At 40.5% G+C, this 120,467-nt stretch overlaps 3 protein-coding genes across 6 annotated transcripts; all 3 read right to left on the bottom strand.

The window, feature by feature from the left end:
• Positions 1-1,236: 1,236 nt before the first annotated feature.
• Positions 1,237-15,405, bottom strand: guf1 (GTP binding elongation factor GUF1). 2 transcript variants are annotated; one of them, XM_074647911.1, is made up of 18 exons: positions 15,262-15,405; positions 15,045-15,173; positions 13,582-13,693; positions 13,197-13,345; positions 11,456-11,536; positions 11,274-11,351; positions 11,095-11,178; positions 10,900-10,964; positions 10,615-10,818; positions 9,031-9,170; positions 7,416-7,539; positions 6,409-6,541; positions 5,694-5,837; positions 5,078-5,211; positions 3,818-3,919; positions 1,769-1,888; positions 1,582-1,618; positions 1,237-1,488 (listed from the first exon to the last, which is right to left on the bottom strand). In XM_074647911.1, exons 1-18 carry the CDS (start codon positions 15,265-15,267, stop codon positions 1,354-1,356), a joined length of 1,977 nt encoding a protein of 658 aa, XP_074504012.1. In that variant the 5' UTR covers positions 15,268-15,405; the 3' UTR covers positions 1,237-1,353. The 2 variants fall into 2 exon arrangements, with proteins under 2 accessions (XP_074504012.1, XP_074504010.1); XM_074647909.1 differs by having other exon boundaries at positions 15,045-15,378.
• Positions 15,406-21,436: 6,031 nt separating this feature from the next.
• Positions 21,437-70,617, bottom strand: gabra2b (gamma-aminobutyric acid type A receptor subunit alpha2b). 2 transcript variants are annotated; one of them, XM_074647907.1, is made up of 10 exons: positions 70,212-70,617; positions 69,640-69,744; positions 65,936-66,051; positions 54,156-54,223; positions 49,740-49,960; positions 48,516-48,598; positions 47,441-47,584; positions 28,957-29,109; positions 28,105-28,307; positions 21,437-25,771 (listed from the first exon to the last, which is right to left on the bottom strand). In XM_074647907.1, the coding sequence occupies exons 2-10, from the start codon at positions 69,708-69,710 to the stop codon at positions 25,463-25,465; spliced, it is 1,368 nt and encodes a 455-aa protein (XP_074504008.1). In that variant the 5' UTR covers positions 69,711-69,744; positions 70,212-70,617; the 3' UTR covers positions 21,437-25,462. The 2 variants fall into 2 exon arrangements, with proteins under 2 accessions (XP_074504008.1, XP_074504009.1); XM_074647908.1 differs by having other exon boundaries at positions 69,640-69,724.
• A 24,520-nt stretch (positions 70,618-95,137) lies between these two features.
• Positions 95,138-119,869, bottom strand: gabra4 (gamma-aminobutyric acid type A receptor subunit alpha4). 2 transcript variants are annotated; one of them, XM_074647906.1, is made up of 10 exons: positions 119,733-119,858; positions 119,421-119,563; positions 119,166-119,284; positions 117,100-117,167; positions 116,632-116,852; positions 115,824-115,906; positions 110,857-111,000; positions 110,134-110,286; positions 102,062-102,318; positions 95,138-97,647 (listed from the first exon to the last, which is right to left on the bottom strand). In XM_074647906.1, the coding sequence occupies exons 2-10, from the start codon at positions 119,510-119,512 to the stop codon at positions 97,114-97,116; spliced, it is 1,671 nt and encodes a 556-aa protein (XP_074504007.1). In that variant the 5' UTR covers positions 119,513-119,563; positions 119,733-119,858; the 3' UTR covers positions 95,138-97,113. The 2 variants fall into 2 exon arrangements, with proteins under 2 accessions (XP_074504007.1, XP_074504006.1); XM_074647905.1 differs by having other exon boundaries at positions 119,421-119,869.
• Between the last annotated feature and the right edge of the window lie 598 nt (positions 119,870-120,467).

The raw sequence follows: 120,467 nt of genomic DNA, 5'->3' as shown, positions 1-120,467 counted from the left end.
AATGAGATATTTTCATCGAGTCACTTTAAGTACTGGGTAGAAGGGAAGTAGACTTTTTTTTATGATTTTATTTTTATATGATTTAAACCTGACATTTATGGAGCCTGAGGCTGATTGAAAATCAGCTGAGCATGGAATTAACTTCCTTTCAGCTCTTTTGTGGGTTTGAGCGATGCTGCCATCTAGTGGGAAAACTGCTTCAAGGACAGTCTTGGAGATTTGTTTTCCCACAAACACAGCACCGTCGGCACTTTAAATAATAATAATTCTATTTTCTATCACTCCCTTTGGAGGTCCGATGAAATAGTCTGTAACCAATGAAGAGCTGGTAGGGATCAAGTGTTTTCTTTAAATTATCGTTTAATCTATCAATTAGTGTCAGCTGCTTAATCAGTCTGTCTATAAAATGTTCAAAGTTGTTTATTTCGTCTGACCAACAGTCAGAGAAGAAATGATTATCCAATCATCACATTTATCTAATAATCTGTTGACTGATGAACCTCTTAGAATGCAACCAAAGCAGTATTAGTACTGATAAAATAATAACACATTCTATGATGAATTGTGTATTATAATTTCCTGAACATAAAATGAGGCTCAACATTCTGTTTAATAACTTCGCTCCAGAACTGCATATTTCGGTAAAAGCCAATTGTGTCATCGTATGATAGATGGAAATCACAATCAGAATGGTTAATAAAGCAGAATAATTGGGGATAAGTGAAATTCCTCTCCTGATAAATGATCTGTTAAAGTTGCTAAATGCGAGATTGGGAGCATTTCTATTGCCTCCGCATTGCTCTCAACATGGCGACAACAGAGCCGGCAGCTATAAGCTAACAGTGAAAACAGTGAAAAAAAAGGCAACGGTGGGGGGAACCGGAGGGTCGGTGCTGTCAGTCAGGACGGCGTTATTAGCTGTAACTGCCATATGAGCGCAGTGCAGAGCAGCGGTTGCGAGCTAGCCAGTGCGCATGCTCACATGCATGAACATGCACTAAAATCATGCGCTGTGGCCCGGCTATGTCAACAAAGCAAGGAGAAGCTCGGAATACAACACACACAGAGGGAGAATGACTTCATTCTCTGCTCAGGTAGACATTACTCCTCTATATCGTTACATAGCAAATAGTTGTTTGATGCTACATTAATGCTCTGGATATCGTATAGAGAACCTTTAAAGGTCAGAGAGAGAGAGGAAGTAATGACGCACAAATCGGCACAATAACAGCAGTTTGCAGCACCAATGATCACTTTATTCAGAGAAAATCTAGCAGGGCCTTTCAATAATGAAGACCTGTTGCTTATAATAATGACATTTTTTATATTATAATAAACTAATATTATTATAGTCTATTTGCTTTTCCTCTTCAGAACATTAATGAAGGCGTCTTTGGGAACTTCCACATTGCCGATGCGCCGCATCTTCTTCTTACCCTCCGCCTGTTTCTTCAGTAGCTTCATCTTCCGTGTTATGTCCCCTCCGTACTACCAAGACAAAAAAAAAAATAGAATTCAGAGTGTTTGTGGTACATATGTAGATTCAGCAACTTTTGAGAGTTAAGAAAAACATTTACTTACACATTTAGCGAGGACATTTTTTCTGAACGCCTTAATTCTGAAAGAGGAAAATATTGCCAAGTCACATTTGGCAACTTAAATCTCATTTCATACACAAATACAATTTATATATACGTATTGTTTTGCATCCCACACGATTCTAACAAAGCCTTTAGCTTACTGTAGCACTGTGTGATGTTGTACTTACGTTTCCCTTGCAATGACCTTACTTCCAATAGCTGCCTGCACGGCGACCTCAAACATCTGCCTTGGTATGGAGTCTTTGAGTCGCTCACACATGGCTTTCCCTGTGCTGTAAGCACTGCCTCTGAAATGAAAACACACCAACAGCTACTGCTCTGCTCTACCAGCAAGGAGTGCAATCCATAAATCTACTGTACTCACCAAATCACCTGAAAATACAGGAGCTGATAATGACTTATACATGCGTTATCCCTGATAAACGCAGGTAGCCCATTCAATATGAAGCTACAGCCAGGAGGTGGTTAACCTAGCTTAGCATAAAGACTAGAAACAGCTAGACTGGCTCTGTCCAAAAACCAAAAATTAAGACACGTAACTCCCCATAAAACCACAACTTTTCCTTTTTATGTTTTTGTTTGTGTTCAAATTATACGAACAACATATAATGTGTAAATCACTGAGCTTTAGAGGTGTTGGTAGGAGTATTTTAGTATAGCTATTTCCTCCTGCTTACAGTCTTTATGTTAAAGCTAGGGTTGGTAGGGTTCTTCAAAAACAATTTTTGTTACATTTGTTGAATTTCTCTTTACATCCTGACAGTAATCAATAAATGTAATGCTCTGATTAAAAAAAAGAAAAATATACTAGGGCTGTCAATCGATTCAAATATTTAATCGTGATTAATCGCATGATTGTCCATAGTTAATCACGAGTAATCGCAAACTAATCGCACATTTATCATCAGTTAAAAATGTCCCTTAGCTGTCAGTGTGTCAGTGTGCTGACTTGACTTTGACTTGCCCCCAAACTGCATGTGATTATCATAAAGTGGGAGATTGTTGGTACCCCAGAACCCATTTTCATTCACATATCTTGAGGTCAGAGGTCAAGGGACCCTTTGAAAATGGCCATGTTTGGAGCGTTATTTAACCTCCTTCATGACATGCTAGTATGATATTCTTTAGGTTTTCTACCTTCGGAGGGAGGCCTGAAGGGACGGACTGTCAGTGTTGCAGAGTTGGTGACTTTCTCTCTTGATTTAGCAACTTTTGGAGCTAGTGCTGCTAGCTACTTAAATTGGAAAAGAGTTGGCAACAGTGGGCTGGGTTTTTCTGTTGGATAATTTTTAAAACCCAGCATACTCTTGCTAGTTTCTCAACATTACCGACCCTAGCTTTAAACTTAGATAATCACCTCCAGCTCCAAACTCAATGCACAGACATGAAAGCGGTATTCATGTTCTCATCTCACTCTCGGAAAGAAAACGAATAGGCATATATTCTAAAATGCCAAACTATTCCTTTAATGTATATAAAGCAAGACACTGAGCGCCAGTCTTTGAGTTTCGCTATACAACTGTGTGTCCTTGTCATACCATAAGGTAAAAGCCTCCATATATTAAACAGATGTAAATGGATTCTCTGCTTGACAGGACATCCTAGCCTCACTCAGGTCCGGTCACGTTCCATATATTTCAGCTTCTCTGTAACGTTCCTCCTGTAAGAGATATTCTGCTCCATGATTGGTGCATTGCCCTTAAAGAATAACGCTCGGCTCTGCTCCAAGACTTAAATGGTGAGAGAGCAGCCATCGTTGGCGAAGCGTAGCGCCCTTCAAACCACCAAAGTCTGAACTGGCTCTGGTAGTAAGTACATTAAATACAGATCTGGTGTGCGTCATCACTTTTCACTTATTGTCCTTGTCACAAATGGAATGAAGTCCTTGTCCGGTGCGTAAAGTCATTGTAATAGATAATGTCAACACTGGCTGCCAAGAGGCCATTTTTTAATGTTATCCTGGGCGTTGAATACATTTCATGCTCCATAGGCTCAGAAGAATTACTACAGTAATGAAGGACCGTATAACCTTGAAATTATGTAAACTCGTAAAAATCTGCCAGCGATGATAATGAAGCTACGGGAGGCTGCTGTGACAACGAAAATAAGAAGATCCTTTCAAGCGGAGTTACACCTCCTGAGACAAGTTAGGAACTAATTACCAAAAATATTTAGTGACAACATCAAAATTCAGCTGATTTCAAAACATACTGTACCTGTGTACAATTGTGATGAGTTCTTCCACAGGTTGCCCATTCAGCAGGATGTTCATCTTTATCAAATCAGCAGGCTGATATCCTGCACTCTCATAGTCAAAGCTATGGAAGATAAAATCAAAGTGATGGTCAGTCAAATGTGATACAGTATTTCATTAAATTCAAAATCATAACAGAAGTTATCTCAAGACGCTTTTCAGATAGAGCAGATCTAGACCGTACTCTATATTTTAGAGACCCAATAACAGATCCCCCATGAGCATGCATTCTTGTGCGGCTCTGGTTAAAGGGCATTAAAGACCTTGAGCCAACATTGTTAAATATAAGACACAAGGAAAGTTGCCGAGGTACGGAAGCCTATAGCTGCCACGCCAGAAAAAGATGAGAAAAGTTTATTGTTATAACAAGATGTTTTTCACATTTTTACAGCAAACAAGACAAGATCTTTTTCTTGTTATAACAATACATGGGCTGCACGATGGTGCAGTGGTTAGCACTGTCGCCTCACGGCAACAGGGCTTGGGACCCTTCTGTGTGGAGTTTGCATGTCCTCCCCGTGTTAGCGTGGGTTTTCTCTGGGTTCTCCTGTTTCCTCTCACAGTCTAAAGACATGCAGATTAGGTTAATTGTTGACTCTAAATTGCCCGTAAGTGTGAATGTGAGTGTGAATGGTTGTCTGTCTCTATGTGTCAGCCCTGTGATAGTCTGGTGACCTGTCCAGGGTGTACCCCGCCTTCACCCAATGTCAGCTGGGATCGGCTCCAGCCCCCCAGTGAGCCTGAATAGGATAAGCGGTTACAGATAATGGATGGATAAATGAATGAATAAACAATATACTATATATATAACATATAAACAAACGTTTCACATTATAATGTGATACTGATCCTTTTCCTTTTATGGTGTGGCAGCAATAGTTTACCGTACAGAGGAGAGGGAGAACTATGGGATTGAAGGGGAAAGATTTCTTGGCTTATGAGTGTTTTATTTACTGGATACATTGACACTTTTTCTGAGAATTTAATATATCCTTTCACAACTGACTAAATACAAGTTTTGAATTGACTTTACAGCTATCAAGATATAATGTAACTTCATTCAATACCCTGGTACTTCAAGAGTGCAAAGACATAACTTTCCACCACCTACCATAAGTGATACAGTAACAGATTGTAAACACAAGCCCTAAATGTATATTAAGTGTTTATGATTGACTGTGTACTATCTGTATTTATATACACAGCACATGCTTAGTTTTACCTGGCATATCCAGAGGACAGCGATTTGAGGAGGTCATAGAAATCCACAACGACTTCATTTAAAGGGAAAAGGTACTTCATCATGACGCGCTGGTCGTCTATGTACACCATGTTCTTCTGGATCCCTCTGCGATTCTTTAACAACACAACAAGATGAGATCAATTTGCATGAATTTAAAATCTCAACAATACAAGAAGGGCTACTTTGTTAACCTAAATTGAGTGAGACTGCTTGGAGACACTTTGCTTATGTGGAAAAGCCCTAAACATGTAAAGAAGCATCAGAACTAGAAACATATTTTCAAACACTTCAAGTATTGTTTTCTCTTTGGCTCCAGACCAAAATTGGAAAGAGTAAGAAAGCGAGGATACAGCCCACTATCTCATGTCAAACTACATTTTCCAACAGGCTTGAGAATCAGGCCGCCTGCTGCCTGCGAGTATTCAGAGACACCATCCCTCTCTGACTTAAAAGAAAAAGGTCTACACTTTAAACAAGATGTTTACAAGGCAGATACACGTGTTATAGGTACATGAAAATTAACCCCATATGGTGCAGAAAGAACACATTCAAATTAAATAGTATAGACAACATTTCATTTCCATTTTCCTCTTACCAAGCAGAGATTCATGATCTTGCCGATGTAATCTGCTGGAGAGAGAATGGTCCCCAGCACCATCGGCTCCAGATACTCTGACACAACTGATCTGTCTGGGAACTGAGCGGGGTTCACAATGGTGATCTCCTCACTGCCGTGATCCTGTAAGGAGAAACAACGACATTTGAACCCCCGAATAAAACTGAACCTCCAAAAGCTTCCATGATTTTAAAGTGATAGTCCATCCAAAAAAAAACAAAAAAAACCTGGCAGGCTTGAAATATGGCTGTAAAAGTTTACTTTTATACCAAATACCTTAGTTCATTTCTTCCATTATTACTGTGAGTAAGTGAGCATGGAGAGGGACATTATATACTTCTAACATAATGTTCTAAACCCTTATACACTTTCACAATTTATTTTAATTCATTTATTCATTCATTAATATTTATTTCTGATTAATGACTACAATTTGGCACACAGTTGCTGCATCTCAAATTAATCTTCAGCTTCCCAGCTTTCAGGTGATGTACACCACTTCTATGTGACATCTACTGTTGACCTGCTATCTCCCCCTAAAGATCCCTGTACCCCCATAAAAAGACAAAAATGAGTCTATTGCGGGTCTCAGAGGGTTAACTTCCAAGTTAAAACTTTCTTTTTGCTGACAGTACAGTACGAGTCCACCTCTACTGTAAGACCTGGAAATATACGAGCAGGAAATGGCTCTTACCTTGATGAGCTTGGGTGAAGAGAGGACAGCTTTGTAGGGCACGGTGGGCGCCGTTACTATAACGGAGGCGTTGTATTCCTGCTCCAGCCTCTGATTGAACACCTCCATATGGAGAAGACCCAAGAAGCCAAGTCTGCCGGGGCACAGGAGGGTTCACTCAAGTTTTATAACTGATAGTCATGCTTTTAATTACAAAGAGCCTGTTTGGAAAGAGTTCAACAGCGAGTACGACTCATTGCTATTCCAGCGCAGTTTCGTACTTCCGAATGATCTAAACCACTGCCTCTAATGGAATCAAATTCAATTTCATCATCGGGACTAATATGACCTGTGATGATAAATAAATTCTCACTTGGCAACATCCAATATGTCCCAAGGAAAGATGTTTATTCCCCTATCAATCATATCGTAGGATGTCCAGTTTGTGTAGAAACTGATGACAGAAAGGAAATCTTGCTACTTCCCTTAAATTTGGTGCCTTTTAAGAAAACGGATAACTTTTCTGCAACAGCAGATTGCTTATTAGAAATTACATGTTTCCGACGGTGAACCGAAGCCCTTATCTATGCTCTCGCCAAAGTCACCAGACACCATTAAAAAAAACAGTAATTTAACTTGTGTTATTGTCTGACTTTGGTTAGTCTGGATTCACCAAAGTCTCACAATAGCATTAACTGATCGAGGCAGCGATAGACCAGCACCTTACGTGTACTGTGAGGTAAAATTACTGTTTTTTTTCCAATGGAGTCTGGTGGCTTTGGCGAGAGCAACGATGGATACAACGGCTTCAGTTCCCCGTCGGAAAGGGCTGTCTTTTCTGCAACAGCAAATTACTCGAAAAAACATCCAAACATTACGACTGGTGAAGTGGGTCAAAACTTTCGTGGTTGCACTGCTCAATGTCCACATTTTTGTTTTCTTTCGCTGTCCCATTATATATAGTGACCCATTCCTCTGTTGTAGTCTTGAAGTAATTTTTCATTCTAATTCAAAGCAGTCGTCCTCACCTCCAGCCTGCTCCCAGGGCCAGACTGCTGTCTCTCTGCACTGTGACACTTGAGTCATTCAGGGTCAGCCTCTCAATGGCACTGCGAAGGCCCGGGTACTCTGACTGGTCCATCGGATACATGCCTGAGGGGCAGAAAACAAAAAGACAGAGTGCACATCATCAGCAAAAAGGACTCTTTGAATTTATTGTGGAATGCACTGAGTGCACTTACTGTACTAGCTAGTGAGACACGACATGACCTGAAGGGTTTTTTACGTTTGACTGCATGTTCCAATAATACTGGAATAAAAATTTAAATAAAAAGAATACAAATTTAAAGGGATAGTTCGGGTGTTTTGAAGTGGGGTTGTATAAGATCAGTGTATTCCCTACAGTAGATGACGGTCAGCACGCCCCCAGTTTGGAGAAGCAGACAGGAGTTACAGCACAGAAGCAAAGCAATGTACTGCTGTGGACGGAGCCGGCAGCAAAACATATTTTAGCCACCTAAAAGAAAGGCAGTTAAGATCAGTTTAAGTGTACGCTATATTCAGAATATTTTCGTCGGTTTACCCTGCCGTGAGACTAGGGCTGCAACTAACGATTACTTTCATTGTGATTAATCTGTTGATTATTTTCTCGATTAATCGATTAGTTGTTTGGTCTATAAAATGGTGAAAAATGTCGATCAGTGTTTCCCAAAGCTCAAGATGACGTCCGCAAATGTCTTGTTTTGTCCACAACTCAAAGATATTCAGTTTACTGTCATAGAGGAGTAAAGAAACCAGAAAATATTCACATTTAAGAAGCTGGAATCAGAAATGTTTTAGTTTTTTATCTTAAAAAAGTACTAAAACCGATTAATCGATTATCAAAATAGTTGGCGATTAATTTAATAGTTGACAACTTATCGATTCATTGTTGCAGCTCTACGTAAGACAGCTATACAGTCTGTTTACAAAGGGGAACCGAAGCCGTTATCTATGCTCTCGCCAAAGCCACCAGACTCCATCGAAAAAAAACAGTAATTTCATCTTGTGTTATTGTGTGACTTTGGTTAGTCTGGATTCACCAAAGTCTCACAATAGCACTAACTGATCGAGGCAGCGGTAGACCAGCAACCCTCGTGTTCTGCGAGGTAAAATTGCAGATTTTTTCAATGGAGTCTGGTGGATTTAGAAGGAGTATAGATGAATACAACGACTCCAGTTCCCCGTCAAAAGGCCTGTCTGACAGCAATGTAAAGCGGTGAAAATATTCTAAATATAGTGTACATTTAAACTGATATAGATTTTTTTAGGTAGGTCTTTCTTTTAGGTGGCTAAATAAGTTTTGCTGCCGGCCCCGTCCACAGCAGTACATTGCTTTGCTTCTGTGCGGTAACTCCTGTCTGTTTCTCCAAAGTGGGGGCGTGCACACCGCGATCTACTGTAGGTAATACACTGACCTCATACAACCCCACTTCAAAACACCCAAACTACCCCTTTAAGACTAGCGTTCTGTTATGTACTGAGTAATTATGGAAATGTATGTGGTGTTTAAAAGAATCAAATCCTCAATTTCAGTTCTTATTCCACATTTTCACAGAGATTTCTATCCGACAGCAGGAAGCAACAGACGAGAAAACTTCTTACCAGCGAAGACCATGGCTTTGGCGGGTTTAAATCCTGGAAGAGCTTCCACCGGCTGCTCCTGGAGGTAGAGTGTGTCACCAATCTGGGCCTCCTTCACGTCCTTCATCCCTGCTATTATGTAGCCCACTTGGCCTGCAAACCTACACGACAGCCGAGGAGAGTTAATGCTTTGTAAACAAGCATCTCAGTGGACAGTTGGATGAATGTTCAACTAATCCCAGTGTTTATCGACTGTGTGGTAAGGAATCAGATTTAAAACAATGTATTATATTACAAATTTTAGGATATTTTTCATGTCTATTGCAATAGACAGAATTTAAATAAACCAACGCTGAATTTTACTGAGAATCTAGCACAGAATATAACTGTCCTCTTTTTTTTTTAATCATTAAATACTTTATAATTGTCAAAGAATAGCAGAAAAACACAGACTAGAGCGAATTTTGTGCGTAAATGAACGTTCCTGACCTTTTTAACTGCCATTTATGCATCACATCATATTATCTTGAATAGGTTAATCAGCCATTTCAAAGTAATAAACGTTTGATAAATCACAACTTTGTTTTACGCATGTGAAACCATATACAGTCCACGTGTTAAATACTTTATAAATGAGACCAAATGAATGCATTTCGGCGGAGTTAACAGGCTCTCGTGTTTTCCTCTCATCAGTAAAACAAACAGAATGTGCGCTAGCCTTTCATATTGGGTTAAATGTTAACCTAACTGTAAGTAGGCTACAATTATCAGAACAATAAGAACATTCAGGCTCCCTCATGTGGCTCAGAGATGAACTGCAGATATAAATGTTAAATAAAAGACTACGAAAGAAATTCTGCTAATATAATTGGCGATCCTAGTAAGTCTTTGGGAATGACTGGACTAGATGACTGTTGGTTTGTTTCATACAGTGTCTTTTGGTCTGAACAACATTCAACATATATATGAATGAGCATCAGACAGTTACTTATATTTACATGGATGCTACAAAAGGCCAACCGATCAGAGGAAATGTTGATAATGCCAATCACAATTTCCTAAAGCGTAAGATCCGGTTATTATCACATAAGTAGGGCTTTCAATCGATTCAAATATTTAATCGTGATTATTTTTTTATCTGTTCAAAATGTACATTAAAGGGAGATTTGTCAAGTATTTAATACTCTTATCAACATGGGAGTGGGCAAATATGCTGCTTTATGCAAATGTATGTATATATTTATTATTGGAAATCAATTTACAACACAAAACAATGACAAATATTGTCCAATATATATTGTCAAATATTGAAAATGACTGCTGACAGTTTTTCCTCGCCAAAATTTAGCATAAGTTTGGAACATTATTTAGCCTCCTTCGCGACAAGCTAGTATGACATGGTATCTTCAAAATAGCTTTAAAACTGAGCCTGCTGTGATCGTAAAATTGCAAATTGCGTTAATGTGTGAAAGAAATCAGTGTTGTTAAAACAAATTTGAGTTGAATTGATTAATTTTCTGTTGATGGACTATGATACCAGCTGTACTGGATGAGGTAACAAGTGGGAGAAATGACACGAGTAGGAGGAAGAAGAATGGCACCTACAGCTTCTGCGTTGGGTGCTCATCTGGCCGGAGGAGACCCAGCTCGTTGACCTCGTAGGTTTTGCCGAGATGCGCCGACACGATCCTGTCCCCTTTTCTGACCCGACCTCCAAACACAGCGATGTTGGCCACCACTCCTCTGTAGTGGTCGAAATTGGAGTCAAACACCAGGGCTTTAAACGGCTCATCAATACTCGCCACGGGCCTGAGAATACGGGAAAAAAGCTTTAGTTTTATGTGTCAAACATGTTTCATGTGAGAAATGAAACCAAATGAAGCTTCTTACGGGGGAATTCTGTCTACAACCGCTTCGAGAACGCTTTCAACATTTGTTCCAAGTTTAGCTGAAATCTGAAAAAGATGAAGTCACAAATTCAGAGAAATTTCTCAGAGAAGCGCTACTGAAAAAGCAGCTTGCAAATTTCCCCACTGTGGGACTAATAAAGGATTATCTTATCTTATCTTAAATGCTCCAACTCACCCTGATGCATTCTTCACACGGAATGTCAAACACCTTTTCAATCTGTGACTCCACTCTCTCTGGATCAGCGTTTTTTAAATCAATCTAAGAGAGAAATGTCAAATTAGAACGGCACGCTGAACAGCAGTCAAGTAGAAAAATAAAGTGATTAAACCAAAACCATGTAGGTCTCAGTGTACCTTGTTGATGATGGGAATGATTGCCAGCTGAGCTTCAAAAGCCAGGTAGAAGTTGGCCACCGTCTGCGCTTGAATACCCTTCACATGACATCACATATATTATCGACTGCATCACACGCAGTATGTACATCATCCACAATAATTCACTGGGAGGACTGAGAGCTACGTATCTGGTTTTGTACCTGATTGGCGTCGACAATCAACAGGACACCTTGGCATGCAGAGATCGATCGAGACACTTCATAACTGAAGTCGACGTGACCCTACAGAGGGAATAAAACTGTTAGACATGATAGTGCAACATAATGTAGGACAATGACAAAAGAATTGTGGACCTGTTTTCATCTCTCCCTCCATGGACAACTGATCTCTGAAATCTGCAACATGCAACTTTTTCACATGATGAAAACAATAAAAACAATAGGACACATTCTACATTATCAATCTATCTTGACTAGGACTGTCAAAGTTAACGCAATAATAACGCGTGAACGCACATTCGCTTTAACGCCACTAATTTCTTTAACACATTAACGCAACTTGCGATTTTGGAGGTTGTAGAGTAGTTGTAGTTTTAAAGCAAGAGTGAAAATACTGGCACCATATGAAACTAGAAAACTTAAGGAATCCATTGGTACCAAAGCACTAGCTTGTTTCGAAGGAGGCTAAATAATGCTATAAACCTTCGCTAAATTTTGGCGAGGAAAAACTGGCACGGCCATTTTCAAAGGGGTCCTTTGACCTCTGACCTCAAGATATGTGAATGAAAATGGGTTCTATGGGTACCCACGAGTCTCCCCTTTACAGACATGCCCACTTTATGATAATCGCATGCAGTTTGGGGCACAAAAAGTTTTTTGCATGCATTGCGAATGTATTATTTTTGCTTATTCCAAAATGGAGTATTTAGATATTTCTGCATACTGGGGTCCCTAAACAGTCTTAGAATTACATAAATTGGGTATGACTAGAAAGCTGAGACTCTTGAGGATTAAATGAGCCCAATTGTATTCATGTGTGATGATGTTAGTCTCCATAGTAGCCATTTCATATAGTGAGATCATTTTTGAAGCTTGACCTCACTGTATAAAATGACCTGTGGTGACCTCTAGGATAATCACAGTCTCATGAAACTTTACAGCCACAAACTAGAGACCTAGAGCATTCAGAGGATGGATGGCTTTCCTTGGTAGATTGACAATGAGGGGGTTTCTGAGCAGTTTCAAGAACAGAAGTGCTCACCATCCAATCACAGAAAAATGCAATGCTTGCAGAAATCTACAAATCACAGCATGGCTTTTTCTATGGTGTTCCTCAAGGTGTTGGTGTCTTAATGTGGTATTTTGGAGGGGTTATTGATCATTTTGATCAATTCTCCAGTGGTTAAAAAAAAATGGTTAGTTTAATTCTGTGTAACAAATGGTATCAACCCAAAAATTACTGCAACAACTTATGAGACAGAATGGAGCATGGGAATGGTCATCATATACTTCTATCAGAATGTTATAAACCTTTATACACTTTCACAATTTATTTTACTTGATTCATTTATTTTGTTTTTATTTCTGATTTATAACTAGAACAACTTGACATACAGTGCTGAGCTGCATCTCAAATTAATCGTCAGGTTCCCAGCTTTCAGATGATGTACACCACTTCTATGTTACATCTACTGTTGACCTGCTATCTCCCCCTAAAGACCCCCTGCCCTCCCTAAAAAAAGACAAAACAGGTTAATGAAAAAGAGTGGTGGAGTGGAAAAGGTTAAAGCCAATATCCATCTATATGTTTTTTGACTGTGTTTTCAGTTGTGGTGGGTTAAATAAAATCTGCCACAGTGCGGAGAAACAATTTATCAACAGATAAAAGATGAGGAAAGGAAGTGATTCTTCTTCCCGACATCACACTCAGCTGAGCGCTTACCGGCGTGTCGATGAGGTTCAGGAGGTACTGCTCTCCCTGGTGGCTGTAGATCAGCGAAGCTGTCTGGGCCTTCACTGTTATCCCTCTCTCTCGCTCCACCTGAAGCTTGTCCAACACCTGTTTGTTCTTCTCCGTCTTCACTATGGCACCTGTTTGTCAATGACAACCATTAATAACACATTATGTTACAATCCAATTACTGTAGATCTTAATACATTACATTTTCACGTTATCATAACCAGTATTTGTTCAAACCTAAACCTAAATGTCTCGTCTTGCATAAACCTGTTTGAGATTGTGAAAATTCTTCAGAAAAAATGTTGATTTCATAAAAACTAAGAAGGGAAAGAGCCGACATGCAGTGTGATGAGGAAAGGAAACATACCTGTCATCTCCAGCAGCCTGTCAGCCAGAGTGCTCTTTCCATGGTCAATATGAGCAATGATGCAAAAATTCCTGATTCTGTCCACAGGGAACTTAGACAGGTCAATAGTATCCTTAAAGGCAAAAGGAGAGAAGGCGGACAGTCATTCAACAACTGCTGAGTGTTGCGATACAGTAACCCATCATATAGAAAAAGCAATTTTAGGAAAGATCAATTATTATGTATATTTCTGAATGGGGCAGAACAGCTCTATGAATTTGAGTTTCTCAGCACTTCTCAACCCTTTAGTTTCGATGCAATGGTGGAAGAAGTATTCAGATCATTCACTGAAGTAAAAGTAGCAATACCACACTGTGAAAATACTCCACTACGAGTAAAAGCCTTGCATTCAAAACCTTACTTAAAGGGACTGTTTGTAACTTCTTACATGGAAGCACCAAAACCGCAAAGTTATATCTAGTGAAGCCCGTCTTGCAAAACAGTGTTGGCCACGGTCAGAGGACACGGGGGAGACTGTAGCTTTGGTCTCCAGGGCCAGAGTCTCTGCTCCTCTGCCTGATTGCCTTCATTCACACACCACGCTCGTTACTCGCTCAGCTCGCTCCACCTCTACACGTTCATGCGCGCACTGAGTTTTGCTCTGAGAATATCTAGTGAATAAACAGTGGACGTTTGTGCAGAAATAACTGCTGCAGCTCCTCCAGACCAACAGAGGTTTCCCGTGTCTTGTGAAGTGACGGAGCTCCGCAGCGAGTTACTTTATCGTCTCCAACCGGGTGCCGGTGTCTTCCCTGTTCCCTCCGGCTGAGGTCGGGAGGCTCAAGCAGGAAAAGCCAACACTAGGATCAGCATTGATTCATGGAGAGACCTTCGTCTGGTCAGCTAACATTACTGCCAAGCAGCTGAAATATAGAGTGATATTGTGCTTTTAGCTGACGTGTGTCGCCTCACTGTTTTGAGTGATGCTCGTTCATGTCTATGTAGAGCGAGCACAAGCGCGATCCCGAAGCTGACTTTCGTTGACTTAACGGCCACAGGTGTCGCTGTTAACAAGCATTTCTGATTCTTACAAACAGTCCCTTTAATCCTTCAGTTTATCAGAAAAAAATAAATTCAAAATCACTAAATTTGGAGATAAAGGCTTTTCACTGGTAAGAACAATTGCAATCTGAAAAGTAACTAGTAACTAAAGCTGTGAGAGAAATGTAGTGGAGTATAAAGTACAATATTTGCCTGTGAGATGTAGTATAAAGCTCATCAAATAGAAATACTCAAGTGAAGACCACCACTGACTCTCAGTCTCCAAACTAAGAGCTTTCAGCCTCCATCTGTATACAAGGGCTGCTTTATGTTTCATCTATAACAATACTGTATTACACAATTATGAAAGGGAAGCAATTCACACTAATGTTTCCCAGTAACGCAGTTACCTTGAATGGACTGTTTTAGTTGTAGTTACCTACCTTGTTGTGTGTTTGTGTGCTGAGCATCCTGAAGCTGCTGGAGAACACAGGTAGTCTTTTCATCCAGATGTGTCTCAACAGTGTGTAGCTCATGTTACAGCTCTGTATTTTCCTTCTGCACACTTTGAACTGTAAAACGCGTCTTATTAAAGGCGTCTCACACCGTCTCACTAGAGAACACCACATGTTGTTGTTAAGCTGTAGTGTAAGTACCTACCAGCATGAAGGGTACATAACTGTCAGCTAGCAGTGGGATACATCTGTGTTGTCATTGATAAGATGTAGGCTGTCGCCACATTGGCGCAGCATTAGCAGACTGTCAGGAGGATAAAGACACACCGTGCTTTAGAGTAAATAAACCTGTAATAACCCCGGTGCATGAGTTCTCAGGGTGCTGACATTTTGGGTGACAGTTCACCCGCAAAGACTTCTGGGAAATGTTGTTGATTTTTTTGGAGCCAGAGATGATGAAAAGAGACAAGAGGAGAACCCACTATAACTTCCGGTTTCTTTTTATGCCGGTCAGAGCAAAGCGAGTAAAATCTTTCATTCCAAATGTATCATTAATAAATGATTATGCCGTTGCTCTTTAATGTATCAAAGGTTATGCTAACGAGCTTTGCTAAGCTAACTGCACTTCTGTCAATCAATTCAATTCAATTAAATTCAATTTGCTTTATTGGCATTACTGTCAGGTGAACAATATTGCCAATGCGTCAATTTAATAATAAATAAAAATAGCAAAATAACAAAATAAAAACATATATATATATATAGATATATACAATTCATTAAGCAAATTACAATATATAAATATTTAAAAAGAACATGCATATAAATGGAAGAAAACAATAAAGAAGTGATTAATAGTTGTTTTGTCAATAAAACAAACAAACAAATAAAAAACAATTAATAACAATATATTGCAATATCAAAGGATAAATGTAAATGTGTGGTTGTCTCTTATGCTGTGACATACACTGACGTATCCTGCAGCTTCTATTGCGATGACACTATCTTCTCCAAGTAGATGTTGTATTTTATTTTGGTCAGAGAGGGAATCAAAATCTTGGAGTTTACATTTAAGTTTTGTAAATCATTTTTTCCTAATTTCTTCATATGTGCTACATTGTAGCAGGAAATGTTGCTCTGTCTCCACCTGTCTCTGTGGACAGAGCTGACAGCCTGTCTTCTCTAGGCAATCATCTCAATCTCTCTCCTCTTTTTAAAAGCTAATATGGCTAGACATTGCAGCAACCTGTGTCTGCTTATAGTGTAGTAGCTTATTAGGAGTCATTAGCCTAAGAGACTACATCCGGAATAATATCATAACGTACAGAAGTTAACATTTGAAACAACACTTGAAAGCATCGAAGGAGGATTACTATCTTGACATGCTACCATCTTTGGAAGTGCTTGGACAGCCGGAAGTCCCGCCCACTCAACCTGCTAGATGAAGGATAAAAATGGATATCAGTTGCTATGCCAACGAAGCTACCTCTTGCACAAGAATAGATTACTGCTTCTCCTCTTTGTGCAGCCAGAGATAATAAGCCTCTATTAGCCCCAGTTTCTGCCCGTCATGTAATCATCTGTTCCTTTCTTTTTCTACATTTGAGATTTTTACACTGAGGATTGCGTTTGAGTCCCAGACCTAAGCATGTGTTTTTCTTAAAGATGACACCGTACAAGGCGTTCCTAAATAATCTCACAGGTCATTCAACACCACCACCTACATACCAATGTCCTGTTTAGAAGACATGCCGGATTCTTCAATAACTCGAGCTTCTTCTGCACAATCGAGGAGATTTTTAATTATTTTGCCCCACTATGTATCTTAAACTAAAGAAAGATGGCAGCCAGAAAAGACTGCTTGTTTATGATGCAAGGCAATATGAATGTGTTATAATGTGAAAATATCAAATAATATCAAATAATAGAACATGATATTAGATAAATGAACCCTAATGATAGAACTTTCAGTTTTTGGTGATTTTTGTGTACAAGACCAGGATCTGTCTCTCTGAGGGATCTGGAGAAGTCTTCCAAACGGCAGAAGGCAGGGGTGACTCTAGGATCAGACCTTTAGGGGGGATCGGCCCCTAATGACAATGTGACATGTGGACAGTCAAGGGCGTAAAAAGTTTTAGAAAAATCTGAAAAGGCATAAATTATGTATTTTTAGTCAGATTTTTCATAGAAAATGTAAAAAATTAAGAAAAAAACACACAATAACATTATAGATGGACTGTTCTTTCCCCTTTTAAATATCTATTTATTTTTTATTTAATACACAGCTCCGTGTAAGAGTAGAATTCATCGATATTTGCCATCTTCCTATGTGAAGCTGTACTTCCTGAATGAGGCATTGTGGGTTTAACGGGTTTCGGTGGGTGTAAATGATCTCCAGGTGAAGATGTATGCAGGAAAAACCTTTTTAGTCGGAAGGTAATTCATCCCTCATTGAGTGCGCGTTCAAAGGAGAATTTTAAGCTACGTTTTGTCTCACCTGTAATTTGCCGAGTAATTGTTTTGTGTCATTCAGCATTTCACATCTTTTTTATTTCTGCATTTCATTTTCATTCACACACCTCGCTATTATGTCTCATAAGTTGTTACAGCAATTTTGGGGTTGCAAAAAACAGCATGGTTTTTGCCCCAAACTGCATGTGATTATCATAAAGTGGGCATGTCTGTAAAGGGGAGACTCGTGGGTACCCATAGAACCCATTTTCATTCACATATCTTGAGGTCAGAGGTCAAGGGACCCCTTTGAAAATGGCCATGTCAGCTTTCTCTTTCTCTTCTCTTAAATTCAGAGCATTATTTAGCCTCCTTCCCGCTAAGCTAGCATAACATGGTTGGTACCAATGGATTCCTTAGGTTTTATAGTACTTTATAGGGGTGCTGAGATGAAATTTAGCCGTGGTTAAGTACCACTAAAAAGAGTCTAAATTCGCCACTGGCAGGAGGTTTCCAAATGTCCTGTGGGGTTGCTTAGCTCCGTAGCTTAGCTCTGTGACTCCAAGTTAATCCTTACCGAGAGGCACAAACTGGGAATAAGCCTCTATTATCTCAAAATGGTTTTACCCAAGAGTCAGTTGTTTATATTTGAACCTTTCAAATCTACAGGAATCAAAATTTTAATTTTTAACTTAAAAAGCTCTTGCCATTGGGCCCTAGAAATGTCATCAAAAAGGTTTAGTAAGTCACTGGTGCTTCTTTACTTGCTTTTTTAAACCTCTATTTCTTAGTTCAACCAGTTCAGTCCTGAACTGATGTGAATACCGCCTACAGCTATTCTTTTACCCGGGAAAAGCACAGATGCAACTAACCTGAATGGAACACAGTCATAAGGTTATAAGGTTATTATTTAGACCTGTGCTTTTCCTGCCATGACATGTCAAAATATCTGCCATAAAAAGGTCTATTAGCTAGTTAGGTTTTGAATGATTGTAGACCTGCCTGGGATTTGAACTCTCATCTGGACGGCTTTTTAGAAATTAAAAATGCAAGCAGTTTACTATATTCTACGTGGAATCCATACAAAACCAATCAGGCTTGACAAACTAGATTTATCATCGGACACAAATCTTCTATAGGCCTTTCTCACGTCAGACTTTTTGACAAGCACAGGTGGAACTAATAATATGAACGATGGCTCTGTTCTATTAAAGGGTTCATTCATAGCTCACCCAAAGAGTAAAGAAGCAAAGAGATGAAATTCTGCCGCCATTTTGAACTGAAAACGCTTATCATATTTATAATATTTTATTGTTCAACACAGTCCATTTCGTTAGAATATGACAATAAAATAGAAATAATTTTGTTTTACTTTTGTACGGCACTTTGTAGGCGGAAGTTTTACAGGCGTCTGGAAGTCGCTTTCAGTCCAAAATGGCGGAAGCGTAGCTTTGCTGCTGGGCGCGGATGTTGCAATGGAACAAACAATTGACTTTCACTTCTTGGCAATATACGTTCTCTGGCTCACCACATTATGCCATGCCAGTGTGTCCCAATAGCAACCTCAACCACATGGATTTGCTTCTATGAGATGACATCTTGAGGTTTTGGCTTTATTAAATTTAATTACGTTTAGGAAAAACGGCATCCAGACTTTTTAATTTCCTTCAGAAAAACTTGACATGGTAATTTTAAAGACATTTCATGATTATTTGCAAATTCGCATGCTTTGCATATTGAGCTCAAACAACACCATTCTAGATCAAGTTTCCTGACAGAGACTAAGGTCTAAATCATGTATATTGATTCCACATATATCCTCCTCAGGCTTGGTGTAGCTGCTCCCAGGGTAATTCTACGGGAGTGCACTGGCCTGTTCTCCTGTTACTGCAATCAAATAAATGTAATTTAGATGTCACATCTTTAGTCACTGTCCAATTTAACGCAGTAGCTTGAAACTATCACAGATTCTCTTCAGACTCTCATTTAAGAGTTGAACTCAACTGTCTTGAAATCTGTACAGAAATGCAGTCTATGACTCCTTTTTCCGATCTGACACTTTGAATAAATTGTAAAAGATCTTCAATTATGAAGATTTCTAGACATGTAAGTAAGCAGCCCTGCTACGCTGTCCAGCTAGACCCCTCACATCCATCAGTATTGATTCCTGTCAGGCCGCAGCCTTTGAGCTGATGAACGGGGTCGGCTGTGGATCGAGGCGATGGAGCTCAGAGAAAGAGGAGACCTCACACGGGGGTCCGTGCAGCGCAGCGCAGCGCTCGAGTGGTGGAAAGATCCGGCCAGAAAATTAAACTTCAGCGAGCTTTGCATTACAGCTCAGTGCCACGGGGCTTTTTGTGGCTTTTATCAACACACTGGTAATGATAGTCCCTGGCAGCATCGAAGCATGGCTTGACAGCATCCTCTCCTGCTGAAGAGGGGCTGAGCGGCCTCACTCACGCTCCCATGATCTCACTGGGCTGTTGGGAACTGATAGGGTTATTTGTGTTTCAAGAGAGAAGCTGGAACTTTTTGAACAATGCAGATTTCATTACAGTTCTGTTTTCTTAAATATTCTTCTCACAACTGATATATACAGTAGATATTGGCATATATGCCAGCTAAGAAGTAACCCCCCAAAAAGTGTGTTTAAAGAGGACCTATTATGTTTTCCTTTTGTGTGTTACATAGTTTTTTGTGCATGTAAAAGGTCTGCAAAGTCTATACATTCTCACTCCCAGCTCGTCAAATACCGCTGCTTGGTCGGAGCCCCTCGGCATCAGAATGATGCTTTTGGACGGACCAGGGACAGTGTGTCAATATAGGCTTGTTACATGCATAGTGTCCTTTCAAAATAAACTTGTGTTTTCACAGGAAGTTAGGTTTAGGCAACACAACCACTTCGTTATGGTTAGGAAACGGTCGTGGTTGACGTCAACTTCACTGACTAGCGACTCACGTGACACCCGGGGATGACGATACTAAAAGACTTACGTGACTACCAACTCCCAGGTCTGATGACGTGACTGACGATACCGATGAGTCACTTGAGTAGACTAATGTGACAAAATAAGTCAATGTTACTTTTAGTTTCACATGAGACACGAACACTGGTCTCCTGGTTGAAAGTGTTTGTTTCAACCAGTGTTTGTTTCACCCCCCCGCCTCCCCTCGCCCTTAGCGGACTCTCATGCTATTAATACTACATCACTTGCTCCGACCATCGAATAACGCTACAGGTGGGTTTAGTTGGTTCGTCACATTCTGTTGCTAAAAGGTGCCTCCGTGCGTTGGTTTCCACTTACCAAACCACGGTATTTGACGAGTTGGGAGTGAGAACGGGTTGGCAAAGTTACAAACCAAGAGTCCACCCCAAAGGGAGTTACTCTAGCCCACAGAGACTCTGCTCCTGAACTGCATGAAACGCCTTGCTTGAAGTCCCGCCTTTTCTTCCGTAATGTGGTGATGTCACCAAGTAACACATTTGCATAATACCTGCCTAGCGGCTAGTTTTGCACGTCCTGAAAACAAAGCTTGTTAGAGCGGAGATGGAGCGGAGTCCGAAGAGTTTCGTTTGGTTGACCAATCACAACAGAGTGGGCCAGCTGACCAATCAGAGCAGACTGGGCTTTTCAGGAGGGCGGGCCAGGAGCTCAAACAGAGTGTTTCAGACAGTGGGTGAAAAGATGTGCTGCAGCACAGCCGCTATGAGAAAAATAAAGCATTTTTTTTTTTTTACATTAAAGCATGTAAATATGTTCTAATAGAAACCGAAATACAAGCATGCACCTGAAAATAAGCATAAAAGGTCCTCTTTAAATACAAAAACAAACATTTGTCAATATATCATTATTGTATTTTAAAAACATCAGCTTCAAAAATGTGTCACCAGTCAGGCTCTAATTCAAAAACAGGGCACAAACTAGATGTAAAGAATTGAAATGATATGTGTTTTATTAGAAACTGTGCACTGAATCAAGCATCCACCTCGTGAACAATCATTTTTATCTGGAATGTTTAAGATTCTATCAGGACGTTGGAGAGAATTCTAATTAAAAATAATTTATATCCGACAACATAATTTGTGACAAAAATAAAATAAATAAAAAATGCTAGATTTCATATTCATGCAAAATTTGATTCAACAGTCAAATTAAGTTCAAATATTGATGTGAAGCATAAATCATATCACTTTATGAAGAAAGAAATAACACAGTAGGGTACCATACTGTATATGGCTACTGGTATGGGGCTGAACATGATTTGTCTTCTTGATATACAGCATCTATGGCAGAGACTGTGATAGAGTTCAAAACAGGTTTATACAATACTATATGCTCATAACGTACAATCATTGGTTGTCCCTGTTATTTTGTTGCTAATATAATTCGATTACATAATGACTGTATATGGCTTCTGAGGTTTAGTGTAAACAACAATCATCTGGATACAAATATGAGATGAAACTACAATTTCATGATAAAAGAAAAATATGAATTTAGTCCCAAATCCTGGCTGTATCCTCTCACTTCAGGCCTATTACACAAAGGAATTGCTGGCAGAGGAATGTGACTATCATCCACACATGATTCATTTTGAGAGTTCATACTGGCACAAAGCAGTCCTGTGTTTGCAGTCCCGTCCCTTTCATATCTGTAATTAGTTCAAAATAGCTTGTGGGATCATGAAATGTGTTGTGAATAGCCAGACACTGGATGTGATTAATCACCTACATTTGTAATGGCAGACATGCTGATTAGTGCTGCCAATGTGCTCTAGTGTACACCAACAAATCCACGCTGTCCTCCAGAGTTACTACCACCACCACAGGTAAGCCAATACAGAGTTATAATATACACATACAGACACATTTTCACATATTGTGAGTTTGTATGCATTTAAACCAGTAATTGGCATATGAATTCATTTGGATTTTAGCCTTGCTAAAATAAATATAAAGTATAAAATAAAAAAATATACAAAATAACTTGTGAATAAAGCGTATTAGTGTGCTTGTGCAGCAACCTGTCCTTCATGCTTCGAATTTGTCATCTCATAAATTCTTTGTGCCTTTAGTGATAGATTCCATTTACTGCGCTTTTATTTTTGATACCCATTGATAATTCTTGAAATCACTAATCAGTATGTGTGTATGCAAAGGTGAGAGGCTAAGGTAGGTAGGTAACCCTAACCCAGGAGTTGGTGGAGACCAAAACAGAGCTAAAAGGAGAGTGAATACTGTAAAGGCCCTGACACACCAAGGCGACGGTCGGCCATCGGCCAGTTTGGGGCCGTCGGTGAGCGTCTGTCGGCCTAGTTTTTTCGGTGTGTCCCGCACTGTCGGCTCTAGTCTACCCATCTTGGAGTTTTTTCGGCCAATTCAGCACATTGAATCGGTGGTGGAGCTCGTCGGTGAGAGAAATCACTTTGATTGGCTGTTCAGCTTAAATGAATCGGTGCACGAGAAGAGAAACGGCGGTGAGGAAAGCCAGCGTGTAAAGTCAAGATCATCTCATCTGATCATTCCAATATACGAATATTTTCACAGCGACATGGCCATCTGGAATGAGGCTAAGTGGTGAGTGATAGTGGTGTGAAAATGGTCGGCAGATGCTGCTTTATTTCACATACGTATCATAACAATGGCTTGTATATCCACTGTCCTCAGTCTTCGGGTTTCCCTTTTTGAATGACGAAAACAGACTACCGCCGCCCGCTGGTGTGGAGAGTTATTTACTCTCGCGCAGGCGCAGAACGTACAGGGTCGTCGGCTGTTGGCTGTAGACTTTGCGGTGTGTTTGAGTGCAAAGTTTTGGCCAAGACAAAGGCAACGTTAGGCGACACAACAGTTGGCCTTCGTCACCGCTAGTTCTTTGATGGTGGGTTGGTGTGTCTGGGCCTTAAGGTTGAAAAAACACAAGTCCAATGTGATGATAATGTTGTTCCATGTCTGTTGGATGCGTAAATAGGCACTTTGTTTGCTAATAGGTTGGCCAAAAACTTTATCAGACAATACTTGTGTGTCTGTCAGCTTTCCGTGGTTTTCTTCTTCCCTCTAGAGATCAAAAATTGATAAATGCATTTTCAAATATGTTGAATTGCAAGTTACTTCAGTTAAAGGTGCTAAATGCAAGATTGTTAGCTACGAGCCGACGGAGCTGATGGAGCCGACGGCTCGTAGTTAACGGTGCTAACAGTGCAAACAACAGCAACACTATTGACAGAGCTAACAGTGTTTACCTGAGGGGGAACCGGAGGGTGGGTGCTACCGTCCCATCCACCGTCGGTTTGGATGACGTTATCAACTGTAACCGCCATGCAGAGCAGCGGCCGTGAGCTAGCCAGTGGGGCATGCTCACATGCACGAACATGCACTAAAAGCACTCGCAACTATGTCAACAAAGCACGGAGAAACTCGGATTACAACACAGACAGACGGAGAGCGACTTCATTCTCTGCTCAGGTAGACATTACTCCTCTACATCTTTACATAGCAAATAGTTGTTTGCTGCTATATGAATGCTCTGGATATTGTATAGAGCACCTTTAATGATATTTCTCTTGACTATATATTGTAGTTTCTTCATTTATTTTTTGTATAAACAAATATTAAACACTGCCTGCGCTAACAACGTTTTATCTTTTAACACCTCAACACACACTGTGTGCATCTTTTGTTATTCTGTTTCTTGTTTGTTTGTTTCCTTCCCAATGTAATGTATTCCAACACAGTCTCATGGCAGTTCGTGAAATAGTCACGAAATGTATCTATTGGATTCGTGTACATTGACACGAATTTCGCTGTTTTTTCGTGATGCTCAGCACGACTTTCAACAACATATTTTTTGTGCGTTTTCCTACAAATGCCCAGCAACACGTGATACGCGGGTCAGTTTCCGCTCCGGTCTTTTCAAAATAAAACTACTTAGTTAGGTTTAGGCAACACAACTACTTAGTTAGCTTTAAGAAAAGGTTGCGGTTTGGGTTAAAATAACTGTGTTGTAACTTAAGTACAGAAGTTACGTGACAAATAAATCAACTTTGACCTGTGCTTTCACACGGGACACGGACATCGGTCTCCTGGGTGAAAATCCTGTGTTTCTTGACCACCCATCCACCCCGACCAAATGTGAAATTTGTGTCTACCTACACAAATCAATGCATTCAATTTTGTGACTATTTCATGAACTGCTTTACAACTGGGTTGTGTATTCTCATTCGTTTTTGACAGATATTTTCCTGAAATTCCAAATGAAACCACTGCAAAGTTAACAACACTAAACATTATTACATGCACAAGCACACTAATGTTGCAGCTTCCTCTGTTTTTTTTGTTTTTTTTACAACCTTTTTGGCTCGGAGTGTTTCAGTAATTCTGGAGGTCAGCGTTTGATTGCAGCCCCATACCTGCAGTCACAGATAATACAACAACTTTTACACTGCAACAATATTATACAAGTGTGTTTTTGCATTGGCTTGGACAGAAAACAAAAGAGTCAGGCCACTCTTAGATGGCAAAGAAAGTAAGAAATATGACAGTCCCTTTCACTCAAAAGAAAATATATACTGTAATATCAAGAGAGTGGGCATTACTGGAAAAATTCAACACATTTAGAAGTAATCTTAAATAAAATGTATGTTTATGTGTTTACTCTTCATTTGATTTGTATGTACAGTGGCCACATACTGTAACTGGAAACATACTTTAAAGGAAATATGCACTCTAATCGAAGTAATCACACAATATGTCACCATGAAACCATGAATATAAATATACGTACACATTTACAAAAGCCGGGCTTTTCAAAAGTGCTGCAGACGGTGTAGAAAACAGGCGGAGATAGAGGATCACACTGCAATCCAGGACTTCACTCTGCAAAGGTATGTGTACACAGTTGCTGGAGGTATTTGGTTCGTCTCTTAGTCCCCAGACCAGAACCCATTGAAACTGACCTCTAAGTAGAGGGTACCATGTCCTTTATAATGGGTTCTCTGTTTAAGTAGGTGGCCCAGTAAACGAGGTTGAAGCTGCTAAAGAGAACCGGAAACAAAACCCTTGACATCCTGTCAATTTTGCTGACGCTGTTGAATGTCTTCTTGCTGTCCGGGATTTTGCCGTCTGCTCTGGGCTTGTTGGGATCCAAAGCTCCACCTTTGGCGATGTTTGGAAGCGCGCTGGAGTCCTTGTTGATGTTGGGCGCGTAGTTGGCCACTGCTACAGCGTAGGCATTATTCTTCTTGACGACAGACGCCCTCTCTTTTTTCTGTTGAAAGACCAACGGATTAGATGCAAAAGCTTAAAAAGGCCGAGGCAACCCTGAAACTCATCCCTCGTCACCATCTATCCATGAATTTAAAATATATGTAAATGAAGGTGTGAGATGACAATGGTAATGGATCGGCACAAGGGCCAAATATGTCAACAATTTGACAAGGATGCAACTTTCACAGTTTTATGTACACTTTTTCTGCCTTCCATTACTTCCAAGGATGTTTGAAACTTGCAGCATAGGTGGACTCACACATCTACAGTAAGCAGGAGGTCACAAAGGATGTAACATTTGTAAGAACATTTCACAAGACACCCTACTGGTTCGTTTAGATTAAATATAACAATTCTCATTAAGTGGAGAAACACAAATATTCGGGCTTCAAGTGTGGCCACGGATGCAGTAGGTCATCATTAATAATGATCACACAGGCCTTTTTGCATTAAAGGTGCAGAGAGTAGGATCTGGCTGCATCTAGCGGTGAGATTGCAGATTGCAACCAATTGAAACTTCCCCTATGTGCCAAGCGTGTAGGAGATCCACGGTGGCCGACTCGATAATGTGAAAACTTGAGTGCTGCTATCTAGAGCCAGTGTTTTGTTTGTCCATACTGGGCTACTGTAGAAACGTGGTGGCCGGCTCTGTATGTAGATATAAACGGCTCATTGTAAGGTAACGAAAACACAACGATTCTTATTTGCAGGTGATTATACACTAAAGAAAACATACTTATTAATATTATATTATATTTCTGACAATGAATCCCCTTAAAGGCTACACATTGTTCCTTTAAGTGTGGCAATTACAACGGCAATTAGGTGCCGTTCACATGCCACGTTTTTTGTGCCCTCAAATCCATTGTTGCAAGCATTCCGAAGCGCCTATTATTCAGGTTGCTACGGCTGCGCCCGGAGAAAGAAAAAGTTCAACTTTTGGAATGTAGCAACGCACACCACACGTCATGTGACGAGGAACAACCAATCACAGCCGGCATATAGCTTTCCTTATTATCATAAATATGGAAGAGAAGATAATAATTTGAGTGCAGGACTACCCAGAGCGTTACCATCTGTCCCACGGACTATTTTACTTGACGTCACAACATCAGGTTGAAAGGTCAGCCAAATTGACACAGAGAAATCGAGCAGTAAAGCTACTGTGAGGCATTTACGGTGCAGGAAATCCATTTATCTTTTTTTTTTTACTTTGTTTAGTTTAGCCAGTGAGGCTTACTGTTAAATTACCGCAACTTCGTATTTAGCATCATTGCAGCGCGCAGGTTTTGGTTGCTTATGCCTGATTTATACTCCAGCGGCTGTGCCTCTTTGCGTTCTGTGCAGGGGCTGGTGCGGGCACCTCTCGTGCACGCCAGGCATACATAGTACTGTGGCGAATTGCGCATAGCATGCAATTTATTTTTGATTTGGACCCGCAGTTTTCAAATCCTTTGTCAGGCGGTCTTTGATTTATTTGACAGGCATGATTCAATCGTTCCATATTAGTTTGGCCCAACGCAACTCCATGGCTGGAGAAGAGTTGGACGATGAGGCGGAGCTCCTGTGCCTAGAATTAATAAGGTTGTTGTTGTTGCTGTAACAGATGTGAGGTACTTGTCTGGACATGCCACCCATGTTTGTCCAATCAAAATTCTGCTGTATCTGCTGTGCCTGGCGCATAGTCACATTTTTCAGGAGGTGCGCTGTGCGTCTCTCTGCAAGTCCGCAAACCATCTCTGCGGCTCTGTGGGAGCTCTGCGCAAGCTTTTCCGCAGAAGTATAAATTAGGCATTAGTAACAGCAGGCGCGACAGGAGCGCAACCTCCCAAGCACCTTGGATAAAAGGATGAAAGCAGCACGGCTGCCGTTTTCCATGCATTTTGAGATGCGACGTAAACGGCCCCTTGGAATGGTACAGTTTGATCAACTACAGTATAATGTATCTCCAGCCTCATGGTGAACATTTTAAACTTCTCTGAAGAGTTGGAGAAAAATCCCATTATGGCAATATATATAATATTGCAACTTCAACTTGATTACTGGATGATCAATGATTTCTTTCACAACATTTAAATGTATTTTTCTTTGATCCCTTGTTTTTGGCTCTGACCACTTAGCTACTTAGCTCTCAAAAATAGTTGTAGAACTTTGTCTCCCCTCGTGGAGGAGTTAATACAGCCATTATCGCTGCTCTCCTCTGCCTCCAACAAATGTTTAAATGTTTAAAGCTCCAATCTGCAAGCATTGCCTTCTTCAACATGCAGTTACAATGCTAATGAATTCTCTTTGAAAATGGTGCCTGTCAAAAAGACATGTTTTTCTCCTCATTACCTTGTCAGTCACAACACTCTTTCCGTCCCAAGCCCAGCCGCGCTTTGTGAAGTAATTGACGGTGGCGAACTCAATCAAGGCGGAGAAGACGAAGGCGTAGCAGACGGCGATGAACCAGTCCATGGCGGTGGCGTAGGCAACCTTGGGAAGGGAGTTCCTCGCACTTATACTCAGTGTCGTCATAGTGAGAACGGTGGTTACACCTGGAAATACACAATCAAAAAAATCTGATTTCCGTTGATAGTCCATTCTTATAATGATTGTTTTATAACACATACAGTATATAAATTACATAACACTGTAACTATTGTTTTACCCTTTTCAGAAGAAATATTAGTCATTACTGTCCTTTGTCTCTTTACAGTATAAGGTCACTATTAGCCTACTCTACCCTAAAAAGCGCTGACCTTCAGTAATGCTTTAACTGCTCAGCAGGTTTGCTATCTTTGGCCAAAGGACACAGTTTATTCTTGACTTCTGCACCTGTTTTTCTTTCTTCCAGCTAACCAGTCTTAGGTCACAGTTATTAGTTCCACTTGGCTTAAATACGAGTCTAGCAGTAGTTTGTCGAACTGGATTGAAAAACACTGAAGCCTCTAAGAAATGTCTCCTCTTTCCTCTTTATCCTGTTTTCTCCTGTTCCCACCATACGTCAGCAACTGTCAGGCATTCCCTGTATTCAATCCCCCCGGTGCTGACAAAGAGGATTTTGACAAAACTAGAGTGAAATTCTCATGCCGTTATGTGTGTGTTAGATCCAACATTCATCAACTTTAATGATATTAATGCCAGGTTAAGATACCATTTGAAATGTTTTTTTTGTATGAAAGATGGTCTGGTACGGACACTTACCGAACACAGTCCTAGCCGGCACTGATTCTCTATTCAACCAGAAAGACACTTGGGAGAGAATGACTGTCATGATGCACGGGAGGTACGTCTGGATGACAAAGTAGCCGATTTTCCTCTTCAGATGAAAATGAGCCGTCATCACTGTGTATTCACCTGTGGAGACGAGAATCAGGGTCACTTTAAAGCACCACCGCTGCAGCTACTACTACTACTACCATTTATTATTTCACATTGGAGTACTTTTAATTACTTAATTCATTTAATTAATGCACACATATATACAGTAATCTCTGCTCAGTTAACATGGATTCATTTTGCACGCTTGCAACCAACAGCTGTGCATGAATGTTACGTTCACTGGGACTATATACAGCTGTTGATCTGCATTACATCATACAGAAGAAGCCTTTTTTAGGTCAAACTTTTACATGAACTCTGGTTTGTAACCCCAAACCTTTTTACTGCAAATCTGCTTTTGTCTTTATAAATTAAAAAGGTTTATGTATGTACTAGGGTTTAGTAAAAAAAATTATGTAAAATGAAAATTATTATTGTTATAATGAAAATACTACTAAATATATTTTATGGAAGTGCAATATTAAATCACTGGGGTGTCTCTTAAAAACATTAACAAGTATCACATGGTGATATATCCCCGTGGATATATCACCATATCATATTGTCTATTGTGGGAGTCAGTGTCAACTGTCCTGTTAATTTGTATGCAAATGTATGTCTATATTTATTATTAGAATCAATTGACAAAACAAAACAATGACAAATATTGTCCAGAAACCCTCACAGGTACTGCATTTAGCATCAAATAATATGCTCAAATCATAACATGGCAAACTGCAGCCCAACAGGCAACAACAGCTGTCAGTGTGTCAGTGTGCTGACTTGACTATGACTTGCCACAAACTGCATGTGATTATCATAAAGTGGGCATGTGCGTAAAGGGGAGACTCGTGGGTACCCATAGAACCCATTTTCATTCACATATCTTGAAGTCAGAGGTCAAGGGACCCCTTTGAAAATAACCATGCCAATTTTTCCTTGCCAAACTCTAGCATAAATTTGGAGGGTTATTTAGCCTCCTTGACGACAACCTGGTAGGACATGGTTGGTACCAATGGATTCCTTAGGTTTTCTAATTTCATACTGTACACATCTTCACACTGGTTTTAAAACTGAGCTTGTTACGACCTAAAAATCCCAAGTTGTGTTATTGTGTTAAAGAAATTAGTGGCGTTAAAATTGAATTGTATGAATTGTATGAATTACATCATATCGAAGCCCGATACTGATATTGGATCGGATATGTCCTATCTCTACGTTAAAACGAAGCGTTTCAGACAGAGGGTGAATACAGGTATATTCAGACAGTCAGTATGAAATATCTATGTTTTTGAACATTAAAACATGTAAACATGTTCTAGTAGAAACACAAACTACAAGAACATGAACCTGAAAATGAGCATATGTCCCCTTTTAAGTAATTTATATCAGTAGAACATCATATTTTTATGTGAAGCTTGTAAAGAATGCAGCTTTAAGATACCAAAGCGGCCTTAGACATAGATTAGACAGCCTACTCCAGCTGGTAACAGTACACATTTGATCAAATAATCCATCCATACATAGAAAAGTAGGCAGTATGATTTCCTCGCCACCGAGCAAAGCCTAATAGCTGACAAGGCCGTGAAACAGTGCCAATGCTGCAGTAGCAGGCGGGCCTTCCAAATGGAAGATATCTCAAAGAGAAGCCAAGATTAGACATGAGAAGAAAAAGATGTGTTACCCATGGCAACAGAACAGAGAAACATAGCTCATTTGCTGCGATTCTGAAATGAAGGCCTTGATACACACTGCCACTTGGCAAGAGGAAAGTCCTTTTCAGCAGTGGGAAGGGGGGAGGGGGTGTCAATTCCAAGGACTAATCCCAAAAGATTTTTTATTCCCTCTTTTTTTCTATAGCTATGTAGTTGTATTGCCTGCGTTTCTAGCAGTTATGTGAGGACTAATTCTCTCTCTTTCACCATACACACAAACACACACACACACTCACCAAGGCACTGGAATTTAGTGGAATGCACTCTCAGTACCCTATGGAGCTCTATATCTTCTGTAATTTAATTTGCATGCCAGCCCCGGTGCCTGTGTTGTGGATGGAGGAGGAGGAGGATGTACAAGAGAGGAATGTGGCTGAATTTTCTCTGGAGAAGCCTGTGATTGTACCACTGAGAGGGAAGACAGTAATTATAGCATGGAGATGATAATCGCGTCGTGTTTCCCACAGATGTAGAAAAAACATGGCTCCTGCTGACACCACGAGAATACCTCGCTCACTGAGGACACGCTGCACAGCGTCAACTGTCCGACAGAGGGCACGGACTCTCACACAAGAGACAACAAAGCTTTGCACATGGAGACTTCGTGGGGATTTGTCACTACGACATACCTGTTAATGTTTTAAGAGGCCTTTTAAAGAAACTGAAGTGCTGTCTATATACAGTACAGTGAACTAAATGGGAAGGGTTTACTTGTGAATACAGGCCTTTTTGGGAAGGTTAGATTAAAGAGACACCACAGCGATTTAGTAGTGCACTTCCATAAAGTTGGGGACTTACAAGATACTGATTAAGCCGAGATATCCCGACTTTTAGTCCCAGTGGGTCACGTTAAACTGGATCCTACTAGGGATGCACCGATACCAGATCGGATTTCGGGCAGATACCGACTCAAAGCCGATCTATGCAATTCAATTCTATGTTTATATACCATACACATTATAGACTGGAATTTTGTTTCCTGTTTAAGTTTCGACCAATTTATTGCTGCATTAAAGCGGTTTACACCTGAATTGTAATTCCTGTTAATTTTGAAGATTTTTGCCAAGTTGTTGGTGTAAGATTTATTTTTTAAAAATAAAGAACAATTTAATAAATTTGTGTTGTGTTATATATGTATTTATTTGTAAGTTAGGAAAGCGATGTTTAAGTCAAGCCTGATGTTGCCTTACACATAAAAGAATGATCCCAGTCACTTCCACACAGTGAGGTGTACAGTTTATTGATTGAACACTAGTATCGGATCGGTACTCGGTATCAGCCGATACCCAAAGCCCAGGTATCGTTAACGGTATTGAGACCGAAAAAGTTGGATCGACGCATCCTACACTTCCCATAATGCAACTCGATATGTTGATACGTCAAACCCTCCCTGGCTGGTAAAAATCACGTTTTCAAACTCCATACCCCAAGTTTTTTAACTTTCTGTTAAACATGTGTAGTCTCCAAAGCCATGGCATGTCTTTTTTTACATACCAATAGATAAAGGTCTTATTGATTACATTTTTATGTAGACCAATAAAAAAAATGTGGGTGGCCAACTGAAAAAAAAACACCACCACTGCTTAGATGACAAGCTAAACGTTACCTAAATACCTACTATAAAGATAGCCATATCCTCAGATTACCATAGATTACATTACATGACTCATGAAACACAAAGTAACCTAAATATATAGCTAATGTAGGCCTACAGCTACATGTTGCAAAATTACTTCATTACTCTTCCACGAAAGATTCATTACTTGACATGACTGTCTGAGAGTATTCCTCGACCTCACAGCTGCCTACGATACTGTTTGGCACAAAGGCCTCCTGCTAAAACTCACAAAAGCACTCCCTGCCTGGGCAACAGCAACAATTAAAACTCTGCTAACTAACCGGAGGTTCAGAGTTCACCTTGGACAGAATAAGAGTGCATGGAGAAAACAGTCAAACGGGCTCCCACAAGGGTCAGTCCTCGCCCCAACCCTGTTTAACCTTTACACAAATGATCTACCCACCACTAAATCCCGTAAATTCATCTACGCTGATGACATCTGTCTGGCAACCCAAGCACCAGACTTTGACTCTCTGGAACAGGTGCTCACGGAAGACCTCGCAAAGCTGGACCAGTACTGCAAAACCTGGCGCCTAAAACCAAGCCCCGCTAAAACAGTCTCCAGTGTATTCCACCTCAACAACGCAAAAGCTGCTTCAGAGCTAAATATCCAACTCAGCGGACTTAAGCTGAAGCACGCCCTCAACCCAACTTACCTGGGAGTGACACTTGACAGGACCCTATCCTTCAAGGAACACCTGAAAGGAACGGCAGCTAAGGTGAAGACTAGAAACAACCTGCTCTGTAAGCTCGCTGGCTCAAAATGGGGGGCAGCAGCCCCCACATTGCGCACCTCGGCACTGGCCCTTGCTTACTCTGCAGCAGAATACTGTGCCCCTGTTTGGTCCAGGTCACCCCATACACACCATGTGGACACCCAGCTCAACACAACCATGCGAATCATAAGCGGGACTATTCGTTCAACACCACTCCCCTGGCTCCCTGTCCTATCCAATATAACCCCCCCACATATCCGGCGAGTAGCATCTACTCAAAGGATGCTTCAAAAGGTCGAAGACTCTCCCCATCTACCAATCCATGCAGACATCTTCAACCCACCCACTGCCCGTCTTCCATCTAGACGACCGATATGGAAGAATACCCCACCAGCCGACTTCACCATCCAATCAGCTTGGGAAAAGGATGTCCCAAGGATGTCCCAAACAAACATCTGGTGTCAGCCCCCACCCAACAGGTCCCTGGCACCAACCTGCCAAGGATACAGTGGTCAACTCTTAATAGATTCAGGTCCGGACATGGCCCCTGCTTGGCCAGCCTTCACAAATGGGGCAGCAGCCCAAGCCCATTGTGTGCCTGTGGAGAGGTGCAAACAATGGAACACATCATTGAAGCTTGCCCGCTCCACAGTCTAAAAGGAGGGTTAGACACCCTCCATACAGCAGACCAGGAGGCAACTGCATGGCTCAAGGACTTTGCATTCGCTAAATAAATACTGTCTGAGTCACACTCCACTTGACCATAAAATATACATGTTGTGCAACGAACTGGCAACCACTTGTTGTGAAGTGAATGCAATAGAACTGGGGAGGGAAAGTGTGACATCTAGTGGCTAATTTTGTGTCATTTCGGCACCATGAGTGACCCTTTTCATATGACACAGTAATTTGATTCAATGTTAATATCAAAACATTGTTTACTGCACTTCATTTTTTAAAGCAGCTATATCAATATTTTATATCAACAATGGATCACATTGCCACTGGTATTTGGAAGAGGTTGCTCGAAGTGACAAACCCACACAGAATTATCAACTAACTTTGCAGCACCCCTCATTGTTTTGGTGTTCTAACTGCAAATTTACTGTTTTGATTCACTCTCTCTGGTTTTCATCCACAGAAGGCAGCTGTTTTCAGCAAAAAAAGCTCTAAAAGACTAAAACCAACTGGACAAAAGCGTTAAGCTGCTAAAGAGTCAGAAGTGGTCAGAAACACAACTCCAAATGAAGGCTAATGTTGCTCCATATCTGCTGGATGAGTAAATAGGCAACTTTTTGTCTGTCATATTAGCAACTTAAAAGGTGCTAATAATCTGGAAAACAGAAACTAAAACTACTACTCCTACTCCTACTACTGAACAAATGTGTTAAATTACTGATTTAAAATGCAATATTACACTTACATTCATTCACGAACAAGCTCGTAAATTTAGCCAAGTATTACTGACATGACATTACATTTAGCATGAGAAACAGTATTTTGCAGTCATTGGAAAAAAATAAATATATGTGTTTCCTTCCATTGATTTGGATTGCAGAGTTAGCAGTTATAAAAATCCAAATTAGGATTTTTTTTAATTCCAGGGTTAACGTATTTAAACGTATTTAAAGTGTGAAGTAAAATAACTTCAAAATCCCCAAACAATGTGTTTACAGCTTGTTTCCGCTGCTAAAAACAGATATACTTGATGTACACTCACTACATTCATGTTAACGCTACCATGACATTACTGTTGGAACACCATGTATCATACACAGTGTACGAAGTAAAACATCACTACTTTCAGTTCGGTTCAGTTGTGGGTTTTCATGTATAATGCAGCTACACAAAAACAGCAAACAAATCAAGTGAGATTCATAGAAAGTGCAACGGTGAGTGCTTTAAAGTAACAAGTCGAACATGACTGTGTGACACATACATGTATAGCTGAATAGTGGGACTTTTGTAGCAGTGAGCTGATATGTTCAGAGGCTTATGCAAGATGTCCATCCCCGCGAAGCCTGAGAGCACATTCATTCGTGCCAAATGACCTAGTTTGCAAGTACGCTACACCAAACACTGACACACTAGTAATGAATGATTAATTTAAAGTCAGCCAATCAGATAATGTGGAGTGACTAGTTAAACAGGAGAAACAGTCACTGGCAGGCATTCTGGCTTCTACCGAGGCATCATACACCACTTAACCTAGATAGGAGCATTTAGTGCATGAAAGGATATTCTTACTCAATGAAACTGAAGCAGGGATTCCCTTGATAGTGGAATGCAGTCACTGGGGAAATACTCTATACTGGTAATTGATGCCTATAGGGAGTAGTGGTGGAGCACTTGGCACAGGGACACAGTTATGAAGTCTTTTTTTTTGTGATAGAAGCATTTTCTGCACGCAATGGTAAAATTTGGTAAACCTCTTTAATTACGCTATAATTCTACGGTGATATCACACGCCTTGATTGCGATATAAGAAAGGACGTAGATTTGACACTTTTTCGATGCTTTCACTCAGAACCACCACGAAGTACCTACTGTAGAAACATAATAGTTCAAAGAATGAAAGAACTCACTGTGATGCTTTACAAACCACCCACTCCTCCCATGACTTTCAAACTAAAGTCTGGAGGCGATAACCCCAAGGTCAATATCCTGCACCAGCAACAAACTCTTTTATGATCATCAAACGTAACTCATTCTTTACGTTCTCCTGAATCATGATACTCATTATTCACATTTCCACCACAGAACCGACTCCCTCAGATAGTCTTAAAGGTCACCTATTATGCAAAATGCACTTTTCCATGTCTTTTAAACATCAATATCTGTCCCCAGTGTGTCTACAGGCCACCATAGTATCATAAAAGACCATCCTCTCTCTTTTTCTCCTCCTCCGTTTGTCCGGAAATGGGTGCAGAAAAAAAATTCGCTTTTTTCCTAGTCTTCTGACGTCATTAGGCAGAAATGCAAGCCATATAAGGGTTTCCTGGTCGAACCAGAGAGAACCTTCAGTAGCTGACCCCGCCCCACAGCGCGTCACTGTCTCTCCTCCTCAACCTAACTTGAGCAAAGTCTGCAAGAACCAGCAGAACAGGCTTCATGTACTCCCATCATCTAAATATAACATGTTCTTTCACAAAGGCTTTATGTAATTACACTGTTTAAACAGATGATATTTATATATTATATATATTTGATGTCATGCATGTAGCAGAGTACAGGTAGTAAATAGTGACTTGTAAGCAACACAACACATTTCTGTTTCACAGTCAAACTTTATTTGAGTAGACAGATGACAATATTAATTATTCACAGCATTTGTAATCATCTCACCTGTTAGTTAGTTATGTTAACATGGTACAGGAGAAAGTCTTTCAGCTCTGGTAAACTATGGTAAGCTAAGCTCCGGTGGTCTGTAGTCATGGTAACACAGAGACAGCTACTACTGTAAATAATATACCATTACTCTGATCTTCCATACATTTATCTTTTAGCAGAAATAATGAACTGACTACTGTTTCACATCTTCTATTTTCCACCCTGATGGTCGCTGTGTTTACACACCGTGTCATAGCGGTAGCATGTAGCTAACCCGTTAGCATGTAGCTACATGCTAACGGGTTAGCTCTGTATCTCCCATCTGCTTTCAGCTATCTGCTCTCCTCTGGGATGATTCTGTCGGTCATTTCTCACAGATGGATCTGTAAAGACAGACGTAAAACAGAGTGTATGTTTACGGTTTACAGAGTTGATGCATGAGGTAAACACTGAGTTAACTAACAGAGCTATAAATAGCATTATTTACCTGAGAGAAACCGTCAGGAAAACCTGGAATCTGGACCGCAGATGTTCATCATGTGTCGCCGATTTCTGATCAGATTCCTCCGGTAACGTGCGCTGGGTGAAGTTTCTGGTTTATAAACTTTAAAGTGGTTTATAAGCTCTATTCTAGCTGCCTCTCCCTCCACTCCTCTCTCCAGAGCTTCTCCGGGAGGGAGGGGGAGGGTGACGCTGTTGTTGTTGAGGAAGTTTGCTCTGATTGGTCAGCGTTTTCTGTCAATCAGAGTGGGAGGAGACAGGCTGTGAATCAGTGGTTTTCAGACAGAGGCTGAATTAGTCTCTGAGGCAGGCAGACTCAGGCTGCAGTATGAGAAGAATAAAGGTTTTTTTGAACATTGCAGCATGTAAACATGTTCTAGTGCAACATTAAAATACATCTATGAACCTGGAAATGAGCATAATATGTGACCTTTAAAGGTTCATACCTGTGGTTTTGCATGTTGTAGCCTTCGGCCCAGATCACACTGAGAGGCTTGGCTAAAAACGCATCGCCCGCAAAACCATTTTTTTTCTATGGTACAGCGCGCCTGGCGTGCGCTCTTTTCTTGCACTGAATACTGTAGCTGTTAAACTGCTTCTTAAAAAAAAGTCAGAGTGATATAGGTAATTTCATACCTCTATAACGATACATATCACGATATAGCATGTTTTCTGGTTATAATTAAATAAATAATCTATATGAAATAACCACATGGTAAAGGCTTTTTTTGTATACTCCTGTGTGAATTAAATACTTGACTAATGAAAAGTACTGAGTATTTCTCATTTTAAGAACTTAAATGCAAAATGAACAGTTTTAGATGAAATTATAGAGAAAAATAAAATAAATATGGTCCTAGCTTATATCGCAATATAAAAGATATAGAAAAATATATACAAAAGACATTTTAAAAAGTTTTGAAAATAGTATCGTCATGTTGCCCAGCCCTATTCTAGCGTTTTTTAGACGCGCATAAAAGTTAAAATATTCTCAACTTTTCAAAGCCAGGCTCTGAGCTCGTCAATGTCAAACTTGGCCCAGGCAGCCAATCAAACCAAGCAAGAGGCGGGCTTTACGAACCACTTCCTTCATCTCGTTTTGATGCCGCTAGATGTGGCTAACTTACTAGCTAGCTAGCTGATAGACTGTGAGAGAGGGAAGGGGGAATTCATATCTCATGTTGTGATAATTTCACTACTGTGAGAGAGAGAGAGAGACAGAGAGAGACAGACAGAGAGAGAGAGAGAGAGAGAGAGAGAGAGAGAGAGAGAGCACATTTTCCCGTTAATCACATTTGATCGCCTGGTTGCAAGCACACAGCCCTGCTCCAAAGGCACACTGCTGTTTTGCCCGATGCACTTTGCCAAGGCGTTTTTGAAGTGGCCGCATCTGTAGCGACGCATCTCTGTGTCATCGGGGCCATAGACCGTCTATAAAAAGTGAACGTAGTCACCGTGACGTCACCCATTGGTTTGTGCACTACTGTCTTGAAGTGTCTAGTTCTGCATTTTGGCCGTCGCCATCTTTTTTTTTTGCAACCAGAAGTGACACTAGAAGGTGGAGCTAAGTACAACGAATGCTGAATAAGACATTTTTAGGCAACAAAAATGTTAAGATTAACATTCATGAACTGAAAGCACACTGTGAAGGGGTTAAAGTTCTAAGACGAAAACGCGGACAACACCCAGTGGTAGCGACCTGTCAATCACAAGGTAGCCATGAACTAAAGCATCCCCTGCTTTATGGTCTATTTGACTCTAAATGAGACCATAATTTACTAAATGAACATCATGATGTATTGAAGAAGACTTGAAACTAGTGATTGAGACCATAAACTCATGTTTACAATGTTTACTGAGGTAATACATCAAGTGAGAAGTAGGGTCATTTTATCATAGACTTCTATACAATCAGACTTCTTTTTGCAACCAGAGGAGTCGCCCCCTGCTGGCTGTTAGAAATAATGCAGGTTTAAAGCACTTCCGCATTGGCTTCACTTTTCAGACACGAAAGTTTCCGCCTGGTTGTAGCCTGTTTACTAGTGTTTATCAGTGACCATTTTCCAAAGCAGATTTCAAGTTTCTGTGAGAGGATTTTCATACACAAACTGACAAAACTGGCTGTATTCAAAGTAGAAAAAAACACATTCATCAATCTAAAAAAAGAAGTTAGTTACAGTAGTTAGTTGCAGTTACATTTGAAAGGTGGTTTACAGTAATTTTCTGCATACACCATTTAGACAAAATTGACTAAAAAATGCAAAAAACACTGGTCTCCCAGTAATTATAGCACGCCTACACATTTCTCACCATTATTATGATCACTGCTATCATCGTCCTGCAAGCACTGTATTTTAAAAGCTTTTCCCACCATGTTTTCTTCTAAGTAGTATTGCTAAAATTAGATCATTGCTGTCGCTCAGTGACAGAGAACTGTACATGCTTTCAGATCTTCTCATCATCTTCACCCACTCATTAACACTTTTTTTTTTACTTGAGTTAAATGGTGGCATTGTTCCAGGCTGTGTAAAATGCTGCAGCAAGGATTTTTATCATTAATGTTATTATGTTTTGGGTATCCTGAGCCTGGCTACCTATCAGTTTTAAATATGATTTCTTGATTTTTAGATTTTAAGGCTCATCAAGGCCTTACTCCTTGCTACTCTGTCTAACTCTACAGACTTTTGGTGACCTGGGTTTTACTACCATCCCCCCTATGAGGAGCCTGCCAAGTTAGATCAGCAGACTAGTATAATTCTTTACATTAGTGGTTGCCAAACTTATTGTCTTACAACCCTTAATAATGAAGCAGTGTCTACTATTGACCCCTTATCACAGGTTGCATGTGTCTATGAATTGTGAGCAGTATCCTAATTATTAGATTAGAGATATGGCTGCACAATGAATCGAATATTAATCGCGATCACGATTTTGGCTTCACACAATTAAATGATCGACTGCGATATTGACGTTAAAATGCTCCGCTCATAGAAAACTCTGCTGCATAAATCAAGCACTTCCTAAACTAACAGAGATGCACCGTCAGTCAGCAGCTGATTGAAGTCAGCCAGGTTTCAGCAGTCTCCTATTCATCTATCCAAGTTTTTGCCGGTCACACACACACACATGTGCAGCCGCCACATGATGGTTTTACGTTGGCACACAGCGGCACAGTCAGTAACATCACACACACACACACACACAGACGCATACAACACGTCGTCGGTGTAAAGGTTCTTCAGTGCGAGTGAAGAAGACATAAAGCTACAATTTGTAACAACTCTAAGTCCAAAATAAGCCGTGGAGGAACAACCTTAAAACATTTGGAACGACTAACTTAATCGGACACATGAATTATATTGTAATTCATTCCCATGATGCTGCTCAGAGTAATCACAGTGACCGTCTGCTGACAGCACGGAGCATGTTAGGGTACGTTCAAGCTCTACTCAGTTCAAATTTGTATTGGGCGATGGTAAATCATAACCCTATCATGATGCCTTCAAATGTAATCTTGCAAAATGTAGTACATAATTAGAACTACTAATGCCAAGACCTTTTTTTAATCAAAGCAAATATTTTGTATACTGTACATAATCAACTTTTAAGACCCATCTCAAACAATGGCTTGAAGCCTCAGTAGGCAGAATGTTTTTGGCAAAAATTCCATAATAACCTTTCAGCATATTGTAATTCAAGTGTTCTGGGAGAAAACTAGACTTCAGCACCTATTGGCTGTGCTCCGGCTGGTGAGGTGGGCAGTGCTTGGTATTTCCTCAGCAGATCTCGACATGGCTGCCGGGTCACAAACTTTCTCATTTTACAGCTAAACAGTACAAGCTGTTTCTGAAAAAATTGAGGTGAAAAATAGGCATTACAGTAACAGAATATTGATTCATATTTGATCAGCGCTGCTTAGTTTGACCGTTTGATCAGAATTCACGAGTGATTGACTCTTGGCTCTCATATACCCCTTTCACACCGAGGACTCAACCAGGGTTGAACCAGGGTAGGTTGTATGTATGAAAGGGTCAACCAGCGTTGATCGACTCGCCTTTGTGACCAGGCCGAGAGTTGGGTCAGACCAGGGTTGGACCAGGGTCGATTTCGATGTGAATTGCGCGCACCAGGATCGCTAACAAACGGCGCGGGACAAACCTATTTGGTTTCAAATTAGGGCGCACAGTCCTTGACGTAACTGTCACAGGTCGCCATGGCTCATAAACAAACTGTGGGACGGCAGCAGGAATGTTGTCAGACACACCGGAGGAGAACGTCGGACGAGAACAACACGGATGTGTGGCGAAACATCAAGGTGCGGGAGCTCCTGACCGTCCGCGGTGAGGAAGAAAAAAAGCGATAGATGACGGGACGGTGAGGGACAACGTAGTGTAAGGTTAAACTAACATAACAAGGCTGCTGAATGAGAGAGACATCTGCCGTTACGTTAGACGGAATCACACCGTCTGAATAATAAGCCGACCTCACGGTACCGCCAGCTGTGCTTGCATCTGTTTTTGAAGCGTGTTTACACATCTTCTATTTGTAACGTTACCTTTTTTTTTTTTTACTTTTTATCTTTATCTCAATTAACCTGCTAAAAGATTCATCTGTTGCCTGTTCTCTCTGTTGTAAAGTAACAAACCAAGTCCCGATTCGTTACATTATCAAGTAATTAGTATTAATTTTATTGTTTGGACAAACTGTTACATTATCCAACAGTTGCCACATGCCCAGCTGAAAAACTTTAGTAGGTCTACTACCGTGTATGTAGTAAATCTTTGCTGGGATGGTGGAGTGAGTGTAATATACATTTCAGTCTTCAGAAATGTCTAATCATTTAGTAAATGTTGCCTGTATTATCATATTAGATAACACAATGTAGTCTAATATATGATAAGTGGGTGATGTAGATAGACAGAGGAAAAAAGATTCATGTTGATGAATAGATCCTGTAAATCTGTGTGTTGTCTGTATGTTTTTGCATACATTACAGCTCCATACATACAACATAGTTAAACATTCTATAAAGCTAAAAATGCTGTGTGTACTATATTTACACTGTATCCCAAAAAACATGCATCATTCTGTGACATTTTATGTCAAAATTAATGATGTCACTATCACCCCTCTCTCTGTAATCCTCCAGAGGTCTGACTGGTTGTTTTCCTCCGGTCTGTGAAATCTGGCAGATGCCATTAGGAGCGTCGGAGGACACCGGAGGACACAGAGGAACATGATTTTTTTTCAGATTACCTGTCTCATGCACTACTGTCAGGATATAGTGACCGTTTTATAAAAATAACTTTTTTTTTAATCCTATTTGCTCCAATTCTACCCACTGCTGCTTTAAGGAAAACCAGAACTGTGATCACTTTTATCCTGACATAATGCACAATGTTTCGGTTGTTTCTACTTGAGTATTGTATATTTGTATCTGTATATTGTCACTTGTAATGTTTCTGTTTTTGTTACCTGTCCAGGGACTACAAATGTAAATCAGGTTTCTAGCTAACTCTGGCATGTTTACATCTTGTATTTTATACTGATGTTCATTGACATGCTCTGTCCCTATCAAATAAACAAATAATAATATAGTCAGGCATCTGCCTCTGCTGTGTCAACTGACAGTTAACCAACCACAACCACAGCAATCACATCTCACTGCACTGCTGATCTGGCGGCCTATTTAAAGACCCTCACATTCACTCTGTATGCTGACGTGTGCTCGCTGCTGTTACTGCTGTGCTCCACACCACCCAGCCTCCACCTGCTTTGGTTCTGCTCTGTTTGTGTGCACCCCGTAGGGCATTTATTTCTAAGTTAATAACCATTGGGGGATTATTTGCAATGGTCCCTGCATGTTATTTATCACTGTGCTGGGTATTTCATTCTGCTACGATGTATTGCCACAGCAGGGAGCCTCACTGAGAGGAGCACCATGTTGCAGTCTCCATTTGTTATTTGCTATGTGACGTGATAGTTACTGACAGAATTAAGCTTAAAACACGGAAAATGAACGGTACAACAAATTTCTTCCGCCAAAGCAATAAAAATATCACACATTAGACATCTGTCTTATTTGAAATGCTGCAGAGTCACCTCAAAGCATCGTAACACATATCTTTGATCCAGACTTGTTTTCCAATCACTTCAGTAATTATCATTTCCTTTTATTTACTTGTACACAGAAAACAGAAACATCTCTGCAATCTGGCCTTATTCTCTCTCTAGTGACTCCCTGTGAATGCATGTACTTATTACAAACTAGGGCTGTCAATCGATTCAAATATTTAATCGTCCAGAATTAATCACCATTAATCGCAAATTAATAGCACATTTTTATCTGTTCAAAATGTACCTTAAAGGGACATTTGTCAAGTATTTAATACTCTCATCAACATTGGAGTGGGCAAATATGCTGCTTTATGCAAATGTATGTATATATTTATTATTGGAAATCAATTAACAACAAAAAACAATGACAAATATTGTCCAGAAACCCTCACAGGTACTGCATTTATCATAAAAACAATATGCTCAAATCATAACCTGGCAAACTCAAGCCCAACAGGCAACAACAGCTGTCAGTGTGTCAGTGTGCTGACTTGACTATGACTTGCCCCAAACTGTGATTATCATAAAGTGGGCATGTCTTTAAAGGGGAGACTCGTGGGTACCCATAGAACTCATTTAAACATTCACATATCTGGAGGTCAGAGGTCAAGGGACCCCATTGAAAATGGCCATGACAGTTTTTCCTCGCCAGAATTTTGCGCAAGCGTTATATAGCCTTTTTTCCCAACAAGCTAGTATGAGATGGTTGGTAAACCCTGTTACAAGCCCGCTACAACTTAAAAATCGCAAGGTGCGTGAATGCGTTAAAACTAATTTGCGTTAATGCGTTATTATCGCGTTAACTTTGACAGCCCCAATACAAACTGTTATTTCCAACTTACAATGTATTAACCAGCCTTCATCTGTGATCTGCTTACTGCCATCATATAATCTCCAGTCACTGGGTGTCACTCACAACATATAAAAGAAAACAGCTGCCAACCTTCTCTCATCCCTCGGGAAGAAGCCTTAAGTCCAGACTCAATGCCCATTTATTTACCACAACGCATATCCAGTTTTTGATCTCATCTTTCAAGCTATTTCTCCTCACTGTCTACAGTCTACTCCCTGGACAGCGGTGGTGTCCCTCACATCTTCACACACACACACACACACACACACACACACACACACACACACACACACAGACACACATACAGACTTGTGTATGCACACTCAAGTTCTGGCCCCGTTTCTTGGCATCACTGTTATTGTGTTTGCATGAAATGTGTTAGTTTCTATTTTCAGCCCTCATTATCTCTTTCTTTTATACTATAGCCTATTTTTCCATGTAATTGTGTTCTTTGTTTTCTGTATTCACTTTGTGAACAATGTGCTTGTTGAAAGTGTTTTATAAATATAATTAAACATGACAAGTGATTGTCTTGGATTCTATTTCTGTACAGGTCCCTGACAGAGCCTCAAGACAACACGCACGAGGATTTTGGTTACTGCTACATTTCTCCGTGCACTTAAAACTAGCCGAGACATCTCTTTTTACGCAATTTCTAAGAATTACTGTGACAAATACACTTGAAAGAGGAAGAGTTGACTGTTTAACAAACCCCTTCCCCTTAGTCACTGTTGCTATGCACATACAGTATGCATTTAACAATAATAACAAGGACAGATTTATTTTATCAGTTGCAGCTGGTTGGCTAATTAAACTAGCGTTTGCTCCGCGAATTGGTTGCTGACTTTTTAACGTTTCCAGCTGACTCGTTTTAGAACTATAACTTTGTCAAAAGGCCTTAAATATGCTCTTGTTGGCTACATACAAGACATGATTGATGGTAAAAGATTGAGGCTAAATCCCTGGCAAAAGCTCAGAATCCTCACCAGTTGATGATCCATATAAAAAACATCGAAATAAAGAAAGTACATTATTCTTCTATTGCAGTGTAGAGCTAATTAGTCGTAGTATTATAATTATAAGGAAAATTATAAGATCAGACTATTTTCTTTTTCTAACATAACCCTGTTCAGCTGCTCAGCTTACATAGGCCCTACTTGCGAAACAGAAGCTAGATTTATGCGCTACTGTTCATATTTTGCATGTTTACTTTAAATGTAACGAGAGAAAGGTTTCTTAGCAATTTCCTTCGCGAACGTAACCCTTCTCAGATAACAAGTTTGGCTGGGATCGCTGGAGTCAGTGGAGGCTGGTCCATAGAGGCAGAGGAGGTTGCTCCTCCTCAATTTATTGAGAGGCAAGAGGGAGATCAAAATATTAAAAAAAGAGTAATTAGCTGAAATAAGTCATTACCAAATGTCAGTATCAATTATAAAATATTTTTCTCTCTTCTTTGGAAAAATTCCATAATTTAATAAATTCTAATTAAAATGCCTCAACAGCGACACCTGCAGGGCAGAGGGGAAAGGGCAGCCTGTGTGTGTGAAGTGGTTGTGGGCATCGTGGGAGGTAGAGGAGGGCGAGCAGCCTCTGTCCTCCCTCCCATATTTAAAGGCGTTATAACTTTGTATCCCCTGCATTTTTCTTAAAGTCCGTGTTTTAAAACTCTAGACTTCAGCAGAGTTAATTATCCTGTCCACTAATGAGCTTGTCACTGTTGGATTCACTTGCTAATGTCTCCTGCAGGTCCATTTGAGTGAAATGCCACATTTTCAATGCACATCGAGTTATTCACTTTCTGGGCCCAGAACATAGATTTTCTTTGTCATTTCACGCATCGCTGCACTTTTGTGAGACATTCTTGTGTCTTTGGGCGCCAACGTAAGACACTTAAATCACTGAGGAACACAGCAGCTTTCCTTTTTCTCCAGGAGCTCCTCTGTTAGTGCCTCTGACAGCTACAACAGACAGATGCGCTCCCTTATGTCTAATTCTGCATCAGCATCTGCCATCTATTTTTTATTTTTTATTATCCATTTAAAATCCATCCAAAGAAACTGCACTGCATTTGAATGCCTGCCCATCTTTGCTCTCCAAAGATAGGGGGTTTATAAAGTGGAAAGTCTTGTCGCAGCAGCAGCAGCTCACCTGTCGTGCTGCTTTTTTGGGTCTCCGGGCCATGCTAAATGCAGATTAACAAAATACACAACAAAGTAGGGAATTCAAGATGCACGACTGCCAAATCCCTGTTTTGTCGAATCTTTGTCAAGCCAGAACAAATGTTACTCTGCATTTCAAGCCAAATAAAGTGAGTAACAAAAAGACAAAACTTAGCAAGCGTTTCACAGCAAGCTACGGCCGCCTCCTACAACATGTAGGAGGTGGACGAGTTCAACATCCACCCAAACGAGCACAAAATCCTCACAGTTTGATTTTCACACTCAAACAGTTTGGACCTGAGATAATAAAGATGTTTAGGTTCCTGATTCCACAAAATTCAATCGATTGCAATGTTTTATCACGATTAATCGCGTGATTGTCCATAGTTAATTAAGATTAATCACAAATTAATCGCACATTTTTATCTGTTCAAAATGTTCCTTAAAAGGGAGATTTGTCAGGTATATAATACTCTACCAACATGGGAGTGGACAAACTATGCTTGCTTTATGCTAATGTATGTATATATTTATTATTGGAAATCAATAAACAATGCAAAACAATGACAAATATTGTCCAGAAACCCTCACAGGTACTGCATTTAGTATAAAAAATATGCTCAAATCATAACAGGGTAAACTCAAGACCAACAGGCAACAACAGCTGTCAACTGTTGACTATGACTTGCCCCAAACTGCATGTGATTATCATAAAGTGGGCATGTCTGTAAAGGGGAGACTCGTGGGTACCCATAGAACCCATTTTCATTCACATATCTTGAGGTCAGAGGTCAAGCAAACCCTTTGAAAATGGCCATGCCAGTTTTTCCTCGCCAAAATGTAGTGTAACTTTGTAGCGTTATTTAACCTCCTTCATGACAAGCTAGTATGACATGGTTGGTACCAATGGATTCCTTAGGTTTTTGTAGTTTCACATGATGCCAGACAGTTGCGTTAATGCGTTAAAAACATTAGAGGCGTTAAATCGAATTTGTGTTATTGCATTATTATCGTGTTAACTTTGACAGCCTTAATTATATAGTTCCAATGGTTTGGGGTTTATTTTAAATGTTGCAAGCTCAACTGACATTGTGATATAATCAGTGTAAAATCCCAATAAACAGATTTGGAGAAAACAAAATCCACATTTTTCTTCATGCCAGCTGGCAACTATCTAGCAAAACCTGGACTAGTACTAACTTCTTAAGTACTTGAAAATACCAAATCCAGGGTTTCTTTGCTATTTCTGACATTTTGTAAGCTGGAGGAACATTTACTGCAGAGGACGGAGGTCAGTGGGAGGTGGATTAATTCTCTTTAGACATCTAGTAACTAACTAGATCTCCACAAAAGCTTACCTGTACTCGACTTGATGGTTTCTTGTCCGACCGTTTGTCCGAGCAGGTCGTACTGGTTCAAGCGGGAGCTCTCTCCTTCCACCACCACAGAGTCGGAGGCATTCCGAGTCCAAGCATAAGTCACTTCTGAGGTTGTGTAGGCATCTAAAAAAAAAAGAGAGAGAAGAGGATAAACCCATAGGGCATAAATCTGGGGCAGCCGCAGCTATTGATGATTTTTCGAGAAATTATTTCAGTGACCCAAATGAAAAGCCCCCACTACATTGTGTTTGAAGCTGGGTTTCTTAGAGAAAAAAAAGAGAGAATACTGTAGAGAGAGAAAAAATCTCTCAGTGGCTGAAGATGGAATTCATAAAAACGCCAGCAAGCAATTGATGCACAGTGACATTTGCCCTTTTCAATCAGTCACGGCATACACTGAATATGAAATTTGAAAGCTTGTCTGCTAGCCTATGAATGTCTGATGAAACAGAAAAACTGATTTATTTCCCTCAATATACCATTATTAAAATATTCTGCCAATCATGTCATGCTACAGATTTTTGTTTTGTTACAACAAATGAGCTTCATGTGAAATACTGTAGGTCAACACATAAATGCATTGAAACTAAATGGGACATTGAATTAATATGAGAAGTCAAGGCAATTCAGACATGACCCACCATGTACTGATGCTTTGATTTTTCCCTTATTTTTAAATCAATATCTTAAAAGCAGCTTAAAGCAAAAATCTTCATCCAAATGTAAAGAAGCCATGGCAATAAAATAGTGATTAAAACCAATTTAAATTCACAAAATAAAATATTTGGATGAGTCCTTTTCCCCATATTTCCCGGTAACACTTCCACTCAGTCATTTCTCTGTCAGTTATTCTATATTAATCTGTTTAATTGCTGCATATTTTGTTGAAATTTGAAAGGCTACTGCCAGAAAAGTGAGCCATGCATTCCAGCTTCACTCTGTCCTTAGGCTGCTCTCTTGCCAAAGAACCAGTGAGGAAAACAAGAAGAAACAAAAAAGAAAATAGCATTTACTTAAAGGTCCCTCAGGCACTATCATCATCAGAGTTACTCACAGCTGCCAAATTTTAGTGGACAGGAATGAAAGTCCATGGGGAAATCCTCCAGATGCATTGGGCACTCTGCATGCACAGTTAACCTGCATCCAATTCACAGAAAAATTAAGGAGACTTTGCAAATGCATGAAAAGTAAACAGCACAGATTAGGCACGGTCTCAAAAAAAAATGTAAAAAGCAAGAAAAAAAACCCTCACAAGCCTCATGCACTATTCAAGACACTTCCCATCTGTAAGGCCTTAAAACAAAAATAATTCATCTGAACTGTGATCAGCAGAGCAAAGTGAACAAGGTGCTGCAGAGACCAGCAGAAATCAAATGTGTGTCTAGGTGAGACTGTAGGTTAGCTCTTTGATAAGAAACTGCATTGTATGTACTATTATACAACATTATTCAACCACTGTGAAAACAACTTGCAAATTGTTTATCATCCAAATTGATTTTCTTTAAAGGCATTTTGACAAAAAGATGCTAAGTTGCATAAAATAGGATGCATGAAGAATATCGTCGAACATTGATTCTGTGTCGCTTTTGGACGTACTGCTATAAAGCTATCACATGCTTTAGCAAGGTAGGCAGGTCAGTCCAAGTTAGAAAGAGTTAGATGAGACGATCGATACCACTTTCATGTCTGTACCATGTAGACTGTAAAGATGGACGACATGACAGCTCCCCAAAAGTGAAGCCAAAACAGCTCGATCGCCCCCTGGTGGCTGGCTGCAGTAAAGCTCATAAATCCATGTTAGTGGATGGTTTCTGTCATTTTAGGTAGTTCTTATCACGATGATGTATGTTCAAGTGTTAACTTGGTTTTAATGAGTTATTTAATGCTATAAAAAGGGGGTGGGGCGTCATGATTGACAGCTGGATTGACAGCTCCTCTGAGGGAAGTAGTCGCAGCCGGAGGTTTGGGAATTGTACGAGAGAGGAGATGTAACTTTAACTTTCCATAACCGTCACCAGTCAATTTGATCATACATGTATTTATAGAGATATTATGGTTAGTTGTTGTGTCTATTAAGCTAATGGGCTGCTAGCAGCAGCTTCATATTTAGCATACAGACATGAGGATGGTGTCAATCGTCTTTGTCTAACTCTCAGTAAGAAAGCAAATAATCATTTTACCTACGATTTCAAACTATTCTTTTCAATCCACCTCATCACATCATACACAAACACAACTTTGTGACGGTCTTCAGACATGCTCCTGGGACTTGAATTACCTCATGGTGTACAGCAACGTCCCATCATCTTTGATCCTCAGCAGCTTATTAGGCATGGTCATGTTATGAGCCACGGACTTTTTCCCATTATGGAAGAAGGTGTCCGGAGTCCAGATTTTACTCGCCATCAGGTTGTTGAGGGGCAGAATATTCATTGGTCCATGAAATTTCAACCTCTCATCCTTCCAGCTTTGCCGGAAGAAAACGTCTATAGTGTACTCCTGTGGGGCAGAGAGGGTTAAATGAATAAATAATCAAACTGTACTATTACTCTATTTTTATGCTTCAACTTTTCCACTTTATGAAAATGAGTCCAATTTCTACAGAAAAACACTTTCTGCTGCCCTGTTCTATCGGAGCCTCCGAGCAGCAGCTCTTCACGACTGACTTCCTCTGCCACTTTAAAACCTGTGCACTGAATGGCTTTCTCTATTTGTCAAAGCTCCATCAAGGTGAGGCCTGCGTCTCTGCGTGTTCCTCTCAGCTCTCTGAGTCGGTGCTTTCCTAAGCCGGCTCTGAGGCCAAGACAGCCCCTTGACCTACAATCCTCTGTTGTCAAAAGAAACCACGCACGAGAAAGGATTTAGGGCAGAAAGCGCTGCTCTGTGAAATGTGTGTACGTGTGAGAGCAAGTGTGTGTGTTTGTGTGATTCACACACAGCGAGTGAGAGGGAGATAAATTCCTCCAGAGTGTTTTTTTTCCCGTCACAGTTGAAAGGCCTCTGACATTTAGATCGTGGGACACTGAAACCAAAACTCAAGACTGTCTTTTAGGGCAGTGCTTCCCAAACTATTTTCCTCCAAGGCCCCCCTGCTTGTATCTAAGGAAAGCTGAGCCCCCCACCGTAATCCATAATTTACAATTTGAATAAGGTGTTTCAGTGTATAAAATGAGTTAGTCTTTTTTTTCTTAAATTAACTTTCTCTAATGAATATAACTTGTCAGATAAACGCCAACAAATATGGATTGAAACAAAATATTTTGTGAGATAAAAACATGTTGTGAAATGGAAATGATTACATCCATCTTTTTCAAATAAACCTGGACTTTATAACGCTCTGGAGTTATTGAAAATGTTTGGATCACACAAGTCTGAAACACAGCCACTGCTGGAATCTAATTCTACATATAGTATAATACTAATAATATTATTGTAGCCTGATTTTTATCTGCAACTGTGCAGAAATACCGTGTTTGAACGGAATGTGGCCTACGAAGTACTAAAAAACAAACAAACTTTTAAAGTTGTTTTTTATACAGACTTTTGTATAAATTATCCAGTAAACGTGTTTTTATGATTTTAGTTATACATGTGCAAATCTAATTTTGACAACATCAGAGCAGACAAGTCCTGGCGTACCCCCCGGTGATCTTTGGCACCTCTGGGCCCGGACCCCAGGTTGGGAACCACTGTTTTAGGGCGTAGCAGCAGTTAATTACTGTAAAGGTTTATTATAATTTGGGTCTTGTTTTCATAGTTTTGGCCATCTTCTGTATCGGGTATGATAACTATTTTAGCCACTAAAGCACTTGAGATCTGGGAACACGGCAACATTGCTCCAACAAATATATCAAGGCAGGAAATATGAGCAGTAAGGTGATCAGACATTTTGTAAACAGGCCAACTGTAAAGCTAATTCATCTTAAACATTTAATTTGAAGTGAAAATTAATGCACCTAAAATATCACTAATAATCTCCCATTGCACAAGTAAACACAGTATGGTCCAGTACAGTAGGTCACAGTTGAAGCAGGAAGTTGGTTTTAAACTGTAATAGATGTTTAAAACAGAAACAGATATAATATGACCATTTTGCCTTTGTTTTCCCTTCCAGATAATTCAGACTCACCTGAGGGTCAGTTTAAAGGATACATTTGGTGATAATTCATATTTTTATGACTGTCAACAAATCCCATGAAAAGACCAAAACCAACAATTAATCTATCCTACTAAGAAGTCTTGTCTGTAGCTAAGCCTGATGTTGCTTATTATTCTGTGCCATAAAGCTCAACGGTGAAGTTACGGAAGTGAAAATCCCATTCATATTCTGAATTGCAGATTTAGCCATAATGTCGTAACCATCCAAGGTAGACTCACCACGAGCTATGGGATTGTGAAACGATGGTATATACTCCTGTAGAAGCCACAAGTCCATATGATATCAACCTTATTTTAAGAAAAACATATTTTATTTGCAATGTCATGGAGAAGTACTACACTACCCACAATCCTAAATCCAACAGCGGCATCTCTGATTAGTGTAGCTTGCTGTTACCATGGAAATGTGTGCTGCAACCGCAAAACAGCTAGTGGGGGTACGTGCTCAAACGCGCTCGTACGTGCTGGTCCGTGATCTGCTCCCGGATTTCAAACCGGGCCAACATGGTGGCTTGTTTGGAAACTTTCTCTTATATGACAAAAATAGTTCACTAAAATGTGTTTCTGAAAGTATTTGAGAAATTAGGCATGCAGCTGCTGAATCTGTCTTTATTTTAGATCGACAACAGTTCGTTTTTCGTGAGTTTCCAGAAGCGGTGAGTCGCCATTCACAATGGATTATGGGATGAGTAGTTCTTTCACTTTTAAAATATTATCTTGAACCATTGCCTTTTTTTCCCATTATCCAATGTGTTTTTTGCTCCGAATCATATGATTTATGGTCTTGATTCATCTCGTAGCTGGTTGGCTTGGTTCCATGATTAAGGCTCGTTATTTAAGGATTTTCTGAAACGTCAATAGAGTGAATGAATGGGAAACCAGAGCCGTTGGAGCTCACTGTTGAGCACTATAGACCTCTAATTTTGTCCAGAAATGGCTAAAAACATGTGATTTAGCCACGCTATTGCACTGTTCCTTCATTATGGTGAACATGGGCACTGTTGTTTAGTTTGAGTCAATCTCACATACAACATCGTCCTGCCATAAATACTCACTGGCCAAATGTGTTTTACTCCGTCACTGAAAATAGTCCCTCAGCAAATGCACTACTACGCTACCTCCTGTTTCCTCCTTGTTTAAAGATTCATGTCTTCAGTATTAACAAATGGGCTTTTAGGACTGAGTGCCACAGGCAGGGTGGGGAGGTTGCAAAATATTGAGAGACACATAAAACACAGAGCATCTCCAGACTTACTGTAGCCTATAAAACTGATCGCCAAAAGTTGTAGTAAAGGGAATTATCCTTTAAGGCATGGTGTAACTACACAGACCCCAGCTAGTATGTTCCACTGTATAACACTGCAGCCAAAGACAATAAAGCGTTTTTGCCACAAATTTTAAAGAGACCTCTTTGTTTGGCCAATGCTCTTTTGAAGCTAAACGCAGTATGTTTCATTCTGTTTCTTCTTCTACCAATTATATTTCTTTCATTTTCCAGCTTTGGCTGTCAGTAGACATCCTATAAATCCTATAAGGTAGGCCACCTCAGCAATCAGCTGAGTGGCTCTACAGCATCTGAATAAATCAATCAGGTCAGAGGAGAATATATTTCAGGCTTTGCGAGACTAGAACCTGCAATAAATCTCTATTGTTTTCAACCATAAGTGTTAATTTGACTTATGAATTAATAATAATATACTTTTTCAAACCTGAATATACAGTGAAATGATTATACCGCATGGACTTCTTAAATTCTGATATATTAGTGGCTTACTTCTCGGCTTGATGACCTTTGCTAGTGAAATTGAGGGAGATGATGTGTTCAGCCCTGTCATCTGTCCATCTGTTTGTTTGCAAGGTTTTTAAAAAAAGAGACATCAGGAATGATTTGCTGAATTTTAGTGGAGGGATCACCCTCGGGTGAATTAGTCGATCAGATGTGGGTGGTGAACTGGATCTGGGATTTCCTCCATGTGATAATTTCTATCTTTTAGTCTTATTATTCTGTGTCCGAGACCTGCTCCGCATAAGTGGTGTTTTTATGTTTAACTGAGTGCCTTCTAGTTTACATATCATTCAGAGGCCATTGCATTGAACTCCGACATCATAACTGCTAAATCAATAGATCAATCACTTGGAAAATGGGTCTTCAACAATAGAAGGGACGCTGATGATATGATGTGAGGGTGGGCGCATGTTTCAGAATGATAAACAGGAAAGCCCAGGATAAACAAAGGAGTGGCTTGAATAACAAGAGGACTTTCAATAATTTATAAGATGAAAATTGTCAGATGAATAGACATCGTGCTGTAGTGTCGTCCCACTTCAGTATTGTGGTGAGTGTGGGGAGAGGGAGATGACGCAATTATGAAAGGAGGGAAAGCCGTAATGATTCTAAAAATAAAGCATCTTTTCTTCCTTAAAATGTGAACAGGGAGTTCAAGGCCGTCCTCTGGAGTGGTGTTGTTCTCTGAGTGTTTATACAGCAGCAATAATTAAACACAATAATTTAAAAAAGTCCAATATCCACACTCACCATGTCTGTGTCTGAAACTGGTCCAAAGCTGGTGACGTAGATGTTTGTCTTCACCTCAGTTATCCTGTCTGGATAAGAGACAACAATAATCAGAGACATCAAAACACCAAAAAGGTAAAAAAAATACTGCAAAAAAAAAATAAAGTTAAAATGCATTGAAGTGGAGAATATATATATATTTTGACAATGACTTTAAAGTTACTAAGTTATAAGATTTTCATAAAATAAAACCTAATTTTTTTACACTATCTACTGTCATCATTTTTTTCTGCAACATCGATTTAATGTGTTAAACGTGAAGTAAATAGTAATTTTCATTGTTAGTGGCAGAGTCAGCCATTCACATCACCTACCTACGCACAACTGACTTTACTGTCCTTCAACCTTATTAGAGCTGTAATAAGTTACTATTAATGAACACCCAACATTTTCTATTGCTACTGCTTCACATTAAAAGCATTCAACTGGCAAAACATAGGGAGGCTTTTATTGTGAAGCAGTAACAAGAAAGACAATGTATGTATTTGTATTTGCCAAGACTAGCGCTGACACCAATCGCTCATCAAAAAATGGAGCCAACAAAACAAGACATGGTCATTTCAGATCAGTTAAATATTGCAGAAAGTAATGGAGCTGGAGACACGCTGCACACCTCCTCAGCCAGGAAACCAACGTTACTGTGCCCTGCTGTTGTGTGGAAAACTGTTCGCTACGCAGATCGTGGCACGATGTAAAATGGGCAATTATTGACTGACGTCTTTATCAAAACAACAGACATTAGTTTGGCTGAACAGAAACACCAGTTGATCTTCTGTTGTATTTCTGACAAAGTAGCTGCTCAATGAGTGTTTGCTGTAGTATTAAATCGCATTTGATGTTACCACTGGTGAATCAACTAGGACTGATCTCAAAGAGCATGGCTTAAAGCTGGAGTAGGCAGGTTGGAGCAAATGTGATTAAAAAAAAGTTATTTTTATAAAACGTCATGTCACTATATCCTGATTGTAGTGCATGAGACAGGTAATCTGAAAAAAGTCATGCACCACTGTGTCCTCCGGTGCTCCTAATGACATCTGCAAGATTTCACAGACCGAATGGAAACAACCAATCAGAGCCGATCTGGAGCAAACTCTGATCAAACGGTCAAACTAGGCAGTGCTGATCAAATATTAATTCATATTGTGTTACTGTAATGCCTATTTCTCACCTCAAATGTTTTCAGAAACATCTTGTAGTGTACTGTAAAATTAGAAAGTTTGTGACCCGGCCGCCATGATGAGATCAGTTGAGGAAATACCAAGCACCGCCCACCAGCCGGAGCAAACTTTCTCATTTTACAGCTAAACAGTACACTACAAGAAGTTTCTGAAAAAAATGTAAGCGAGAAATAGGCATTACAGTAACAGAATATTGATTCATATTTGATCAGCGCTGCCTAGTTTGACCGTTTGATCGGAGTTTGTGAGTGATTGACAGCTGCCTCCGTTGAATGAACAGCCAATAGGAACGCTCTCTCTCTGAAACGACCTGTGATTGGCCAAAGTCTCCCTTCACGGGCTAGATTTGTGGATGTGCAGAAGTCTAGTTTTCTCTCAGAACACTTGAATTACAATATACTGAAGGATTATTATGGAGTTTTTGCCCAATGATGCCAAAAACATTCTGCCTACTGAAGCTTTAAATATCAGACAGGAAGGAATGTCAACAGAATTTAGTGAGTAAACACATTATGTTCTGAATAGCTGTTTTTTTTCTTAAGGTTATACACCATCCAACGATGCATGAAGAATGACTAATAATTTGTTGCTGATACATCCATCGTATTTCTTTCAGTCAATCAGATGAGTTGTGTACAGACTCTGTTCACCTATACGTGACCTGTGTGAGCCAATTCATAGGCAACTCCTGTAAGATTAGATCTAGTGAGCCACAGCGTGATTTTAAGCGTATAAAATTTGTCCTAAATGTTCACACTGATGTGACAGATAGGAAGAGCAAAGCTCTCATATGCTTCCTATTCAAGTGATATTGTGCTGCGCGCATCAGCGCTGTTGCATCAGGTCCATTTGCTTTCTCTACACTCCGTCTCTTTCAATAATTACTGAAGCTCCATCTCTCATGCTCGGTCAATTCAAAAAGCTTTCACGTTTTACTCTACACTGTGTACTACATAGCAAACGGCATCTCACATGCAATCTAAAGAGATCATTACTCCTCCTAAGTAAAGTGCTCTCGTGCATGGCGAGGCGAGCCGCCATTCATGTCCCTCTAACAGGACGTATTATGAAAATGCTTTCTTATTCATAAGGTAATGTAAATCCAGACGAAGTAGCGGGTTGCCAGGTAATAGGTGCAATCCATTTAGCAGGGCATACGGTGGGGTGCATTTATTTATGTAAACCAGGCCTTTGTATGTGAATCAGGCTGATTTAAAATGATTAGGTTTTTACTGTGGCTCACTGAGGCCTCCATTACTTTGATTTATTTAAAGAGAAATGCTCTTTGTGGAGCCACACATGAAACACCATCTCAGTAAAAACCATGTTTGACACTAAAGGCAGTCATACTGCACCGCTTCTTCTTGTAAAAAGATACACTATGGTGCATTTTATCGTTGGGGTGCACCTTAATACAAAAAGCTTCTCAATGGCTGTGTCTGAGATCATTCTCTATTACAGTCCTTTATATCACGTGTTAGCTATTTTGTCACGCTGTCTCTGAATGTCATAATAAAGAGAATAAAACATAGATCCGCACTCCAAGTAGCTCCTGTTAGAAGGATTTTTATTGCTTTGACGTTTCAAGCACCAGGCTCATCTTCAGAACTCAGCGTCCTTCTATTGGGAGCTACTTGGTGTGCAGATCTATCTGTTTTATTTTGCTATATAATTCTTTGATCCATCGTCCATCCTATCGGACACTGGATGTGCGTGTCTATCTTACCATTTTTTATTGTCTGAATATCATACCTTGAATATTGGACTCAAATTACATCCCAGAGTGCAATGTAAAAAGTAGTATTAAACCTATAGTCACTAAAAGCTCACTAAATCATGCATTATGAAGATAGACAAAAAGGTACATTTAGACCACTACCAGATGAGAATAATGTTATAAGTGCCATTTGACACACTCTCTGGTCCTCTATATATAATTATGTGTACAGTATAGTGAGTAGTGACAGGCACAGCCAATGCTTAATGCCATGAAATGTAAATGAAAAGATTTTTTTTTAAATATTTCTCTTGATCACAGAAACATACTTTTATAAATAAAATATTTTTTTGCATGAGCATATTCAGACAATTGTATTGGCGAATAGGTAGTCTGTCTCTCTATTTATCCTGTGTTAGTATTTCTCTTGTCTAGGTCTTGAGTTTTGCTTTTGCACTTTCTATTACGTTTTTTTTCATATTGTATTGTGCTTTTTCACAAAATTATTGACCTATGTCATGATGAGAAGTTACGTTTTCTTTAGATATTTTGTGAGTTCCAGAGCATTGCTTCACTGTTTTGTATTGTTGATGTAAATCTTCTATATTTGTGCTGTTTTCTATTTTTTTTTGGCAAATTCATGCATTAATGCGTTAAAGAAATTAGTGGAAATTAGGTTTTAGCAGGCTCAGTTTTAAAGCTAGAGTAAAGCTACTGGTATCATATGAAATCGATGCTAAATGAAGTACCTGTGAGGGTTTCTGGACAATATCTGTCATTGTTTTGTGTTGATAATTGTTTTCCAATAATAAATACAGTATATACATACATCTGCATAAAGCAGCATATTCACCCACTCCCATGTTGATAAAAGTATTAAATACTTGACAAATCTCCCTTTAAGGTACATTTTGAACAGATAAAAAATGTGTGATTAATTTGCATTAATCACGATTAACCATAGTCAGTCATGCAATTATTCGCGATTGAATATTTCAACTGATTGACAGACGTAATTTATATTAATTTACAGTGGGTGTGTTATATGGATTTCACCTGAATAGCCCTTGCTTGGTCTCATGGATTGGTTGTTGTTCTTTGTAAGTGTGTATACTGTATATACAGTATATGTAGGCCTATATGCAGGCTTGTTGTCATTTGCTATATTGTCAATAATTCATTTACCAGTGTTGAGAGTGTGCAGGTAATTATTTTTGTTATATCACAGTAGGCGTAAAACTAGAATTAGCTCCTCATGATTGTATGTCTCCTGCTAACCAGTCAAGTTGCAGTTTACATTCTTGTCTGTCCAAAATGTCATCACTTCTTCTTGAGTTATGGCCAAAAACGTGTTTTGTGAGGTCACATTGACTTTGACCTTTTGAGTCCAAATGTCCACTTGAGTCCAAGTGGACATTTGTGCCAAATTTGAAGAAATTCCCTGCAGACGTTCCTGAGATATCGCTTTCATGAGAATGGTACAGACGGATGGACGGACGGACAACCCAAAAACATAATGCTTTCGGCCACAGATGTCGCCGGCGCAGAGGTATAAAAATCACAACCCTGTATCAAAAAACCACAAGAATAAACAATAAACAGAGGTCGGTAGAGAACCAAAATCCACCACCAAATGACAGTTCCAGTCCATTTGCTTTGCAAGAGTGGAGCAAGCAAAACTAACCATATCTGTACAAATGATGCAGCCTCACAGTAGCAAACCTATAAAAGCACAGCCCTCAGGGAAAATCTGTGTTTACTATTTAAAAACATCCAGAGTGCATTTAATGCCGGAGGACGTCAGGACACTTATTTATAGGAACAAGGACAATACCTAAAGTTCATTTGTTCAGCAAGAACATTCAGAAACATGTGCTTTTCACATCATCTGAATCGTGTGGTACAGATGGGCCTGCTGAACCATGTTTAATTGGTCAGACAAAACCTGTCTGTGTTAGGGGACTGTGCATCCCGCCGTGCAACTATCCAAATGTCAACTTGACTCTTGCTAGTTTGGACAGAGATAAAGAGCATCAGCAAAATCCCAATGTTGTACTGCTGGATGGGTCAGGGGGAGCGAATGACATCAGTCCAGATTAAACGTCTTTAACACCTGATGTCTTGTACTGTAGGTGAAATGCTGTTTCAGTATAGTTAGCATTGCTAGCTTTTTAAGATGATTGAGCAGATATTGTGGCTCTACTGGTTACATGAGCAGCAACAGTCACTTTGACGATAAGATTATCACTTAAAGAATCAAACAAAATCCAACCAAAAGGCATCACAGTATCACCGACAGTACAAACAACATACATGTATTCAATAATATCCATTTAAACAAGGCAAGTTAGCAAGAACTCAGAAAACATATCAGAGCACCACAGCGAATAATAGGGCTGGAACGATACACCTATCTCCCGATTCAATACTATCACGATACTTATGTGGCAATTCGATATGTATTGTGATTTTTAAGTATTGCGATTCGATATTGTGATTTATTGCAATTTTTGTTAACTTTTTTAACACTAGACCATGGACCAAAAAGTTGAATCATACACTTCTAGGGACTTTTACTTTGGAAAATATCTAAATTAATACTGTAAAAATGTTTTACTTTCAGCTTGTATGTAGTCAGAGATGTCCTGAAGTCATATCTATCAGTCACTGTCAGGCATTATTTATTGAACTTTTTCCAGCAACCCAAAAATCAAAGAATAAAGACATTCCCCTCACAAATTAGTGTTTTTTTCTTTCTAATTTATAAGGGACAAGTAATGTTTTATACTTCTGGTGAATATAATCCAATCAATCTTATTTCCATATATGTATTTTGTATATACAGTTCCCTTTGTTAACATCAACCAATCCATTGGATCCATTGGATTGGATTGTAAAGCGCTTTGAGTGGTCGGAAGACTAGAAAAGCGCTATATAAATGCAAGTCCATTTATCTTATTTTATTTTGAAAACCGGACGTAGTCACATGTGTATACTTCCGCTAACTTTTCCTGTCGCAAAGTCTGTCGCTAGCTCTCCCGTCCTCCGTTCTCTTTATATTTTGGAATTAAATGTGAGGGTGCAGGTCGTATACATGTGGACCCTCTGCCATTTTGTACTTTGTCGTTTCGGCTTGCTGGGGCCGTTCGCGGTTTGTTTTGGTTGACGGATACGGAATGGATATGATGAATACGGAGTGGATATGACATCACGTTACTCAGACTACAACAATAACTTTCTTCTACCTCCACATAGACTCAAATGTTGATAAGAGTATTAAATACTTGACAAATCTCCCTTTAAGTTACATTTTGAACAGATAAAAAATGAGCGACTCATTTGCGATTAATCATGATTAACTATGGACAATCATGCAATTAAATATTTATCGATCGATTGACAGCCCTAAAAAATATTGATTAGTGCAGCTCTAAAGATTTCTTGTCAGGGTTAAATATACCTGTTACCTCTTCTTTAAACAGATGCATGGATGGATGTTTACAAAACAAGATATAGTTATACTTAAGACCTGAGAACTTCACTTGTGTTTCAGAGTTTGTATTTTCGTCTTAATTTTAAACTCATCACCTCCTGCTGGAGAATTAACCTCAACCAACAACAACATTTCTTTTTGGTATTCACGACAAATCAACAGCATCAGTTGGATTTTGACATAAAAATCTTGCTGTAAAGCTGGAACATAATGTATAGCTCTGAGCGTGAAGTCTGCGTTAGATGAAAAATTTTTTGGGGTGGAAAACAAATTAGTAGCAGAAGTGTGAATATGAACAGAAGTGAGCTGCCTCGCAGTCACACTAATGATGATGTGGGAGCAACTGTGCTTTCTGCATTCACTCTCTGCAGCCTGGCTTGATTTCAGTGAAAGTGACAGAAACCAATTGCTGCATTTTTTAAAAGGGCTTGGTATTGCTTCATCGCTTGAAACAGAGGACAAGTATGAAAAATAAATGCTGGATTAAACCAGTTAGGGTTACAATTTAGTCCACAGTAGTTACATTATAGGCTCTATATTGGAGCAAAATAGCAGGTTTTGCTTCTGAAAGCAATAGGCCTGTTTAGCCATCAAATGGCTGTGGTTAGATTGTTTTCTCTATAAATAAATTCAGGAGAAATGTGCGGCCTAAACCCACACGGTAATTCATTCATTGTTGAAACGATTACAGTTGGTTTTTTTTCTCTCTCCCCTGAAACCTTCTAGTAGCCCCAAGGGGACACGTGGGTTCATCTTGAAAACCTCTGCCCTAGATTCATCTTCTCCATCTTTATCATCTGATTATCAGTGGGAGCTGTAAAATGTTTCATCTCTTCACTGCACTAAGACAAAGCAGAGTGCTCACTGGGATAGAGTTAAATGTCGCACACCTTAGGAAAAACATATTAACACTAGCTCAACGTTCTACCTTGATATACGTAGGAGTTTGTGTACAATCTAATGCAATCTATGGTAACAGCCCTGTAACTGATTTCATTTTGGCTATGGTGTCTGAGAGGTGTTGTGGTTATTTTTTAGGCTGTAGTTTGTGGCCTTGTTATCAATGCTCGAAGTGGGCCGGTACTCACCGGTACGCCATACCAGCACTTCTTCATTTTACACTTTGGCGTACCGTGACTTTTTCTTGCGTACTGGAACTTCTCACAAGCTGCTGGTACTCTTTTCTGCCCTCTCCATAACAGGACTTCTGAGAGATTTATAATCAAACGGCACAGCGCCAGAGTTTTTTGCGCCGCCCCGCACAAGCCGTATGAACATAAACAGTATGTAAACACTGTGAAGAGTATCTAGACGAGCCAGCACGGCACGGCACGGCACGGCACGGCACGGCACGGCACGGCACGGCACGGCACGGCACGGCACGGCACGGCACGGCACGGCACGGCACGGCACGGCACAGCACGGGAGAGGCGGGGCGAGAACAACGCTGCTATAATTTATCAATACAATACGTCCTTCACGTCCCTTTTGTAAAATACTGTAATTAGTGAACTGTTCGTCATAACTTTTTTTGTAGTTGTGAATAAATATACTTAATAAAACATTATTAAAAAGTTTTCTGAATCTGTTCTTTTGATTTACAGAAGATGATTTTACAGGGCAAACATTTCCAGAAGAATTAAATGTTCAGACGGTGGCTGTGATATGTGTGAATAATAAAATAATTATTCAACCAAACTAAATTTTGTTTTTAAGCTGTTTTGGAGTTATCTATAGTGATAATAATGGTCCATTCAGAATGTATCTCTTTATCCTGTTGCAATAACATGTAAATGCATCCTGACTGGGACATTGCTCCTAAGTGATACCCTGCTATAGGCTACAAATAACACAGGGAACACTTTAACTACTAACCCTGTGAGTAAATATACAAACACACCACCTTAACCCTAGAATGTTTCAGTTGTAATATTATTGTAATATTACTGTATAGGCCTACTATAGAAGATGCTTAAACCAAGTATAATAATAAATAAATAAATAAATAAATAGGAGCAACAACATGTGAATAAGGGGAGTACCAGCACTTATTTTTTACTACTTCAAGCACTGCTTGCTATAGAGGATTTGTTGCATTACATTACACAGGTGTTCCTGATATTCTGTCCACACCCTGTAGCTGTCTTTAACTGCTGTTTTCTATGGAGGGAATTGAAAAATGTCTTTGTCCATTATCATGTAGAAGAGTAAAATACAAAGATGTGGGAGAAGAAGACAAATGACTGTGGGGCTAAATACATTTTGTAATACACTGTGTGTATGAAGTAATGTTGTCATGATGCTGTAAATAAACGATTGAATATTTGAAGTTTCATACAGAGAGAGATTACATGCAGTATATGTTAGATACATTGTGATTCAGGCTATGGCACACTACTTGAACCATGAAAACACTCAAAGAGACTGACTCTGTATCCCAGAATATACTGTACTGTATACGTCTGAGTGAACACACTCATGCAGCTGTGAGGAGGTGCTTTTTCAGCCATTACAAACATGTTATAAACTAAGGCTCAACGAAGCGTTCACATGTTTTTTCCACAGATGAGACATAAAGATCTAATGTGTGTACGATGTGGAAAACTCCATCTGATGTCGTTTTTCTGTTCTTAGACTGAATTCGGCTCCTTGATGTTAATGGGTACAGTGTGTGCAGCTACATCTGGAGTGTTGGGAGTCTGGCTCCCACCGGGGCTAAATCTAATAAAAATGTATGTGCTCATGGTACTGTAAGACACTTTGGATGAAAGTGTCTAATTTATGTCGGAATGTTTTATTTATATGTTTTTATTTCAAATCGCAAAATCTCCCCTAAGTCTGCCTGTAACACGATCAGGAGAATCATTAGTTAATGTAGTTTAAATCAATAAAGTTGTGTAGATTCCAGCCTGTAAATCTCCAATAGACTATAAAAATCGTGTCAAAAGTGCCAGGGCCAAATGTCAAGAAATATACTCAGTATATATATATTTTCTAGGGACGCATTAAGTATAAACTTTGGTGCATAAACCATATTTGACAGAAAATTCTAAGAATATGAACATTAAAGATCTCTAAAGTAAGATACTGAGCTGCAGTGTTGTAATAGGCCAAACCTTTATGCTTTTCCTACACAGTAAATAAGCTAGCAGCACCATTACTGTAGGTCCAGTTGTACAGGCTGAGCACTGCCAAGCTAAAGGAGGTCTGTTTCCCCATATGGCAGCTCCTGGACTGGGCTGATGGCCCCAGGAATTTGAATTTCAAATGGAACCAAATCCTGAGGGAGGAGCTCAGCTTTGGGGTGAGGGGCCAGCTGGAAATGAGATGCCAAACATGGAGGATGACGGGAGAGGTGAGGATGGAGAGGGAAGCACTGTGGCGCACTGAGAAGACGTGATTGTCATCGGCACACAAAATGCACCATCTTGTGCAGAGAGTGAAAAATATTGAAGCCTATCACGCTCATATAGCTTCAAATGTATCAAACCTCACAGAAGCTCAGGAAAATCACATTTTAGTATTGTATATTATGCACTGTATGATTATATTTTATGATTAAATATTTCACTTTTAAATTTTTTTGTTGAACTTTTCCAACATGTACGTTTACTCATATCACAACATGACATAAGTCACGACACGCAACTTCCATTAAGAAAATATATCCAATGCACAATTACTAATAAAATTATATATATATACCAGGGCTGCGCAATTAATTGAATATTAATCGAGATCACAATTTTGGATTCCCACAATTAAATAGACATGATCGACTGCGATATCGACGTATAAAATCAAGCACTTTCTAAAGTAACAGCTAGCCACCAGGGGGCTTCACTTTTGGGGAGCTGTCAAGCTTTGTTTATACTTGCGTGTGGCACCGTGGCGCACGCTAAGAGCATGCACAGAGGCATTTATGCTCAGCACATTCTTAATTGCAATATGCTCCGAAACGCCAGGTGCCGTACAAACAAAATAGTCTGTGGATAAGCAAGAAGTCAACAAACGTTACCGGAAATCGTGGGCAAAAAGCTTCTTCTTTCCCCAGTGTGTTGCCTATTTCTTTCCAAGAATTTAATGACATGTTACTGTCCCTGTGGTCTCTCAATGAACCGTTGTAGAGATGTCTGTATAGGCAAACCTGCTCGACCAGTTTTCCTTCGAAGGCGTCCATGTTGAAATAAAAAGCGAAGTGCGCGTAGTTACAAAAATTCAGAGGTGCCCGACCAAGCATTGTGACAACTTGCGCAAAAGCCGCGTTGGTGTAATTTTGTGGCGTGCGCACCTCGCGCCGGCTTCATTACGACGATCATAAACCTGCTGCGCGCAGTGCTCCGTTTACTTAAATGTAAAAGTGCAATCAAATATAATATAGTTTTGTCGCTAATATCAATGAATAATCAAGATGAATAATCGTGATCTCAATATTCATCAAAATAATCGGGATTATCATTTTGGCCACAGTCGTGCAGCCCTAATATATATACAGTACATAGACACACACAAAGCTGCCAGATACACTGAGGGTTTGGGTGGGAAAGGGGGTCATGTTTTAATGCAAAATTGCAATCAATGTAGGAGACAAAATGCTTTTCTCCTAGTTGACCTCTTGAGGAGTATTTTTAAGTCTTTCAAGGTTGAGATGTGCCATAACATCCTCTGACCAATTAGAGTGTAGTGGTGGCTTGGCAGATTCCCACTGAATCAACACTAACCATCGTGTCAATAATGACAGACAGGCTGTGCACCTGAGAGTGCAAACATCTGGTAACAAAATCAATGCTACATTTTACTCAAACTGCTCCTTTAAAAATATATAATCTAAGATGGATGATAGAAAGATCCAGTCAGAATTCCCAAAGCTCCAACATATTACTTTGCCATCCCTTCAACCATGTCTCTACAGTCAAACTAGCATCACAACCATGCAGCACAACCAAACTGACACGGCAACCACACTTTATTTCCTCCAATATCTGACAAAATCAGCGGGCATTTTCTGGGAAAAATTCAAGTGAGAATGTAGCCCTCTGCAGGGTTAAATGTGGCCAGTTTGGCTGCTGTGACTTTCCAGGAAGTGGAGTGAGTGTTATATAACCTATATGTTTTGTGCACAGAGTGTGTTTGTCAGTTTATTCTTGAGGGAATTGTTGCCAAAGGTTATATCAGTGCTACAAATCTGATGTTAAATGAAGTGTTCTCACTTCAAATGAGCCATCAACTGTTTAAAAAATGACACACGTGCTGTTTCATAATGGGAGCTCAGGAGTTAGATAGTTTATGTAAAAAGTATAGATATTAAATGATAAAGTTCTGGTCATCCAAGGATAGTAGATCATTTCCTTACCCCCAAGCCCTGGCCGTAGACGGTTGTCATATCCATCCAGCAGGCTGTCCAGGATCCGTGTGAACAGGGTGATGTTGGTTTTAAAGGCATCAGATGTGGTATCGGCATTCACTGACCTAGTCGACGGACACACAATAACAACATGACCAGCCAAGGGACACTTGAACAAACAGGAATTTGTTTCATTAAAGTTTAATAACTGTGTTTTCCACAGAGACCTGATTTATTAAAAAAAGGGGTCGTTATTATCTGGCAGAGACTTCATACGTGCCCACACAGACGCACACATACACATTGTTTCTCATCCACATGGATGACCCAGTTCAAGGCAGAACATTTGTGAGCCATCTGATCGTGGAGCCAAAACACAACTGAATATGCAAATGTAATCAGAGCTAGAGATTCATGGTAAATAAATTCAGATAAGGTCCTACATTAAAGCTCGAGATATTCACCACCGTCAACAGCACTGGTGTAACAGCCACAGGTTTTTACTTTAAAGCAGGGACTGTGTATACAATATTAATCATTTTACACATCTGGGTATTTTCTGTTTGGACCATAAGTCCTCTAATTACCATCAGAGAAAGTGTTAGATTAATGTAGCCTACTTATAATGTTACAACCTCAAAGACTAGGAATATTTAGTTTCTCAGTATGTTCTCTAATGTAGCAACAGTAACATACTTCGCCACAGTTTAAATTACACATATTAATGTTAAAACAGCCAGCATATTTTTAGGCTCTGTTAGCATCAAATGTACATTAGCAGATGTAGGAAACGTTAGCTGTCTAACAACTAGCTAGTTTTCAGGAAGTTAGCCAGCTAAATTAGAAATGTTAGCTTGAAAAAAGTGGGTTACATTGCTATAGTTTTCTGAAGACATTTTCCTATCTATATCAGCTCATACATAACCATTACAGATACTCGTGCCTTTTTGTGAGAGTTAATTATGCTGTGTTCATGTCATGTCATACAGACATATCTATCCTCCTGGTTGTCAAGTTAAAAATATCAGGAATTTCTGAAAACTATCTCACACTTGGGGACAGATGTTTCGATAAACCAATGGCAAAATGGCTGCCAAGCTCTGCTCTATTCAAGCATGGATGTTTAAAGTACTCCATTGTTCCAGTTTGTGACAGTGAGCCAGTTAGGACCATGGCTGTATTAAAGGTCCCATATCATGCTCATTTTCAGGTTCATACTTGTATTTTGGGTTTCTAGTAGAACATGTTTACATGCTGTAATGTTAAAAAAACAACTTTATTTTCCTCATACTGTCTGCCTGAATATAACTGTATTCACCCTCTGTCTGAAACGCTCCGTTTTAGTGCATTTAAATGGAATTGCAACAGAATTGCGTTGCTAAGCAACAGTTTGGGTCCATGTTTACTTCCTGTCAGCTGATGTTATTCACATACACTGCAACAGGAATAAACTGGGACACATTTAGAATGTTTACGTTTAAAACCGTGTAATGGTCTAAATATTGTATATTTGTGACATCACATATGGACAGATATCAGCTTGTTTCAAAAGCACAATTTCTGAATACGGGCTGTGTGTATTTGTCTGTATATTAAGTGCTTCGATACTTTAACAGTATTTATAAAGCACTTAAACCTGCTTTATAATATAAAAGACGTGAAAATCGTACTTTTTACAATATGGGACCTTTAAGAGAACTGGATACAGCGTTGGAGGCGGGGCCCCGTTCATTCCTATGAAAGTCGCTCAGTGGCGCATGAAGCCTAAATGGCTCGGCTCGATCTTGGGCACATGAAACATGCGCAGTAGCATCCGCTCGATCACATGACTCGGTCACAGGGTCCCAACATCACGCCGTCGTCACGGCTTGCGCTCCAGCCTCGGTCTGGGTCACATTCACATGAACGGAGGAAGGGAAATAACTCTGGATTCGGCTATTAGTTCATTCTACAACTTTAAAAACGTATTTATTTAAATAAGGGTTATTTAGGTGTTCGTACTGGGAAGTTGATTCACCTAAAAGAAAAATATCCGCTGAGTTACAGACATCTCTTTCCCAATGTAAGTCTATGGGAAAAAGTATTTTTGGGCCCAATGCATCACGTGACTGACACGGAAGTTGCAGTAATGCTGTTTGGCCACTACGAAAGTTGGGGTCGACGACCGGTGCACTTCCTGGGGGCTTGGTTAGGCCTAACTTATTACAAAGAGTATAGAAGCAAAGAGATGGTATGGTGTGCCGCTATTTGGACTGAAAATGCTTATTAAATTCATAATATTGAATTGTTCAACACAGGCCATTTCCATAGAATATGACAATAGAATAGAAATCATTTTGTACGGTACTTTTTAGGCCGATGTTTTACTGGCATCCGGTAGTCGCTTTCAGTCCGAAATGGCAGAAGCGTAGCTTTGCTGATGGGCGCTGATGTCGCAATGGAACGAACAATGCACTTTCACTTCTTGGCAGTGTACATTCTTTGCTTATAATACCAGCACCCTAAATCGAAAGCAGCAAAGCATAATTCTGATGCAATTAATTGTATTATTTACACCTAGGTGCTTTTGAAACCTTTTCCGTGAAAACGTCACACAGCCAAGCGCTAGACAATAGAAACGTTTTTAGAATCTACAGTAGCCTGGTGGGGACATAATAGATATAATGAATTCAGTGGGCTTTTTTTTTAAATTGTCTCTCATGCTTCTGACATCTGGCTGTTTCTTTATTTTCCTCTTGTCAGCCGTCCTCTGGTGTGAGCTCTCAAATGACCTAAACTGTCACTCCCAACAGGCTATCAAAAGACACCTTTACACCTGAGGTGATAATGTGAGATGTCCTCTGATAGAACAGTGGGCGCCTGCCTGTCTGTAGTAAAAAATGAAGGCGTTAGTTAGACACATTTTCAGGAATTCACGCAATTTTAATCGGGGGCTGTCTGTGTTTCTGAATATTTCCACTTTAACGTTGGCTTCAAACACTTGATTTTAATGTGTTTTGTATGATATTATGCTATGTGTTTATTTTGCATTTGTTTTATGTTGTGGCATCTGAAACTTTAATGTATGTTTAAATGCTGCTGTCTTGGCCAGGTCTCTCTTGCAAAAGAGATTCTTAATCTCAATGAGTACTACCTGGTTAAATAAAGGTTGAATAAAAAAAAATTTAAAAATGTAAAGCAATTAGGCCTCATATATATATATTTTAATTATATGATTTAAATACTATTTATTGATTGCATTCTCCTTGTAAATTAGGCCAGCTGGTCACAAAATTGCATTTCAAGGTTTATTATTGGCTGTAGCTATTATCCAAAATTAGAAAAGGCTATTAAAACAACCATTTTTACAACCCTGTTATGGACAATAAAACTCAAGCTCTATGGAATTTCAAATAACCTTAAACCAAGATGGATGGTTTTAGGCCTACATTAGAAATAGTAGCTACTAAACAATAGGCTAGATAATTACCCACAAGCCCTGCGGGTTGTTTTTATGGTCAGACTGAGGCTCCTGAAGGCTGTAAACTGCCTCCCCTCCTGCGCATTGAGCGTCCACTGATAATGAGTCCGGTGTGATAAAAACTTGATAAATGGAGACCTCCTGTCCGTCCCCCAGAGACACACAGAGACACACAGAGACTGGTCCTCGGCCTACAGCTCGTACACCATGAGCCTATCATCGCTCCGAGGCCAACCCATTCAAAAAGACTCACCTGGTATTCCAGAGAACTGTGAGCGCCAGCAGGCAGACGAGGAGTGGAGGAGCGCTCTCTCTGCTCCACATGGCTGCTTCAACACCTACACACAGCAGGAATGAACTGCAATGAACGGAGGAGGCTCAGTTTAACATGCCGGTGGATTTTAATGTGACCCATACAGTCAGTCATTATGTCCATCACTCATTTTCTGGGGGATTCCCTTCAGCAGGCGAAAAAAAAAAAAAAAACACCAAGAAGAAGAGGCAGCAGAGACAGCTACTGACAGCAATTAGTATTCACTGACACGTCCACACGCCTCCACTCACTGAACATTACTGTTACCAAAAATACTGTACATGTCAGTATACACCGATCTGAAGCTGTATCATTAATTGACACAATTAAAAAAAAAATTAAAAATCATTAAATGCAGAAATATTCAATTAAATGAGAGAGAAAATGTAGGATCAAGCTCCTCTCCCACGCTTTCCAGCATCTCCCCACATAATAATAAATAATAATCAAATTTCCTTTGTGTCTGAGGGGGGGAGATTTAACAAAAAAAAACAAAAAAAAAACAGACTCACCTCAAGTGCAGAAAGTACCTGCTGCAGCTGGAATCGTCGAAGATGCAAGAAAGTTAAAGAGAAATCACCGCTCTCTCCTGTTTTGATGCGACTGAATGAGTGCAAGTGTGTCATGAGAACAAAGCTGCGAGCATTGATAAATCATAGTCCCAGCCAGCAGCAGGAATGCACCCGAAATGCACAAGCTTTCATAGTGTCCCAAAAATGTAAAAAAAATATATGTGTAATAATGATGAGATGGAAATAAAATGAAATAAAAGCTTTAAAAAAAATTAAAAAGCAGCAGTTGTGGGAGCTGATCCTGGCTTCAAATCGCCCTGTTCAGCATCCCCCTCAGCTGGTAAAAAAGCTCGATGTGAATCGTGATAAGCAAGAAGAAGCACATCTCAGTCTCCCTCATCTCCACACAAAAAAACTACAAAGGCTGAGGAGGAGAAACACTGGGTCCTAGAGGTAGTTTGGTATGCACTGAGCCTCCTGCAGCCCACACCTTGGAATGTGAGGATGTTAATGAACGTTGTTTCCACTCACAGACAATATATCAGTGCTTTATTGATTATGCAAAACACTCAGTCTTCATTGTATCATTGATGGAAATGATATATGTTTAGAAATGGATCCCATGGGTTCAACCATTTTGGGTGAGATATGTTTTGATATGTGCAACACTCACCAGAGCCTTTATTTTATTTATTTTATTTTATTTTCAACATTAAAAAATGATCTGATAATCTGGACTTGTATATTTACTGGAATGGTTAAATCTTTAAAACATCAATTAGACCAATGGACACAACATTCTCCACTGAAATACTGATTAAAGGTAGAGTGTGTATGATTTGGCAGCATCTAGTGTTGTGGTTGCAGATTGCAACCAACTGAGTACCCCTCTGCTCACTCCTCCCTTACCGAGACTACTGTAACGTGAGCCGCCGAGTGTAAAACAGCGGGAACGCCGTTCGCCTCGCTCAGAGGCCATCCTTACCATAATAACTCTACTTTAGGAGCAATGGAAGACATCAGACGGCGGCTGGCGGTACAGCGGTTTCGCACTCTGAGGCTCGCGTCACCGCAGTTTCATAAGCGTGTCGGACAACTACGGTGGCCTTCAGGTAACATAAAAACGTGAAAGGCTCTCTCTAGAGACAGTGTTTGGTTTCTCCGTTCTGGGCTACTGTAGAAATGTGGAAGAGCAACATGACGGACTACGTGAAGAGAACCTGCTCCCTATGTAGATTTCAGTGCCCGATCCGTCCCGGCTGCTCGATCCGTCCTGCGCTATGTGCGGGTGCGCATACCCACGATGACTTGTGGGAAGACCAACCCCTAAACTCTAACAGTAGGTAGCCCAGCTATGATGCTAACCGGAACTTTGGAGCTGCCGTGGCTGAGAAGAGCGACTCAACCACGAAGGTCCGAAAACGTCAATCACTTTTCGTAAAAATGCCAATATTTCTAAATCTAAATAATTCATTTCTTGCCTCAGAAATTCTCATAAGTGAATTTAATGATGAAAAAATATGATGGTGTTCAGACCAGGTAGCCTGCCTTCGGACTGAGTCGCTCTCCTCAGCCATGGCAGCTCCGAAGTTATTATCATAGCTAGGCTACCTACCATTAGCGTTTCGGTTTAGAAGCCAGTAGCCAATCAGAGGCAGAGTGGGGTCGGATCTTCCCGTAAGGCATACTGGGTAGGCACACCCGCACATGCTCAGAAAGGCTCGGGCAGCCGGGATGGATCGGGCGCTGACGGTAGATATGAAGGGCTCATTCTAAGCTAACAAAAACACAACCATTCTTAGTTTGCAGATGATTATACACTAATGAAAACATAGTTGTGAATATTTTTAAAAATTGCATATTCTTGGTTAACACTGCTGTACCAATATCTGAAATGTAAAGAAATGGCCAATATCGGTCTTACAATAAATCAGTCTAAACATAAATTGGATTTAATAAAAGGTTGTTTTTTTTGTTTTGTGTGTGTGTGTGTGTGTGTGTGTGTGTGTGTGTGTGTGTGTGTGTGTGTGTGTGTGTGTGTGTGTGTGTGTGTGTGGACACAGAGAGAATGGATGGCCCTCTTGACACTTTGCTGTTGCTAGGACTGTGTATTGTGGTAGAAATAGTCAACCTTTTCAAACATGAATTGTAGTTGCAGTGTTTACAGCATGTAGGCTCATTTCTCTGGATTGTCACAAATCAGAAACTGACAAATATAATAAATAAAAATAAAAATCGTCATTACAATTCAAGCTAGTCCTGCTTTGCTTTTGAATTGGGCAACATCTGTAATGTCAAGCTTTGGGAGCTGTTCTTTCAGCACCACATGCTGTAGACAGACGTCTTTCATTGGAGACATGTAACTACTTTTTCTGTGTGTAACAATACTTCTGAATGCAACACCAGTGTTCACATCATTGGTTGCACACATGTGGGCCTGAAATAATGTGTATATTTATTTGTATTTTCAATTAAATTGACCAATACACATGAAAACCAGTAAAGAAATCAAAACAAAGGCCCACCTAATGTGATAGATACAGTCTTTATTATCCATAAATTCCATAAGACGTTCCTTTGGTGGCAAATGTCAGTCTGTGGTAATAAAAAAAATGTATTTAACGGAAGACATAAATACATTTTTACAGAGAAAGTTTGTAATGTATTTGTTTATGTTTCAGCAACATCAGTATATCTTTTATGAATTTGATGGTGACTCTTTCCATGACTGGATTACCAAGATTCCCAAGGACACGAACACGAATGTCCCTATCTAGAGCCAGTGTTTGGTTTGTCCGTTCTGGGTTACTGTTGAACCATGGCGGCCGGCTCCATGAAGAGGAACTGGTCCATAAGTAGATATAAACGGCTCATTCTAAGCTAATCAAAACAGGATTCTTATTTTCAGTTGATTATACACTAGAGAAAACATACTTATTAATATTATATTCCATTTCTGCCAATAGATCCCTCTAAATGTTACACACTGTTCCTTTAAATAAATGAGAAATGTTTGTGCTGTATAGCAGGTAACTGTGGCAGATGCTCAGACAGGTTGGAAAAAAGGACAACGGAGCATTAACGAGACCTGGTGACTGATAAAGCGGCACATACCCTGATTTAAGAGGCAGCAAGGGAAGTGAGTACTCAGACTCACACACACACACACACACACACACACACACACAGATCAAAACAGACCACTGGACCTCAGGGGTCGGACCATTATCAAGCAGTCGCTGCCTTCCTTTGCTACACTTCAGACTGGAAGGCTATCCCATTGATCTGCACTCTAATCCATACCTGTGACAGGTGATCGATGAGGCAGGTCATCTCTACGGAGACCCTCGGGCCGGTCATCAAGTCCAACAAAGCAGGCAGGTAGGAAGCAGCCAGCCAAAGCAAGGACATCGAGGACAAAAGACACAAAACCTCCCCCTTTATTCTATCAAAGCGGCAGTAAGCAGAACATTTAGGGCATCATTGGGCAAAAATACCATAATAACCTTTCAGCATATTGTAATTCAAATGTTGGCCAATCACAGGTCAGAGAGAGAGTGACCCTATTGGCTGTTAACTCAACGGAGGCAGCTGTCAATCACTTGCGAACTCCGATTAAAACGGTCAAACTAGGCAGCGCTGATCAAATATGAATCAATATTCTGTTACTGTAATGCCTATCGCGAGTGATTGACAGCTGCTCAGAGACGGCAAGGCTCCAGCTCGGCTCTGATTGGTTGTTTTCCTCCAGTCTGTGAAATTTTGCAGATGCCATAAGGAGCACCGGAGGACACAGAGGCATATGATTTTTTTCAGATGACCTGTCTCATGCACTACTGTCAGGATACAGTGACCGTTTTATAAGAATAACTTTTTTTTAATCATATTTGCTCCAATCCGCCTACTCCAGCTTTTAACTGTGTGTGCATGTTTAGTTTTCGTCTAAACTTGAGTTTGACTTGCGCTGCTGCTAGCCTCTGTGTTACATACTCTTACAGCACATTGTTTATTGCAAGATGTTGCATCATGCTCAGCCTACTGCCAGGCCTGAGTGTGTCCCAGTTGGGCACAATGAGTGACAATGCATATTGATCAGGTCCATGTAGAGGAAGGTAAGCACATGATTCCAGGTTTGAAAGGTAGCTGTAAATATTTTATTAAAATGGAAATGTAACCCTTTCATCACTGTCACCCCTGGTTTTATGTGTTTTATGTGGGCAGTGTTGCTGGTGTCAGAAAATGATGCGTGGAAAGGGAAATCCTCCTGAGTTAACAAGGTAAACGGGATGTAAAAACTCACAATACAGTGATTTTATGTCACTTTGATTATACTAAATATGAATAGTGCAGTCCAAATATGCAAAGTAATTCATCACTAGTGTGATTAATGGAGTGCTGAGTAATTCCAATCTGTCCTTTTGTCGCTAACAGACTTGTCCGTTAACCATTTGTTTGTTTTTACAGGCATTAAGTTCCCAACAGATGGATTACCTGTAAACAGGGAGAATACCAAAGGGAGCGATACGAATTCAGATTCAGACATGCAGGAATTGACTGATGTGCTTTCAGTCAGTGGGGGAGCAGCTCAATAATGATCTGGTCGATCAAAAAAATACACACAGGTAACAGAAATGTGTGCTGCTGCTGCTACTGTGGTGCATTCCAACAGGCTGATTGAATTATTTTCCTTGTCAGAATAACTATGAAATATGTGCATCTAAATATAGTCAGTGGTAGCTTGTTACAGAATGAATTACAATAGAATGACATCCATGTGGGGTGATTATATGACTTACATGCATGCACAAATATCCATGCAAACACACAAATGTACACACAGACACACACAGTGTCCTCTGCTGGAGAAACACAGTAACTCACTCCTCATAGATTTGGAATCAGATGTAGATAAAAGTGACTGTATCAGCAACACAAGGACGTTTCCATGATCAGGTTTGATTTTCCTGTCGTCACACACAGCTCAGTTTGCTCCATTTGTCATCAACATGGCGTGGTGCCTTTGATATGGTCCTGATATATAAGAGTATGCAGCACCAGGTGGTTGTTGACTCCGCTGACATTTTGGGGAGGAAATACCTGAGCCAGTCATGCAGCATGTTGTTGTCAGTTGCATGTCAGCATGAGTTGATTCACCAGGCAGTGCTGGAAATGCTAAACCAGTCTCAGGCCTGTTACCTCGGCAACAAGCCATGCATGGCAGAAGAGCGATGTTGTGAGAGAGAAAAGATGAGGAGCCCATCGAGGAGCTCTGACACTCTTAAAGTGATAGGTCACCCTTCAAAAATCCTTTTGCTATATACACACACACACGCACACACACACACACGGTAATATTGAACCAGCTGACACTCAGCTGCCCTCCCTGAAGAACTAACATCAATATCTTCACCCCTATTTATTATTCTCCTTAAAGGTGTTCCTTCTATATGACATTCAGAGCATAAATATAGCAGCAAACAACAATCTCTATGTAAAGATATAGAGGAGTAATGTCTACCTGAGCAGAGAATGAAGTCACTCTGTGTGTGTTGTAATCCGAGTTCTCGTCGCTTTGTTGACATAGCTGGGCTGGCCGCGCATGCTTTTAGTGCATGTTAGTGCAAGTGAGTGTGCCCCACTGGTTAGCTCACGGCCGCCACTCTGCACTGCTCTCATACGGCGGTTATAGCTGATAACGCTGTCCCAACCAACGGCGTTGTTGTGGATTGAGCACCCTCCACCTCCCTGTTAGCTCTGGTGGATGGATCCAACAAACACAAGGCTTTCATCCAGGAGACCGCGGTTAATATCACATCCGTCACGTTACAATCAGCTGTTCGGTCGTGTCCCGTGTTCACGACGTTCAGTGTCATTTTCACTGTACAAACGTAGTAGTTTTAAGACAAACCATGTAGTTCTTTCCTAAACTTAACTATAGAGGTTTTGTTGCCTAATCCTAAAGTGATGTTGAGGGGTGTGAAAAAGTGGCGTTATGTGATGAGTTGGGATGAGAACGTGTTGGGTTAACACTGTTAGCTCTGTCAGCACTGTTGCCGTTGTTTTCACTGTTAGCGCTGTTAGCACCGTTAACCGTCACCATGTTGAGAGCCATGCGGAGGCAATAGCACTGCTCCAAATCTCGCATTCAGCACCTTTAACCAAGTCAATGAATGCTAATGGAGAGGAGCACACTAGCTCTAAAGATGGCTCTGTTACATTTAAGAGTGCAAATGAGTTAACATGCACAACACCCATGGAGGTATTAAGACAAGTGGATAGCATGTTTCAAGTTGGCGCCCCCATTCATTCCAATGGAATTTGCTTCTTGAGGCTTCCTCGGGCTTCTGTGGCGTTGAAACTTCTGGCTGAGCTGACTGACTTCCTGTTGGCTCCCCGAACACATGAATGGCATTAGATCAATTATAAATCCAGCTCTTAGAGACTTTTCAAATATCATTGAATCAGGTGTGTTTAAAATTCTGCTAATACAAAGAATCTTTTGGGGGGTATTTGTGACAAATGTATTTATTTATTGTTTTACAGACATTTATTTTGTAATGATTGTGTATGGGAAAAAGTTTTTGGGCTGGTGTGTGTCATGTGATCCTGGCCACCATGGGCTTGCACTGGAAAAAAATAAAAAGGAATGCAGCCATTAAAGATACAGGCTCTCAATTTTTGAAGTCTGTCTGTTTGGTGCCCATCTGAACATCAAAATATATTTTGCTAGTTGCAAAGAGACCTCTTGTTTATACTGGCAATTAAAAGATCCCTTCCCAATACACCTTTAGTATAAGTGATGGGGGCCAAAATCTGCAATCCTTGTTCTGTACAAAATTATATTCAAAAGTTTATCTAAAGTAATATGAAGCTTCAGCAATCTGAGTTAAGTCAAATCAAGTTCCAAAGTCTTTTCAGCCTACAGTCTTCTCTGTAGTGAAACAAATGGGCGATAAAAATAATTTGAAGGTTAGATCAAAGTAAAAATCTAATAAAAACCTTCTCAAAGGAACATACAGTGCTTGTTAACTCCACAGATTTTAAGACAAAATTCAAGATTTGTATTTTGTCTTCAGGACCAGAGTATAAAAACTGATAAAATGTAAGACAAACCATAAAAGCATCAAGAGTTTCAAGACAAAAACATGTTACATCTAAAGTGTATGGATGCATCAAACCGGGAGTGCAATAAATTATTTATGTTCAAATAAAGTGCGTACAGTACACAGCAGAGTAAGTCAACAACATGTTTGCGCAACGTGCTTGTTTCCCCTAAACACATTCATGCAAAAAGAAGGGGAAAAAAGAATAACCTCGTGTCTTGAATCATTTTTGATGATTTTTATTTTCACCCTGCAAAACTGTTGATGTGTTTTGGCACAAAGTCTTAAGCATAATCGACAGCACTGAGCACTCTCTTTAAAGGACACATCATGCAGTCACCAGCAAAACAACATGTGCCTGTACACCTGTGAGGAGATACACAAGACGGAAAAAAGGAAAAGGAAAAAAAATAATTCAAAACATTTTATAAAAATCAACTTTTTGGGAACTTTAATTTTGAAATCCACCCCCAACAATGCTCAGGATATTCTCTTACATTGCTGTTTCAGAAACGACACCTGACAATTGAATCAACACTTCACTCTAAATAAATAAATGTTAATAAATGTCCTGTCATTTAATTCAACTATTAGGTCATTAAATGTGCGTTATCAGTGGTTATAAGGTTCATAGATGTGGGTCAGTAGGTCCCTGCTATACACCTACTTGCAGGTTTTATCATCTATTCACATGGTCGAACACCAAAAGAAGGAATAAAAGAAGACGACAGTGACCGTTGTAATTATGACAGGAGCAAAAGCGGAGGTGAGGCGTTGAGGTATAGACAGCATGAAACTTCATATGGAGTTTAATTCTCTCTTTTGAAACATAGTTCCTTTAAGCCAGAACACAATGTTTTTCACTATCCTTAAAGCTGCAGTGGGTAGAAATGTAACAAATATGATTAAAAAAAGTTATTTTTATAAAACGGTCACTATATCCTGACAGTAGTGCATGAGCAGGTAATCTGAAAAAAAATCATGTTCTTCTGTGTCCGGTGCTCCTAATGGCATCTGCAAGATTTCACATACCGGAGGAGAACAACCAATCAGAGCTGAGCTGGAGCCTTGCCGTCTCTGAACAGCTGTCAATCACTCGCAAACTCCGATCAAACGGTCAAACTAGGCAGCGCTGATCAAATATGAATCAATATTCTGTTACTATAATGTCTATTCCTTGCCTCAAATGTTTTCAGAATCATCTTGTAGTGTACTGTTTACCTGTAAAATGAGGAAGTTTGTGACCTGGCAGCCATGTCGAGATCAGTTGAGGAAATACCAAGCACCGCCCACCAGCCGGAGCACAGCCAATATGAATGCTCTCTCTGAAATTAGATTTTTTAAAGCCTGAAAACAGAGCCAAGAGGAGGTGCGGAAGTCTAGTTTTCTCTAAGAACACTTGAATAACAATATGCTGAAAGGTTGTTATGGAACTTTTGTCCAATGAAGTCAAAAACATTCTGCCAAATGAAGCTTTAATTAAGTGTTTTTGTTGCATAAACCTAAAGACTGTTTTGTTTGTGTTCAGAACGTAACGTTTCATGCAGTTTTACAACGTGTTATAGCGAGCAATATCACACATTTAATGGCCTGATAACAGTCGAATCGGGTGGTCCTGCATACCTCTGTGAAGACAGTCTCAACAGGTTAAAGAGTGTGGTGTATTTTTTGTGGTGTTGTGTGTCATTGAATAAATGACAAATAAAAGAAGGGCTGAGTCTTTAGCATCAACAGATCACAAAAAACACATACACACTTTGGTGTTTGATTGACAGGTGCAATGCAGAAACACCTCTGCTCGGAGCCCTGAGGACCACAGATGGAGACAAATACAAGTTCACTTAGAGTTCATCATGTCATCGGCTGCCAGATGATCTCACCGCTACATCCCTGCATCCTATTTTTTTTTACCTCTTCTTGTATCTTATATAACTCAATAGATGAATCACATTTAGCTTATAAAAATTAAAAGGTCACTTTCCTGACCTTGCGAATGCTATTTATGTAGCGGGAGAATTCTGCACTCACTGTTGCTAATTTCCCTCAGGTTACCAAGGAAACTAAACCGAGTGCAATTCGACAGTCCTCCGGTGTTTTGCTGGCCATATTGCGTCTGCCATCTTCAGCTCCAGAGTTTCTACAATAATTCCCTTTTTATCCACGGCTAAATTTAACTGCCGAGCCAGTGTACAAACAGCAGAGAGCTAAACCGTGGGCTCCCACACCTGCTCTCTACTGCACAGTATATCACGATACAGAAGAGAGAGAGAGAGAGAGAGAGAGAGAGAGAGATACTGGAAAATTATAGAGATTTTAGATGTGGACCTGTAGGTGGCCAGTTTTATATTACAATAGTACAAAGCTGATATTTTTGGCATGAATACCCAAACATATTTACAAGAATATGTGTATACTACTTTCCTTTATGAATGGTTTTAAAAGATGAGTGCGAGCTAGGGCTGTCAATCGATTAAAATATTTAATCGCAATTAATCGCATGATTGTCCATGATTAATCGCAATTAATTACAAATTAATCGCACAATTTTTATCTGTTCAAAATGTACCTTAAAGGGAGACTTGCCAAGTATTTAAAACTCTTATCAACATGGGCGTGGGCAAATATGCTTGCTTTATGCAAACGTATTTATATATTCATTATGGGAAATCAATTAACAACACAAAACAATGACAAATATTGTCCAGAAACCCTCACAGGTACTGCATTTAGCATCAAAAATATGCTCAAATCATAACATGGCAAACTGCAGCCCAACAGGCAACAACAGCTGTCAGTGTGTCAGTGTGCTGACTTGACTATGACTTGCCCCAAACGCTTTGTGATTATCATAAAGTGTGCATGTCTGTAAAGGGGAGACTCATGAGTATCCATAGAACTCATTTTCATTCACATATATTGAGGTCAGAGGTCAAGGGACCCCTTTGAAAATGGCCATGCCAATTTTTCATGCTTGCCAAAATTTAGCACAAATTTGGAGCGTAATTTAGCCTCTGTCACGACAAGCTAGTATAACATAGTTGGTACCAATGGATTCTTTATGTTTTATAGTTTCATATGATACCAATATCTTCACCCTGCCTTTAAAAGAGCTCACTGAGCCCGCTACAACCTCCGAAAGGTTGGTTGTGTTAATGCATTAAAGAAAATAGTGCCGTTAAAACGAATTTGCGTTAACACATTATTGCGTTAACTTTGGGAGCCCTAATTAATAAGTATGTTTTCTTGTATTTAAACACCTGAAAATAAGAATCATTGTGTTTTCTTTAGCTTAGAATGAGCCATTTATATCTACATAAGGAGCCTGTCCTCTTCACGGAGCCGGCCACCATGTTTCTACAGTAGCCCAGAACGGACAAACCAAACACTAGCTCTAGATAGGGCCATTCACGTTTTTGCGGTGGACACCGTAGTTCTCCTACATGCTTGGCACACGGGAGAAGTTTCAGTGGGTTGTAATCTGCAACCTCACCTAAATACCGCCAAATCCTACACACTGCACCTTTAATCTAACACTATGAACAGCACTGTAGCTAAACACTGAGGACACTGCAGTAATGTCCCCTTTATTATCTATGGGTAATCCAGGGTTTTAGTTAGCTGTCAGGTTTATACTGAATCTTATAGTTAAAAACCTACAGACTTATTCCATTATATTTAGATGTAGTCAATATACTGAAATTTGACTACTTTACGTCCAACAAAAAATAAATCAATAAAGAGCTAGGCCTGGGCATCCATATTATTGCCTATATGATACCTTACTTTTGGGAATATAAACATGTTTTGACCTTTTTTTTAATTTGACACATATAACTGAACAATTATTGAATAAATTGGGGGACTCATGACCCTGAGTATGAATCCTTCAACATTTATTGTTTTTACAGCACCCTAACAATGAGGTGGTGGCGATGATGATGATGATGATGATGATAATGATGATTTATAGTAGTAACAGTAATAGTAGTAGTAGTAGTCGTAGTAATAGTGTACAATTGGTGTAGTGTTTCTGCTGCTCTGTTCAGTCCATCAGTATAGAGGTGTACTGTATATTTCCAGTTGCTGCTGCTGTTCAGTCCAAACAGCCACTAGATGGCACAGAAGGTTTATGTTCTGTGCTTCTAAATGAGTGAGTACAGTATATTCCTAGAATACCTGTATTTTGATCAAGACCATCTTAAATATTGTTTTTGTTGTTGTTGTTATTTTTACTTTACCACTTCATCATCCATCTCTGATTTCAATAGTCATTAGGATTCTTGTTGGGGGAGATTAGTTCTTCATTATAGAGTATGCTAGCAATCTAAAGCATGTCAATTAAACTTTGCTTTAAAAGTGATAGAGCAGTGATTAAACTCTGACAGTGACACATCCTGGTGGACCTCTGACATCCTTTATTGATGTTTTTCTATCTCTTTGCAGCTTTTCACATCTCTCTCTGCCAGCTGTATAATTGCTTTTCTCTCTCTAATGCAATGAAAAGAACGGTTAGTGTCTTGTTAATATAACTCTGTATTAGTAGTTCCCTCGTCATCATGACATGTTTAAATCAATACAAGCTAACCGGTTTAAATGAAAGCATTGGTCAAATTAGTCAAGATTTACAACTTTTAATGTAAGGCTCTATTGCAAAAAAAAAGACACTTATTACACTCTGTGCTATTTGCCAGTGAGTAATATTTCCATTATTTAAGAATCATTGGCTTGATTATTGCTTATCAAATCTTAATTACTGCTTTTAAGGGTTCTTTACGTTAACAGTATGAAAGTCGATCAGTCAAACAAGGTCAGTTTAGTTTCTACCTGTTATGTTTCCACACCTGTACTGCAAGAGAAACCATCTGCAGCTGTACCTCATTATGTAGCTTATGAGCTTATATATATATATATATATATTCATGATTGATTCATACTCAATAGTAACTACAAACAAAAAAGGCAATTAATAAAGCTAAAAATAAAAGTTGAAATGTTCTTTCTCATTAAGAGAGCATGTAAATCTGCATCAATTTTAGACAAATTCATCCAAACTCACAAATCTACTAGCAATTGATTTGGACAAATTAGAACATTAAAGATGCAATGAGTAATATTTTCCTATACTTTTGACTGGATCTTGCTCATCTATGTTGTGAAAAGTTCACTTAAAGCAGTAAGAATTGGCGCATGAACAAGCTGTAAACACAAAATTGACATATTATCACTTTGTAAAGTTGTCGTTGGTAGCTAATGTGTTTGCAGATAGTTGCCTATTTACACTTTCATCAGACAGAAAAAAACATTAGCATTAATTTAGAGTCACTAGACTAGTCTAACTGGGGAATGTGTGTCCAATATTCACTATTCACAACATTCTTTTAGTTTTGTTTTTGGTCTCCACCAACTCCTGGGGGTAATATTAAGGGCTCATTAAATGCTAAATGCTCCACTATGTTTTCTAACATTGTGCTACACAGGTAGTATACAGTGGGTTTATCAGAGCTTTTTCTACAAAAAACAGCTGTCAGAAGTTAATAAGAGCAGTCGGAGTGAACCAAAATAGTAAAGTTGGATGCCAAAACAATGAGTTGAAATCATAGACTGTATATAGGAAGTGGACTAAGTCAACGTGACGTCCCCCCATTGGTTTGTGGACTGTAGTTTTGAAGCCTTGAGTTTGGCATTTTGGCCGTTGCCATCTTGGTATTTCGCAACCAGAAGTGACACGAGAGGGTGGAGCTAAGTACAACCGAATGCTGAATAAGACATTTTCAGGCAGACAAAAGGTTATAATTAACTTACATGAACTGAAAACTGAAACGAAAACACAAAGACCGGACAATGCCGTGGTAGCAACCTGTAAATCACAACGTAGCCATACCCTAAAGCATACCCTGTTTTATTGTTTATTAAACTGTAAATGGGACCATAATTTACTAAATTAACATCATGCTGTATTAAAGAAGACTTGAAACTCACGATTGAGATGATAAACTCATGTTTACAATGTTTACTGAGGTAATAAATCAAGTAAGAAGTAGGCTCATTCTCTCATAGACTTCTATACAACCAGACTTCTTTTTACAACCAGAGGAGTCGCCCCCTGCTGGCTGTTAGAAAGAATGCAAGTTTAAGGCACTTCAGCATTGGCTTCACTTCTCAGACCCAGAGGTAGCTCACTGGTTGCTCCATCCACTTGTCGAGTCCAATATGTACTGCCCCTTTAAGTGCATCTATAATTAACATAACCATTTGTCAAGAGACACATATTAAAGCTTAGGTTTCTCATTATGCGTTTTCACCGGCAGGATGCCAACAGTAGTCACCAGCCTTACATGGGATGAGATGTGACACAAAACTGGCAAGCTAAGCTAGCAGCTGCTGTTTTGGACACAGGGAAGGGAAGGGGGAAGGAGAGGCTTTTAGCTTTGTCTCATCTTGTTATCCACTTTTGTATTTTGTAGGGACATTTTTATCTCTATTTTGAATTTTGTTCTTTATCATAACACCTTGATACATAAAGAAAACTATTGTTTTTAAGCAGAGCAACAGGCAAAAGACCTCTAAATTGTAAGTGGCCATGTTAGTTGTGTGTAGGCAACATGCTGTAAAGTTAAATTTTTACATATGTAGCCCCTCTAATGTCTAACCTCTAAATTCCTCTTCCTTCCTTCTATGTTAACGCTAAAACCACATGAGTCAGGCAATCAGTTTTTAAAAAATGTATTTCATGTTAACTCAGTCAACATCTGCACTTGTTCTTCCAGGCATCCATATCAGATTAGCCCTCTATCTAGCCTGCATGCTTTTAGCTAAATGCAGCAAGCAGCTTATCTGACGGTTGTTCTTGGCCAGCGAACAGTTTAATGTAATCACTATATCATGACAGAGAGCTTCCAGCTGTCTGCTGGCACATTTACAGATGGCATTTGCTGGGTATTTAGGTGCTGAATTCCTGTCGAGCTAATTCATTCCTGGAGTTTCCAATGATGATTTGATATGACACTAGCTCAGGTTTCAACTTTAAAGCTGTCAAATCATATGTAATATGAAAAGTGTTGTTTGAAGTAATGAAACCACAGAGAATAATTACCCAACACTGCAGTTTCCCTCAGCTTTATTTTACTATAAATTATAAAATTGTGCTGTGTCATTAAAAAGTAAACTCCGGACGCAACGAACCGTTCCTGCTGCTGCTTAGCTTGGTTTATGGAGAAATAGTTGAGTCAGTCCATATTGTCAAGTGACGCTAAGCCCAAAAGAAAATATGATGAGAGTTACTTTTTTATCATTTTTGATTTTATTGAGAACAGCGACGGGAGACCAAAATGCGTCAAGTTGTATCTTCAGGTGCTAGCGAACAAAGCCATGAAGCTAGCCAAGCTAAAGCAACATCTGATTACAAAGCACCCAGATTATGGGCAAAACAAAGTGATATTCACATCATTCAAATTGAAATGTGTTTCAACAGCAGACAGACAAAGTTAGCGACTAACTGGTGAACGTAGTGGAGCATTTAGCATTTAGCATTGGTGGAGACCAAACCAGAGATAAAGGGAGAATGAATATTGGACGTACACTCCCCAGTTCGACAGGCACACGAACGCTAAAGTTGCTCTGCATCTGCTGTATGTGTAAATTAGTCACTGTTTGCTAACACGTTAGCCATATCAACTTCATAATGTGATAATACAGTAGGTCAATATTGTGTTCACAGGTTGTTATGCTGCCCCCTAGTGGCCAAAAACAAGTGAACACTGCTTTAACAACAAACAAGATTGTCGGACACACGGTAAATGTCCACCAGTATAATTGTGCTCTTAGCTAATCACCAAATTAGACCGACACAAGAGAAGGACTTTTGACATATACACACATATACACATGTGTCTCCTGCGTGTATCATATAGTAGAGTGAATTTGTTGCCAAATGAAGTTACAACATGAAGCAGGGATTTGTCTAACATGTTTAATTGTGTTTCTTCAAAACAGTGCATTGGATAAGGACTAATAAATGAAACATTAGTTCAAAAAATACTTTTACCAGCATATCCACTGTAACAACTTGAGAGGATGACAAACATTCAAGTCGGAACGATGTAGAGTTAATACCATAGTGTGTTGTCAACCTTTATATAAATGCAACGTGGCATCAATACGAAGTACACAATATTCACACAATTTCCATTTTCACAAGTCCATTTGATTCAGGCAACGTTGCAGAACATCACTTGCAAACCAGTGCATTCAAAGTTCTGCACTGCAGTAACGTTGAAATATTAGTCCAACTCGAGGGTCTGTTAGTGTTTGATTATGAGCTGAATTAATTAAAGTGTTTATCTTAAATCCTTACATAATGGAAAAGCATTGTCTTGAGTCCTTTGGTGCAGCTTTAGTTTATGTAAGGAAGCAATTTAAGGTTGTGTACGTATTGTATGTCCTGTTCTATGCTTTTGTGTACATTATTGCTGTCTTTGTGTGGCTTATCTAGTACTCTAAATATTGCTGTAATTGGTGCTCCTACTGTTGAGTATTATTATTGTGGGTTTCATCAAGATCATGACTCCAGAAATCATTGCTTCACGTCACCGGTGCAAATAGTAGAAATAAGGAGAGGTCTCTTCAGTTTATGAGTGTAAATGATGAGAATCATGTTGCTTTCTTCACTGAGAAGATTGTTAACCCCCAAAATAACGTGCACATGTGCTAGAAAGTGTAATGTATTATTTACCAAGGGCCTAAACGTAATTATCTTGGCCTATGGCATTCCCAAAACTGGGTTAAGTGAGGTCTTATTCCACATGAAACCATTAAGATACACAAGCTGCATGGAAAGTGTGCCAAAAAGAATATTTTAAAAAGATCATGATGAATTGAAAAATATATTTTGACTCACATAGTATCAGACACAAAAAGTAACATTAGTATAAATATGATGAAACATTAGAGCGCTCCAGGGATGACGTATTTTTGTAGGTCAACCAGGATGTTAGCATCGCCCTGGTTCCCTTGACAAAAAGCCAACGGGATTTTTCCATTGGGTTTTGGATTATTGCAGAAAATAAACGCTGTGGTAAACAAACATTTATGATACTTACTCGTTTTGTTCAACAAGATAATCTTCACAAACAAACACCACTTTTATGATTTTTGAAGTGTGAATGCAATCGCCAGAAGTAAAAAGCTAACGTTAGGCTGTAAATGAACTACACCACGGTCGCATGAGCGTGAGTATACACAACAAGGCTGTAAAGGCGAAAGAGTAGTAGTCTCATTTAGCCACTTAGCAATCGCCTGTTTAAAGACAAATCAAGGCTTCAAAATTCACCAGTGGGGTATCTACTGACGTATTTTTTTCGTAGAACAAAACGTTAAAATCTCTTCCACAGATCTTATTTTAGGCATCTAACTAAAACCCATTGGCTTCCAGACGAGGGAACCGGAAGTGCTAAAATGCTAACTCATTTCGAGGTTTTAGGACTCACTCCTGCAGCACTCTATTGGATGAATCTTTCATTGCACAATCTGCAAGCAAAACGTATAATCAGAATACACCCCATCATGTCTCTTAAAGCTGGAATGGAGATAGAGTATAAACACTGGTTGAGTCCAAAACACAATGAAAGAGCACATATAAAAATATGACCATATTTGGGAATAAAGTTGAAGCCTATTTCTGTCCGTTTTTGTAGCTATAACTTCTGTGTCTACATCAAGAAGCCCCAGATACTCACCCTAAACCAGTGACCCCCCCCTTTCCCATTTATGAAGACAGATGAGTGATGAGAATAATAATACGGAGGGCAGACCTACATTGTTACTGTGCTAATCTCTTGAGAGTGGCTCGTGAAATGAAACCATTCCTCATTTTGCTGGGAGACCGTGAACCCCCCACACTCAGGGTTTAACACAATAACATGCTATCCATAGGGATCTTCAGTGAAATTAGACACTAACATGAGAGCAATCAGCCTGCCTGTATGGAGAGCCGTCTGATTGGGATCATTTGGATTGGGAAGATAATCACAGCGTTTTTGCTCCCTCTAGTGGTTCATCTTTCTCAAGTTGTTAGAACTGAAGTGCTCTCTGTACAGTGTGATGCCATGGAAAGGATGTACTGTATCCAACATACAGATATGTCTGTTCTGAGATCATTCCTCACATCACACCACCATGTGTTAAAGTTACATTTTCCAAATTGCTTGCTTTTGCCATTGAGCGTGTGAACAGATGATCATCCCCTACCCGACAGACTTGAATTTTGTCACACTCACATAATATTTTAGGTTGATACCTTCTTCTCTGGTCATGCTTGACTAAGGTCAAGATTTAAAAGGAGAAACTACAGTGCAGAACATAACACGGGATGTCTTCCAGTTATTTAAACAGAGGACCTATTATGGTTTTCCCCTTTCCTTTAGTGTGTTATATAGTTTTTGTTCATGTAAAAGGTCTGCAAAGTTACGAAGCCCAAAGTCCACGCCAAAGGGAGTTACTCTCTCCCACAGAAACACTGCTCCTGAACATGTTGTGTTCTGGCTGTGCCAGCTCTTATTATTTACTTTTGTGATTTTGGATTTGGTTTATTTGTATATATTTCCGGTGTTTCCTGTTTTATTTTGGTAGTTCACTCCTCCTGTGTCTTGTCTGGTTTTACTTCCCTCCTTTGTTTGTTTTCCCGCCTTTTGTTGATTGTCTGCCCCGCCCTGATTTGTTTCACCTGTGTGTATCATGTCCTGTATTTAAGCCTGTGTGTTCCCCTCTGTCCTTGTCGGTTCGTCTTGTCTCCCCAGTCCCGTCTACCTTGTCCTCCGTGTTCATTGTTTCCTCCAGCTCTGGTCTTAGTGTTCCTCCTGCCCGTGTTCTTGTATTCTCTGGTTAGTAGTTGTTTTGTTTCTCTGTTTGGTTTTTGGTATGTTTTCTTTGTACTTTGTTCCCCTCCTTGTTTTTGTGGTTTTCTGGATTTTGTCAGCTTAATTAAAGCTCGCTTTTGTTTAAAGAACTTCCGTTCCTGCTGGTTACTCTGCGTTTGGGTCATATCTTAGTAACTCACCACATGACAGAACGAACCGACCTTGAATAATGACCCCAGCAGAGAGCTTTTATGCCCATTTGGGCATCCGGATTCGGTCCGAGCATCAGCCTCAGCCCCGGCCTGTTGGCTTCCTGAGCTTCCGGCCCATGCCCCAGCAGTCAGCTAGCTTTAGGCTAGCATCAGCCCCGGATCGGTTCTTGGGAACCCGCCTTGCCCTGGGAGGTCCACTAAGTTTACAGTCTGCTGCTCGCCATGCTGATATACAGGACACTAGCTTGGACCTGCTAGGGGTTGGAGCCCCTAGAAGGAAGCGTGGGTCTCGGAGGCGGCGTTCTCCTAAGCTGCTCAGTGTTCCATCCAAAACCAAGCCTACTCCTGTGTCGGAGGTCCGGCCGACCTCTGCTCCAAGTTTCCTGTCGGAGGTCAGGCCGACCCCTGCTTCAAGCGTCCTGTCGGAGGTCTGGCAGACCTCTGCTCCAAGCGTCTTGTCGGAGGTCCGGTCGACCGCTGCTCCAAGTTTCCTGTCGGAGGTCAGGTCGACCTCTGCTCCACGCGTCCTGTCAGAGGTCCAGTCGACCTCTGCTCCAAGCGTCCTGTCGGAGGTCCGGCCGACTCCTGCTCCACGCGTCCTGTCGGAGGTCCGGCAGACCTCTGCTCCAAGCGTCCTGTCGGAGGTCCGGCCGACTCCTGCTCCACGTGTCCTGTCGACGGTCCGGCCGACTCCTGCTCCACGTGTCCTGTCGGCGGTTCGGCCGACTCCTACTCCACGTGTCCTGTCGGCGGTCCGGTCGACTCCTGTTCCACGTGTCCTGTCGGCGGTCCGGTCGACTCCTGTTCCACGTGTCCTGTCGGCGGTCCGGTCGACTCCTGTTCCACGTGTCCTGTCGGCGGTCCGGTCGACTCCTGTTCCACGTGTCCTGTCGGCGGTCCGGTCGACTCCTGTTCCACGTGTCCTGTCGGCGGTCCGGTCGACTCCTGTTCCACGTGTCCTGTCGGCGGTCCGGTCGACTCCTGTTCAACGTGTCCTGTCGGCGGTCCGGTCGACTCCTGTTCCACGTGTCCTGTCGGCGGTCCGGTCGACTCCTGTTCCACGTGTCCTGTCGGCGGTCCGGTCGACTCCTGTTCCACGTGTCCTGTCGGCGGTCCGGTCGACTCCGGTTCCACGTGTCCTGTCGGCGGTCCGGTCGACTCCTGTTCAACGTGTCCTGTCGGCGGTCCGGTCGACTCCTGTTCCACGTGTCCTGTCGGCGGTCCGGTCGACTTCTGTTCCACGTGTCCTGTCGGCGGTCCGGTCGACCTCCGCTCTACGTCTTCTGTCGGCGATCAGGTCGACCTCCGTTCCACGTCTCCTGTCGGGGGTCGGGTCGACCTCCGTTTCGGTTGGGCCGCAACCGCCACCTGCTGCTCCGGTTGGGCCGCAACCGCGACCTGCTGTTCCGGTTGGGTCGCAACCTCCACCTGCTGTTCCAGTTGGGTCGCAACCGCCACCTGCTTTACCGGTTGGGCCGCAATCGCCATCTGCTGTTCCGGTTGGGTCGCAACCGCCACCTGCTGTTCCGGTTGGGCCGCAACCTCCACTTGCTGTTCCGGTTGGGTCGCAACCTCCACCTGCTGTTCCGGTTGGGTCGCAACCGTCACCTGCTGTTCCGGTTGGGTCGCAACCGTCACCTGCTGTTCCGGTTGGGTCGCAACCGTCACCTGCTGTTCCGGTTGGGTCGCAACCTCCACCTGCTGTTCCGGTTGGGTCGCAACCGCCACCTGCTTTACCGGTTGGGCCGCAACCGCCACCTGCTGTTCCGGTTGGGTCGCACCCGCCACCTGTTGTTCCGGTTGGGTCGCAACCTCCACCTGCTGTTCCGGTTGGGCCGCAACCGTCACCTGCTGTTCCGGTTGGGCCGCAACCTCCACCGTCTGATTCGCCGGTTGGTCCGCAACCACCACCGGCTGATTCGCCGGTTGGTCCGCAACCGCCACCTGCTGTTCCGTCTGGTTCGCCGGTTGGGTCGCAACCGTCACCTCCTGTTTCGCCTGGGTTTCAGCCCAAAAGCCTTGTTCCTGTGACTGCTGGGCCGCGGTTCCGGGACCCCGGGTTCCCCGGCTCTGGCTCTGCCTTGCCCCCGGGCCGTCCGCCCGAGTTTCCCGGCTCTGGCTCTGCCTTGCCCCCGGGTCATTTGCCGGAGTTTCTCGGTTCGGACTCTGCCCTGCCTCCGGGCCGTCCGCCCGAGTTCCCAGACTCTGTCCCGGTTCTGTCCCCGGGCTGTCCGCCCGAGTTCTCAGGCTCTGTCCCGGTTTTGCCCTCAGGCCGTCCGCCTGAGAGGGTCGGTGCCCAGGGTTCCTGGAGTCCCTCCTCCGGGCCCCCCTCCGCCCACCCGGTTCTGGTTGTGGAACGTCTGGGATCCGTCCCTTGAGGGGGGGGGCTATGTTGTGTTCTGGCTGTGCCAGCTCTTATTATTTGCTTTTGTGATTTTGGATTTGGTTTATTTGTATATATTTCCGGTGTTTCCTGTTTTATTTTGGTAGTTCACTCCTCCTGTGTCTTGTCTGGTTTTACTTCCCTCCTTTGTTTGTTTTCCCACCTTTTGTTGATTGTCTGCCCCGCCCTGATTTGTTTCACCTGTGTGTATCATGTCCTGTATTTAAGCCTGTGTGTTCCCCTCTGTCCTTGTCGGTTCGTCTTGTCTCCCCAGTCCCGTCTACCTTGTCCTCCGTGTTCATTGTTTCCTCCAGCTCTGGTCTTAGTGTTCCTCCTGCCCGTGTTCTTGTATTCTCTGGTTAGTAGTTGTTTTGTTTCTCTGTTTGGTTTTTGGTATGTTTTCTTTGTACTTTGTTCCCCTCCTTGTTTTTGTGGTTTTCTGGATTTTGTCAGCTTAATTAAAGCTCGCTTTTGTTTAAAGAACTTCCGTTCCTGCTGGTTACTCTGCGTTTGGGTCATATCTTAGTAACTCACCACATGACAGAACAGCATGAAACGCCTTGCTTGAAGTCCTGCCTTTTCTTCTGCAACGTGGTGATGTCACCAAGTAACACATCTGCATAATACCTGCCTAGCAGCTAGTTTGGCCCACCATCAAACAAACCATCACAACAGAGAGGGCCAGCTGACCAATCAAAGCAGACTGGGCTTTTCAAACAAAGCGTTTCAGATGGAGGGTGAATAGAGGTGCTGGAGCACAGCCGTTATGAGAAAAATAAAGCCTGTTTTGATCATTAAAACATGTAAACATATTCTAGTAGAAACCCAAAATACAAGTAAGCACCTGAAAATACACATAATAGGTCCTCTTTAAGTTCAAAGGTCAAATTTGGATTAGTACTCTACTGACTGAAAATAAATGTTTATGGCCTTTTAGGCATATATTATATCACTGTCTTAATGTCACTTACAGTACTGAATTTCATTTAAAATGCTCCCTTGCCACTGTGTATAAAAATACACAGGTTTCAAAGTCACTCTGTTATGAGGATAAACTGAATATTTTTATATAAAACAAGGTGAGTCAGATCACCCTTACATCCAGTACATTTTGTGTCATTAAATCCCATGTGATGGTAACATAAAGGAGACTTTGCTTTGTCAGCAGGAAACACAGAATTTAAACAAATACTTCTGAACCTCCGATGAAAAAAGAAAACTATGGCTGTCAATCTGTTAAAATAGTTAATCGCCATTTATGGCGTGATTGTCCATAGTTAATCGCAAATTAATCACACATTTTTTGTCTGTTCAAAATGTACCTTAAAGGGAGATTTGTCAAGTATTTAATACTCTTATCAACATGGGAGTGGACAAATATGCCGCTTTAAGCAAATGTATGTATATCTTTATGATTGGAAAATCAATTAATAAAACAAAACAATGACAAATATTGTCCAGAAACCCTCACAAGTCTGATCTGAACAGAGACTCCTCTGTTCTAAAAAAGTCTGTAAATGTGTGATGGCCTGTTGGATGGAATTTTTTAATTCCTCTAGTTTGTTCCCAGCTTTTCCAAAGCTAGACACCCGACAACCAAAACTGATTTTATAAAGACACAAAACCTGGAGCTGGCTCATTAATATTGAATAGAGGACTGATTTACAGACAATGTGTTAGTGTGGCACTGCTTTAATTTTGTTTCACTGTTATAATTCATCTTTTCAGCGGAGCAAATCATGAACAATGCAAAATGGAAAAAGTGTCCTGAGCCTTTTTTAGACTTTTTCCAGACTCAACAGACAGTTGTGGTGGCTAGTCAGCCATACAAGACAAGCTGATGCTGAATTAAACTCTCATCATCATGTTAATTAGGATAATATAATACTGTGGCATTCAACTTAATAGAAGAGCACTTCCTCAAATAGGATTGTGTTGAAAATGAAAAGGGGGTCAGTTGAGCCACTAGAGGGAGTGTTATGCCATGATTCACTTCAAAAGTGCTCCAAAACTACAATGGATGCCCCATTTTACCCAGCCATCTGCACTCTGTAGCTTTACACAAAGCTATTTTGATGCTCTTGAACTATTTAAACAGCTGAAATGACAATGATTAATTGAGAGCTTGATCTCAGGATGCAGTTCAACTTTCCACAAACCTGCACCATGTGTGTCAGCTTTCAAAATAGCAGCATGCGCATGTGGAGCATCTTTAACTGTCAGTCTGTCATCTAGAACAGCATGTTTGTCAGAAAAAAAGAAAGAAAACCCACAACCTGGTGTTGGCAGCTCCATCAATCATGCACCCGTTTACTGTAGAGCGGCAGAATCACACCACATAAACACCGAACATCAATCTGTCGTCGACAGGGTCCTCATCAGTACATGGATGTTCTGTGTTTTTACGGCGAGATGTATTTTTGTACACTGTTGTGAGAGACGGAGGGAGAGTGAGGCCAACAGGGAGGTAATAACGGCAAAATCAATTTCACGCATGGCTGCGTTTAGGAGGTGAGTGGCGGCGGGCATCTTGATCTGTCCATCAGCCCGCGCGTTCGTCGGCGCATCATAACTCCTGTTAGACTAACCGATCGACGAGGGCCAACAAGCGTGACTACATGGATGATGTGGCTATTAGAGCAAGAAACCACTGCATCATGAATCCCCACACGCACCGCGTCCATATGACATCCCCGTCTGCAGGTGTACAGTGGAGCTGAGCTCATCCTCTTTAACCTTCAACTTCTACTAACAGTCTCAGATGAATAATAAATTAGGCCACGAGGTAATATATTCTATTAGTCGAGCAAGACATTTGTGATTCCTTTATGAAAATATACTGAGGATGTTAATTATCTTCTAATGTTTCAAGAGCTCTGTTCCTGATTGATGAGGGAATATAGGTAAAATGAGACCAATTATTTACCAAAATTCGACCTCCTGCTCTAGTCAGGAGTCTTCTTTGCACTAAAACACAGCACGTAATAACTGAAAATGTCACATTGTCCAGAGAAAGGACTCTAAATGACAATACATCCCCTACTTCACCTCTACCGGTCAGTAACAGGACAGTAACAGGAGACAGCAGAGAGGACAGTTTGTCTGACGTCATGTTTGTCATATTTAGATGACGTCCTTCACACATTCAAAGATTCAATTATCAGCAGTCTCTTTCATCATGACCCCTGAGGGTCACCAGAGAGCGAAACCGCACAAGGTCCTGATGACACCGGAGGCTATTTTCAATGACTTTTTAGTTGGTTTAAGGTTTTCAGGGCTATATGACTAAGAGAACAAGTAAAAATGTGACGTATTTTGTGTCCACAGAGATCAACTGGATTTATAAAAAAAAAAACTGAGTGAAACAAAAAATGAGACACATTGGAAAATATGCTTATTTGCTTTCTTGCCGAGCGTTAGATGAGAAGAATGATACCACTCTCATGTCTGTAAGCTAAATATGAAACTATAGCAAGCAGCCAGTTAGCTTAGCTTAGCATAAAGACTGGACATAAGGGGAAACAGCTAGCCTCCGAGCTGACTTCCTGGAGTCTAATTAGTGAAATTAATTTGAGAGCTTTAAAGGTGCTAAATACGAGATTGGGAGCACTTCTATTGCCTCCATACGGCTCTCAACATGGTGACAGCTGAGCCGGCGGCTCGTAGCTAACGGTGCTAACAGCGCTAACAGTGAAAACAACGGCAAAACTGCTGACAGAGCTAACAGTGTTAACCTGGGAGGAACCGAAGGATGGTTGCTACGCTTCCACATCGGCGCCATCGGACAGAACGGCGTTATCAGCTGTAACTGCCGTATGAGAGCAGTGCAGAGCAACGGCCGTGAGCTAGCCAATGGGGCACGCTCACATTCATGAACATGCACTAAAAGCACGCACGGCCAGCACAGCTACGTCAACAAAGCACGGAGAAGCTCGGATTACAAGACACACAGAGGGAGAGCGACTTCATTCTCTGCTCAGGTAGACATTACACCTCTATATCTTCACATAGCAAATAGTTGTTTGTTGCTATATTAATGCTCTGGATATCGTATAGAGCACCTTTAACAAAAAATGGACTCATTGGAAATGCGCTTATTTGCTTTCTTGCCGAACGTTAAATGAGAAGATCAATACCACTCTCATGTCGGTACGCTAAATACGAAGCTACAGCAAGCAGCCAGTTAGCTTAGCTTAGCATAAAGACTGGAAACAAGGGGAAACAGCTAGCCTCCTATCTGACTTTGTGAAGTCTAATTAGTGAAGTTAAAGGTGTTATTGATAAAAAAAATTATGTAGACGAATATTAAAAAAAATAATAATACATCAGTTTTTAGAAAGGTGCCAAATAAAAGAAAATTATTATGATTGTGAATTAATCATTTTAAAAAATTTGACGGGTCCAAAATTACTGTTTTGTTTATCTCCGTGGAAGGTATCTGATGTACAGTTCTCAATCCTAACAAGGCTTGTGAGCCAATAGTATAACAACGTTGGTATCACGTGGTATCTCTGTGTCGTCAGTGATCAAGTTGCTAATTAGTGTGGAAAAAACAGATAAATGGCGTTGATGGTTGATTTCACTCTGGTCCAACACACCCACTGACTGTAGGCCTATAGCTACATGTTGCAAAATGATTTCATTACTCTGCCACGAAAGATTCATCACTTGACACGACTGTCTGTCTGAGTCTCTCATACAGTATGCAGGTTGTCTTAACATATGCAGGTTGTGCAACAAACCACTTGTTGTGAAGTGAATGCAATGGAACGGAGGAAGGAGAGTGCGACATCTAGTGGCTGAATGTTATCAATAGCAGTAGGTATATTTTGTTACCTTTGGACAGAGCCATCTGTTTCCCCAGTTTCCAGTCTTTATGCTAAGCTAAGCTCAGCGACTTCTTACTGTAGCCTTATATTGAGCTCTCAGCAAGAATGCAAGAACAACCCTAACGTATTTTCCAAAATAATGTCTTCAACAGGATCTAAACATAAAGAGCGAGGCTAGAGGCAGTGCTGCACTCAGACTTTTATTAGGGCGTTTTTTTCTTGCTGGTAATGTAGTATAGCTACAGTAAATCCCATTACCCTAACTCTAGCTGCCACAATTAACAGTAGCTGAATGAACGATTGAATAATAAAACTCAACGGGCCGTTCTACTTTAGGCTTTTAACGAAAAGGCACCCTTTCCTTTGTTCAGCCTTAAAAATGTGGTGTGATGGGGCTCCACTGCAGCTTTATAATAATAATAACACTACTTGGGCTCCGCTCCATAGACCTGAATCAGCCACACATGAAAAAGCTCCCAAGATTAACACCATGAAATGCAGTGGAATATGTGTTAAACTGAAAGGGTATAGAAACACGTAAAGCATCTGTTTAAGAAGGTGGGTGACAGCACTCAGCTCCTGAGTCTCTCCTCTGGAGGAGCAGTAGTCCCTAAACAGACAAGCAACTCACTGTTTTATTGCTGCGGTGATCAGCTTTACTTTCCGCTCCCTCTATTTGTCTGTATTTTAATCACTTGCACAATCGTTGTCTACTATTTGGCAAACCGATTGTGGCAGGAAAGAAGCTTAAATCCTACTTGTACATGAATTAATAACTTGTCTTGACTACTTTCTACCCGACTGATCCCCGAATTTCATCTTCGGTATTTCAATATTTCCAGATTAGTTAATCCGTCTTTGACAGTCACTTGGCCTGTATTCAGGAAAGTGAAAATCCAAGGAAACCACCACGACCAGAGACCCTTTGCTCTTTCAAACAATTTAACTTTGCATCATCTAGCCTGCTGGCACCAAAGCAACAAGTCCTATTATCGAAATGGAGGTACACTGTAATCATTAAATATAAATCCGTTTATCCTAATAAATTTGTATATTTACATAGCGTTGGTGCAGTTCATTTCGTGTGGACGGCGGTACACACATCCCAACATCTCGCCAGGTGCAGGGTACAAAAATAGGAAAATGAAAAAATCCCATGCTTTATCTTGACTGCAGGCCAAGAGGGATCATGAGGCAGTTGAAGCCAACGCAGACCTTTACAGTCGGACGTAGCACGATATAAAGAGGACAGTAGCATATTCCAGTGTGCAGGTGTTCCTTCTTATGTTGAGTCAGATATTTCTAATTTGGTTGATTTGTTCCCATGCTTGCTGTTCGAGGACCTTAGGAAGAAATAAATAAATGTGCTCTCCGGGATGTGGAAGTGCTTGGCGAGCACATTTTGTTTATCTGTTTGGCAAGAACAACTGTTTCCTCTTATTGTTTGCAAACTCCCATAATCCTTATTTGTTTCCCATCTGTTGAAAGAAAAGAGTCTTCAGTCTTGTTGCCAGAGCAACGTCTAGCCACCTTTGGACACCATTGTGTCCTTTGATAAGTAAACCACCCAGTACACCATATTGAAAGCCCCGAAAGACACTGGGAACAGGATCCGTGCGTACTTGTCAATTTTGCTGGTCCCGCCCATACCAGCGGTGGTGGGCTGGGAGCACGGCGTCTGCTTTAGCTCCAGTTTGTTCCCCATCATTTGGATGCGCTCCAGCTTGGGCCCCAGCAGATGCTGCAGAGACGCGGAGTTGGCGTTCGGATTGCAGGGCGTCCCCGCCATCACGTCTGGCGTGGAAGCTGCGGCCTGAGGCGCACTCTTCACCAGCTGGGCGGAGGAGGAGGCCACGCTGAGCAGGCTCTCGGATTTGGGGCTAGAGCGGGAGAGGGTGGAGGAGCTGCCGTTTACTCCGCTGGCTAAAGGTCGCAGAGGTCTCGCTCGGCCCACTCCGGAGATGTTGGTGGTGGACTGGGCTCTCTGGTGTCTGCTGGCCTCTAGGTGGGAAATATAATTCATCCGCTTTCTCAGGTTTCCGTTGCTGTCAGGATTCTGCGAGACAGAGATAAAAAACAATGATGATATATCTATGTATTAGAGTTCACCGACACTGGCATTTTTTTTAAAAATACTTTCCTTGTGCTCATTAACATCTGGGGTGTGAATCATTGGTGACTGCCGTTTTGAAGCCTTGAGCTCAGCATTTTGACCGTCACCATTTTTTGCAACCAGAAGTGACACAAGAGGGTGGAGCTACAGGAAGTGCAACCAAACGCTGAATAAGACATTTTTAGGCAGCCAAAAAGGTTATAATTAACTTTCACGAACTGAAAACACACTAAAGTTCTAAGACGAAAACGTGGACAATTCCCAGACAACGCAGTAATAGCGACCTGTCAATCACAAGGTATCCAAGCCCTGAAGCATCCCCTGCTTTATGGTCTATTTGACTCTAAATGGGACCATAATTGACTAAATGAACATCATGCTGTATTGAAGAAGACTTGAAACTAGAGATTGAGACCATAAACTCATGTTTACAATGTTTACTGAGGTAATAAATCAAGTGAGAAGTAGGCTCATTTTTCTCATAGACTTCTATACAATCAGACTTCTTTTAGCAACCAGAGGAGTCGCCCCCTGCTGGCTGTTAGAAAGAATAAAAGTTTAAGGCACTTTCGCATTGGCTTCACTTTTCAGAACCAGAAGTTGAATAAATTGACCAATATTATCTCATCACAGCTATAGGCCTATTGGTATTGGTACATATGTTTGCTAACAAGTAAGAAATCGATTGCTCGCTAAACCCCTCATCTGAACAGCGATGGTCCAATCAGAGCTCAGCAACTGTTAGTGGCCTCAGCAGACCTGTAAAGGGCTGTGCATGGGGCTGAGATAATCAGGATACAAAGAAATAGTTTTAGCCTTTTCACAATCAAAAATGCAACAGCAAATGTGTGAATGACAGTGTTTGTTTGCTCTACTATGACTTGCAACTAGTTTACAACTAGCTACTACTAGTAGCCTACTAACCCAGCGCTACTCCCAAAGCCAAGGGGTAGCATATCGCATAAATAGGGGGAAAAAAACATGATAGAGTTTAAACTAACATAAGCTCTCTTCTGCTCTTTGTCGGACCCATCAAGGACGCATTGTTTCAAAAGTTGCTATGAATTTTGAGTTGTAAATGTAAATAATGTAAACTGTGTCTCTGTTACATATTTTGTCCACCAAAGAGCATTGCTAAGTTTATTTTTCAACCGTAAAATGTACCACTTATCTGTTTCACAATTAACAAATTTGAAAAATGATCATCATAAATTCTTGTTTATGTCATGTGTTTATGTTTAAAAAATAAATATCGGTCAATATATAGCTCTCAGATTTTCAAGATGTCAAATATCGATGTTGGTATCCGTCTCTCAGTATCAGTCAGGCACTATTCTATAGTCCGCATGTTTCGTAAAGAGCTGTTGACTCACATCATGGTCTGTTTCAGATGCTTTTATATCCTGTTAAAGTAAAAATCAAAGATATTACAATATCTGACCAAAATATGTAACAAACTGTTACATGTAGCTATTTACGTACTAAGTGATAATATTAAGCACTTCAACTCTGAGTGAGTCACAAAATAAATAAAGTTGGACCCACATTTGAGAGTATGAGGATTTGTAGTGTGAATAATCACGTTTACTGGCGTTTTCAGGAAAGGTAAAGCTCACTTGCTTTTTCCTCTCTGGAAAGCGGGCCGGGCAACGTAAACCTCGTCACATTGATCTGATTACAGTCCCCCTGACTGATGGCCTTCATTTGTTAGCAGATGAACGAGTGTGTGCAATACAGATGTCACTTACCGAGGATTTCTCTCATTTCACACAAGCTTAAGACAGAAAGTAGGTAGCACTTCATCGGGGCGGTAATGCAGTGTAGCGTCAAAGGAGCTTATCCTTTGAGAGTTGATGTTTTCAAGCAGGGAGAGTGTGATGTTGGTACTAAAGCATTTGCAGGAATAATCCACCCCCCCTAAAACTGAAAGGATCCAGTGTTATTGTGTCCCGTGTGTGTGTGTGTGTGTGTGTGTATGTGGATAGCGGGGTTTGCTTTTCGTCGTGGAGGAGGTCAAGGGCTAAGGAGCTGGAACCGTCTACACATCCTGCCCCTCGTGCCAAGCCCTTTGGTTAGCGCCAACAGGACCTGCTCTCGAGGAAAAGAGTATTAATTCTTTCCCCCAGTGCCAGAGCCTTTCTGAAACCTATACAGATGTACCCGGGCGGCGTTGCCGTGGCAACCTACTAATCCACTGAAGTGCCGTTGTCACTATACTGCATTCAGGCATGATTACGCCACACTGGGATTTGGACTGGAGGGGGCAACTTAAAGTAGTTAGTGTAAAACTGACATATGCATTGCTGGGTTGTGTCAGCTCCATGATCAGTCAACAGTAGGCCTGTATATTAAATGTTAGCTCGTCAGAAGAACATGAAGTCTAAGAAATGTGCACTTCTCCATTCCTTTCACATCCCATCTGTAAAACAGCACCATAAATACATTGCTGCAGTAACATGAACAGTGATTTGTAACGCATTCATCATATCCCACTAGGAGCTCTAAAATAGCTCCATGGTATATTCATGAATTCTGATTCAATCCATATGTCAACTGCCATGGTGTCAATGCAATTTGTTTCAACTAGTGGTACAGAAATAGGAGATTATGCCAATGTATTCATGTAGAATTTCAAAATAAAGGTCCCACAGGAAACAACATCATTGAGAAACACCTCTTTACACACTGGGGGTGTGACGAATTAACGACACGAAAATGCAAAATACTCCAAATATTATATATATAGGGGTTTTATTATGAAAGGGAAAAAACGGAAGGAAAGGATCCGTTCTGCGCTGCATTCGTCAAGGTTGAAAGAAGTAATAAAAGTTTGCCGTCCTAGTTTGGACTATGGAGCCTCCATGTTGTTGTTTTATAAATATAGGCGCAACTGCACCCGTTCTGCACAACGTGATTTGTTGAAGCCATTAATTGAGGTGTGAAAGATCATGAAATTGACCTCATTTCGGAAAAAAATAAATTATGTTGCTTTTTTGCTGCGTAATATACAAAAACAAGAGTTTGAAAAAATGTGCTGACGCACAAATTAATCACACAGGAAAAAAAACGCCCCCAGTGTGTAAAGGCCTTTATGTCTAGTTCACACTACACGATTTTATCCCTGATTTTCTGCTCCCCAACAGTTTTTGGAGGTCCCGACAAAGACCTCAGGTCAGAGGCAAATCAGCGTTGGCTCGCAGCTTGCACATCGTGGTAACTAACTACAGTCAGTGAGAGCGTTAGACACAGGCTGAGGCTAAACATGGGGGAGAGGCGGTCGCCTGTAGGAACTTACTGTATGTGTTGCATTTGTAACACGGAGCAAAGTTGTCGTTGCACTTAGAGGAATAAATCATAAAACAGAGTGTGGAAACGGTAGAAACAGGCTATTTTGTGATCACAGGACCCAACAACAACATCAGCAATGTGTCTCGCGTATGCTATCACGTCATTTGCCGTGTATTTCTCGTGTGTTTTCGTGACAAAACATAGCTTGGAGACCTCATCGGGGATTCCTCCCAGTGAAAGATCTTGTAGGTGTGATCCCCGGTCACCGGTCAGTCATGTAGTGTGAAAACCACAACGACTAAAAGACTCCCGATTACAAGACAGCTAGTTGAGTGAAGTGAACAGTACAGCGATCTGATCACTTTGAAAGTCGTGTAAAAATCATCTTGTTTTTTTTTTGTATCTTACTTTCACATTTGTTTCTGTCTGCTCTAAATCAGTCAAGTCAACAAATCAGCTGCTAAATTCAAGGTTGAATGAAAGATAAATTGGTCGAGGCTGATCTTTGGGGTAACAGGTATGGAATATTTTAAGTGTGTCACTTTATTGTCCAGGTGAAAGAAATAGGTGGAAATTCATGTTGTGATCTTTTCCAGGAACAGTGACAGTCCCAGAGAAATTGTTATAATTTTACACATGAAACTAAAACATAGTGAATGACCATAAAATATTGGTTTTGTGTGTCACCGCCAATTTATTAGGCTAGTGCCCTGTTTTCAGTTAGAGAACAGAAGTCTGGGATTTAGTATGTTCAGATTTGTGGTGCTAAAAATGAACTTTCATTTCATTTCTGCCAGATACAAGCAGATTCTGGTGATATATGGAAATCTAAACTCACATCCTGGGATCAGATTTCTCCTGTTATCTCTATATTTCAGATCCTCTGAGCTCTTATGAGCGGGAGCACAGCTGACGATCCTCAGGCAGGCCCACTCCTGGCCGTTCACAAGTCTAGGCTAAAGGCCAGCTACAGTAAGCACATAATACGGGACATGCTGTGTAAGTGCTCCTTGAAGTTAAGTGCCATCAGACTATTTGCTGCAGCCACTTTGAGGGAAACAAAAATCACCTGCAGCACTTCCTCCGTGTCCTTGACCTTGACAGGCGTGGTTTGGGGCACAGGAGGACATTTGGCCGGCTTCTTCTTGGCCCGCTCGATCTGCGCGTTGGTGAAGTAGTTGACGGCGGCGAACTCAATGAGGGCAGAGAAGACGAAGGCGAAGCAGACGGCGATGAACCAGTCCATCGCGGTGGCGTATGAGACCTTGGGGAGGGAGTGTCGAGCGCTGATACTGAGCGTCGTCATGGTCAGGACGGTGGTGATGCCTTCAGTGGGATCAAAAACAGAACAATATTAAACATATGAGCCTGCACCTCAACGAGAGTTGAGATCTGTGTTGGTCACTACAGTCCCACTTAAATCAAAATATTCTATTATAATAATAATTAAATTATTTACAATTAAAACTAAATATCTGTCTGCCTATGAAACTACTGTTTTCCACATGCATTGCATCTCATTGTAGATCAGAATGAAACCCCCTGAAAGAGATTTTCTTCATGTCATTGCCAAATAAATGGTGATAAAGATCATTTGCACGGTGTTCAATAACCCATGTACATTATGTTGCTCTTCATCAGCACATGTCATTAACTGAATGCGGAGGATAATGAACTAAATATATTTGGCTCTATGAAATGGGAGACATGTACAAAAAGAACCACAGGATTTACACCTGCATGAATTGATATATTTTGGCCACTTGGGGGCAGCGCAACAAGCTGTAAACACGACTAACATATTATCACCTTATAAAGTTGATATGGCTGTACAGGTTGTTCTCATACACCGTTTGTAGCTATACCTACGAAAATTAATGCATCGTAATTAATATTCCCACAAAATCAATTTGTATGTAATCCATGAAATTGTGAACCAGGAAGTGTAAAGAGCGACAAACATCAAAAAACACCGGACTTTTGCCCTGGAGACCGTTGTTCATATCCTGTGTGAGTCATGTAACTTCCACACTTAAATTACGCCACCGTATTTTAACCCAAACATTGACTTATTTGTCACGTAACTTCCGTACTTAAGTAACGCCACTTCCATGATCTTTTCCTAAACCTAACTAAGTAATTTTGTTGCCTGAATCTAACCAAGTAGTTTCCTGTGAAGACAGAAGTTTATTTTTAAAAGACTGTACGCACGTGACAAGCAAAAATTGACACGTGTCGCTGGACATTCGTAGTAAAACGCACAAAAAATTTGAAATAACTTTTCGTAAGATATCGTACGAACGAGAAAGTGTTCTTTTTTCTTGCCTTTTTCATTGGGATTCAGGAAAATGTACATCATGGAGAGAGAAAAAAACTGCCCGTTGAAGGTTTAACTCTACCAATAGGATTATTTCTGCCTGCAGACAAGCTCTACCTCCAAATAATATTTGTACAACTCGGTCTGATATGTATCAAAAGATATAACACCACCAAGAGCTTACAGCTGCTTAAAGTATATCTCCTGCTCTACAGCAGCAGCTATGGACTCTCTAACTTCACTCTTCGCAGTACCAGGAGAGATCCTATCAAAATAAAACGAGACAGCGATCTGGCCAGCACACAAGGTCACATGTGTCTCCTACAATAACAGAAGGTTACAGTATAAGCCTGTAGCTCATCACTCGTCCTTGGTATTATTAACCAATAGCAATAATGTGATTTGGAGAAAATCCCCTTTACGTCGGAGACCTGGAACAATCTGTGCTGCCGAGTCCTTGCCCAACATAAATTCATCCCCAGCTCCCGGACGTGACCGCTATATAATTACCTGTCAATCAAAAGCAGCTGGATGACATTGATAGGTGAAGTGTGGCTTGAGGCCACAGACTGAGGATATTAACCTCTCATATAAAGCTGTTCTCAACATAAGCAGAAACTGAGATGGTTGATAGATTTACTGGAACTCTACATATGTAAACGCTTTCATGTCTTTTTGTCTTCTTCCCAACCACCTGAGTAAAGATTCCACTTCCTGTGGCGCTAATTGTGTATTTGTGTAAATAGTGCAGTGCTGTACTGTATGAATCAATCAAATCAGAAAAGAATATATACGGAAGTCATCTTCTTCCTGTAATTAAGCTGGGTTTGGGTATTTGGATTTTTTTTGGATTTTTTCAGAGTTAAATTACTCGCGCATGTTATTGACCACGGTGCTACAGTTGAGCTACCCTTCACTAAATTAAATCTTTACAGCAACTGTTTCATTTTCACCTCTGCACAGTGACAGGATTGTAGCCTGCAGGCTGGGGATATTTTGGTACTCTAGCTTCCTCTGAAAACAGAAAAACAGATGCTAAATACCAGTTGCAGTTTAAATGATACATACAAATCAAATTCCTTCAAAGTCTCTATTTGGAAATGTATACATTCAATTACTTTCCAAGAGTTAGACAAGAAGATTGATATGAATCTCATGTCTGTACGTTGAGTAAGGAGTTATAGAGCCAGGAGGTGATCAGCTCAGCTTAGCATAAAGACCAGACGCAGCATGAAATGAACTAGCCTTGCTAAATCCAAAAATAGAAAATACATCTATCGACACCTCTAAACAAAACTTTATCCAGCCGATCAATACTTCTGCAAACTATGCCTGATATAATGCTGTTTTCTTGGCAACCTCACTGTGACAACACAACACTGGGAAGTCAATGTACTTGGCATTTGTTGGCCACAATAAACATAACTATGTGCTGTAAGATGACAATTGTGACAAATGACAATTTGTGATTTTGCTCCCCAAAATCACAAATTGTCATTTTTATATAACTGTTGGTGTACTGATTAAATAAACTAGATACATTGTATTAATTAGCACGCTTCAGAATAGAGCCAGGGTAGCTGTTTCCCCTTGCTTCAAGCCTTTATACTAAGCTACACTAATAACTAGAGTTGTTCCGATACCAGTATCGGAAATGCGTCCGATACTGCCCAAAGTTCGGGATAGGGTATCGGCCCGTCTATGCACCGATCCGATACCATCATTTATTAACCCAGAAAAAAATCAACTTGTTTAACCAAAACTCAATTCTTCTTTGCCGCTCCAGAACAGTAGCCTTCACTGTGCTGTCACCCTGGATGTATCATGGCTGCCACTGAAACTACTGCTTTAGAGCAGCGAAAAAGAACTGATTGCAGCTAGTTTGTCACGTGACGATAGCAAACAACAACAGTGCGGTACTAGTGGAGAGTGTAACGGTAACAGTAGTCAGAGCGAGGAAAATGTCAGCCTTTAGCGAAATATTTCACCGTGGAAAACCTGTTCATGTTTTACAAAGGGTTTAACCTGAGCCAGGCCTTATAACAAAGACCAGTAATAATATCACATCCATACATGGTCAGTAGTAAACAGCTGTTAAATAATAATAATAATAACTATATACTTTTTTTGTCACGCTGGTATCGGATCGGTACTCGGTATCAGCCGATACTGCAAGTTCAGGTATCAGAATCGAAATCGGGAAGGAAAAAATTGTATCGGAGTGATAGACGTGATGTTGCAGATTGCAACCAACTGAATAACCCTCACCCTTACCCTTTCAAGCATGTTTCAGAGAGCTCTACGGTGGCCTTCAGGTAAAGTAAAAACGTGAAAGGATCTCTCTAGAGTCAGTGTTTGGTTTGTCCGTTCTGGGCTACTGTAGAAACATGACGGTGCAACATGGCGGACTCCATGAAGAGGACCCGCTCCCTATGTAGCTATGAAGGGCTCATTCAAAGGTAACAAAAACACAACGATTCGTAGTTTTAGGTGATTATACACTAATGAAAACATAGTTATGAATATTGTATTCCATTTCTACATCTCTACATCCCCCTACATCCTACACACTGGCCATTTAACACACAAAGAGTGAGAGTGGTATCGATCCTCTCATCTAACTTTCACAAGGAAAGCAAAGAAACATATTATGTAAAATGTTAAACTATTCCTATAAAGTGCCATGGGCTCATGCGTCTCTCTAACATGGGTGATTGGGAACTTTGTGACCTCCTCTACCATTAATGGTTACACCAGCACACTCTCATTCCAGACAGACACTGCAGTGAACGACAGTCTCGTCACATGTCAAAGGCAGAAACCGATGACTTGCTTTGAATGAGCTTGTTAAAAAATGTGCTTTTTGCTCTGACCCCTCTATGTGAAGCTCAAGAAGCTCCATCTCTAATCCTGCTCAACTCCTGTTAGTCTTCCTGACAAACTGCTTCATCTATGCTCATAGCAGGACCCTGTGGTTGAGTCACTGAGGCAGGAAGTCAAAACAGAGTGTGGCTGCGGGCAGGAAGAGGAGAAATCCAAACACCAACCACCCTCCTCCCTTCCCATCCCCAACCTCACCCACCGCCGCCACACACACATTTAAACACAGCGGATAACAGCAGAAATCCGCTGCCTCAGAAGCTCGACTGATACAACAATAGTTGTGCTGCTGTGATGCCTCTGTCGTGCTGGACAGTTTGAGGCGAGGAGGCGGAGGCAGTGCAGCTGGTCTGTCAGATACATTGGTCACTGCAGGAGAGCAGCATTGATCCCCCAGTACACCCAGAGACATTTCTACTGAGCGTCAACACACTGTGTTTTTCTGCTCAGCAGACTCCGACTCAAAACATAAAGTGCACAGTCAACAGAAACACACAGCGTGTCAAATGCACACTGAATGGATACAGGTGACAGTGCAGTGTGTGTGTGTGTGCGTCACCAGCAGCAAAAGCATTAGGGAAGTTGGTTGTTTGGTCACCATTGGTGATTCAGTATGCTGTCACAGTTTGACTAAATGCCTGCCAGGCCTGTCATCATAATTAAAGGGGAAGTGGTCCAGTGCCAGGGCTCTCAACTAACTTTTTTCATCAAAAGTGATTTGTTTATTTTGTTCATAAATTCCAAATTTATCCAAATTGGGTTTTTTTTTTATTTTAAAACGTAATTTTACTGGTTTATGTATAATGTGCATGTTTTTTTTATGTTAACATGCAGCTAAGTTAAATAAAATATTTGTATGTGTAAAAAGTAGAATTTTTTCAAAAAACAAGATTTTGCTTAGGGCCCCCATAAAGCTAGACCCGGCCCTGATAGCTGGCTAGTGCGTATTAAAGTTAGAGGAGCTGCTGGACAAGATGCACCTGTCATGGGGAGAGGAGCAGCGTGTTGCCATGGACGCAATGTGATGGAGAGATGTCATTGCAGCTTTATTACCCATAGGGGACGAAGAGGAGTAAGTAAGTAAATAAGTGGTTAACATTAGTAACATGATTTAAGCTGTTGCAGAGTTGCAGGTTTTATTCAAATGTCCATCATGAGTTATAGGATGCTAAAGCAGTGGACTTTTAAGCACCACAATGAAAATAAATTGACTCGACATCTATGATACTAGGGCTTTTAAAAAAGGCATCATTTATAAAGGGTTTATAAGTTGTAACTAGTTTTTTATTAATAGTTTGTAAATCCTTTACCAATGACGACCATTAATAAGAACTAATTTTGGGTTGTTGTGTTGTGAAAAATCCCATTAGCTGTTATTATCTTATCTATTTGGTAATAATGCAGTTAGACATGTTAGTAAGCCATTGATAAATGCTTAATAAATAAATGAATGGATTTTACTACAGATCACCTACACCCCGTTTCCAGAATGTATGTGGCCGAACAGTTAAACAGTCAAAGGGATTTTTCACAACCTATCAACCCAAACATTGTCATTAATTACTTATAAATGATATAAAGCATTATTTAATGATTTACAGAATAAACCATTAATAGAACCATTAGTTATAATCATTAAATCCCTTCGTAAAGGATGCCTTATTTGAAAGTGGTGCATTTCCACTTACAGTACAAGAAACTAATTTAACACTACATGCAAAAATGTATATTTCACTAACAGACCACTTCCATTCTGTAACTCCACATACTTCATCATAAGCAGTCGACATGTCACAAAGCTGTTCAAAGAGTCATTAATCACCACTGACACTGTTTATTACTCTCTCATTGCTCAAGTTAGAATTACCTCTTTAAAATGATGCTCCCAAACATAATCTATCAGAACTACTTTTGAAATGGAGGACAAGTGTCAGTGCCATTATCATTGAATGACTTTCCATCAACATAAGTGGAGGTACGTGGTCGACAAACGACCAGACTCAGACGTCCCTTAATAACAATAAAACAACAACAGCCAGCAACACCGGTCTAGTTTTAGCAGCTGTCGCCCTGCCTCTCCATCGACACACACTAATCAGTCTATTCTAGGACAGGGACCCAAACGCTGTACCAGGGGAGCCATGGAGAGCGCAACTGGGTCACCAGCCCGTTCTAATTCCCAGGGCGTCAAATACCGACGCTTTGTCACGCCCCTCGGTGTGTGATACTGACGCACAAAGGACCCTTTAGCATCTGTATGAGAATCACCGGGCTTCCAATGTAAACCCATCTGCGTTAATATGAAATGCTCAGAGAAAGTTGTTGGGGGGTGTGGTGATAAAGTGTGGTACTAAATGAACATCATGCTGTATTGAAGAAGACTTGAAACTAGCGATTGAGACCATAAACTCATGTTTACAATGTTTACTGAGGTAATAAATCAAGTGAGAAGTAGGGTCATTTTCTCATAAACTTCTACACAATCAGACTTCTTTTTGCAACCAGAATGCAAGTTAAAGGCACTTCCGCATTGGCTTCACTTTTCAGACGAGGAAGTAGCCCACTGGTCCTGACAAAGTGTCCGTATGTGACGAGAATGTGTTGGGGTCACAGGCCAGAAACTGAAAGTTACTGATGATGTACAACCTTTGACAACAACCTAAAGAATAACAGGAATTCAATGCCTCAAGTTAAGTTATTTTTATATCATCAGTTGGAAACCAGAAATCCCTGGTTTGAAGCAAAGCTTAGTAAGCAATGTAATAATAATAATGCAGTAGGGTTCTTATAACTGCCTGACATGAAGTCAATGTCTATGAGTTGCCTATATGCAGGCTATCATGTGTTAATGTCCATCTTTGTTTTGGAACTCTGAATACAGATTTTGAGGTGACTTGATCTGATTTTTCCTTGTTGGTTTTTGGGGATCTGTGTCATTTGATTAAAGTATACAACTACATGAGATGTTTGTCAATAAACTTTCATTATCTTGGAGCAAAGTATAGAATAGAAATTTCGGACTATTGTGAAAATTAGAAAAAGACAACTCCCTAGCGGTTCGGCACAAAATGTTTTGGGGGCATCTTCCATCTTTTTTTGATGAGTACAAATTTATAAAAAAAAAAGATACGAATACCATGATCTCTCTAAGAAAAATGATACATCATGTTTCCATGAAAGTAAAGAAAGGAAAGGAAATCAACTCAACTTACTTGAAAACTATAATCAAATACATTATTTTATTAATTACTCAGCAGAAAAAGTAACGTGTTACATTACGCTCTACACTTTACTTTCTCAACAAGGCTCCGTCAAAGTGTGATAAATATCATTTGTTAATTCTGTTTCGTTTGAGGCCTAAACACTTTAAAGCTAAACCTCATTGAAGTATCACCTTTTTGAATTAACTGCTCTTGATTAGATGGTATTCTTTATATAACATTTTAAATCTGTAGACACCTAAAATCTAAATTTCCTCCTTGGGCTATTTGTCTATAACAACTACTGTTAATACCCTTGCGGTGCATTTTTCCCCATCATGTTTTTTTAACAGTTTCAGCCCATGTTGAAGGGTATTTATACTACATCTTGAGAGGATTTTGTATCATCCACTATTTGTGAGCCAGAAACATTTTTGTAGACCCAAATATCTGGTCTCTGCTTGAGGCATCTTTGCTTAGAAGATGCCTCAAAATGATTTTTCCTAATGCCGTCAGCTGTTCATTCTAGCATTTCAAACAAACTAATAGCAGTGAATTTGCATTTCATGAGGCAATCTAAAAAAAAACACAACACTAAAAAACATCTAGATTCCCCATAATCACCTCACACTGTAACATCACCTTTATGTGCAGAGTGGAGACACACACATGCAGCAGGCGTCACGTAAATAAACAGAGAGCAGTTTGGCTGTGCAAGATGAGGGATGTGTGAGGTCTACATACCAAAGACTGTGCGTGCCGGGACCGATTCTTTATTTATCCAGAAGGACACTTGGGAGAGGATTACTGTCATTATGCAGGGGATATACGTCTGAATCATGAAGTAGCCCATTTTACGTTTCAAGTGGAAGTAGACCGTCATCACCACGTATTCACCTGGAGGATCAACAGAAATGAATTAGTTTGATTAACAAAGAATGTAAAGTCGCAGGCCGACAGACAGATTAATGCAGCTTTAGACAGATGTCATATTTCATTCTATTTGATCGTTTTTTTTGGTGTTCCTCTACGTTTTAGTAACCCTATCTATTTTCACCCAAACGGACACATGCCACCCAACTTTCTGCTGCTAAAATCTTTTTTTGGATCCTTCAGTATTTATGTGAACCGAAAGGCCTTCTGAAATGCCTCGACTCATGATGTTGACAGGGTTTGATTTCAAGAAGCTGGTGCTGTCTGCTGAGCATGGTCCAATGGAGTGACAAAGCTCCAAATCCTCCAAATATCTACCACCTGTGCTGCATTTGAACAGTATTTGTCCTCTCATTTATGTGGTAAATACAGAGTAAACCCGGCAAATCTACCTGGTTTGACATTGTACAATACACACAGACGGCTGAACATATTTTACACTCTCTCTTACAGTTCATCTGTGAAAGAAAGAAAGACATTTTGCTTGGAAGCATTCAGTATATTTCAACTGATGAGAGGACGAGCGAGTCTCACCTGTGATGGATTTAATGGTTTCACTGGAGACCGTCTGGCCGATGAGGTCATACTGAACGAGGCTGGAGGACTCAGGAGGGACCTCCACTGAATGCTGAGGTCCTTTGGTCCAAGTATAGATCATCTCTGTTTTAGGATAGGCATCTGTGGGCAGACAGCAAAGCCACCTCGATGTGAGTCACTTACTGTAAATTGTGCAGTAACAGTGCAGTATAAAGATTACGTATGTGTATGTATGTAATGTGTTTGTGTACTGTAAACTGCCCTTTTCCACATATATACATAACTATGATATGATTTTACATAGTTATAAGTGTGTTTATATATATTAGAGCTGTCAAAGTTAACGTGATAATAACGCGTTAACGTAAATTAATTTTAATGGCACTAATTTCTTTAATGCATTAACGCAACTTGAGATTTTTAGGTTGTAGCGGGCTCAGTTTTAAAGCTAGAGTGAAGAAACTGGAAACTAGAAAACCTAAATCCATGGCCATTTTCAAAGGAGTCCCTTGACCTCTGACCTCAAGATATGTGAATGAAAATGGGTTCTATGGGTACCCACGAGTCTCCCCTTTACAGACATGCCCACTTTATGATAATCACATGCAGTTTGGGGCAAGTCATAGTCAAGTCAGCACACTGACACACTGACAGCTGTTGTTGCCTGTTGGGCTGCAGTTTGCCATGTTGTGATTTGAGCATATTGTTTATGCTAAATGCAGTACCTGTGAGGGTTTCTGGACAATATTTGTTATTGTTTTGTGTTGATAATTGATTTCCAATAATAAATATATACATACATTTGCATATAGCAAGCATATCTGCCCACTCCCATGTCGATAAGAGTTTTAAATATTACAAATTCCCCTTTAAGGTGCATTTTGAACAGATAAAAAAAATTTGATTAATATGCAATTAATCGCGATTAACTATGGACAATCACATGATTAATCACCGTCGACGCAGAAGTGTAACCCCCCAGGTTAACACTGTTGCCCTTGTTTTCACTGTTAGTTCTGTTAGCACCGTTAGCAACGAGCCGCCGGCTCAACTGTCGCCATGTTGAGAGCCGCGTGGAGGCAATATAAATGCTCCCAATCTCGCATTTAGCGCCTCTAAATTTTAAGGTTTTTAATCAAAATTACTACTGTTCATTGTTTCTCTGAGAATTGTATTCATGGCGAGGGGAAAAGCCTCTGAAGCAGCATCACAGGATACTAAAACTCTCCACTGACTAATTATTTTTGTTAGGGCTACCAGCCCTTTGAGGCAGATTAACCCTTCACTTCTATTCAAATTCTAGGGTAATTCATTTACTATTCTGCGACAAAAAATAAGATTGCATCGCAGGTTTTTTCTAGCTGATTGCCAAGGAGGATCTTTCATCATATGGCTCTGAACCATCACTGACTGGCTTATATCTCATATTTGCATCCAATCCACTCTTTCAGACTCACTGAAACCAATGCAATGTGGTCGGAGTCAAAGATGGTAGAAGTCCCATCTGTCATATTCCACTCACTAATGCATCATGCTGACATCTCGTCCCCAACAAAAGTTGTCTGACTTCGGGATACTTTAAACCGTAACAAGTCTTTTTTATTTCCCAGTGTTTTGCTGTATGTATCCTGGCGAGCTTGGCCAGTCTAAATGTCAGTAGTCTTCGCCTGCCACTCCCTATGGGACTCCACATCGGCAGGATACCAACTGTGCTGCCAAAATGAAATGACTCTGGTGTGTCATGGAGTGGAACGCAATGCCTGTGCACACAAGTCCAGATGGAGAAACAGAAAAGGAGACGGAGAGAGGGAGAGAGAGAAAGAGTGATGGAGGAAAAAATGAAGGCAGGGCAGACAGAGAGAAAATTAGCACACACACACACACACACACACACACAGACACACACCAGCTATGGAAAATAGCTGCATAGGTCTGTGCTATCCTGAGGCAGAGGAAGGGATTCTGACCTTTCCTACGCTTCGGGCCGCATCAGATCCATGGTCGCTTCCTCCTGACTCGAGGCTAGCAGCAGCAGAGCAGGATGGTGAAAGGAGGAGGATGAGGAGGGGGAGACGGATGACAATAACTGAGAAATTTGAATTTGTCCTCTGCAATGTCACCACACTGGGTAATTGACGGCAGATTTGGAGAGTGTAAAGGCAAACTCGTCTTTTTTCTTTCCTTTCTCTTGCAGATGCAATCTTCAAATTGCTGCTCTTCTCCGATAAGACGGAGCTGAGAAACTCCTTTATTTGAGATAAGTCATTTCTGCTGACCAGTAGGCCCACTATAAACACCGATGCTGAGCTAGGGTTTCATTGTTCACAAAGAAGAATGAAATACTTCATTATTTAGTATTAGCATTCAGGTGCTTTGTGTCTCACAAAGTGCTCGGCTCCTCTTTTCACCACAGAAACCGTTTCAGCGGCGAGCAGAGAACAGTCATGTGATCAGGCTTTTTGTCAGACCAAGCCAGGATCAACTTTTGATTCTTGACGGACTTCCTTACCTTCCTAAACTCTTAAAAATATATATTTAAAAAGCACTACATGTATTTGTAAATATAAATATATCTTCTAAAATGAATCATGAAAACATGGCATGCCAAGACCATGAATAAGATGAATGGTAACTGTTTCCCGTGGTGTTGAAGGAATAGTTCGACATTTACTTTCTTGCCGAGAATTAGATGAGGAGCTAGCTGCCACTCACATCTGTCCGTTAAATATGAAGCTACAGCTAGAAGCCAGTTAGTATAGCTTAGCACTAAGACTGGAAACAGGTGGAATACAGCTAAACGCTTGTTGTTTTTACACTTCAGCATGTGTACAAATTTAACAAACAAGATGTTCAACAACATGTTCATTAGTGAGCATTAAGGCTGGCCTGCACTAAAAGATTTTTCAAATCTTACCAGATGTTGAAAATGTGAACACACCACACACTAACAGATTCCATTCATGAGCAAAAGTCCTGACTAAAACAAAAAGAAAAATGGAAATCTCACAAAATCTATCATGATCAAACTTTACTGTAAAAACTAAATGCAAACAAACATGGCGGACGACGGGCAGGAAACATAGAGTCCTACAGTAATGAGTCCTAAATGAGTCCCTGGAAATGAGTTAGCATTTTAGCACTTCCGGTTCCCTCGTCTGGAAGTCAATGGGTTTTTTGAATGGGTTTTTAGTTAGATGCCTGAAATAAGGAAAGAGATTTTAACGTTTTGTTCTGTAGTTCGTTTATAGCCTAATGTTAGCTTTTTACTTCTGGCGATTGCATCAAAAATCATAAAAGTGGTGTTCTTTTGTGAAGATTATCTTGCTGAACAAAACGTGTAAGTATAATAAACGTTTGTTTGTCACAGAGATTATTTTCTGCAATAATCCAAAAAGCCAATGGAATAATCCCATTGTCTTTTTGTCGAGGGAACCAGGGAGATGTTAACTTTCTGGTTGGCGTACAAAAATACGTCATCCCTAGAGCACTATATTAGCGATGTTCGTTTTTGCACCGCTTTGTACTGAAAATTCACAAATAAAAAATAAAAATAATGGATGAAGTCATGGAGACACGTTAAATTAACACTCTTGTTGTTGCCAAAAAATCAACAAGTTGGTCCTCCATTTCTGAGGTCCATTTTACCACTAGTTTATGCTTCGCGTTTTGCATTGGTTCATGCATTAGCCATGTCCGCCATGGCGGTGGTTGTCCTTCCTTCTTCGGTCAGCTTGGTTCTCAATTGGCTATCGTTCTTCCCCACTTGACTGCGTCATCGGCTGTCCTTGGGGTTCCCCACACATAACAGGATATCCGATCGTAAATATTGAACATGTTTAATATTTACGATTTTAAATTGGTGCGGCCAGGATGGACTTCCGAGTCAATCGAGTGATGTAAAAAACACTCTTAACATATATGGAAAGATAATCTTTAGAACCATCAAAAAATCAAAGCTTTGCTGACCACTGTCGGGAGGGGGAATCCGGCCCAACATCAGCTTGATTCTGGTGTAGTTTGCACCGGCATTAGAGGTGCCTGTAGGTAGATTTTGTTACTAGCTCCCTGTTTCCAGTCTTTATGCTAAGCGGATGCGGGCTATAGCTTCACATTTGCCTTACAAACATGAGAGTGATATAAATCGTCTCATATAACTCTCAGCAAGAAAGTGAAGAAGTCACATTATTATTCCTTTGAGAATCTTGTTTTTGTTTGTTTATTTGGTCCCTGCTCCCTCCCACTGAAGTCACTCCATTTGCAAATGAGATGGATAAACAGCTTTTGAGAGTAAAACATTCAGAGTAAGCTAAAATAAAGTCAAATCTCTGCTGAAACTACCTGCTGTGTATTACTTGCAAATTGCGATGCCTCCTGTTTGGTGATGTAAAGTAATCCGGTGGGTCTCCTGTGAAACGACACCGGGGGGCACAAAATGCAAAATGCAGTGTGGGGGTTTCTCAGCAATAGGTTTATTTGTTTACAGCTATTATTATAATGACTCAGATACAAAGGGGTAAATGGCGATAATGATTCATTGAGGAAAAATATTACATCTAGTGCCAACATGATCATTTTATACCTAAATGAGAATGAAAACATGCATGGCTGCTAGATTTACGGGATTCTGTAGAGAGGTCAGAGGTCAGGCTGCAACTACATTTTCCGTTCGCAGACCAGTTTGGGCTTTACCTCCTTTTTTGTATGTATTACTGGCCACCAGTTTGCTGCAAATGCATAGCTGGTTTATACTATCCTGTCAGAGCAATTCAGCAAACATCTGGTTGATGCTTACCTTCCTCACCTGCCGTGTAGAGAGCCAGTGCACAATTAAAGGAGACTGTGTCAGTTACTTTCTGACATGATTTCACATAGTGCGCTGTCCACTTCTCTCTCCATCTCTGTTTCTACCTCTTTATCTATCACACACACACACACACACACACACGCACGCACACAGAACTTACAGCTTCCAAACTTGAGGGGGCACGCATGTCCATCCATGGGGAAGTCCACAAGCTTCATGGGACACTCAGCATTAATAGTCAACCTGTTGCAGGACAGAGAAGTGATGCTCAATAAAGGACCAAATATACACACACACACACACACACGCTTCAAGAATTTGTGCAAGAATTAGGGACAGCAACACCAAGGTTTTGGTAAATACTGTAAGTTGCCATGCACTTAGCACTGTTTAGCATAGGAAGGTGGGTTTCACATTGCAAGGTGTGCTAAATGTTAGCATGCACTGTTGTAAACTAGCAGTAGATAACGCACAGAGACTGGTTGCAGAGCCTATGGTTGATTCTTCTGATATACTGTATATACCTATCAGTGATGTGATTGAGGGTTAACACTTGAACAAGTCAGTGATTTACTTGATTTACACCAAACGGTAAAAGGAGCAGTTATGTGACTGTTATATTGAATTTAAGATTTAAAAGTTTGGCAGCCTCTGCAACTGCCTCCACACAGCTCTGCACTGTTTACACATTACGAGCCACTGGGTTTGATTTCAAAGCAAATCTGCTCAATTTCTTTAAATCAAACAAAGTCTGTTTTTTTAATTAGCACAAACACCAAAATATAGAAAACAAATTATGCAAAGAGTCCATTTCCCCATCATGAATTAGCATATGTTAAAACAGCAGGAAATGGACCGTTTTTTTAACAAAACCATTTGATTAAGTTTAGGCTAAAGTTGTGTTTTTGAATATAATTGATTAGGTGTTTAATATTAGATTGTTTATTTGATGGAGTATACAACAGTACCTCATGGTGTACAGAATGGTGCCGTTCTTCATGATGCGGAAAAGCTTGTTGGGGGCCGTCATGTTGTGAGCGACTGACTTCTTGCCGTTCCTGAAGAAGGTGTCCGGTGTCCACACTTTAGTCACCATCAGGTTGTTCAGCCTCAGAATCTCTATCGGGCCCTCGTACCTCAACCTCCGGTCCACCCACGTCTGCCGAAAGAACACGTCCATTGTGTACTCCTAAGACAGGGAAATTGGCAAATGCGAGCTAAACATCTGAGGTTAGGTAGGTTGGCAGGTGGGATGGTATCGCTTTATGATTATCTGAAGAAAATCTAGTAAGTAAAACATCTTGCTTTCCACCCACACATTTGCCTGTGCTCTTCTATACCGACCAGATTTGGAAGAAAGTTGTGTGAATTTAGAATTAACAGTATTAATACAACATAGTCATGTATTTAACTCCATTAAAAGTGTGGGTACATACCATTTCAACATCTGAGACAGGCCCAAAACTTGTCACATAAATGTCGGTCTTGACTTCAGTCACAGGACCTATTGAGCCAATGAAACAGACAACAAGTGTCACATTTAATTACCTGTTTTAAATCCTTCCAAGGGCCAGTTGCATAAACTTAGTTTAAGACTAGTCTTGGCTTTAGACTGGTCTTAGTTTCTCAGTTTATACTAGTCTAAGACTGACTTAATTTGAGGTAGAAAGTCACCTTTGAGATAACTATTTCAACTATTTATCCATTACTCTTAGCTAACTATTAGCTAATTATTTCAACTGTTTATCCCTTTTTTCTCATCTGTTAAATGTCTTTTTTCACCCATAATGCATTGCTCAAAGGGAAGCTTCATGTAACAGGTAAATTAAAGTGTCCAGTTTGACTCAAAGTCATATTAAAGACAAAGACTAGGTCTATTTTATGCAACTGGCTCTGTGAGCCAGTTCAGTTGCATAAAAAGACACCAGTCTTATTCACACTCGTGTTAAACACTCTTTATATCAGACCTATAACCCACCAAATCCAAAAGACATGCAATAGCTTATCCACAGCTGTAGTGCCTTTGCATAATGGAAGTGAAAAAATAGCTTTAAAGATGTAAAAAACATAATCCTGTTTGATTTTTTTTCCCTCAGTGAATGCATGTGGAGGCAGACTGTACAGGCCTTGTTTATAAGTGCAGGGATAAGCAAAGCCACAGTGTGCATGTCTATTGACAGAATGTATTTTAGACTTCTTAACATGTCCTGGTTTGAAAAATCCGTACTTTTAGCATTTGAACTTGAACATGCATTAAGCATTTGTCCCGCAACATATACACACGGTTATATAACTTAGAGCTTATACAGGCCCCTCATTTGATGGCAGAAACTAACAGGCTTACAGGATAAAGTCTGAAACATCACATGTGTTGTGACACATTTGAGCACGAAAGCAACATGTTCTGTATGATGCAAGTCTCTCACACAAAGATGTAAAGAAAAAAACATGACATTGTTGCTATAATGTTCCCATTACGACCTATGCGTGTTGCATATCCCTCCTCTGTTGCTTTTCCAACGTTTCTTCCTGTTTTCTCCTGTTAAAGGGTTTTTTAGGGCATTAATATCGTAAAGCCATTTGATGAAGATTTGTGACTTAAGAATATACAAGTGAAACTTACTTATAGGGTGTATTTGAGGCTCAATAATGAGTTGTCTCATTGCACTTAATGGTGTGTTTTAACCTCCTATGGCATAAAACAAAGCAAAAAAAGTCAAATAAAAAATTAAATTCACTCTCTCTGAGTGTTTCAGAGGTGACGTAATTACTATGAATGAAACTAAGTTGACATGTAGGGTATAATAGGTGCTTAATAGTGAGTTTACTGCTAACTTGTATGTTTTATGGCACAAAAAAGTCAAATAAAATTAAAAATAAAAAAAATTCACTCTTGCCTTTCTTATTATGAGGATTTAAAGTGTTTCAGAGGTGACATAGTGAAAGTGACTTGACATATAGGCTGTATTTGGTGCTTAATAGTGAGTTTACGGCTATTTATTGCACTTATTGTTATGTTTTAAGCTTCTATGGCACAAAAAAGTAAACTAAAAGATGAAGTTGCATCTTTTAATTGGAAGATGTAAACAGTTTCAGAGCTGTCGGGTTATTACTATTTGTAGTTTTCATATGGAAAATGATTCCTAGTACATAAAATACTCTAAAAAATAAAAAAAAAATACTCTGTTCCCTGTCTTATCATGAGGATTTAAAGCGTTTCAGAGGTGACATGGTGAAACTGACTTGACATATAGGCTGTATTTGGTGCTTAATAGTGAGTTGATTATGATTCCTAGTACATGAAATACTCTTGCAATTGTATATGTACACTTGAAAAAAGAAAAAAATGGAAACACTCTTTTAAGTGCATGCTGCTCATTACATCATGCTACAAACATGTGCATTCCTTGCTCATGTAAAAAGTCAACATCTCCAAATAAAAATGAATTAAAAAAAATACTCTTGAAATAAATAAAAATAGTTTTGTTTTTTCAATACAAACCCCCGAATCCAGGTCGCAGCCTGTTGTCATAGCCGTCCAGAAGTCGGTCCAAAATGCGAGTAAAATTCTCCGGATAGATCCTTTCATCCTTCTTTGTCTGTCCAGAGATCTTCTTCACACTATAGAAAGAAAAAAAAGAAACAGGGTATACCACAACTTCAGCGCTCAAAAAGAAGAAGAAGAAGAAGAAGAAGAAGAGAACCCTCATTATGTGGTTTCAGCACCGCGGACAGCGACCCTGTAAAGGGGACTCACCAAGTCGCCAAACAGCAAAAGTAGAAGAAGGTCCGAATGAACGAGGGTTGCATCGCTGTCACCGTCTCCTTCTTCTTCTTGGCAGAAACCATCTTTGCATGCCATACTTCAATCCTCTTCACATCTCACCACCCGACAGATGCCTGAGTCCCGGGGAACAGGAGGAGGGAGACAGAGGCAGAGGGAGCAAGTTGAGCCTCTCTCCTCTCTCCTCTCTCCAGCTCTCCTGCAGTCTCTCTCACACACATAGACACACACACACACACACACACACACAGGCACACACACCTTCACCCCCACAGCCCCAGTCACCTCTCGTCCGGATCCGAGCTGCTGCTGCTGCTCCTGCTGCTGCTACTGGTGCTGCTGGCATCCAGAAAAAAAGACACAATCCTCCCTCTCTCTTTTCTCTCTCATTCTCTCTGTGTTTGCTTCTCTGTCTCTCTCTCTCTCTCTCTCTCTCTCTCTCTCCTCTCTCTCTCTCTTCTCTGTCTCTGTTTGCTTTCTCCTTCTCCCTCTCTCACACACACCTGCTTCGTCCAGGACACAGATTAGACGTGCACTGCTTTGAAAATGACTTCAACATAGGGGTCACATCTCTGACTTCCACCCCTTCTGTCAAAACTGGAAAAAGGAGGACGCAGATATAGGCCTCATCTTAGCTTTAGGTGTTTCCTGACAGCAGGAGCTCCCACCCACCCCCGCCATTCCAAATCACACATAAAACAACACTTTTTTCTCATTCAACTTTGACTTATTTTCCTAGATGTGCTCCCTGCATGCGTGGCCTTTGACCTCCAGCATTGATCAGTGCCCCGTCACTGCCTGCCACCGCTTTGTGACAGCGTTATACGCAGCCTATAGCCTATATGTTGAACTAGTTTCATGAATGCATTGGTGAGCGCCTGTATTAAGATTCAAATGGGTCAGTCTTGTCGCAATACGCAATCACACACACACACACACACACACACGCACACACGCACACACACGCACACACACACACACACACACACACACACACACACACACACACACACACACACG

This window comes from Sebastes fasciatus, chromosome 10 (assembly GCF_043250625.1).
Source record: "Sebastes fasciatus isolate fSebFas1 chromosome 10, fSebFas1.pri, whole genome shotgun sequence".
NCBI classification, from domain to species: domain Eukaryota; kingdom Metazoa; phylum Chordata; class Actinopteri; order Perciformes; family Sebastidae; genus Sebastes; species Sebastes fasciatus.
Note: the sequence above shows the minus strand (reverse complement) of the source record. Positions and strands in the feature narration are given on the sequence as shown.

Bases quoted from the DNA above. Each gene is read 5' to 3' on its own strand.
- guf1 (XM_074647909.1), bottom strand. From the start codon at position 15,230: ATGTGGTGTTCTCTAGTGAGACGGTGTGAGACGCCTTTAATAAGACGC. The intron at 9,171-10,614 runs GTAGGTGCCATT...GCTGTCGTGTAG, and splicing joins GAGCACCCAACGCAGAAGCT to GTTTGCAGGCCAAGTGGGCT. The intron at 1,889-3,817 runs GTACAGTATGTT...TTTTCATTTCAG, and splicing joins CTCATCACAATTGTACACAG to AGGCAGTGCTTACAGCACAG.
- gabra2b (XM_074647907.1), bottom strand. From the start codon at position 69,710: ATGTGGAGCAGAGAGAGCGCTCCTCCACTCCTCGTCTGCCTGCTGGCG. The intron at 66,052-69,639 runs GTGAGTCTTTTT...TCCGTCGACTAG, and splicing joins ACAGTTCTCTGGAATACCAG to GTCAGTGAATGCCGATACCA. The intron at 54,224-65,935 runs GTAAGGAAATGA...TCTCTTATCCAG, and splicing joins TCTACGGCCAGGGCTTGGGG to ACAGGATAACTGAGGTGAAG.
- gabra4 (XM_074647905.1), bottom strand. From the start codon at position 119,512: ATGGTTTCTGCCAAGAAGAAGAAGGAGACGGTGACAGCGATGCAACCC. The intron at 119,285-119,420 runs GTGAGTCCCCTT...TTCTTTCTATAG, and splicing joins TTTTGCTGTTTGGCGACTTG to TGTGAAGAAGATCTCTGGAC. The intron at 110,287-110,856 runs GTGAGACTCGCT...TTGATCCTCCAG, and splicing joins AACCATTAAATCCATCACAG to GTGAATACGTGGTGATGACG.